The sequence below is a fragment of the Oncorhynchus gorbuscha genome, linkage group LG08 (assembly GCF_021184085.1).
Source record: "Oncorhynchus gorbuscha isolate QuinsamMale2020 ecotype Even-year linkage group LG08, OgorEven_v1.0, whole genome shotgun sequence".
NCBI lineage: Eukaryota > Metazoa > Chordata > Actinopteri > Salmoniformes > Salmonidae > Oncorhynchus > Oncorhynchus gorbuscha.
In genome coordinates, this window is record NC_060180.1 from 62502975 (window position 1) to 62647153 (window position 144179).

Sequence of the window (144179 nt, forward strand, 5' to 3'; positions counted from 1 at the left end):
GGAAAACAAGGGGAGAAATAGGGACTCTAATCAGGGGGAAAGATAGGGAACAGGTGTGGGAAGACTAAATGATTGATTAGGGGAATAGGAACAGCTGGGAGCAGGAACGGAGCGATAGAGAGAAGAGAGAGAGGGAGGAAGAGAGAAAGAGGGGAACGAACCTAAAAAGACCAGCAGGGGGAAAACGAACAGAGGGAAAAGCAAAATGACAAGACAAAATAAGACAAAACATGACAGTACCCCCCCACTCACCGAGCGCCTCCTGGCGCTCTCGAGGAGGAACACTGGCGGCAACGGAGGAAATCATAGATCACAAACGGTCCAGCACGTCCCGAGAAAGAACCCAACTCCTCTCCTCAGGACCGTAACGAAAAACGATAAAAAGGGAAACTAGGGTACTACTCTAAAAAAAAAAAAAAAAAAAAATGAGACACGGGTAGAGAACTGAAAGCTTTAGAGCAAACAGGACCAAACAGGCCAGGAGAGTAACAACTAGGGACAGACTGAGACACAGCAAGGGCAGGAACAAGAACAGGAGAGATGCGATGGCAGGGAACAGACTGAGACCCAGCAAGACCAGGAGCAGAAGCAGAAAAAAATTACCAGACTTCTTCTGCGCGCAGTCTGAACACGCAGCCACGAAACGGCGCGTGTCACGCTCCTGAGTAGGCCACCAAAACCGCTGGCGAATAGAAGCAAGCGTACCCCGAACGCCGGGATGGCCAGCTAACTTGGCAGAGTGAGCCCACTGAAGAACAGCCAGACGAGTAGAAACAGGAACGAAAAGAAGGTTACTAGGACAAGCGCGCGGCGACGCAGTGTGCGTGAGTGCTTGCTTAACCTGTCTCTCAATTCCCCAGACAGTCAACCCGACAACACGCCCAACAGGAAGGATCCCCTCGGGATCGGTAGAAGCCACAGAAGAACTAAAGAGACGGGATAAAGCATGAGGCTTGGTGTTCTTAGTACCCGGGCAATAAGAAATAACGAACTCGAAACGAGCGAAAAACAACGCCCAACGAGCATGACGCGCATTCAGTCGTTTGGCAGAACGGATGTACTCAAGGTTCTTTTGGTCAGTCCAAACGACAAAAGGAACGGTCGCCCCCTCCAACCACTGTCGCCATTTGCCTAGGGCTAAACGGATGGCGAGCAGTTCGCGGTTAGCCACATCATAGTTACGTTCCGACGGTGACAGGCGATGAGAAAATACGCACAAGGGTGGACCCCATCGTCAGTATCGGAGCGCTGGGACAGAATGGCTCCCACGCCCACCCCGACGCGTCAACCTCAACAATAAACTGTTTAGTGACGTCAGGTGCAACAAGGATAGGAGCGGATGCAAAACGCTTTTGAAGAGATCAGAACAACAATCATACGACCGGTGAGGAGGAAGGGAGTTGGTTCTGGACCGACTGAAGACCGTGCGCAGACCATGATATTCCTCCGGCACTCCTGTCAAATCACCAGGTTCCTCCTGAGAAGAGGGGACAGAACAAACAGGAGAAATAGCAGACATTAAACACTTCACATGACAAGAAACGTTCCAGGAAAGGATAGAATTACTAGACCAATCAAAAGAAGGATTATGACACACTAGCCAGGGATGACCCAAAACAACAGGTGTAAAAGGTGAACAAAAAATCAAAAAAGAAATGGTCTCACTATGGTTACCAGATACAGTGAGGGTTAAAGGTAGTGTTTCATATAATATACTGGGGAGAGGACTACCATCCAAGGCAAACATGACCGTGGGCTCCCCTAACTGTCTGAGAGGAATGTCATGTTCCCGAGCCCAGGCTTCGTCCATAAAACAGCCCTCCGCCCCAGAGTCTATTAATGCACTGCAGGAAGCTGCCGATCCGGTCCAGCGTAGATGGACCGACAAGGTAGTACAGGAACTTGACGGAGAGGACAGAGTAGTAGCGCTTATCAGTCGCCCTCCGCTTACTGATGAGCTCTGGCCTTTAACTGGACATGAAATGACAAAATGACCAGCGGAACCGCAATAGAGACAGAGGCGGTTGGTGATTCTCCGTTCCCTCTCCTTAGTCGAGATGCGAATACCCCCCAGCTGCATGGGCTCAACACCTGAGTCAGTAGGGAAAGACGGTAGTGTCGGAGAGAGGGGAGACACAGTTAACGCGAGCTCTCTTCTATGAGCTCGGTGACGAAGATCTACCCGTCGTTCAATGCGAATAGCGAGTTCAATCAAAGAATCCACGCTGGATGGAACCTCCCGAGAGAGAATCTCATCCTTAACCTTAGCGTGGAGTCCCTCCAGAAAACGAGCGAGCAACGCCTGCTCGTTCCAGTTACTGGAGGCAGCAAGAGTGCGAAACTCTATAGAGTAATCCGTTATGGATCGATTACCTTGACATAGGGAAGACAGGGACCAGGAAGCTTCTTTCCCAAAAACTGAGCGATCAAAAACCCTTATCATCTCCTCTTTAAAGTTCAGATAATTGTTAGTACACTCAGCGCTTGCCTCCCAGATAGCTGTGCCCCACTGCCGAGCCCGACCAGTAAGGAGTGATATGACGTAGGCAATCCGAGCTCTCTCTCTTGAGTATGTGTTGGGTTGGAGAGAGAACACTATATCACACTGGGTGAGAAAGGAGCGGCACTCAGTGGGCTGCCCAGAATAACATGGTGGGTTATTAACCCTAGGTTCCGGAGGCTCGGAAGAACCGGAAGTAGCTGGTGACACGAGACGAAGACTCTGATACTGTCCTGAGAGGTCGGAGACCTGAGCGGCCAGGGTCTCAACGGCATGCCGAGCAGCAGACAATTCCTGCTCGTGTCTGCCGAGCATCGCTCCCTGGAACTCGAGAGTAGAGTAGAGAGAATCCATAGTCGCTGGGTCCATTCTTGGTCGGATCCTTCTGTTATGCAGGTGAATGAGGACCCAAAAGCGACTTGGCGAAAACAGAGTCTTTAATCCAGTAAAGTAAATCTACAATCATAAAGCATAATTCCACTCGTAATGACGAGAACCGACTGGAGACTCGATCATAACTGCAGGTTGCCTCGGGAAGGCACTTGAACGTAGCAGACTCAGACACCTGCTCACCACGCAGCATCTGAGGGAAACACGACACGACAGGGCGATACACAGACACAGCACGGTGAACAATAGACAAGGATCCGACAGGGCAGAAACGGAAAACAAGGGGAGAAATAGGGACTCTAATCAGGGGGAAAGATAGGGAACAGGTGTGGGAAGACTAAATGATTGATTAGGGGAATAGGAACAGCTGGGAGCAGGAACGGAGCGATAGAGAGAAGAGAGAGAGGGAGGAAGAGAGAAAGAGGGGAACGAACCTAAAAAGACCAGCAGGGGGAAAACGAACAGAGGGAAAAGCAAAATGACAAGACAAAATAAGACAAAACATGACAATCCCTGGCGTCATGTCAACTCATAGTTTCAAGGTTAAGGTCTCGTTTTGTCTTTATCCCTGGCGTCATGTCAACTCATAGTTTCAAGGTTAAGGTCTCGTTTTGTCTTTATCCCTGGCGTCATGTCAACTCATAGTTTCAAGGTTAAGGTCTCGTTTTGTCTTTATCCCTGGCGTCATGTCAACTCATAGTTTCAAGGTTAAGGTCTCGTTTTGTCTTTATCCCTGGCGTCATGTCAACTCATAGTTTCAAGGTTAAGGTCTCGTTTTGTCTTTATCCCTGGCGTCATGTCAACTCATAGTTTCAAGGTTAAGGTCTCGTTTTGTCTTTATCCCTGGCGTCATGTCAACTCATAGTTTCAAGGTTAAGGTCTCGTTTTGTCTTTATCCCTGGCGTCATGTCAACTCATAGTTTCAAGGTTAAGGTCTCGTTTATTCTTTGCACTTGTTGTTATTCTTTGCACTTGTTGTCTTTCGGGTGAGAGGATTCTTTCAAAATTGTAGTGGTAAACTTTATATGTGAAACTTTGAAAACGTTCCTTATTAAATGCACAAAAAAATGATATTCAAATCAGTAAATCAGATAAATCCATGACAATTTCTGCCCTGGTGTTTAAACAAAATCATATCAAACCCTTTGTTTAGTTTTCAGCTTCTTTCTTTCTTCCTTTTTGTAACTAACTTCTTTCTTTAAATAACTTCAGAGGTACAACAAAAGAGTTGTTAACCAAAAGCCCCTTGTGACCAGTGATGTGGTGACACTGCAACACCACTCTCCTTCCAGCCTGCCCTTTGAGTTTAGACTGTAGTAACCTTAATCCATCCACCGTCACACAGGTCACTCCTGGATAGAAGGTTACTCCTGTATCATGGGTGTGGTAGACAGTGGCTGGCTGTGCGGCTGATAGCTCTTATATCATTTACAGTCAAGATGTACAGCATTTCTTTATTTTAGCTATCCCCTAATGTATCATGAAAACAAAATGGATAATGCAGCTGGGGGAATGCAAGAGCAACGAATGTTGTTCAGAGAACCATGCTGCTGATGTGGGAGTCCTTTTACAGAATCACTGATGTGTCATGTTTGGCTTATGGTTGTGAATCCTGTTAATGTTCCTATGAGGTTTGGGAGTATGTTGTTTACCGTCTGCTGAAAAATAGTTTTTGGCTAAAGCAGGCCCTTTTGACGGGATGTCTAGACCAGATGATCAGTGTGGCTCAGTTGGTATTGCATAGTCACAAAGTGTTGTGTGGTTTCGATTCCTACAGGGGACTAACTACTGTATGTTGCTCTGCTAAGGGTGTCTTCTAGTGATTAGAATGTCAGATGATGACATCAGTAATGGAAATGTGGAAGTGCCACAATTTATGTGGCAATAATGCATTTATATACACTACTCTGTTGCATAACTGTGCAATTTTTACATTGATAATGGTATTGTGTACAGTCAAAATAGTTTTCAATTGTTTGGCTTTAATGATTGGGGCATGTTGAAGATGTCATAAAATATCACAAGATGTATGTCTTTGAGACTTTACAATAACTTCCACAAATAAGCATTAATAAACTATCAATAAGGTGAATGCACCAATTTGTAAGTTGCTCTGGATAAGAGCGTCTGCTAAATGACTTAAATGTAATGTAAATGTAACTATAACCAATGTGATTCATACAAATATACATTCATTTGAAAACATTTAAAGCATACTCCATTTTCAAACTTTAACATACTATCAAACTTTCTATTTCTGCATACCCAAAATACCAAATATTTTTTAAATATCAAATTGGGATAAAAACTTTCATGTCCAGTTTAAACCAGTATCCCATTGACAGAATATCTTATCTGTGAATGGCACTTAAATCTGACTGTGTATGACGTTGCTTATGGTGAAATGAGCGAACTGCTGTGGTGATAAGAGTAGGGAACTGAAGGACAACTTCACTAGTTTGAATTATTAACACTTCATTGGCACTTCGTTAGCTTGACCTTTAAGCTAATTATGCAAACAAGTCTGAAGCAGAAGTCAATTAAACATTTCTTTATAGAAAATGTATTATACCTAAGAAATCTACAAAGAATATCTTGTCTGGTAACTGAGCAAACCAGAAATATGTCTGGAACAGTGAGCATCACAGACATAACAATAAAACATGAATCACAACACTAAATGTTCATTTAAATGTATAATTAATTTAGTGTATACATCAAATCTTTTTTATGTATGATTTGGTAAAGTAGCAGAGCATGTCATGAAAATAATAATCTGCTGGCAGTTTCTTTGAATCAGTTTCAATGATTTATGTGTACAATTCTAAGATATTGTGCTGTATGTTATTAACCTTTTACTATCGTGGGCTAAATCATGATCACACAGAGTGTTTCTTGGTAGTCTTAAACAAATTTACTTTGAAACAAAAGTATACACCTCACATACATGTTATGGGCTTTAAAAAAGAAGACACCTGTACCATGTCAGATACAGAGTTGAAATGTATTACATTTAGAGTTTGCAACCAAATATTACACTTTATATACATCACAGAAGACTGAAATGGAACAGAACCGGTTGATATAGAAACAACGGATTTTCACCGGCTTTTTAAAAATAAAGTTGATTCATTATGAAATTGTGAAAAATATGAATACCACTCTACCCATGAGGTCACTAGGTCATTTGATTGCAGGAAAGGGCTACGTCTCCTTCCTTTCAATTATTTAGATTATAGGGAGAATTCTACCATCTTGACATTGAACATTCTATCAACTGCTTTGCCCCTCTTTTCTTACCCATAATGCTCTACTCTGTCCACCATATCTGTGTAGACCTGTAAGCAATAGCACTGTCATAGTAGCAAGGTAATGTCTCGTCCTTGGCCTCACCTGTTTGACAACACGATAACCCTGAATGGGATATAGATTTTTCTCTTCTGAGGCTGATAAGAACCCAAATGAAACCTATGTTCAAGGCCAAGTACTATTGATATTTCTGGTACCAATAAATGTTACTTGGGAATTAAAATATGGCTAAATCTGAGGTCCATTTCTATTTACAAGGTTGCAGAGATTAGAGGACTGGCCACCCTTCGGAGTCTGGTTCCTCTCTAGGTTTCTTCCTAGGTTCCTGCCTTGTGAGTTTTTGCGTCTGCCTTTTCATTGCTTGCTCTTTGGGGGTTTAGGCTGGGGATCTGTAAAGCACTCTGTGACAACTGCTGACATAAAAAGGACTTTATAAAATACATTTGATTGATAGATTTAGGGGGAACCAGTGTCAATCCAAAATGTTGTACTGTAACTGTCTCAACTGGTAGACATATTACCCAGGTCCCAACATGAGTCTGATCCAACAACGGTTTCCAAGAAGAGTGACTAAGCACACGTTCAACAACCTCCACCCCGATCAATGGAACAAAAACTCTCAAGGCAGAAAATGTATTATGTCTGTTAATCAAGATCCTCAGACAACTAGGTACAATTTCCAAATTGCTAGAAGCTTATTAGCTTTCTGATTACTGATTCGGCAGTTCGATATGATGTGTCCCTTGTCGGGCTGCTGGGAACTTTGGTTCTGGCTGCTGGTTGGATGGAGCGAGATAACCCTCTGCACTCTACGCCCCGATCAACAGTCACAGAGATAAGCAAGCAGCCAAGGGGGCTGTTATGGAACAATACACACCACTATGGGCCTAGTAACTGAGAAGAGCGACTGGAGATTACTCCTTCATTAGCTTTGAGGGGAATATTTCAGTGGTATTATACTGTATTTTGTTTTACTAGAGAAGGATGATTTGAGACAGTATTGATGTGGATACTTCATATTGAAGTTAGAGTTTACAGTAAATCATTACTACCTGTAGCTGGTATGTACAGTACCTAATATTTGTTAGGAAATTATTTGATAACGACATGATAGACTACTTATTTGAACTTCCCGTTAGTAAGTTAATAAGTACTGTAAGTACAGTCATAACTGAAATTATTGATGCCCTTGATAAAGATGAGCAAAAAATAGAATTTCTCAGAGAAAGAGATTTTCTTTAACAAGTAATAATATTTTCTCAAAAAGAGAGCGGTGAAAATGATTGGCACCCTTGTTTTCAGTACACCTGCACCCTCCCCTTGTGTGGATAACGGCACTGAACCTTTTTCTCAAATATTTGACGAGATTGGAGAACACATTGGGACCGCACTCAGTCAGCTGAATAAGGAAATAAGCAAACAGGAAACCACTCACCCAGAGGCGGCGCTCCTAGTGGCCGGAGACTTTAATGCAGGGAAACTTAAATCAGTTCTACCAAATCTCTATCAACATGTTAACTGTGCAACCAGAGGAAAAACAATTCTAGATCACCTGTACTCCACACACAGAGGCGCGTACAAAGCTCTCCCTCGCCCTCTATTTGGTAAATCCAACTCTACCCTCCTAATTCCTGTTTACAAGCAAAAATTAAAGCAGGAAGCACCAGTGACTCGGTTTATAAAAAATGGTCAGACAAAGAAGATGCTAAACTACAGGACTGCTTTGCTTTCACAGACTGGAACATGTTCCAGGATTCTTCTGATAAACATTGAGGAATACACCACATCAGTCACTGGCTTTATGTAACGGCGTTCTTCGTTTGTCAAAAGAGAGTCGGACCGAAATGCAGCGTGGTGGTTACTCATGTCTTTAATGAAGGAAGAGCAATACATGAAAATAACTATACAAATGCAAAACAACAAAACGGAACGTGAAACCTAATTACAGCCTATCTGGTGAAACTACACAGAGACAGGAACAATCACCCATGAAATACACAGTGAAACCCCGGCTACCTAAATACGGTTCCCAATCAGAGACAACGAGAATCACCTGACTCTGATTGAGAACCGCCTCAGGCAGCCAAGCCTATACAACACCCCTACTCAGCCGCAATCCCAAATACTACAAACCCCAATACGAAAATACAATATATAAACCCATGTCACACCCTGGCCTGACCAAATATATAACAATAAACACAAAGTACAATGACCAAGGCGTGACAGAACCCCCCCCTAAGGTGCGGACTCCCGGACGCACCTCAAAACCATAGGGAGGGTCCGGGTTGGCGTCTGTCCATGGTGGCGGTTCCAGCTCGGGACGTGGACCCCACTCCATTAATGTCCTAGTTCCTCCCCTTCGCGTCCTGGGATAATCCACCCTCGCTGCCGACCATGGCCTAATAGTCCTCACCCAAAACCCCACTGAACTGAGGAGCAGCTCGGGACTGAGGGACAGCTCGGGACCGAGGGGCAGCTCGGGACTGAGGGGCAGCTCGAGACTGAGGGGCAGCTCGAGACTGAGGGGCAGCCCGGAACTGAGGGGCAGCCCGGAACTGAGGGGAAGCCCAGTCCTGAGAGGAAGCCCAGTACTGAGATGAAGCTCAGGCAGGTAGTAGGCTCCGGTAGATCCTGGCTGGCTGGCGGATCTGGAAGATTCTGGTTGACTAGCAGATCTGGAAGATTCTGGTTGACTGGCAGATCTGGTAGAATCTGGTTGACTGGCAGATCTAGAAGATCATGGCTGACTGGCAGATCTAGCTGCTCTATGCAGACTGGCAGATCTGGAAGAGACTGGTTGACTGGCAGATCTGGAAGAATCTAGTTGACTGGCAGATCTAGAAGATCATGGCTGACTGGCGGATCTAGCTGCTCTATGCAGGCTGACAGCTCCTTGCAGACTGACAGCTCTGACTGCTCCATGCAGGCTGACAGCACCCTGCAGACTGGCAGCTCCTTGCAGACTGACAGCTCCTTGCAGACTGGCAGCTCTTTGCAGACTGACAGCTCTGGCTGCTTTATGCAGACTGACAGCTCTGGCTGCTTCATGCAGGCTGACAGCACCCTGCAGACTGGCAGCTCCTTGCAGACTGACAGCTCCTTGCAGACTGACAGCTCCTTGCAGACTGGCAGCTCTTTGCAGACTGACAGCTCTGGCTGCTTCATGCACACTGACAGCTCTGACTGCTCCATGCAGGCTGACAGCACCCTGCAGACTGGCAGCTCCTTGCAGACTGACAGCTCCTTGCAGACTGACAGCTCCTTGCAGACTGGCAGCTCTTTGCAGACTGACAGCTCTGGTTGCTTCATGCAGACTGACAGCACCTTGCAGACTGACAGCTCCCTGCAGACTGGCAGCTCAGGCTGCTCCGAACAGGCAGGAGGCTCCGGCAGCGCTGTAGAGGAGGAAGGCTCTAATAGCGCTGAACAGGCGGGAGACTCCGACAGCGCAGGAGGGAAGGAAGGCTCTGGCTGTGCTGAACAGGCGAGGCGCACTGACGGCCTGGTGCGTGGTGCTGGAACTGGTGCTACAGGATCGAGGACACGCACAGGAAGCCTGGTGCGGGGAGCTGCTACCGGAGGACTGGTGTGTGAAGGTGGCACAGGATGGACTGGACCGTGAAGGTTTACTGGAGAGCCTGAGAGCAGGACTGGCACAGGACGTGCAAGGCTAGGTAGGTACACAGGAGGCCTGGTGCGTGAGACTGGCACATTTTTCACCAGCCGACTAACACGCACCTCAGGACGAGTATGGAGCGCTGACCCAGGTGCCATTAAATCCCTGACACGCTCCGTCTGACGAATATCGTACCTATAGCACCATGCTAGCAACTCCCTCATTACTCTCTCCTCCACTTTCCCCATTAACTCCTTCACAGTCTCTGCTTCGCTCACCTCTAACACCGGCTCTGGTTCTGGTCTCCTCCTTGGCTCCTCACGATAAACAAGGAGAGTTGGCTCTGGATAGACCGGACCGTGCAGGCGCACTGGAGTTCTTGAGCACCGAGCCTGCCCAACCTTACCTGGCTCGATGCCCACTCTAGCCCGGCCAATACGAAGGGCTGGTATGTGCCACACCGGGCTATGCACCCGCACTGGAGACACCGTGCGCTCCATAGCATAACACGGTGCCTGCCCGGTCTCTCTAGCCCCCCGGTAAGCACAGGGAGTTTGCGCAGGTCTCCTACCTGGCATAGCCATACTCTCTTTGAGCCCCCCCCCAATAATTTTTTGGGGCTGTTTTTCGGGCTTCCATCTGCCACGCCGTGCTGCCTCCTCATACCAGTGCCTCTCCGCTTTAGCCGCCTCTAGTTCTTCCTTGGGACGGCGATATTCTCCAGGCTGAGCACAGGGTCCTTTTCCGTCTAAAATCATCTCCCAAGACCAGAAGTCCTTATATCGCTGCTCCTCACGATTAACAGGGAGAGTAGGCTCAGGTCTGACTCCTGACTCTGCTACTCTCTCCCTGAGCCCTCCTCCAATAAATATTTGGGGGTGACTTTCGGGTTTAGCTCTGCGCCGCCGTGTCTTTCTTTTAGATTCCATTCGCCTATAGCCCTCTTCGCACTGCTCCAGCGAATCCCAGGCGGGCTCCGGCACTCTCTCTGGGTCGGCCGCCCACCTGTCTATTTCTTCCCACGTCGTATACTCCAAGTCTCTGCTGTCCATAACGTCCTCCCTTCGCTGCTCCAGCTGCCTGTTACCACGCCACTCGGTCCGTGTGTGGTGGGTGATTCTGTAACGGTGTTCTTTGTTTGTCAAAAGAGAGTCGGACCGAAATGCAGCGTGGTGGTTACTCTTGTCTTTAATGAAGGAAGAGCGATACATGAAAATAACTATACAAATGCAAAACAACAAAAAAAAACGTGAAACCTAATTACAGCCTATCTGGTGAAACTACACAGAGACAGGAACAATCACCCACGAAATACACAGTGAAACCCCGGCTACCTAAATACGGTTCCCAATCAGAGACAACGAGAATCACCTGACTCTGATTGAGAACCGCCTCAGGCAGCCAAGCCTATACAACACCCCTACTCAGCCGCATTCCCAAATACTACAAACCCCAATACGAAAATACAATATATAAACCCATGTCACACCCTGGCCTGACCAAATATATAACGAAAACACAAAATACAATGACCAAGGCAACATCCGCACTGAGCTAAAGGGTAGAGCTGCCGCTTCAAGGTGCGGGACTCTAACCCGGAAGCTTAGAAGAAATCCCGCTATACCCTGCGACGAACCATCAAACAGGCAAAGCGTCAATACAGGGCTAAGATCGAATAATGCTACACCGGCTCCGACGCTCGTTGGATGTGGCAGGGTTGGAAACTATTACAGACTACAAAGGGAAGCACAGCCGCGAGCTGCCCAGTGACACGAGCCCACCAGACGAGCTAAATCACTTCTATGCTCGCTTCGAGGCAAGCAACACTGAGGCATGCATGAAAGCATCAGCTGTTTAGGACGACTGTGCCGACGTGAGTAAGACCTTTAAACAGGTCAACATACCCAAGGCTGCAGGGCCAGATGGATTACCAGGATGTGTGCTCCGGGCATGTGCTGACCAACTGGCAGGTGTCTTCACTGACATTTTCAACATGTCTCTGATTGAGTCTGTAATAACAACATGCTTCAAGTAGACCACCATAGTCCCTGTGCCCAATAACACAAAGGCAACCTGCCTAAATGACTACTGACCCGTAGCGCTCACGTCCGTAGCCATGAAGTGCTTTGAAAGGCTGGTAATGGCTCACATCAACACCATTATCCCAAAAACCCTAGACCCACTCCAATTTGCATACTGCCCAAACAGATACACAGATGATGCAATCTCTATTGCACTCCACACTGCCCTTTCCCACCTGGACAAAAGGAACACCTATGTGAGAATGCTGTTTATTGACTACAGCTCAGCGTTCAACACCATAGTACCCTCAAAGCTGATCACCAAGCTAAGGATCCTGGAACTAAACACCTCCCTCTGCAACTGGATCCTGTACTTCCTGACAGGCCGCCCCTAGGTGGTGAGGGTAGGTAGCAACACATCTGCCACGCTGATCTTCAACACAGGAGCTCCCCAGGGGTGCGTGCTCAGTCACCTCCTGTACTCCCTGTTCACCCACGACTGCATGGCCAGGCACGACTCCAACACCATCATTAAGTTTGCTGACGACACAACAGTGGTAGGCCTGATCACCGACAACGATGAGACAGCCTATAGGGAGGAGGTCAGAGACCTGGCCGAGTGGTGCCAGAATAACAACCTATCCCTCAATGTAACCAAGACTAAGGAGATGGTTGTGGACTACAGGAAAAGGAGCACCGAGCACATCCCCATTCTCATTGACAGGGCTGTAGTGGAGCAGGTTGAGAGCTTCAAATTCCTTGGTGTCCACATCACCAACAAACTAGATTGGTCCAAACACACCAAGACAGTCGTGAAGAGGGCACAACAAAGCCTATTCCCCCTCAGGAAACTAAAAAGATTTGGCATGGGTCCTGAGATCCTCAAAAGATTCTACAGCTGCAACATCGAGAGCATCCTGACCGGTTGCATCACTGCCTGGTACGGCAATTGCTCGGCCTCCGACCGCAAGGCACTTCAGAGGGTAGTGCGTACGGCCCAGTACATCACTGAGGCAAAACTGCCTGCCATCCAGGACCTCTACACCAGGCGGTGTCAGGGAGGCCCTAAAAATTGTCAAAGACCCCAGCCACCCCAGTCATAGACTGTTCTCTCTACTAACGCATGGCAAGCGGTACCAGAGTGCCAAGTCTAGGACAAAAAGGCTTCTCAACAGTTTTTTACCCCCAAGCCATAAGACTCCTGAACAGGTGGTTACCTGGACTATTTGCATTGTGTGCCCCTCCCAACCCCTCTTTTACGCTGCTGCTACTCTCTATTTATCTTATATGCTTAGTCACTTTAACTATTCATTCATGTACATACTACCTAAATTGGCCCGACCAACCAGTGCTCCTGCATATTGGCTGACCGGGCTATCTGCATTGTGTCCCACCGCCCGCCAACCCCTCTTTTTACACTTCTGCTACTCTCTGTTCATCATATATGCATAGTCACTTTAACGATACCTACATGTACATACTACCCCAATAAGCCTGACTAACAGGTGTCTGTATATAGCCTTGCTACTCTTTTTTCAAATGTCTTTCTACTGTTGTTTTATTTCTTTACTTACCTACACACACACACACACACACATTTTTTTTTGGCACCATTGGTTAGAGCCTGTAAGTAAGCATTTCACTGTAAGGTTTACACCTGTTGTATTCGGCGCACGTGACAAATAAACTTTGATTTGATTTGATGTTAGACCATTCCTCCATACATTCCTCCATACATTCCTCCATACAGAATCTTTCCAGATCTTTGATATCTTTTGTCTGTGCTTATGGACTGCCCTCTTCAATTCAAACCACAGCTTTCCATTAGAGCTCAAGTCCGGAGACTGAGATGGCCATTGCAAAATGTTGATTTTATGGTCAGGCTACTTTATGGTAATTCTCTGAGATCAATTAACACCATTTGTAACTGTCTTGGGTAATAATCATGCAATTACTGTGTTGTTACCATGTTGATCTTGCTACGTGATAATTTATGATTACATAAGATAAGCATATTTATATTTTCAGGAAGTTTGATTGAAGGGAAGACCTATGAGTTGTTCTCTATTCCATTGAACAACATCTATTTTGACCCGCCGACCCATGCAACCCCCCACCCACCCACCAACGAAGACACACACCCACCCACCCGCCCACACACAAGGACACACATGCACACACATACACAAACACCTGTACCTTGACACATACACCAGATTATAGCTGTTGCCGTGGAGGATAATTGACCTTGACGGTAATGCTGATTGATAGATTTGAAGCTGTTGAGTTCTGTCAACTACACCTTTAGATATAGTCCCTCTGGAATACAGTAGAACTGTTCCGCAGGCAAAGGTCTGGAGAAGAAGAATACTTTTCTTCATTGCCTCTTTCAGATATATTTTTGTGTTTCGCTATGACAAGGGAGTAGAAGTCAAAGTCAATTCCCGGAGGGCTCCAGTGTCTTAGGATTTTCATTCTTTCAGAGCAGGAAACCCAGGTGTGTAGACTTCCTAGCTAATCAATCACCTTGATCAGTTATGTGAAAACAAAGGAACAAATCAAATCAAATGTTGCTCAGAATACAACCTTATAGTGAAAGGCTTTACTTACAGTGCCTTGCGAAAGTATTCGGCCCCCTTGAACTTTGCGACCTTTTGCCACATTTCAGGCTTCAAACATAAAGATAAGAATCAACAACAAGTGGGACACAATCATGAAGTGGAACTACATTTATTGGATATTTCAAACTTTTTTAACAAATCAAAAATTGAAGAATTTGGCGTGCAAAATAATTCAGCCCCTTTACTTTCAGTGCAGCAAGCTCTCTCCAGAAGTTCAGTGAGGATCTCTGAATGATCCAATGTTGACCTAAATGACTAATGATGATAAATACAATCCACCTGTGTGTAATCAAGTCTCCGTATAAATGCACCTGCACTGTGATAGTCTCAGAGGTCCGTTAAAAGCGCAGAGAGCATCATGAAGAACAAGGAACACACCAGGCAGGTCCGAGATACTGTTGTGAAGAAGTTTAAAGCCGGATTTGGATACAAAAAGATTTCCCAAGCTTTAAACATCCCAAGGAGCACTGTGCAAGCAATAATATTGAAATGGAAGGAGTATCAAACCACTGCAAATCTACCAAGACCTGGCCGTCCCTCTAAACTTTCAGCTCATACGAGGAGAAGACTGATCAGAGATGCAGCCAAGAGGCCCATGATCACTCTGGATGAACTGCAGAGATCTACAGCTGAGGTGGGAGACTCTGTCCATAGGACAACAATGAGTCATATATTGCACAAATCTGGCCTTTATGGAAGAGTGGCAAGAAGAAAGCCATTTCTCAAAGATATCCATAAAAAGTGTTGTTTAAAGTTTGCCACAAGCCACCTGGGAGACACACCAAACATGTGGAAGAAGGTGCTCTGGTCAGATGAAACCAAAATTGAACTTTTTGGCAACAATGCAAAACGTTATGTTTGGCGTAAAAGCAACACAGCGCATCACCCTGAACACTTTATCCCCACTGTCAAACATGGTGATGGCAGCATCATGGTTTGGGCCTGCTTTTCTTCAGCAGGGACAGGGAAGATGGTTAAAATTGATGGGAAGATGGATGGAGCCAAATACAGGACCATTCTGGAAGAAAACCTGATGGAGTCTGCAAAAGACCTGAGACTAGGACGGAGATTTGTCTTCCAACAAGACAATGATCCAAAACATAAAGCAAAATCTACAATGGAATGGTTCAAAAATAAACATATCCAGGTGTTAGAATGGCCAAGTCAAAGTCCAGACCTGAATCCAATCGAGAATCTGTGGAAAGAACTGAAAACTGCTGTTCACAAATGCTCTCCATCCAACCTCACTGAGCTCGAGCTGTTTTGCAAGGAGGAATGGGAAAAAATGTCAGTCTCTCGATGTGCAAAACTGATAGAGACATACCCCAAGCGACTTACAGCTGTAATTGCAGCAAAAGGTGTCGCTACAAAGTATTAACTTAAGGGGGCTGAATAATTTTGCACGCCCAATTTTTCAGTTTTTGATTTGTTAAAAAAGTTTGAAATATCCAATAAATGTCGTTCCACTTCATGATTGTGTCCCACTTGTTGTTGATTCTTCACAAAAATATAACGTTTTATATCTTTATGTTTGAAGCCTGAAATGTGGCAAAAGGTCGCAAAGTTCAAGGGGGCCGAATACTTTCGCAAGGCACTGTATACGTGTTATGCAGGTGAGTGAGGACCCAAAAGCGACTTAACAGAAACAGAGTTTATTCAAGTCCAAACAGAAAAATAACAAATCCTGAATCCTTAACAGGAAATGTCCAAACGGGGATAACAGAAATCCTCTAGTTTGTAGAGGGGAATAACAGGATAAGCGGCCACAGACTGCAGGTCCCTTCGGGTAGGCGCAGTCCGTAGCTGACAGAGACACCTGCTCACACGCAGCATCTGATGAAGGCAAAAACACAACAAGTACACAGCGAACAGCAAACAAGGATCCGACAAGGACAGAAGCAGAAACAGAGAGAGAAATAGAGACTTAATCAGAGGGCAAAATAGGGGACAGGTGTGAAAGAGTAAACGAGGTCGTTAGGAGAATGAGGAACAGCTGGGAGCAGGAACGGAACGATAGAGAGAGAGAGGGATAGAGAGAGAGGGAAAGAAACCTAATAAGAACAGCAGGGGGAAACCAATAGAAGAGAAAGCACAGGGACAAGACATGACAATATATGACAAAACATGACAGTACCCCCCCACTCACCGAGTGCCTCCTGGCGCACTCGAGGAGGAACCCTGGCGGCAACGGAGGAAATCATTGATCAACGAACGGTCCAGCACGTCCCGAGAAAGAACCCAACTCCTCTCCTCAGGACCGTTACGGGAAATGATGAAGAGGGAATCTAGTGCAATTACTATTATAAAAATGAGACACGGGTAGAGAACTGTAAGAGTTAGAGCAATCAGGACCAAACAGACCAGGAGAGTAACAACTATGGACAAACTGAGACACAGCAAGGCTAAGACCAGGAACAGGAGAGAGGCGGTGGCTGTGGACAGACTGAGACACAGCAAGTGCAGGAACAGGACCAGGAGAGATGCGGTGGCTGGGGACAGACTGAGACACAGCAAGGGCAGGAGCAGAAGCAGGAAGAGAGTTACCGGACTTAGTCTGCGCGCAGTCCGAACAAGCAGCCACGAAACGGCGCGTGTCACGCTCCTGAGTAGGCCACCAAAAACGCTGGCGAATAGAAGCAAGCGTACCCCGAACGCCGGGGTGGCCAGTTAACTGGGCAGAGTGAGCCCACTGAAGAACGGCCAGACGAGTAGAAACGGGAACGAAAAGAAGGTTCCTAGGACAAGCGTGCGGTGACGGAGTGTGAGTGAGTGCTTGCTTTACCTGTCTCTCAATTCCCCAGACATTCAACCCGACAACACGCCCCTCAGGGAGAATTCCCTCGGGGTCGGTAGAGGCTACAGAAGAACTGAAGAGACGGGATAAAGCATCAGGCTTGGTGTTCTTAGTGCCCGGACGATAAGAAATAACGAACTCGAAATGAGCGAAATACAGCGCCCAACGAGCCTGACGCGCATTAAGTCGTTTGGCAGAACGGATGTACTCAAGGTTCTTATGGTCAGTCCAAACGACAAAAGGAACGGTCGCCCCCTCCAACCACTGTCGCCATTCGCCTAGGGCTAAGCGGATGGCGAGCAGTTCGCGGTTAGCCACATCATAGTTACGTTCCGACGGCGACAGGCGATGAGAAAAATACGCGCAAGGATGGACCTTATCGTCAGTATGGGAGCGCTGGGACAGAATGGCTCCCACGCCCACCTCTGACGCGTCTACCTCGACAATGAACTGTTTAGTGACGTCAGGTGTAACAAGGATAGGAGCGGATGTTAAACGCTTCTTGAGGAGATCAAAAGCACCCTGGGCGGAAACGGACCACTTAAAGCACGTCTTGACAGAAGTAAGGGCTGTGAGAGGAGCTGCCACTCGACCGAAGTTACGAAAGAAACGCCGATAGAAATTCGCGAAACCGAGAAAGCGCTGCAGTTCGACACGTGACTTAGGAACGGGCCAATCGCTGACAGCATGGACCCTAGCGGGATCCATCTGAATGCCTTCAGCGGAAATAACAGAACCGAGAAAAGTGACGGAGGAGACATGAAAAGCGCACTTCTCAGCCTTCACATAAAGACAATTCTCTAAAAGGCGCTGGAGAACACGTCGAACGTGCTGAACATGATTCTGGAGTGACGGTGAAAAAATCAGGATCTCGTCAAGGTAAACAAAAACAAAGATGTTCAGCATGTCACTCAGTACATCATTAACTAATGCCTGAAAGACAGCTGGAGCATTAGCGAGACCGAACGGCGGAACCCGGTATTCAAAATGCCCTAACGGAGTGTTAAACGCCGTTTTCCACTCGTCCCCCTCCCTGATGCGCACGAGATGGTAAGCGTTACGAAGATCCAACTTAGTAAAGAACCTGGCTCCCTGCAGAATCTCGAAAACTGAAGACATAAGGGGAAGCGGATAACGATTCTTAACCGTTATGTCATTCAGCCCTCGATAATCCACGCAGGGACGCAGGGTCCCGTCCTCTTCCTTAACAAAAAAGAACCCCGCTTCGGCGGGAGAGGAGGAGGGAACCACGGTACCGGTGTCGAGAGCTACAGACAAATAATCTTCGAGAGCCTTACGTTCGGTAGCCGACAGAGTCTAGTCTACCCCGTGGAGGAGTAGTACCCGGAAGGAGATCAATACAACAATCATACGACCGGTGAGGAGGAAGGGAGGTGGCTCTGGACCGACTGAAGACCGTGCGCAGATCATGATATTCCTCCGGCACTCCTGTCAAATCACCAGGCTCCTCCTGTGAAGAGGGGGCAGAAGAAACAGGAGGAATAGCAGACATTAAACATTTCACATGACAAGAAACATTCCAGGAAAGGATAGAATTACTAGACCAATCAATAGAAGGATTATGACAATCTAGCCAGGGATGACCCAAAACAACAGGTGTAAAAGGTGAACGAAAAATCAAAAAAGAAATGGTCTCACTATGGTTACCAGAAACTGTGAGGGTTAAAGGTAGTGTTTCACATAATATACTGGGGAGAGGACTACCATCCAAGGCGAACATGGCCGTGGGCTCCCCTAACTGTCTGAGAGGAATGTCATGTTCCCGAGCCCAGGCTTCGTCCATAAAACAGCCCTCCGCCCCAGAGTCTATTAATGCACTGCAGGAAGCTGCCGAACCGGTCCAGCGTAGATGGACCGACAAGGTAGTACAGGAACTTGACGGAGAGGACAGAGTAGTAGCGCTTACCAGTAGCCCTCCGCTTACTGATGAGCTCTGGCCTTTAACTGGACATGAAATGACAAAATGACCAGCGGAACCGCAATAGAGACAGAGGCGGTTGGTGATTCTCCGTTCCCTCTCCTTAGTCGAGATGCGAATACCCCCCAGCTGCATGGGCTCAACACCTGAGCCAGTGGGGAAAGATGGTAGTGTCGGGGAGAGGGGGGACACAGTTAACGCGAGCTCTCTTCCATGAGCTCGGTGACGAAGATCTACCCGTCGTTCTATGCGAATAGCGAGTTCAATCATAGAATCCACGCTGGATGGAACCTCCCGGGAGAGAATCTCATCCTTAACCTTAGCGTGGAGTCCCTCCAGAAAACGAGCGAGCAACGCCGGCTCGTTCCAGTTACTGGAGGCAGCAAGAGTGCGAAACTCTATAGAGTAATCCGTTATGGATCGATTACCTTGACATAGGGAAGACAGGGACCAGGAAGCTTCTTTCCCAAAAACAGAACGATCAAAAACCCGTATCATCTCCTCCTTAAAGTTCTGATACTGGTTAGTACACTCAGCCCTTGCCTCCCAGATAGCCGTGCCCCACTCCCGAGCCCGTCCAGTAAGGAGAGATATGACGTAGGCGATACGAGCAATACCCCTGGAGTACGTGTGGGGCTGGAGAGAGAACACTATATCACACTGGGTAAGGAACGAGCGACATTCAGTGGGCTCCCCAGAGTAGCACGGTGGGTTATTAATTCTGGGCTCCGGAGACCCGGAAGCCCAGGAGGTAACCGGTGGATCGAGGCGGAGATTGTGAATCTCCTCCGAGAGGCCGGAGACTTGGGCGGCCAGGGTCTCAACGGCATGTCGAGCAGCAGACAATTCCTGTTCGTGTCTGCCTAGCATCGCTCCCTGGAACTCGACAGCAGAGTAGAGAGAATCCGTAGTCGCTGGGTCCATTCTTGGTCGGATCCTTCTGTTATGCAGGTGAGTGAGGACCCAAAAGCGACTTAACAGAAACAGAGTTTATTCAAGTCCAAACAGAAAAATAACAAATCCTGAATCCTTAACAGGAAATGTCCAAACGGGGATAACAGAAATCCTCTAGTTTGTAGAGGGGAATAACAGGATTAGCGGCCACAGACTGCAGGTCCCTTCGGGTAGGCGCAGGCCGTAGCTGACAGAGACACCTGCTCACACGCAGCATCTGATGAAGGCAAAAACACAACAGGACGGAACAAGTACACAGCGAACAGCAAACAAGGATCCGACAAGGACAGAAGCAGAAACAGAGAGAGAAATAGAGACTTAATCAGAGGGCAAAATAGGGGACAGGTGTGAAAGAGTAAACGAGGTCGTTAGGAGAATGAGGAACAGCTGGGAGCAGGAACGGAACGATAGAGAGAGAGAGGGATAGAGAGAGAGGGAAAGAAACCTAATAAGACCAGCAGGGGAAAACGAATAGAAGAGAAAGCACAGGGACAAGACATGACAATATATGACAAAACATGACAATAAGCCCTTAACCAACAAGGCAGTTCAAGAAATAGAGCTAAGAAAATATTTACTAAATAAAATATAGTACATTTTTAAAATAAAAAAATAAAATAACACAATAAAATAACTCATAATAATGCCATTTTACAGGGGGTACCGGTACCGAGTCAATGTGCGGGGCACAGGTTAGTCGAGGTAATTTGCACATGTAGGTAGGGGTAAAGTGACTGCATAGGTAATAAGTAGCAGCAGTGTAAAAATAAAAAGGGGGAGGTCAATGTAAATTGTTTGAGGTAGAAGCTGTAAAGGAGCCTTTTGGTCCTAGACTTGGCGCTCCGGTATCGCTTGCCGTTCAGTAACAGAGAGAACCGTCTATGACTTGGGTGACTGGAGTCTTTGACAATTGTTTGGGCCTTACTCTAACACCGCCTAGTATGTAGGTCCTGGATGGCAGGAATCTTGGCCCCAATGATGTACTGGGCTGTACACACTACCCTCTGAAGCGCCTTACGGTCAGATACAGAGCAGTTGCCATACCAGGCGGTGATGCAACCGGTCAGAATGCTCTCAATGGTGCAGCTGTATAACTTTTTGAGGATCTGGGGACCCATGCCAAATCTATTCATTCTCCTGAGGGGGCAAAGGTGTTGTCATGCCCTCTTCATGACTGTCTTGGTGTGTTTGGACCATGATAGTTCGTTGGTGATGTGGACACCAAGGAACCTGAAACTCTTGACCCGCTCCACTACAGACCCGTCGATGTTAATGGGGACTGTTCGGCCCGCTTTTTCCTGTAGTCCACGATCAGCTCCTTTGTCTTGCTCATATTGAGGGAGAGGTTGTTGTCCTGGCACCACACCTCCCTATAGGCTGTCTGATTATTGTCGGTGATCATGCCTACCACTGTTGTGTCGTCAACAAACATAATGATGGTGTTGGAGTCGTGTTTGGCCACGCAGTCGTGGGTGAACAGGGAGTACAGGAGGGGACTAAGCACCCACAACTGAGGGGTCCAGTGTTGAGGATCAACGTGGCAGATGTGTTTTTGCCTACCCTTACCACCTGTGGCGGACTGTCAGGAAGTACAGGATCCAGTTGCAGATGGAGGTGTTGAACGCTGTTGAACTCTGAGGTGTTGAAGGCTGAGCTAAAGTCAATGAACAGCATTCTCACATAGGTGTCCAGTTGCATTTGTCCAGGTGGGAAAGGGCCGTGTGGAGTGCGATTGAGATTGCGTCATATGTGGATATTTTTCGGCGGTATGCGAATTGGAGTAGGTCTAGGGTTTCCGGGATGATGGTGTTGATGTGAGCCATGACCAGCCTTTCAAAGCACTTCATGGCTACCAACGTGAGTGCTACAGGGTGTTAATCATTTAGGCAGGTCACCTTCGCTTCCTTGGGCATAGGGACTATGGTGGTCTGCTTGAAACATGTAGGTATTACAGACTCGGTCAGGGGGAGAGGGTCAAAACAGCAGGTCCGGTACAAGGTAGCACATCTGGTGAACAGGTCAGGATCCATAGCCGCAGGCTGAACAGCAGAAACTGTCAGCAGCACTACCAGGTGGACTGGTGATGTGAACAGCCAGAAGTTGACAGGCCAGGTAATCTTGAGGCATGGTCCTAGGGCTCAGGCCCTCTGGGAGGAGAGAGAGAGATGGGAGAATTAGAGGGAGCATACCTGAGATCACACAGGACACCATATAAGACAGGATAATTACACCAGATAGGACAGACGGACACTAGCCCCCCGGCACATAGACTATTGCAGCATAGGTACTGGAGACTGCGATGGGGGGGTATCGGGGGACACCATAGTTTCTCTATTGTCAGCCAGGTAGCGGAAAAGTCTTGTCTAAATCAGTTTAGAATTGGGTGAAATGCTAGTGCTTTTGGTTATACCATTTAAAGTTTGGAACGAATAGCTCTCCAGCGTCTTTCCCTTTCTGTAAATGTCTTCATTTAATCCGGGAACTCTTACCTTTCCAAATACATTTTTAAAATGCACTGTGGATTTTATTCTAATAGCCGGAAGGGACCAATTCAATTCAATTCTACTGAGGTCTGATAGAATTGACTTGAGCCTTCTGTTGAAGTTTTTGGCAATGGTTTTATCTCAAGAAGGAAATATATCTATTCCTAAATATTTCAAATAGGAAACTATTGAGATTCCATAAGTAGAGATGGGGTCCTCTGTCTGGTTTTTCAGGGGAGTAAGGCAGATTTGGTTTGATTTATTTTATAACTTGAGATGTAGCTGAATTTGTCTATGATCTTCAAAGTGTTTGGGGTAGATTGTGTTATGCAGGTGAATGAGGACCCAAAGGCGACTTGGCGAAAACAGAGTCTTTATTCCAGTAAAGGAAATAGGCAATACTCCTGGACAATCAGAGCAGAAAACAAAACATAAAAAACTTAATTCCACTCGTAGTGACGAGGACAGACTGGAGACTCGACCATTAACTGTAGGTTGCCTCGGGAAGGCACCGACCGTGGCAGACTCAGACACCTGCTCACACGCAGCATCTGAGGGAAACAAGACACGACAGGGCGAGACAAAGACACAGCACGGCGAACAATATACAAGGATCCGACAGGACAGAAACGGAAAACAAGGGGAGAAATAGGGACTCTAATCAGAGGGCAATATACGGAACAGGTGTGAAAAGACTAGATGATTGAGTAGGGGAATAGGAACAGCTGGGAGCAGGAACGGAACGATAGAGAGAAGAGAGAGAGGGAGGGAGAGAGAAAAAAGGGAACGAACCTAATAAGACCAGCAGGGGGAAAACGAACAGAAGGGAAAGCAAAATGACAAGACAATATAAGACAAAACATGACAGTACCCCCCCACTCACCGAGCGCCTCCTGGCACACTCGAGGAGGAATCCTGGCGGCAACGGAGGAAATCATCAATCAGCGAACGGTCCAGCACGTCCCGAGACGGAACCCAACTCCTCTCCTCAGGACCGTAACCCTCCCAATCCACTAAGTATTGGTGACCCCGTCCCCGAGAACGCATGTCCATGATCCTACGTACCTTGTAAATAGGTGCGCTCTCGACAAGGACGGGGGGGAAGACGAACGGGGGTGCGAAGAAAGGGCTTGACACAGGAGACATGGAAGACAGGATGGACGCGACGAAGATGTCGCGGAAGAAGCAGTCGCACAGCGACAGGATTGACGACCTGGGAGACACGGAACGGACCAATGAACCGCGGAGTCAACTTACGAGAAGCTGTCGTAAGGGGAAGGTTACGAGTGGAAAGCCACACTCTCTGGCCGCAACAATACCTAGGACTCTTAATCCTACGTTTATTGGCGGCTCTCACAGTCTGTGCCCTGTAACGGCAAAGTGCAGACCTCACCCTCCTCCAGGTGCGCTCACAACGTTGGACAAACGCTTGAGCGGAGGGAACGCTGGACTCGGCAAGCTGGGATGAGAACAGAGGAGGCTGGTAACCCAGACTACTCTGAAACGGAGATAACCCGGTAGCAGACGAAGGAAGCGAGTTGTGAGCGTATTCTGCCCAGGGGAGCTGTTCTGCCCAAGACGCAGGGTTTCTAAAAGAAAGGCTGCGTAGTATGCGACCAATCGTCTGATTGGCCCTTTCTGCTTGACCGTTAGACTGGGGATGAAACCCGGAAGAGAGACTGACGGACGCACCAATCAAACGACAGAACTCCCTCCAAAACTGTGATGTGAATTGCGGACCTCTGTCTGAAACGGCGTCTAACGGGAGGCCATGAATTCTGAACACATTCTCGATGATGATTTGTGCCGTCTCCTTAGCGGAAGGAAGCTTAGCGAGGGGAATGAAATGTGCCGCCTTAGAGAACCTATCGACAACCGTAAGAATCACAGTCTTCCCCGCAGACAAAGGCAGACCGGTAATGAAGTCTAAGGCGATGTGAGACCATGGTCGAGAAGGAATGGGAAGCGGTCTGAGACGACCGGCAGGAGGAGAGTTACCTGACTTAGTCTGCGCGCAGTCCGAACAAGCAGCCACGAAACGGCGCGTGTCACGCTCCTGAGTAGGCCACCAAAAGCGCTGGCGAATAGAAGCAAGAGTACCTCGAACGCCGGGATGACCAGCTAACTTGGCAGAGTGAGCCCACTGAAGAACAGCCAGACGAGTAGAAACAGAAACGAAAAGAAGGTTACTAGGACAAGCGCGCGGCGACGCAGTGTGCGTGAGTGCTTGCTTAACCTGTCTTTCAATTCCCCAGACTGTCAACCCGACAACACGCCCATAAGGAAGAATCCCCTCGGGATCAGTAGAAGCCACAGAAGAACTAAAGAGACGGGATAAGGCATCAGGCTTGGTGTTCTTACTACCCGGACGGTAAGAAATCACAAACTCGAAACGAGCGAAAAACAACGCCCAACGAGCTTGACGTGCATTAAGTCGTTTGGCAGAACGGATGTACTCAAGGTTCTTATGGTCTGTCCAAACGACAAAAGGAACGGTCGCCCCCTCCAACCACTGTCGCCATTCGCCTAGGGCTAAGCGGATGGCGAGCAGTTCGCGGTTACCCACATCATAGTTGCGTTCCGATGGCGACAGGCGATGAGAAAAATAAGCGCAAGGATGAACCTTATCGTCAGACTGGAAGCGCTGGGATAGAATGGCTCCCACGCCTACCTCTGAAGCGTCAACCTCGACAATGAATTGTTTAGTGACGTCAGGAGTAACGAGGATAGGAGCGGACGTAAAACGTTTCTTGAGAAGATCAAAAGCTCCCTGGGCGGAACCGGACCACTTAAAACACGTCTTGACAGAAGTAAGAGCTGTGAGAGGGGCAGCAACTTGACCGAAATTACGAATGAAACGCCGATAGAAATTAGCGAAACCTAGAAAGCGCTGCAACTCGACACGTGACCTTGGAACGGGCCAATCACTGACAGCTTGGACCTTAGCGGGATCCATCTGAATGCCTTCAGCGGAAATAACAGAACCGAGAAAAGTGACGGAGGAGACATGAAAAGAGCACTTCTCAGCCTTCACGTAGAGACAATTCTCTAAAAGGCGCTGGAGTACACGTCGAACGTGCTGAACATGAATCTCGAGTGACGGTGAAAAAATCAGGATATCGTCAAGGTAGACAAAAACAAAGATGTTCAGCATGTCTCTCAGAACATCATTAACTAATGCCTGAAAAACAGCTGGCGCATTAGCGAGACCAAACGGCAGAACCCGGTACTCGAAATGCCCTAACGGAGTGTTAAACGCCGTTTTCCACTCGTCCCCCTCTCTGATGCGCACGAGATGGTAAGCGTTACGAAGGTCCAACTTAGTAAAGAACCTGGCTCCCTGCAGAATCTCGAAGGCTGATGACATAAGGGGAAGCGGATAACGATTCTTAACCGTTATGTCATTCAGCCCTCGATAATCCACGCAGGGGCGCAGAGTACCGTCCTTCTTCTTAACAAAAAAAAACCCCGCCCCGGCAGGGGAGGAAGAAGGCACTACGGTGCCGGCGTCAAGAGACACAGACAAATAATCCTCGAGAGCCTTACGTTCGGGAGCCGACAGAGAGTATAGTCTACCCCGAGGAGGAGTGGTCCCCGGAAGGAGATCAATACTACAATCATACGACCGGTGAGGAGGAAGGGAGTTGGCTCTGGACCGACTGAAGACCGTGCGCAGATCATGATATTCCTCCGGCACTCCTGTCAAATCGCCAGGTTCCTCCTGAGAAGTGGGGACAGAAGAAACGGGAGGGATAGCAGACATTAAACACTTCACATGACAAGAAACGTTCCAGGATAGGATAGAATTACTAGACCAATTAATAGAAGGATTATGACATACTAGCCAGGGATGACCCAAAACAACAGGTGTAAAAGGTGAACGAAAAATCAAAAAGGAAATAGTCTCACTGTGGTTACCAGATACTGTGAGGGTTAAAGGTAGTGTCTCATATCTGATACTGGGGAGATGACTACCATCTAAGGCGAACATGGGCGTAGGCTTCCCTAACTGTCTGAAAGGAATGTCATGTTTCCGAGCCCATGCTTCGTCCATAAAACAACCCTCAGCCCCAGAGTCTATCAAGGCACTGCATGTAGCACCCGAACCGGTCCAGCGTAGATGGACCGACATAGTAGTACAGGATCTTGATGGAGAGACTTGAGTAGTAGCGCTCACCAGTAGCCCTCCGCTTACTGATGAGCTCTGGCTTTTACTGGACATGAATTGACAAAATGTCCAGCAAGTCCGCAATAGAGGCACAGGCGGTTGGTGATCCTCCGTTCCCTCTCCTTAGTCGAGATGCGAATACCTCCCAGCTGCATGGGCTCAGTCTCTGAGCCAGAGGAGGGAGATGGTTGCGATGCGGAGAGGGGAAACACCGTTAACGCGAGCTCTCTTCCACGAGCTTGGTGACGAAGATCTACCCGTCGTTCTATGCGGATGGCGAGTGCAATCAAAGAGTCCACACTGGAAGGAACCTCCCGGGAGAGAATCTCATCTTTAACCTCTGCGTGGAGTCCCTCCAGAAAACGAGCGAGCAGCGCCGGCTCGTTCCAGTCACTAGAGGCAGCAAGAGTGCGAAACTCTATAGAGTAATCCGTTATGGATCGATCACCTTGACATAGGGAAGCCAGGGCCCTAGAAGCCTCCCTACCAAAAACTGAACGATCAAAAACCCGAATCATCTCCTCTTTAAAGTTCAGGTAATTGTTAGAACAATCAGCCCTTGCCTCCCAGATAGCTGTGCCCCACTCTCGAGCCCGGCCAGTAAGGAGTGATATGACGTAAGCAACCCGAGCTCTCTCTCTAGAGTATGTGTTGGGTTGGAGAGAGAACACAATATCACACTGGGTGAGAAAGGAGCGGCACTCCGTGGGCTGCCCGGAGTAACAAGGTGGGTTATTAACCCTAGGTTCCGGAGGCTCGGCAGACCAGGAAGTAGCAGGTGGCACGAGACGAAGACTCTGGAACTGTCCAGAGAGGTCGGAAACCTGAGCGGCCAGGTTCTCAACGGCATGACGAGCAGCAGACAATTCCTGCTCGTGTCTGCCGAGCATGGCTCCTTGGATCTCGACGGCAGTGTTACGAGAATCTGTAGTCGCTGGGTCCATTCTTGGTCGGATCCTTCTGTTATGCAGGTGAATGAGGACCCAAAGGCGACTTGGCGAAAACAGAGTCTTTATTCCAGTAAAGGAAATAGGCAATACTCCTGGACAATCAGAGCAGAAAACAAAACATAAAAAACTTAATTCCACTCGTAGTGACGAGGACAGACTGGAGACTCGACCATTAACTGTAGGTTGCCTCGGGAAGGCACCGACCGTGGCAGACTCAGACACCTGCTCACACGCAGCATCTGAGGGAAACAAGACACGACAGGGCGAGACAAAGACACAGCACGGCGAACAATATACAAGGATCCGACAGGACAGAAACGGAAAACAAGGGGAGAAATAGGGACTCTAATCAGAGGGCAATATACGGAACAGGTGTGAAAAGACTAGATGATTGAGTAGGGGAATAGGAACAGCTGGGAGCAGGAACGGAACGATAGAGAGAAGAGAGAGAGGGAGGGAGAGAGAAAAAAGGGAAAGAACCTAATAAGACCAGCAGGGGGAAAACGAACAGAAGGGAAAGCAAAATGACAAGACAATATAAGACAAAACATGACAGATTGAGATGCATTGTCTAGATAAAGTAAGCTATCGTCGGCATCTAATGAAATGTATAATGATAATGAGCCGTAGAATTGAGAGGTATTGGTGTAATTTATTTGATTTTTGAGCTGCCAGGGACTCCATAGACAATAACAATAACAACAAGAGATGAGATGGGATCACCTTGCCTGCTACTTCTAATTATTCTGAAACGATGAGAGCAGGTATTGGCTGTTATTACTATTGCTGAGGGATTGGCATATAGTATTTGAATCATATTGATGAGTCCCATATGTTCCAAAACCGACCAAAGATATGATCATTGTAGTCTATCAAGTTTTCTCTGAGTTGAGAGATAGAACTGCCCAAGGAGCTTGGGTTTCTGATTAATCATGTAAGATAGTATATTTAGACGACAGAGGTTATCTGAGGATAATAGTTTTTTAACAAACCCGCTTTGGTCTGAGCATACCAACTTGGGCAATTAAGTTTCAAGATGGGACAGGAGAATTTTGGAAAATATATTTATATCTGTCTTTATCAAAGATAGGGGGCGACAGTGAGATCCCTGTATGGCATCCTTACCTTTTTTAATGTATTTACATCCCTTCCAAATAGAGTACCACAGTATGAGTCATAATACCCATAAATCTTAGTGGTCAAACAGGGAAATGTTTCCAATAGTTTTTCCACCATTCATTTCTCCCATCATTTTTTCCCCCGAAACACTTCAAATAAGGGCTGTGTTCTGTGTAGGCGTACCCTGGCACGAAGTTTTGATAACCGTGTATATCTCTCAAGGACAAGAGGACTTTTCTTAATATATTCGCCTGTATGTACCCCCCCAAAAATGAAATGTTAATTGGCTGCTAATGTGGCTATCATAAAGAACTACAAATGCCATGACGATCTGGACGAGACTGTCAATTCGAGGTAAAGGTAAGAATCACAGAATAAACTATCTAATGTTATCTAAATGTAGTAATGAATAAATTGACAACATTTATTTAGATGGACAATTCTGTGAACTTACCTGCGCAAGTTTTAAATTGACACAATACCTGTTAGCAAAGGTGTCAACTATAGATAACGTGGTCCTTCTGTAGCTCAGTTGGTAGAGCATGGCGCTTGTAACGCCAGGGTAGTGGGTTCGATTCCCGGGACCACCCATACGTAGAATGTATGCACACATGACTGTAAGTCGCTTTGGATAAAAGCGTCTGCTAAATGGCATATATTATTTATTATTATTACTTGCAGGGATTTGTAGTTTTGCATGGTCTATTTTTGAGGCTAATTAGCATTTCAAATCTGAGAGTAAATATGTAGAGGCAAATTTATTGATAAAAGTCACCTTGTCTGAGAGAGATTTACATGGTAATCAAAACGTCACGCCAGGGTGATCCTACATGAAACACAGCCCTTATTTTAAGTGTTTCTAAAGTCCCCGATTGGAACCATTTCCCTGTTTGACCACTAGGTTTTATAGGTATTATGAAACCTTCACTGTGGGGCTCTTTGAACCTTTGTGAAGGGCTGTGTTAATCATTTAGAGTAATAGTTTACCTAATTGGTTCCGGAATGTTAAATAGACCTCAGGAGGAATACTGTCCCTTTTACGTTATTGGAGAAAAACTTGGGCTCCTAGCAAACCGGCTTCCTCAGTTGATAGAAGAGGAGTTCTTAAATCTTTTTAAAAGGACTCAATCTTTCTTGGTGTGGATTTACAATCAGAGGTGTACAATTCTTTATAGAAACAGGAATCTTTGGTTGATAAATTTGGTTTCTGATAGTAATTCACCGGATTCATATTCAAGGGTTTCCATATGCGCTAATTGATCATTACTGCAAAGCTTGTTAGCCAGTAGATGATAGGCAGCTCAATTCTGATCTTTTTTTCACAAATTGGTGTTTTGACCAATCAGATCATCTTTGAAAAATATGTTTTGTGAAAAGATATTGTGTGATTGGCCAAAAGACCAATTAATGTAAAAAAAAAGTTAAGAATTGAGCTGCCTATATTAACGCAGCCCTCAAGGACATACAGTGCATTCAGAAACTATTCAGACCCCTTGACTTTTTCCACATTTTGTTACGTTACAGCCTTATTCTAAAATTGATTAAATTGTTGTTTTTTTTACAATCAATCTACACACAATACCCCATAATGACCAACAAAAAGTATCACATTTACATAAGTATTCATACCCTTTACTTTTCTCCCTTGATTGCTCAGTTTGGCCGGGCAGCTAGCTCTAGGAAGAGTCTTGGTGGTTCCAAACTGATTGCATTTAAGAATGATGGAAGCCACTGTGTTCTTGGGCACCTTCAATGCTGCAGACATGTTTTGGTACCCTTCCCCAGATCTGTGCCTCGACACAATCCTGTCTCGGAGCTCTATGGACAATTCCTTCGACCTCATGGCTTGGTTTTTGTCCTGACATGCACTGTCAACCGTGGGACCTTATATAGACATTTGTGTGCCTTTCCAAATCATGTCCAATCAATTGAATTTACCACAGGTGGACTCCAATCAATGTGTAGAAACAGCACAAGAATTATCAATGGAAACAGGATGCACCTGAGCTCAATTTCGAGTCTCATAGCAAAGGGTCTGAATACTTATGCAAATAAGCTATTTCTGTTTTACATTTTTAATACACTTGTAAAAATGTCTAAACCTGTTTTCACTTTGTCATTATGGGGTAGATTGATGAGGGAAACAATTAATTCAATACATTTTAGAACAAGGCTGTAACAAAATGTGGAAAGAGTCAAGGGTATAGTTTTCGAATGCACTGTATGTAAGCTATGAGATGCCAAATGAAGGTGATAAACCATTGTTCTTCAACCCTTCAACCCCACACCCATAAGGTGTGCAGGCTTTTGTTCTAGACCCATTCTAACAGACCAACCATTAAGCCCTTCATTATTTGAATCAGGTATTTTACTACAATGTAATGCTTTGTTTTGTAATAACAGGCTTTGCACATACAGTTTCCTTATTATGTAATCAAATTAGATTATGGTTGTCCCTAGGACTAGTCTGGAGGAAAATAACAGTAAATATATGCATCCTTTCTTCATGAAACACAATTTTCCGCCACCATGCTAGAGTGGCTAAATGCTAATCCCGGATGTTATGTATCGTATTAAACCAATCATATTGAAACTATCAGACCTGGGGTTCCGTTTCATCAACAATGCATTTGGACAGTAAGATAACACGACTCAATATTGCCAGCTGCCGGCTATTGGGCTAAGAAGCATCAGATGAGTCATTCACTGTAAAGATTTTACAAAAGTGAATAGTGTGCAGTATGAAAAGTGCAATAACCAAAGTTACTAAATATGAGTCTACAAAAAAAAAGATCCCAGTGTTTTATTATATCTCCTAGATATAGGACAGACGCTTCAATTCCTTAAAGTTCATGTTTTGACAGTCTGTTTTTCCATTTATGAATGTGTTATTCAGTGAGTTTCTGCTACAGCAGTTGAGCTATAGCAGTAAAGGCCAACTTCTATATTTGATCAAATCATTTTTCAATATATTTTTTTATACCATTGGGCAAAAAAAAAGAGTTAACTAAAATATCTTATATACGGTATAACCGTCTTAAAACAATTCCATGTGTTAGCTTAGTAAATATCGCAAACCAAGGGCTTAGTTAGAACAGTTACAGTAACACAACGTGACCCTTTTCAAAATAAGCATACTCTCAAAATCTAAAATATGCACTTTTCTGATATTTGGGATTTGGGATTCGTACCAATGGTATTATCAAAAGCCTGGATTAGCACATTCATTCAATGTAATGGACCACCTGTTACAGAGGCAGCAGGATGACATTCCTTGTGGCTGCTGATCTGAAGTCAGTATCTCATTTCCTTCCCTAACGGTTATGGCTAGGATTTGGGGAAGGTTAGCTGACAGTGCTAAAAGCATCTTCAGCCGGGAGAGTGTCATTCAGGGCCTCTGGGTTGGATTGTCATGTTAGACTTGTTTTTATCTTTGTGTGTGTGCTGCCCTCTTCTGGTGAAACAGTCCTGAACTTCACAAAGATACAGCACACAGAGAGCCGATCCATCCAGGTATCCCAGCAAGGACAGAGAAGAGCAGTGAAACCCCCTGAATTACGTTTCATTCTGTGTGCTGAAAGTCAACATCACTGTACTCTAAACATTGTATAGCCGTCCCAATGTTGTTTATTTGTCCATCAGTGTAATGTCATACAGTCATCATGACCTTCAAGTTTAAAGAACATGTCCTTAAAGTCAGAATCAAAGTACTGTTGTCTGTATTTTAAAAATACTTACCAAATAAATAGTAGCTATAATGACTAAATTGCTTGTAGACGATTAATCTCTGATTAATTAATTAGTCTCAAATTAATTAATTTATTGCACTGATCCATTGCTCATAGCTATGATGCCCAAATTGGCAGTTAGTCAACACAATATGTTATCAAACTGCGGATGTCAAATTAATACACCATTTAGGTGTTTTTTGATACAGTCCAATGATATCTTGTTGCTATAAGCTTTGCAGAATATAGAGTTGGACTCTGGACAGAGATCAATGTAGATTTAGGCTTCTATTCTTGCCAACCAGTACACACCTGATTCAACTAATCAACAAATCATAGACTTCAATCAAGACATTATTAGTTGAATCAGGTGTATTATTGCTAGGTTAATAAAAATAAAAACCTGCACCCACATGGGCCCTCTGTGGATAAGAAGCCATGCACGAAGACCACAACACACACAACTTTCAATGAAAGCTGATTCACATTTGCCATACTGTTATTCTTTGCTAATTTGTTCAACTTGTCTTCCTAATGCCCGTCTGTAGACTTTCACATCTCCCTCTATGGTTGCATTACAAATATACAGGTGGTGAACCAAAAAACACAATCACCTGGATGAATGATGGACAACAACAGGACAATTCCCCCACCTAAAAGTGCACGGGTAGTTGCCCAATAGTCATCTTCTTGTCCCTCATTTGTTTGCATTTTTGTCCACCACTTGCAGTACTTCTATCCCTGATATCTTATTCTTCTCTCTCTACATCAACGACTACTTGTCCACTCCAAACATCTTGGAGAGATTACAGAGGATTCTAATTGTTCCTAATTGTTTCTAATCTTGGTAAAGGCACCATGGCTAGAGACGTACTATGCTGTAGTTTTGTGTGTTATATAATCAACATAAATCTGAACAAAAAAAATATTTACACTCATGTTCATTGAATACTAGAGATATCAACACACTATCCCATGTGTCAATGCAAACCGTGCTTAAAAGGTGCATACTGGGTTTAATTGGAACAGTGATTTATGGTGAAAAAGACAGAATAACAAACTTTACTCATAAATTATTTGGAAAGCAATGGTTTAGGGCATGGTTTCCCAAACTCATTTCTCGCGCTTTCCAGCAGTAACCTCTGTGGGGACTAGTCCAGACAATATATGGGCGTGATTGCACTCCTCATAGGCGCACATCATTTTAAAACAAGACAATGATTATTTAGTCTCTCAGTCAAGGTTTAGTTACAACTCTGGACTAATGCAAGACGAAAAGCAATGGATTGACATTGACTATTGATTTATATATTGAATTTAAAATGTTGATTAGCTGGGCATACTGGGCAATATGGATGCACATCTATCAATAAATAATAACCAAGTATTCAGCCAAGCTATAGTATAAATAGTATTTTATATTTCAAAATGTATAAAAGGAGATCTGGGGGAGCCAGTTTGAATGGGTCTGATGCAGCTGGTAAAATGTATAATATTGTTATCTATAATTTACAGGTGCTATGCTTAAGTCAGTAGAGTAGATGCTGGATCATCAGCCAGTACAAGCACAGACTCCGCTGATCCACATCCAACCTCAGCCAGTACTAACGCAGACCCAGTACAGGCAGCCTCATCCAGTACTAACACAGACCCAGTAATGGCAGCTTCAGCAAGTACTAACACAGACCCAGTACAGGCAGCCTCAGCCAGTACTAACACAGACCCAGGTGAAGTACAGGCAGCCTCAGCCAGTACTAACAAAGACCCAGTACAGGCATCATCAAATCAAATCAAATTTATTTATATAGCCCTTCGTACATCAGCTGATATCTCAAAGTGCTGTACAGAAACCCAGCCTAAAACCCCAAACAGCAAGCAATGCAGGTGTAGAAGCACGGTGGCTAGGAAAAACTCCCTAGAAAGGCCAAAACCTAGGAAGAAACCGAGAGAGGAACCAGGCTATGTGGGGTGGCCAGTCCTCTTCTGGCTGTGCCGGGTGGAGATTATAACAGAACATGGCCAAGATGTTAAAATGTTCATAAATGACCAGCATGGTCGAATAATAATAAGGCAGAACAGTTGAAACTGGAGCAGCAGCACAGTCAGGTGGACTGGGGACAGCAAGGAGTCATCATGTCAGGTAGTCCTGGGGCACAGTCCTAGGGCTCAGGTCCTCCGAGAGAGAGAAAGAAAGAGAGAATTAGAGAGTGTAACGGCGTTCTTCGTTTGTAGAAAGAGAGTCGGACCGAAATGCTGCGTGGTGGTTACTAATGACTTTAATGAAAAAAGTGACACATGAAATAACTATACAAATACAAAAACAACAAACGGAACGTGAAACCTATTACAGCCTATCTGGTGAAACTACACAGAGACAGGAACAATCACCCACGAAATACACAGTGAAACCCAGGCTACCTAAATACGGTTCCCCATCAGAGACAACAAGAATCACCTGACTCTGATTGAGAACCGCCTCAGGCAGCCAAGCCTATACTAGACACACCCCTAATCAACCACAATCTCAATGCCTACAAAAACCCCAATAAGACAATACAATAACCCCATGTCACACCCTGGCCTGAACAAATAATTAAAGAAAACACAAAATACTAAGACCAAGGCGTGACAGAGAGAGCATATGTGGGGTGGCCAGTCCTCTTCTGGCTGTGCCGGGTGGAGATTATAACAGAACATGGCCAAGATGTTCAAATGTTCATAAATGACCAGCATGGTCGAATAATAGTAAGGCAGAACAGTTGAATCATCAGCCAGTACTAACAAAGACCCAGTACAGGCAGCCTCAGCCAGTACTAACACAGATCCAGTACAGCCATCTTCAGCCAGTACTAACACAGACCCAGTACAGGCAGCCTCAGCCAGTACTAACACAGACCCAGTACAGCTGCCTTCAGCCAGTACTAACACAGACCCAGTACAGCCGTCTTCAGCCAGTACTAACACAGACCCAGTACAGCCGTCTTCAGCCAGTACTAACACAGACCCAGTACAGGCAGCCTCAGCCAGTACTAACACAGTCCAAGGTGAAGTACAGGCAGTTTCAAACAGTACTAGCACAAATAGAGGTGTCCAGCCAGCATCAGATACAAGCAGCTCAGACCCTAATGGAAAAGTTGCTGCTCCAACAAATGACCCGGATTGGCCCCTAGTCTTAACAGACTGTATGTGGACTGAGTTAGTGCGCAGAGGTCCATTCAAACCAAGACTGGATTTTTCTTACCCTAAAGACAATTCTAGAAAAGGTTTCCATTCAGGCTAATTACAGAGACAGCTGTCAAACGGGGAAAAGATTACCAGGACCTGGCTTTCATATTCAATCAAAAACAATGGTGTGTATTGTTTTCGCTGTAAGCTCTTTTCTACAAAAAGACTACAAAACAATAAAGGAAGGTGTGAATAACTGGTCAAATATCAACAGCATTCTGAAACACCACGAGGATAGTCCTGAACACACAAACAATATGATTAAGTGGAGAGAACTTGATCTGCTCCTAAGTTGGGGACATACTCTTGACCAGATACAAATTACAATTTTGGAGGCTGAAAGAAAGAGATGGTGGGATGTTCTTACACGTTTAATAAGTATCACCCAGTCTCTGGCTGACAGAAACATAACATTAAGGGATTCATCAGATAAACTCTTCCAACCAGGTAATGGAAACCTCCTAAAAGAGGTTAAATTAGTGGCAAAATTTGACCCTGTTACGGAAAATCATCTCAGCAAAATTAAAGATGGAGAGATACATGCTCATTGCCTTGGGAAACGTACACAGAATGAGCTGATACAGATTGTGAGTGACAAGATTCTGGAAGCAATGGTGACTCAAGTAAGAGAGTCAAAGTATTTCTCCATTATCTTGGACTGGACACCTGACATGAGTCACCAGGAGCAAATGTCCATTATTCTGAGAAGCGTGGCTTTAAAGGGAAAGTCAGAGATCCTCTGCTTTGTGAATGTTGAGGTTACAACAGGCTTGAATCTGTCATCTTAGATAAGCTGAACGAGCTGAAGATTCCATTTGAAGATTGCAGAGGGCAAGTTTATGATAATGGGGCCAACATGAAGGGCACGCACCAAGGAGTAAAGCCAGACTGCTCAAAAAAAATCCCAGTCATGTTCGTCCCATGTGGAGCAGATATTCTAAATCTTGTCATTGCAGATGCTGCCAAATCTTCAAAAGATGCAGTTGGGTTTTTTGGGCATGTGCAAAAGCTCTTCACCTTCTTTTCAGCTGGCACACAAAAATTGAGTGTTTTGACGAAACACGTGAACATAACTATGAAGTCATGGAGTGACACTGGGAGAGTAGGCTCCAAAGTCTTCATGCAATCAGGTATCAGGCTTCTGAGGTTTGGGAGGCATTACTGAAAGCCAGACAGACGATCAACGATCCTGTGGCCAAAGTGGAGGCACAAGCACTTGCAGAGGAAGTTGGGTCCTACCGCTTCTTGATTTGCTGTGTCGTATAGTGTGAGATACTGAAAATGACAAACAAGGTGAACAAGCTCCTCCAACCCGCCTCAATGCAGTTTGATATTGTAGTGAATTTAATCTCAAATGCAAAGGCCTCCCTCACTACATACCGGGAAACTGGATGCTCTGAGGCCCAAACAACAGCCAAAGCATTTGTGAATCAATTACTGTGGAGGCTGTTCTGAAAGAGAAGAGATTGAGAAACAGCAAGAAGCATTTCAGCTATGAGGCTCCTGATGAGCCAGTGACTGATGCACTGAAAAACCTTGAAGTCAACTACTTCAACATTGTGGTTGACTCTGCTGTGACATTCATGGATGAGAGATTTGAAACACTCAACCAGGTGAAAATCAAATATGGAGCACTGCCTCTCAAATGTCCAGTGAATCTTTAAAGGCTCACTGTATGGAAGTTGAAAACTCTCTAACCTTCAGAGACGACTGTGACATTAGTGGAATGGATCTGCCACATGAGATTCAGAATTTACCTGATTTGCCATCAGACAAGATGACTGACTGCCGTTGAGCTGCTTCCCTTTCTCTGTGAGAACAACCTGGAGGAACTCTATCCTAACCTTTGGACGACCCTAAGAACTGCAGTCCCCCTACCAGTAACAGTAGTATCGGCAGAGAGGAGCTTTTCAAAATGAAAGCTCATCAAAAGCTACCTGAGGTCTTCCATGTCACAGGAACGTTTGAGTGGTCTGGCCATCATGAGCATAAATCATGAGCGTTTGAGTGGTCTGGCCATCATGAGCATAAATCATGAGCGTTTGAGTGGTCTGGCCATCATGAGCATAAATCATGAGCGTTTGAGTGGTCTGGCCATCATGAGCATAAATCATGAGCATTTGAGTGGTCTGGCCATCATGAGCATAAATCATGAGCATTTGAGTGGTCTGGCCATCATGAGCATAAATCATGACGTGGGGAAACACATGTCCTATGATGACATCATTGATGATTTTGCCTCAAGAAAGTGCAGAAGAGGAATAATTTGATGGTAAGATTTTAATTTAAACATTCAAATGTTTACACATTTAGTAACATTTACAATTGTAAGGCAGAAGTACATTTGTGTAAATGACTGCTTAACGAACTATGTGACATACTTTCTCAATTTCTTCCAGACAGTCCAGATAGACTGGTGCCCATGCCGATGCTGAAAATGCCCAGGCTGTAGAGGGAACCAAAGTTAATCACACAGCTGTATAGGCTTTATTTGACTATTTTGAGACATATAGCTGCAGCCATAGACTATGGGTTTATGTTTACATTGTATAGACAAAGCTAATTGTATAATATTGTGAGGACTGGACTAATTACCAGGCAGAGCCAAAGTTCAGTGTTACATTTGATTATTTTCTATATTTGATATTTTCTACAATTTCTTATTTATGTTAATGTTAATATTCACTTATCTTAAGATCCTATAGAAAATATTCTATTCAATAAATATTGTTTGTTTAAACCTCATTCTGTTCTGTATAGGTCTACAAATTCTTAGACCGACAGATGGAGCAAACTATTTTAAAGGAGGGAGGATTGTAGTGGGAGCACTGGGGTGTGACTGTGTGGCAATGGTAAATGGTTTACATGGCTCACGGGTCAGGTAGGAGGGCCCCTTAGCAGAATTTTGCTTAGGGCCCCAGGGAGGTCAGCACTGGCTCTGGGGGAAGGTTCTCCTTCCAACAGGACATCGACCCTAAGTACACAGCCAAGACAATGCAGGAGTGGCTTCGGGACAAGTTTCTGAATGTCCTTGAGTGGGTCAGCCAGAGCCTGGACTTGAACCCGATCTAACATCTCTGGAGAGACCTTAAAATTGCTGTGCAGCGACGCTCCCCATCCAGCCTGATAAAGCCTGAGAGGAGATGAATCTCTGCAGGGAAGAATGGGAGAAACTCCCAAGGTACAGGTGTGCCAAGCTTGTAGAGTCATACCCAAGAAGACTTGAGGCTGTAATCGCTGCCAAAGGTGCTTCAACAAAGTACTTATTTTTATATTTGTATTTTTTTATGAGTAAAGGTTCTGAATACATATGTAAATGTGATATTTCTGTTTTTTTATTACTGGTCAAAAGTTTTAGAACACCTTCTCATTCAAGGGTTTTTCTACATTTTTACTATTTTCTACATTCTACATCAAAACTGGGAAATAACCAAGGGTGTTGTAACGACGTTCGTCTGTTGTAAGAAGAGAGTCAGACCGAAATGCAGTGTGTAGGTTACTCATGACTTTAATGAATGAAAACGGTACATGAAATAACTGAAATACGAAAACAACAAACGAAACGTAAAACTAATTACAGCCTATCTGGTGACTACTACACAGAGATAGGTACAAACACCCACAAAATACAAAGCGAACTCAGGCTACCTAAATACGGTTCCCAATCAGAGACAACGATAAGCACCTGACTCTAATTGAGAATCGCCTCAGGCAGCCAAGCCTATACCACACCCCTAATCAGCCGCGATCCCAAATAATACAAACCCCAATACGAAACACAACATATAAACCCATGTCACACCCTGGCCTACCCAAACATATAACAAAAACACAAAATACAATGACCAAGGCATGACAGAACCCCCCCCCCCTAAGGTGCGGACTCCCGGACGCACCTCAAGAGCATAGGGAGGGTCCGGGTGGGCGTCTGTCCATGGTGGCGGTTCTGGCTCGGGACGTGGGGACTCCATTAATGTCCTATGTCCTCGGGACTCCATTAATGTCCTATTTCCTCCCCTTCGCGTCCTGGGATAATCCACCTTCTTCGCCGACCATGGCCTAATAGTCCTCACCCAGATCCCCACATAACTGAGGAGCAGCTCGGGACAGAGGGGCATCTCAGGACAGAGGGGCATCTCAGGACAGAGGGGCATCTCAGGACAGAGGGGCATCTCGGGACAGAGGGGCATCTCGGGACAGAGGGGCATCTCGGGACAGAGGGGCATCTCGGGACAGAGGGGCATCTCGGGACAGAGGGGCAGCCCGGGACAGAGGGGCAGCTCGGGACAGAGGGGCAGCTCGGGACCGAAGCAGCCCGGGACTGAGGGGAAGCCCAGTACTGAGAGGAAGCCCAGTACTGAGAGGAAGCCCAGTACTGAGAGGAAGCCCAGTACTGAGAGGAAGCTCAGGCAGGTAGTAGGCTCCGGTAAATCCTGGCTGGCTGGTGGAACTGGATGATTCAGGTTGTCTGGCCGATCTAGAAGATCATGGCTGACTGGCACTTCTGGCGGATCTTGGCAGACTGGCACTTCTGGCGGATCCTGGCAGACTGGCGACGCTGGGCAGACTGGCGGCGCTGGGCAGGCTGGCGGTGCTGGGCAGGCTGGCGCCGCTGGGCAGGCTGGCGGCACTGGGCAGGCTGGGAGCACTGGCGGTGCTGGGCAGACTGGCGGCACTGGCGGCGCTGGACAGACAGGCGGCGCTGGGCCGACTGGCAGCGCTGGGCAGACTGGCGGCGCTGGGCAGACTGGCGGCACTGGGCAGACTGGCGGCACTGGGCAGACTGGCGGCACTGGCGGCGCTGGGCAGACTGGGAGCACTGGCGGCGCTGGGCAGACTGGTGGCGCTGGGCAGACTGGCGGCGCTGGGCAGACTGGCGGCACTGGCGGCGCTGGGCAGACGGGAGACTCCGGCAGCGCAGGAGAGGAGAAAAGCGCTGGCTGCACTAAACAGGCGAGGCGCACTGGAGGCCTGGTGCGTGGTGCTGGAACTGGTGGTACTGGATCGAGGACATGCACAGGAAGCCTGGTGCGGGGAGCTGCTACCGGAGGACTGGTGTGTGGAGGTGGCACAGGATGGGCTAGACCGTGAAGGTGTACTGGAGATCTTGAGAGCAGTGTAGGCACAGGACGTGCAAGGCTAGGGATGTGCACAGGAGGCCTGGTGCGTGAGGCTGGCACCAACTTCACCAGCCAACTAACACGCACCTCAGGTTGAGTATAGAGCGCTAACTCAGGTGCTATCAAATCCCCGACACGATCCGTCGGACGAATATTATATCTATAGCACCAAGCTAGCAACTCCCTCATTACTCTCCACTCCACTTTCCCCATTAACTCCTTCACAGTCTCTGCTTCGCTCACCTCTAACACTGGCTCTGGTCTCCTCCTTGGCTCCTCAAGATGAACAAGGAGAGTTGGCTCAGGTCTATCTCCTGACTCAGCCATACTCTCCCTGAGCCCCCCCCCAATACATTTTTTGGGGTGACTTTCGGTTTTCGCTCTGCGTCGGGTTGTTTTCCTTTTCGACTCCATTCGTCTATAGCCCTCTTCGCATTGCTGCAGGGAATCCCAGGCGGGCTCCTGCACTCGCTCTGGGTCGGCCGCCCACCTGTCGATTTCTTCCCACGTCGTATACTCCATGCCTCTACCGTCCATAACGTACTCCTTTAGCTCCTGCCAGTTCACACGCTGCTCGGTCCATGAGCGGTGGGTGTTTCTGTAACTACCTTAGTCTGTTGTAAGAAGAGAGTCAGACCGAAATGCAGCGTGTAGGTTACTCATGACTTTAATGAATGAAAACGTACATGAAATAACTGAAATACGAAAACAACAAACGAAACGTGAAACTAATTACAGCCTATCTGGTGACTACTACACAGAGACAGGTACAAACACCCACAAAATACAAAGCGAACTCAGGCTACCTAAATACGGTTCCCAATCAGAGACAACGATAAGCACCTGACTCTAATTGAGAATCGCCTCAGGCAGCCAAGCCTATACCACACCCCTAATCAGCCACGATCCCAAATAATACAAACCCCAATACGAAACACAACATATAAACCCATGTCACACCCTGGCCTACCCAAACATATAACAAAAACACAAAATACAATGACCAAGGCGTGACAGGTGTACAAAGCGGTCATCAAGGCAAAGGGTGGCTATTTGAAGAATCTCAAATCTAAAATATAGTTTGATTTGTTTAACACTTTTTTGTTATTACATGATTCCATATGTGCTATTTTATAGTTGTGATGTCTTCACTATTATTCTGCAATGTAGAAAATAGTAAAAATAAAGAAAAACCCTTGAATGAGTAGGTGTTCTAAAACTTTTGACCGGTAGTGTACATTTGCAAAAATGTCTAGAAAACATAATGGGGTATTGAGAAAAAATACTATTTAATCCATTTTAGAATAAGGCTGTAACGTTTCAAAATGTGGAAAAAGTCAGGGGTGTCTGACTACTTTCTGAATACATTGTATAACAATGCAAAGTTCATTTAACAGTAAAAATAAGACAAAATGTATTTAAAAAATATATGCATTGAATGCCTGAAATGTATTATATTGTTGTAGTTCACCAGGTTATGTTACACCTGTGTGACTATGACATGTAGGCACAACTGTCAGCATGAAAAAAACATATTTTCATTGACAAGAAATAGTCATTAATGCCCATGAAATATGCCATCGTGCATATATCAGTTCATGAATATCTTAATTTTACATAAAGTATGATCACTTATCTGAGAAGCAACAAAAGATTTCTGGAATATGTGTTTATCTGAGTGTCGCCTGAACACAAAGTTTTTTTGCAGCTTTGAAATTGGGCGCTAGTGGGAATTTACACATCATTTTTCAATAGCTTAATCTGATTGGCTTAGAATATAAACTGTTATGAATATAACAACCAGATGAATTGGTTGAGATATTAAACAACAGAAAATGTTTCTTTTTTTCTTTGAATCCAAAGATGGAAGTGGGCTTAGCTACGCTTACCCAATTTATTTATCTTGTTATTCCTCTTTTTGTCTCTCAGCATTGTTGGGAAGGGCCCATAAGGAAGCATTTCACTGTTAGTCTACACCTGTTGTTCACAAGCTTGTGTCAAATACATTTGATTTGATTTGGACTGTGGACTGGAAGGAAAACGTTTTAGGTCAATTATAGCTTGCATGACTGCCTCTCCAGGATTCAGCGACCGTGGACACACAACCGCATCAAATCCCAGTCTGTTTACATACTGTAAAATATGAATAATACATGCATGAGTTAAAAATGTGTTAAAAATCTAATGGATCTGACTTTTTGAGGTTCATTTGAATTATACATTTCAGTTTGAATGTGAGGTATTGTTGAAAACAATCATGTAAACAATCAATTTTCACAAACAAACTCTGCATCGTTGGTGGTCCTGATCAAACATACCATGTTTGTATCCCAACCCAGATACACCAATTCCACTAGGGAATTACCAATCAAGCCATATCCTATCACCCACTGACATCCAAACAAGGCTGTGGTCAGTGGTCACATTCTCCTAACAGCCACTAAATAACAGCCTGACCTTATCTTTCAGTGGGTTTACAGATGGCATCTCCGACAGTGGCAATTGATTGTGTATCATCTAGTCATTTCAGAATGATCAGGCTATTTCCTAACAAACTGCATCTAACGACCTGTAATTCTGATGCACCTTCCTGTAGGATTCCAGAACATCATGGAAATTCTTTGGAATCCTTGGAAATTTGCGGGAATCCTGTTTCTGAGAAAGTATTTAGTCTCGGTAGTCTAGTCTGAAACCACATTGTATTGTTTCTTTATTGAACCTGATTCTGATATAGTCTGATAAAAACAGCTGGACATGAGCTTACATTCACCCACCAGTTATTAGATTTAAAGCCATTTATGATTTTACATAAAACATAATCATATCCCACTGGGCACACACTGGTTGAATCAACATTGTTTCCACATCGTTTAAATTAAATGACATTGAACCAACGTGGTATAGATGTTTAATTGACGTCTGCGCCCAGTGGGATACCAGCAGGGATAATGGAATTGCAACATCTGCATCCATCCTAAGTCTAGAAACAAACAACTTTCATATTATATAATAATTATTCAAATGTATATCTAATCTATATACTGTATTTAATCATATATATATATATATATATATTTTTTTAAATCGCATGGATTATCTCAACCATATAATGAGACCATCTAATATCATGGTAGCCTTAGCCATGCAGTTGTTATTGAGTGCTTCTCTCTCCATGTATTCCTTGCTGGGTAAAAGTGTGTCACGGTAACCATGGTTTTGTGAAATGCCCAAACGCAGCAACATCACATTCATCTTGTGTTTTTCCCTCTGGCGACAGAAACACTTACAATGGGAAACGACATGATACATGGGGCTGCCATCTCCACAGCTTCACCCTGCAACAGCATTGGAGCCAAATGGCTTTTGATGAATTCGATAGTTAATTCCCCTCCCAGCCATGTTTACAGTAACAGTTCGATACTTCACTCCATCAGGAAAGTTTCACACCATATTGGATCTGATAAACTGATTTAAATACCCACTGAGTGACATGGCATTGGTAGTGCTGAAGCCCACAAACCTGTCTGTCTGCCTGCCAGTCTGTCTGTCTGTACGCCCATTATTATTCCTTCCGTCTGTTTGCCTGTCTGTCTGCATTGTTTTTGATGTGTCTTCATGACTTCTCCTCAGACTATTTTTCGTAACACAGACATGACGTGGTGTTGAGTGAAATATCTGCTTAGGCTTTTGCATAGTAATGGAAGATCTATAGCACTCATCTTTTGAAGTAATTTTGCATTTTTGAGGTTAACCTTTGCTTCAGAATGGAGTTGTTGACGAGCAGCCGTTCACGAAATGAGCAGAAGTACAATATGTAATGCCTTTTTACTGAAAGTGAATGATACCATCAGTTGATAAGATGACCAGATATGATTATCATACAAATCGGAACAAAAGCCTTCATTTTACAATGCAGAGGCAACGGCCTACATGTAAATTATTTTGCAAAATGGCTATGACTACTAAACAGCAAACACACATCTAAAAGGAGATGATACTTATGCAGACACACTGACAAAATACACAACCAGGACATACAAGAAGAAACCGTTGAATGATCATAAAGATAACACTCAGATAAGGTATTGACCTCATACCAGATAGTAGCCCTAACTTCCTGCAGAATAAGGTCCTCCCCACTCTTCATAGCATTCCTGTGTTATCAGACTGGTGGTGCTTGGGCCTCTGTGGATCTGCCTGTCCCTGGACAAGCCCTGATCCTGGTGATACTGGCCAGGGAACAAGCTCGACTGTGAAGGGGAGAAGATTATAAAAGACTATAAGTTTGGGGAAGATTACATTAACAACTCATAGGAATCCAAGGCAGGCTGACTACACCCACACTGGCCACCCCAAGCCAGTAGTGCATGACTCTGGGAAGAGTTGATCTAGATTAAGATAATGTTGTTTGACAGTACTCTTCTTTTTGGAATATATTTCTTTATGAAATACTCTCTGGTACTATTGTCTGACTTCTGGGAAAATTCAATAAATGACCTGGCTTTCCAGAAATTCTGCTTGGAGGATTCTGTATTTCCTTCTTATTCTCTCCTGATTCCAGGAATCATTCAAATGGGATTTCAGGAAAACAAAGGAATTTATAGAAAACCCTTGTCTGACAATATTTTGTTATGTAAAGTAAAGTTATCTGGCAGTACTCCTCATTCTGGATGTTACGAATCCCTTTTGGCCCGACAGTCTAGGGGGATGGTAATGAGACCCGTAACATAACTCATGCAAATTATTATTGTGACAAAGTAAAAGTGTGCACGAAATAACCACGACAACAGAAATCTACCGTCAAACTCTAGGTTTATTTATAAACACACGGTAATGGGGAGAACAGGAAAAGGGGCTGAGCTGGACCCAAGGAAAGAAACAATAAGTATTCAAAAACACCCCTAAGCTAGACTAGCCTACTTTAACAAAAGCTAACTAACTAACTAACCAAAAATACAGTGGGTGGTCCGCCCAGTTCTAACTAGTGTATTTAACAAAGTTCACCTACGGGTAGTGTATGCCCATGGGCGACTTATCTTGGTTTCCCCTTTTCCTACCAGCAAACAAACAAACACCATAACCCAAAAACAATACTCACAGGTGATGACAAAGTGCTATGGAGGTGCTTTAAACAAAAGAGAGGTTAAGACACAAAGCGAGAGTGAACCACAGAGACCTACAGACATGGCATTTACAGAGAGATTGAGCTGAGCTTTAGAACAAACAAATGATGGGGTTTTTAAACCATGGGGAAGGAACTGTGATAGGTCAGGAAATAGGAGGTGTGTCTTCTGATTGAAGATTGATTGTTGACTGATTGGGGAGTGATGGTTTTCACCTGTGAGGGGAGAAGGAGAGAAAAGAAACACACACACAGGATACACACACACACAGGATAACTGTATCCGTAACACTGGAATTGTCTGACTAAACCATTACCTCTTGAATGGTGTTTTTTCTGTTAATCTCCCCAGCAGACAAGCTATCGACCTACAACTCCTACAACAGTTTTGTCATCCTTTCTCTTCAACTGGCACTGATTGTCTGTACTGTACCATGCTCTTCTCCTTGGTGGAAAGTGCTGTGGAAGTCTTGGGTAAGGCAGAAATCTTGCCTTGCTCAGAGTCAGGGTCTCACCACTCATCATCCCTAATGATCTCCATATGGGCTGACTGCAGCTCAATGCCAGTGTACTCACTTCCTGTTCTGACTAACTATAGGGAGTCACACCAGTGGAAAATCCTGAACTCCTGGTATAGAAGAAACTAATACAGGGAGTTATTTCTGACCCTGTGACTTGACAAAGAGGAACTCCATGCCTTGGATTCAGTTTGAAGAACAGGTCCCAGTATACTGTAAGGCCAGGGTAAAGAATGATAATCCATGGACACTGTGACTTCAGATAAGACTCATGGTATAATTAGAGCAACACAACTTCAGCAACAAATAAAATACAATGAGAAATCATATGAGCAGAGAGCTGGCATCTGGCTTGGCACCAAGCTCTAAACTGAACAACTATCCCAGAAACCTCTGCTCTTTATACCCAGAGCAACAGCATCCAGTATGAAAATAAAGATCATCCAATTACCGCCCCACATCACCCTGTGTCTCTCATAGAAGCATATTTCTACTTACCTTTTACCACAGTGCAAACATAAAAAACATACATTATGGAAGGGCAAGATAAATATCATGCGCTGAATAAAGGAGTGAAAAGGCCTGGAGTGTCACTGAAGCAAACCTTCACTGAGGTGGCTCATGCAATTTTCAGCCACAATACTGTTTTGATGTCAATCTTTCACAATTCCATACACTCTGTCTAGTCTCTCTTTGCCCAGAACGTCGTCTGGATGTCCTCTCTGACCCCTCTTTATAAACCCATCATCTCTGCTGAGCTGAGGGAGAAGGCACAGTTCCTTAGCTCGCTTGTAGTATTAAATAACTGCAGAGGGAAGCAGTGTGTCTATTGATGTTGGCCACGCAGTTTAGCACACCCCAACCATCCTTTTCCTTTGTTACTGTGATTCTAACCTTTAATCCAATATATGACCTTTCTCCTTGTTGTTTAAGTGATTTTAGACAGACTGAAAGACATACTTATCTTGTTAAAAGAACAAAAACCCTGTAAGAGGTTAATATAATGGTATTCAGACCTAAACAAACAGATTTTGACTATAATTTTTTCATTCCAAATGAAATTAACATGGTAGAATTTAGATTACATAGATAAGTCTTGTATATCGCTGTAATATGCATGCGGTCTCTCTCTCTCTCTCTCTCTCTCTCTCTCTCTCTCTCTCTCTCTCTCTCTCTCTCTCTCTCTCTCTCTCTCTCTCTCTCTCTCTCTCTCTCTCTCTCTCTCTCTCTCTCTCTCTCTCTCTCTCTCTCTCTCCCTCTCTGTGCTGGTTCAGCAGACGCTTCTTTCCTGAATGAGCACTTCCTCGTCTGGGCTCTGTGATCAGTGGGGCAGCTGTTAAGAGGAATGTGGAATGGAGGAGAGCATCAGCACAATGATCCCCCTCTCCCTCTCTTTACCTTTCACTCTTTCTCGTTCGTGCTCCCTTTCACTCTCCCTTCTCTCGCTCCTTCCCGTCTCCTTTTCACCTCTATCGCTCTATATAATATCCTTGGCCCTCCTTTTCCTTCTTGTTCCCTCTCCTCTCTTGCATGGTCAGGACACTGGGAATATGAACATGGATTTGAACTACTTTAACTACCTGGTATTCCTGTATGCTGCACTTACCATACGATACCACTATTCACCAATATCATACATGTATCTCTGTGTTGTGTATTTGTACTCTCTTACAATGAAGTAAGTGTTGGCAGCTTCCTCTAAAAACAACATCCAAGCAGGAATATGAGGAAACACCTCAGATATTTTCCTCCAGTTTCAAGCATTAACCAAGGTTATGAAAAAGTGCTCCAGACTTACAAATCATTAGTTACCTTAGAGAACATCTCTACTATATGAATACCAGACAGAGCTCAGCCCCGGCCCTGATTGGCAGATCTGGGAGTTTCTGTGAGTGGGGTCCATTCGGGTCATGGCTACAGCTTTTGTCAAATGAACATTGAAAGTAAAAAAAATATAAAAAAATCCTAACCTTAACCTAATTCTCCTAACCTGCTACGTTAATTCTCATAACCTGCTGTGTAAGTTCTCCTAACCTGCTACGAAAAGTCAAATCTGACTGACGTTAATTTGACAAAAGCTGGATCCCTTCTAGCCATGACCGTCTGTACCGTTGTCTTGCCAGTTCTCTGGGAGCAGAGAGTGTGGGAACATGACCTACATTATACTGGAGATTGGTTGCAGATGCAGCCTCGGTGCTGTTGAAGCAGGGAGCTGCTATTGAATCAGCAAAAACCCAGGCTTCCTCTGAGGTTTGCCCCCAAGCATGAGATTTCTCTCTCGGAGGAGGTCTGGAAGTCTCCTTACATGTCCTCTATCTTACTATGAGGAGAGAGACACACACAGAGAGAGAAGGAGAGAGGGAGACAGAGAGATGAAAAGGAGAGACACGGAGAGAGAGGGAGACAGAGAGATGAAAAGGAGAGACACAGCGAGAGGGAGGAAGACGGAGAGATGAAAAAGAGAGAGACACACAAAGAGAGAGAGAGAGAGAGAGAGAGAGAGAGAGAGAGAGAGAGAGAGAGAGAGAGAGAGAGAGAGAGAGAGAGAGAGAGAGAGAGAGAGAGAGAGAGAGAGAGAGAGAGAGAGATGAAAAGGAGACAGAGAGAGAGAGAGAGAGAGAGAGAGAGAGAGAGAGAGAGAGAGAGAGAGAGAGAGAGAGAGAGAGAGAGAGAGAGAGAGAGAGAGAGACGCAAAGCAAAGAGAGAGAGAGAGAGAGAGAGAGAGAGAGAGAGAGAGAGAGAGAGAGAGAGAGAGAGACACACACAAAGAGAGAGAGAGAGAGAGAGAGAGAGAGAGAGAGAGAGAGAGAGAGAGAGAGAGAGAGAGAGAGAGAGAGAGAGAGAGAGAGAGAGAGAGGAGAGAGAGAGAGAGAGAGACACACACAAAGAGAGAGAGAGAGAGAGAGAGAGAGAGAGAGAGAGAGAGAGAGAGAGAGAGAGAGAGAGAGAGATGAAAAAGAGACAGAGAGAGAGAGAGAAAGAGAGAGAGAGAGAGAGAGAGAGAGAGAGAGAGAGAGAGAGAGAGAGAGAGAGAGAGAGAGAGAGAGAGAGAGATACAAAAGAGAGAGAGAGAGAGAGAGAGAGAGAGAGAGAGAGAGAGAGAGAGAGAGAGAGAGAGAGAGAGAGAGAGAGAGAGAGAGATAGTGAGCTTCCGTCATAAGATACATTTCACTGCGGTGCATAAAGTAGAAAGTGCTTTCTTGCATGAAATGCCATCACACTGATATCTGTGTAAGACACAAGACACAGCCATTCTCAGGTTATGGGAATTTGTGGACATCTCTCATCAGTTAGCTTATTTTGATCAGTTGGTTTTTGTTAAGGCTAACACTTCTTCCAACCAACATAACATGTGGTCATAACACTTGTGTAAAAGTCTGCACAGTTTTTACAACAACATGAACAGTTTATTGTAGAGGTGACCGTGGTGATGGTGACATAATTTGTCATGTGCTGCTTTCCAAGTTTTCTCGAGTATAACTACCCTCTGTTTGCAAAATTCATGACTCATATAACCAGTATCACCTTCTTTCCCAAGCACTCCCTTTTCCACAAGGTTTGCCGTTGAGTTCAATTCTCCGCTGGCAAAATGAACCACGGGCCGTTTTCCATGGAAAAGGATTTACCAGATTGGGAATGGGGCCCAGAATGTACCCCACACTGTCGTTACTGTACTGTATCACGGCTATTGACAGCTAATGATGATGCTGCTGTGACGGCTGTCTAATAGCTCCTTTAACCACACTCGTTTCAGGGATTTTAAACACATTCAGACTGCATTGATTAACTGCTTTGCCAGGGAAAACATGCCACAATGATGCTCCCCAACGAGCAAGGATTCCTATGCTGCTCTACGACTTGTATAGCCAACCACAGCCCCTAAGGTCCTCTGCCAATGGCCATATCTGAAATTGGTCAATGACCCTGATAATAGCCTGTGTGATTAATCTATACATAATGTCACTGCCAAGTGAATTACATGATTATATGGTTATTAACATGGTTTATAGAATAACATGGTTGAGTGAGGTTTACCTGAACACTAAAGGACTACATTTCTTCCCAACATCTCACGTAAGGAGGAGACCATTCAAAACATACAGTAAACCCCACACACCTGGATGAAGTGATGTCACCTACTAACATTTACAGATGTTTGTCAAATTGGATAGACTTTCCTAACTAACTAAGATTAATGGGCCTTTAAAGGGTTTCTGGTGTTTTTTAAAATTTGATATATATATCACTGCATTCCAGAACAATTTGGTCTCCATATCAGTGTTCAATGAACCAACAACGTGCTTTGGGCCAATCGACATGGGAAAACACACTCAACCATGTTAAACCCATTGTAAACCCAATCTCTCCAGAACTTTCATTACACACACTTGGCCACTATTCCCAGTGATTAGTAATTGTATAAGTGTTTGGTTTACCATTGTCCTGTCAATTATTGTTCCCATGTCCGTTGGTGGTGTGAGTACCTATGCGTTGGTGCAGCTGTTATGCTGCGTGTCTTATATATTGGGTATTATTGGGTATCGTCCCGTGTCGTTCAACAAGGTTTACCCTCGCTCTTTTGTTTGGGTACAGCCCAGTGTTTTTGTATATGTGTTTGCTTTGAGTGTATTAAAAACCCATATTGTGTATTCCTGCACCTGTCTCCAAATCCTTTATACCAGCGTGACACCCACTCAACCATGTTAAACGCATTCAGCTGTGTTAGTCTACTTTCAACCCCTGATCTGTTTCACCTGTCTTTGTGATTGTCTCCACCCACCTCCAGGTGTCTCCTGTTTTCCCCATTAGTCCCTGGTGTATTTATCCCTGTGTTTCCTGTCTCTCTGTGCCAGTTCGTCTTGTTTTGCCAAGTCAAAACAAGACGCCATATTTGCCTGCCTGACCGCTGCCTGTCCTGACCTCGAGCCTGCCTATCGCCTGGTACTGTTTGGACTCTGACCTGGTTTATGAACTCTAGCCTGTCCTGACCTCGAGCCTGCCTATCGCCTGGTACTGTTTGGACTCTGACCTGGTCTATGAACTCTAGCCTGTCCTGACCTCGAGCCTGCCTATCGCCTGGTACTGTTTGGACTCTGACCTGGTTTATGAACTCTAGCCTGTCCTGACCTCGAGCCTGCCTATCGCCTGGTACTGTTTGGACTCTGACCTGGTTTATGAACTCTAGCCTGTCCTGACCTCGAGCCTGCCTATCGCCTGGTACTGTTTGGACTCTGACCTGGTTTATGAACTCTAGCCTGTCCTGACCTCGAGCCTGCCTATCGCCTGGTACTGTTTGGACTCTGACCTGGTCTATGAACTCTAGCCTGTCCTGACCTCGAGCCTACCTATCGCCTGGTACTGTTTGGACTCTGACCTGGTTTATGAACTCTAGCCTGTCCTGACCTCGAGCCTGCCTATCGCCTGGTACTGTTTGGACTCTGACCTGGTCTATGAACTCTAGCCTGTCCTGACCTCGAGCCTGCCTATCGCCTGGTACTGTTTGGACTCTGACCTGGTCTATGAACTCTAGCCTGTCCTGACCTCGAGCCTGCCTATCGCCTGGTACTGTTTGGACTCTGACCTGGTTTATGAACTCTAGCCTGACCTCGAGCCTGCCTATCGCCTGGTACTGTTTGGACTCTGACCTGGTCTATGAACTCTAGCCTGTCCTGACCTCGAGCCTGCCTATCGCCTGGTACTGTTTGGACTCTGACCTGGTCTATGAACTCTAGCCTGTCCTGACCTCGAGCCTGCCTATCGCCTGGTACTGTTTGGACTCTGACCTGGTTTATGATGTTATGCAGGTGAGTGAGGACCCAAAAGCGACTTAACAGAAACTGAGTTTATTCAAGTCCAAACAGAAAAAAACAAATCCTGAATCCTTAACAGGAAATGTCCAAACGGGGATAACAGAAATCCTCTAGATTGTAGAGGGGAATAACAGGATAAGCGGCCACAGACTGCCGGTCCCTTCGGGTAGGCGCAGGCCGTAGCTGACAGAGACACCTGCTCACACGCAGCATCTGATGAAGGCAAAACACGACAGGACGGAACAAGAACACAGTACAGAAAACAAGGATCCGACAAGGACAGAAGCAGAAACAGAGAGAGAAATAGAGACTTAATCAGAGGGCAAAATAGGGGACAGGTGTGAAAGAGTAAACGAGGTCGTTAGGAAAATGAGGAACAGCTGGGAGCAGGAACGGAACGATAGAGAGAGAGAGAGAGAGAGGGATAGAGAGAGGGAAAGAAACCTAATAAGACCAACAGGGGGAAACGAGTAGAAGAGAAAGCACAGGGACAAGACATGACAATATATGACAATACATGACATATGAACTCTAGCCTGTCCTGACCTCGAGCCTGCCTATCGCCTGGTACTATTTGGACTCTGACCTGGTCTATGAACTCTCGCCAGTCTCCGACCTGCCTTTTGCCTACCCCTTTTGGTATAATAAATATAAATCAACCATCTGCTTCCTGTGTCTGCATTTGGGTCTCGCCTTGTGCCCTTTTACACCCCTTGGCTCTGACGTTTAGAATAGATTCATTATGATATCAATAGGGTCATTGACCAACTTCAATTATTTCAAATAATTATTTGTTGTATAATCCTCATTGGAGTATCATTGGAAGCGGATCATCTTCATTTGAACAGGTCAATTATCCTTAAGTGTAATTTGTCTCCCCATAACATCATGTTACAGCTTTCTAAATCATGTGACAAATGTTTTTGTTTTCTTGATCGACAAATAGTTTGGCCATTTTTGTGTGTACGTCTGTCATTACAAGAAGTCAGGTGTTCCGGCCTGGTTTTGTCATGGCTAAGTAACAGCATATAGGGTTTGCCCGAAACGGAGCCCTCAGAAGCAGGCGAGCTCAGTGGGAAACAGCCCTCCCTTTCAGCCCAGCGCGTGTACTTAATGAATTTCGACACGTTCCCCATTCCTTTCTATCTCCCCTACCAAAATGAATAGAAGCAGGGCTCTACACTGAAAGGCTACGAGGCGAAATCTAAATGAAAGGAGATATTGTGTTGACACTATGGGACTTCCTAAAAAAAAAACGTTAAAAAAAACTATGGGACTTCCTGTCTGTATATTGTCTGCTTTCACAATATCCAATAACAGTGGGTCATGTTACAAGATAAGGGATCTAGAGAGCTGCTACAATATGTCTGTTGTTTGAATAACATGAATTTTATCAACTGTGATCTCTCTTTAGGCTCCGGGAGGAACATGATTTCTAAGCCCATGTGAGAGCCATACTATGTGATCATGACACCAAAACCACAAGCACGACGAGATCACACGATCAGAGTCCAAGACCACAACACCAATTCCTGGCACAACTAGTTTATAGCTTCAATTAGGCATTTCACTACATCTAATTCCTCTCAGTTTATGCAACATTTTCACAGAAGACCCTCTGTGATTTGTCTAAAAGAGATGAAAGCACTGGCCTTTTTCGAAATAACCTGCTGTCTAATTATGGCTGTAGACAGACAATAAGATGCCTCACTTGGCCAATTAGAGATAACAAACATTAAATCAAATATGTTGGGCTGTAACAGCAGTCATCTCTCTCTCTCCATCCCTTTCTCTCTCTCTCTCTCTTCCATATATCCCTTTTTCCAACTCTCCCTGTTAATCTTTCATCCTTCCCTTTCTCTCCATCTCACTGTCCATCCCTCCCTTTCACTATCTATCTCTTTCTCATCTCTCTCTCTCTAATCACTGCACAGTCGTGGGCCAGGCATGGCAGCGTGCCATCAGGATTGATTTGAAGACCCTCCTCCTGAAAAGAGGACAATGAGGCCGAGGAGGTGGGTGCGCAGGGGCTCGCTTCTGATTAAATTCCACACAATTTGTTCCTCAGAGGGTTCCAACCCCTCAACACATACCCCTCCGCCCCCTCTGTATCCCACACAGCAGCTGGTCACAATGATTATAATAACACCCTGCACCTAGGTCAGAACGTAATGCCAGCAGCCACATGTGAGGGAGGTGATATAGTAGTGTTAGCATAGCAGGGGGTGATCTGATCTCACTGTCTGGTCTCTGAGGTGTTGTTTTATCTAATGGATGTGATGATATCAGACACACTGTCGATGCTTGACTGAAGGCCCTTTGACAGACGATTTATGATCTCTTCATTATTTATTTATGATTTATTTGAGTAGGGACCCTTGACATTACTGTGCTGTATGTCTGCGAGAAGCAGTTATTGTCCATTTTTTATTTAACCTTTATTTTGTCAAGTCAGTTAAGAACAAATTCTTATTTTACAATGACGGCCTCGCCCGGCCAAACCCTCGCATAATAACCAGGATGACGCTGGACCAATTGTGTGCAACCCTATCGGACTCCCAATCACAGCCGGTTGTGATACAGCCTGGGATCGAACCAGGGTCTATAGTGACACCTCTAGCACTGAGATGCAGTGCCTTAGACCGCTGCGCCACTCGGGTCAATGCCCTGCTCTCTTGCTGTGTTCCATGGGAGAGTTTTGTGCTGCCACCTTAAAGTTCCTGACTTCTGTTCCATGCGCCACTAAATCATCAGATGTGGTTGTCCTACTTCCTGTTGTTCTATTGTTCCCATTTCTCCAGATAGACATCAAATCTCCAATAACACCCTGTTGCCCATAGTGCTTTGCAGAGCTCTAATGTGGCTCTGGTCAAAAGTAGTGCATTATAAGATACAGGATAGGTTGGGAAATGAGATGCATAATGAGCGAATGGTATCTGAAACCCTTCCCCATTATATTAGATATTCAATACCAAATGCCTCAATGTCTGTCCGGAGATGTCTTTTGTCTGAGAAGCATCTAAGGATATCCTCGAGAAAGGAAGGACTCAGTGAGTCTGAATATCTAGTAAGATGCTTCATGGATTGCAGTACAAGCATTGTTTTATTGATTTCATTCTTCTTCATTCTGACAATCTCCCAACAGTACCCCCGTCTCTCATGCAGTCATGGAAACCCCTGGAGTGTCTGTGCCAATGGTGCCAATATCCATCCCCGTCAGCTCAGAGGGAGCTGATGGCATTGTAGGACAAGCCTGGCACTGGTAGGGTTCCAGCAGGCCTGGCATGGGACACACAAGGAAGGGCATCCTAAATGGTTATTTGTGTGACAGTGGAACAGAGCTTAGTACCATGTGTTTCTGAAGGTCCCTTTGGTGAGAGGGGGAATGAAGGAGCTGTAATCCTGTGGTGAGAGGGGGAATGAAGGAGCTGTAATCCTGTGGTGAGAGGGGGAATAATAATATTTCTGACTGTTATCCTAGGATAGGATAAGTAATCCCTCTCACCCCCCCCCCCTTAAGATTTAGATGCACTATTGTAAAGTGACTGTTCCACTGGATGTCATAAGGTGAATGCACCAATTTGTAAATCGCTCTGGATAAGAGCGTCTGCTAAATGACTTAAATGTAAATGTAAATGGAATGAAGGAGCTGTAATCCTGTGGTGAGAGGGGGAATGAAGGAGCTGTAATCCTGTGGTGAGAGGGGGAATGAAGGAGCTGTAACCCTGTGGTGAGAGGGGGAATGAAGGAGCTGTAATCCTGTGTTGAGAGGGGGAATGAAGGAGCTGTAATCCTGTGGTGAGAGGGGGAATGAAGGAGCTGTAATCCTGTGGTGAGAGGGGGAATGAAGGAGCTGTAATCCTGTGGTGAGAGGGGGAATGAAGGAGCTGTAATCCTGTGGTGAGAGGGGGAATGAAGGAGCTGTAATCCTTTGGTGAGAGGGGGAATGAAGGAGCTGTAACCCTGTGGTGAGAGGGGGAATGAAGGAGCTGTAATTCTGTGGTGAGAGGGGGAATGAAGGAGCTGTAATCCTGTGGTGAGAGGGGGAATGAAGGAGCTGTAATCCTGTGGTGAGAGGGGTAATGAAGGAGCTGTAATCCTGTGGTGAGAGGGGGAATGAAGGAGCTGTAATCCTGTGGTGAGAGGGGGAATGAAGGAGCTGTAATCCTGTGGTGAGAGGGGGAATGAAGGAACCATAATCCTGTTGCATCTCCATAAATCCTGCAGCAATTAACATTAATGAGGCTGGTGAAAAGGCAGATGGGAGGTTTACTGAGGGCCCTGAGACAAAAGAGGGTCATTTGTACTAATCTATGACTGTTCTGTCTAAACTACGAGGACACCAGAATCTTAAGAGTTCTCAAGTGTCTGCTTGTATTCACAGTGACATAATTTGAGGATTTTACTTTTCAAGGATAGTGTTGGTTTATTTCTGACTGTGTAAGCAAGCATGGGTTGATGGTGAGTATGGATGTGGTAGAGACTGGGAACAGCACAGCTGTGTGTGTGTGTGTGTGTGTGTGTGTGTGTGTGTGTGTGTGTGTGTGTGTGTGTGTGTGTGTGTGTGTGTGTGTGTGTGTGTGTGTGTGTGTGTGTGTGTGTGTGTGTGTGTGTGTGTGTGTGTGTTCAAGTGTCTGTGTGTTTGTGTGGGTGTGCATTCAAGTGTGTGAGCGTGTCTGTGTGTGTGTGTGTGTGTGTGTGTGTGTGTTCAAGTGTCTGTGTGTTTGTGTGGGTGTGCATTCAAGTGTGTGAGCGTGTCTATGTGTGTGTGTGTGTGTGTGTGTGTGTGTGTGTGTGTGTGTGTGTGTGTGTGTGTGTGTGTGTGTGTGTGTGTGTGTGTGTGTGTGTGTGTGTGTGTGTGTGTGTGTGAGAGAGAGAGAGAGAGTGTGTCTGTGTGTGTTTTGGAGGTATTCCCTGTCTGTGTAGCCTACTTATAAGTGACCACTTTCATTCTTGCATAAAGAACAAAAAGAACTTCGAGGCACATGATCATATGTGCTTTTGTTAAAAAGTCACAAGGCGCATCTTTCATTTCAAGGCACAGATTGGATCATGCTCCCTAATTATTCAATGAGGCTGATTAAAGTGATATGAGATGGACAAAATGAATATTAATATATAAACGAATGTCTGTCTATGCCAATGCCTGAAGATCACCGGGTTATGGTTAGGGAAATGGTTATCATTAAATTATGTCACAGAAATATATCAAAACTGGAACATTTGCTCCGTTATTGCTTTGATGAAAGTGTATACCAGCCAGCATGATCCGTCTTCATAAAAAGGACGCATCTCCTTTAAGAGAAAATGGGGCGCAACATCTACAATGGTAGGGGTGCACAATCGACTGAGAATGAAAAATAACATCATATCTCTAGCACCAATTATTTATCGTTAACAATTCATCAACAGTTATGTTATAATAATCAAGCAATGTGAATTTAAATCATTATACGAAGATTCGTATGCAAGAACATTTGGAATATGTCCCTTGTCACCCCTTTCCCTGGCGCCGTCATTGTATGGATACGGACTGTACAGTGCGCTGCAGATTGCGTTGAATTAGCTGTTTGGTGTTGCCCTACAGTTTGGAGGCCATCCCCACACGTTCTGTATAACGGAACGATATTGCAGTATCCTTTGTTTTCCTTCGCTGGGTATCAAGGTAAGGAATTGACCTATGGTTTACCATATGCTTGTCTAGTAGCCGATATATTCTGCACAGACTGGCGTTGCCATGCATTCTTGACTTTTTTCGTCCGTTTCCCTCAATTCTCCATCACCGTAGGCTGAATGGATTGTTTGAATGATGTTAACTAGCTAGCTAGTTATTAAACACAAAATATGGAATAAAGTCAAGTCTGAGTAAAGTCAATTTCAGAATAAATTCGTGAACATGTGCGACGTCGTGTTTCAACCGGCATGCAAGCACCGGGCAACGTTCGTGCGTACTCCACTGTTGTTTTTTTGGGCTCACAATGCTCCATACAGGTTGTTGGTGGCTGTAATTTAGTAGCTACACTAGTTCTACAACGTTGCGTCATTACACCAGCCTGAAGCAGCAGGTCACAACGAAACGATGCAACTAAACCTCAATGTTGCTCTCTTTTTTTCGGTTTTAACATTCTGTCATTATGATGTTTTGGGTGGCTCGAGCGCTGGGGGATTGCGTAGTCAGCATGGTTATTGTATGATTGTATGGGGTTATGAGATGTGACATAATTCGAGTAATTGCCCGCTAACGAGCAGGGAAACTTGGACTCGCCAGTCCACTGAGAACATGGCATACAGGACAATGTTATGGTTCTTCTGATATATTGAGGTGTTTTTCTGTTTTGACTGACATTTTTAGGCTGAGACACTGTCTTTATTACATTAGTGGAAATTAAGTGCAAGTGTATTGCATTGATTATATATTAGCATTAGGTCTGTTAGCATCGAGTGCCAATAGTTTAAAGCGGCAATCAGAAGTTGAAACATTAACTAAGTGGATTCCCCGCCCCTGTTTCTGGTAAAAAGCTGAAGGATGGTGCTGAAGAATTGCAACAACTCTCAAATTCATAGACAGAGCTATGGCTGCAAGTACTGACCGTCCATGATATCAACATTCTAGTTTTAACCATGTTTTGAGGCTCCTATATAGTGTTTGTTAACATTTACTTTGTTTACAAACATTGGATTGAAACAAGCTTATATTTTGGGTCTGATGGGGTACAACAGTTGAACTAAGTTGAACTAACTCTGGCTGAATCATTTGATCTACAGTGCCTGGTACACAGCTGCACACAACAGGTTTAGTGTCAAAAGCTAAATATTGGGATTAGAGTGTGTGTGTTCGTTGGTAGGCTGGCGTGGAAAATGCATTTGGGTATTTTATATCAGTGTGAACAGATTCTCAGGAGAATACGAGGGAAAAGCATTAGGCTTGGATGAATTTAGCAGAAACACTTTATTTGAATATTCCGTCATACTGCCTGCATAAGTCATAAACATAACATAATATGTTTCCTACTGACAGTATGTTAAGCATGATATGCTTAGATCAGGTTTATGACAAGAGACCAACAGTGGGGGTCATAAAGTAATGTCATGTTTAAGTCCCTTTTATTACACATCAAATGTGTGCATTAAAAGTTAAGCTACCATTTTAAAAAAAATCTGCATTTGGCCCTGGCCTAAATCATTTTAAAGGGATACTGCGAGATTCTGTCAATTATCTCTACAGGTATGCTAGCGTAATGCTACTGTACTTGTAGACTTCCAGTCACTGCGCTACTGCTAGTTAGCTTTGGCTCGCAAAACTAACTTCCGTCGCACTGCCCGCAGAGACATTAAAATGGTATCCACGAGTTCTTCTGACTGTAGAAAAACGGCTTACTTGCCAGAATTTCACAGTATCCCATTAAAGCTTGACACTGCTGTGATGCATATAGCATAACAGCAGTAGCCAAACATTTTAGGCAAGAAACCTGACGGTGTGCGTCATAGGTTGCCGACATGAAACAACACATAATGACACCGTTGACACATTCTGTCCCTGCTGTGTAATTGGACAATTTGAATTCCCCTCTTGATCACATGAATATTGAACACTAAACCTGCCCAGTTGCTCACCAATAAACTCATCCCTTATCTGGCCTGGCCTTGCACACCTGGGCTGGCACAGCCAAGACAACAGCAGCTGTTGATTCTAGTGTTCATCACTAAAACGTTTTATTTGTGAGGAATGCTGAACCTTGACGAATTGGAGAGACTGACATGTCTGACACATGGGTCTCACAGTCAATGTCAGGTCAGTGTGATACATTTTATTCATTTCACTATTCCCAGTAATCTGGAGTAGTAGGCTGTGCTATTATACACTACATGTTTGTTGCCCCTTGCAAAGGGATATCATTATCTGCTAGCCTACACTCTGCTATGGCAAGCAGCAAGGGATAATGTCAAGAGGAACACAGAAAGGCAGTAAATGCTAACTCTAAATTGTATTACCTTTACTAGGGAGTCATTAGCTTCACTCCTGAAAGTGTTATGACTGCTGCTTGTACTGAATGTCCATAGTGCTGCTGCCTCTCTATGCCATAAACATGAACCAAAAGTACCTCCTTAACATCTGTTGTGTTTAGATTAAAACGAAACATGAAGATGATAAGCTAGCCTACACATTTTCTTGCACAGGGAAAACCAGTAAGTCACTTGAAAATATCACTTGTATGAAAATGTAGGCATGTTCCTAAAAACATTGAGGACCTACAGTGCCTTCAGAAAGTATTCATACCCCTTGACTTATTCTACATTTTGTTGTTACCGCCTGAATTCAGAATGGATTAAATAGTTTTTTTTCTCTCGCATGTCTACACACAATACCCCTAATGACAGTGAAAACATGTTTTTAGAAATGTTAGCACATTTATTGAAAACGAAATATAGATATTGAATTTACATAAGTATTCACACCCATGAGTCAGTACTTGTAGAAGCACCTTTGGCAGCGATTACAGAGTCTTTCTGGGTAAGTTTCTAAGAGCTTTCCACACCTGGGTTGTGCAACATTTGCCTATTATTATTTTCAAAGTTTTTCAAGCTCTGTCAAATTGGTTGTTGATCATTGCTGGACAACCATTTTCAGGTCAGGCCATAGATTTTCAAGTAAATTTAATTCAAAACTGTAACTCAGCCAGTCAGGAACATTCACTGTCTTCTTGGTAAGCAACTAGTGTAGATTTGGCCTTGTGTTTGAGTTTATTTTAAGGTGAATTATTCTCCCAGTGTCTGATGGAAAGCAGACTGAACCAGGTCTTCCTCTAGGATTTTGCCTGTGCTTAGCTTCATTCCAATTTCGTGATATCCAATTGCGATCTTGTCTCATCGCTGCAACTCCCCAACTGGCTCGGAAGAGGCAAAGGACGAGTCATGCGTCTTCCGAAACATGACCCGCCAAGCTGCGCTTCTTAACACCCGCCTGCTTAAGCTGGAAGCCAGCCGCACCAATGTGTTGGAGGAAACCATAAAGGAAAACATAAAGCCCCCCCCCCGGGTTTGGACCAATTGTGCGCCACCCTATGGGGCGATTAAACCCCAGGCTGTTGCGATGCAGTGCCTTAGACCTGCTTTTTCTATCCTAAAAAAACTCCCCAGTCCTTAGTGATTACAAGCATATCCATAACATGATGCAGCCACCACTATGCTTTCAAATATGGAGTGGTACTCAGTAATGTGTTGTATTGAATTTGCCTCAAATATAACACTTTGTATTTAGGACAAAAAGTGAATTGCTTTGCCACGTTTTCCAGTATTACTTTAGTGCCTTGTTGCAAACAGGATGCATGTTTTGGAATATTTTATTCTGTACAGGCTTCCTGTAGTGACTGGGTGTATTGATAAACCATCCAAAGTGTAATTAATGACTTCACCACGCTCAAAGGGATATTCAATATCTGCTGTTATTTTTACCCATTTACCAATAAGTGCCTTTTGCAAGGCATTGGAAAACAGCGTTGGTCTTTTTGGTTGGATATGTGTTTTGAAATTCACTGCTTGACTAAGGAACATTACAGATAATTAATTGTGTGTGGGGTACAGAGATGAGGTAGTCATTCAAATATCATGGTAAACACTTATTACACAGTTATTACACACAGTGACTCCATGCAACTTATTGTGACTTTTCTTGCAATTTTTTAACTCCTGAACTTATTTAGGCTTACCATAATAAAGGGGTTAAATACTTATCTTTAGAAGTGAAGCGCTAAGCTGCTGCAAATGCCTGACCTGGAACAATCTGCGAACACATGAGCATCCATACATCATACACTGAGAATCATCAGACTACTAAAGCAGAGAGTATTAGCCGACGTAAAAGACCATCTTACACCTGTGTTTTTCAACCTTTTCTGTGCCAGGGACTAGCAAGCTGTGGTTCTCCGCCTTATAGCGGAGTTTAAAGCTATTAGTTGAGAACTGATGAAATAGTGAGTTGACACTATCTGACAGAGCAGACAAGTTAGCAACATCACATGGACCGGAGCTGGTCAACGGAACAGAGGGTTGAGAAACCTTATCCTACTCCTCCTCTGGTCCTCTGCTGATGTAGAGGTTAACCCAGGCCCTGCAGCCCCAAACATCACTCCCATTCCCCAGGCGCTCTCATTTGACTTTTGTAACCGTAAAAGCCTTGGTTTCATGTATGTTAACATCAGAAGCCTCCTCCCTAAGTTTTTTTTTTTCACGGCTTTAGCACACTCCACCAACCCGGATGTCATAACCGTGTCTGAATCCTGGCTTAGGAAGGGCACCAAAAATGCTGAAATTTTCATTCCTAACTATAACATTTTCCGCCAAGATAGAACTGCCAAAGTGGGCGGAGTTAGCCTGCATTGTTCTGTCATACTATCCAGGTCTGTGCCCAAACAATTTGAGCTTCCACCTTTCCAGAAACAATTCTCTCACCATTGCCGCTTGTTATAGACCCCCTTCAGCCCCCAGCTGTGCCTTGGACACCATATGTGAATTGATTGCCCCTTATCTATCTTCAGAGTTCATACTGCCAGGTGACCTAAACTGGGACATGCTTAACACCCCGGCCGTCCTGCAATCTAAGCTAGATGCCCTCATTCTCACACAAATTATCAAGGAACCTACCAGGTACAACCCTAAATCCGTAACCATGGGCACCCTCTTAGATGCAGTGGGGGAAAAAAGTACTTAGTCAGCCACCAATTGTGCAAGTTCTCCCACTTAAAAAGATGAGAGGCCTGTAATTTTCATCATAGGTACACTTCAACTATGACAGACAAAATTAGGGGGGAAAATCCAGAAAATCACATTGTAGGATTTTTTAATGAATTTATTTGCAAATTATTGTGGAAAATAAGTATTTGGTCAATAACAAAAGTTTATCTCAATACTTTGTCATATACCCTTTGTTGGCAATGACAGAGGTCAGACGTTTTCTGTAAGTCTTCACAAGGTTTTCACACACTTTTGCTGGTATTTTGGCCCATTCCTCCATGCAGATCTCCTCTAGAGCAGTGATGTTTTGGGGCTGTTGCTGGGCAACACGGACTTTCAACTCCCTCCAAAGATTTTCTATGGGGTTGAGATCTGGAGACTGGCTAGGCCACTCCAGGACCTTGAAATGCTTCTTACAAAGCCACTCCTTCGTTGCCAGGGCGGTGTGTTTGGGATCATTGTCATGCTGAAAGACCCAGCCACGTTCCATCTTCCCTTGCTGATGGAAGGAGGTTTTCACTCAAAATCTCACGATACATGGCCCTATTCATTCTTTCCCTTACATGGATCAGTTGTCCTGGTCCCTTTACAGAAAATCTACGATATTATCTTCTGGGGATGAGTAGCAGACAGTTGAATTTGGGCATGCTTTTCATCCAAAATTCCAAATGCTGCCCCCTTTCCTAGAGAAGTTAAATAAAGGTGAAATAAATAAATAACCATTAGCCAAGGCACGACCAGTTACTTTCCCACTTTCATGGTTAGTGTTCCTCCTTGGAAGAGAGAGGCAGGTATTTTGGGATGCTGATGTTTTACGTCCAACATTCTGTTTTATTGCTTGGCGTCTTCTTGAACAGAAAGATCTTCTACAGCTGTGAGAGTGAGTTTCTGCTGTTTTCCAAAAGGCACGACCAGACAGTCAGGTCTTCTATCCCCCTCGTTCTTCTTGTTGGGCGCAGCATGGGGTGCATCGTAATAGTCTAGAAAGGGCTTCCTTTCCCTCTCACTCTCCTCTTCATCTGCACTGATCTGAAAAGAAAGGGTAGATGAATCATGAAAGGAAGTCCCTGGATACCTGCTGGGAATGCATAGTAGCCATCTGATTAATAGACTTGCAATGTGGTGGTTTTAGTCATTATAAAACATTTTATTGCAACACAATCACTTGCCAATCAATAAGGGATATGCTTTGGCTTTATGAAATAGCAGAGGTAAATCTGCCATGTACATGGTGGTCAATTTAATTTACTTCTGATCTCAGAGGACACAAAGCAACTTATTGTGACTCTTACAAAGGTTAGTTAGGTAATTTAATTACACATCAAACAGCTAGTGATGTGCTATGTTCAGCAGGACCTGTACCACATGTCCTCTCTTCTATAATCTAGGACGTTCATTTCTCAGCCCCAGGGCATGATGTGGTGGTCAGCGAGACGTCACACATTTTGATTAGGACATTTTAAGGCTGGCTATGTTTGTCTCAAACATTTTGAGTCAAAGAATTGTTGGCACTGGAAGTGACATTAAATATCCATGGTTCCTGAGATAACTATGACTGCATAGCTACTCTACCTGGGGTCCAGCAAACACTGCTAACCAACAACCTCAGTTTCTGTACTCAAACAATAGTGCACTCTTGTACATGAGTACGCTACAGTGTCTGAGGCATGGTAGCATGCCGTCTGAGGAGCAATAGAGAGAGACTGGGTCAGTCGGACAGCGTTCACTAGGACAGCTCCACTGATATGATCCTGGAGGGAGCAGAAAAATGGGGAGAGAGGGAGAAAGAGGGCAGAGGAAAGAGGGAGGAAGGGAAAAGAGGAGTGTGAGGGGGGGGGGGTTTAAAGTGGAGCAGTGGAGTTTTACTGAGACTGGTTATAAAGCTGGCACTCAGGAGGGAGGAGGAGAGGTAGAGGAGGGGTAGGAGGGAGAGTGAGTAGAGTACAAAGGCATTTACTGTAGACCGTGGGAGTCTTGAAGGTTGACCATAGACATCTCTAACTGTAGTGTAGAAAATCATTGTACCATCTAAACCGCTGTGAAATATATTTCCCATTACCAAAAATATTGTATTTTCAGCTATTTGAAGCTGGGGTATAAAACCGAAAATAAGACGCAAAAACAAAACTTTAAAACGGGAAGCATAGAAATAGCGTACATAACCGATCTACTGCTTCTTAGACTTGCTTTCAATGAGAATGACAATCTATAACTCACATTTCTATTTTGAATTTTGTCTGGTCACCCAAAAAAGTTACATATTGCAGCTGTAATGTGCGAAAACTAAGCTAGCTGTAATAAAGCCTTGCAGTTGCTGCTGATGCTCGTGAATTTTCTCTGATGGTTGTACTATACTTGAGTTAATTTACTGTTTACATTGTATGATAGTGTCATTTACTGGCTAGGTTGTATTGTGTCACTGTTATAGGCGTTGTTAAAGTGTGGCTGTAGTCTCAGCCAGGCTAGCTATTTTTATGTCTGGGCTGTTTGAGTTGGCTGGGCTAATTCAGAGATTGCTGTGGTGATAACATTGTGGCTCATTAGAATTCTCTGGAAGGTTAGGCTATGTGAAAATGTGGCTGTGCAGTGTCAATTTAGGATTGTGATAATGCGACTTGGTTGTGGTAATGTAGTTTGTCTGCATTTTGCTACAGATACTGTCTCTGTTGTGTCATATCGGAGATTAAAGTGTGGCCATTTTATTTATGGTTATGTGGCTGTCTCATGTTTCAGTTATGTTAGTGTGTACTACTGAGTCACTTTTGTGATTGTCTGGCCATCTAGGCTAGGTTGTGTTACTGTGTTGGTTTCATCTTTTGGTTGTGATAGTGTGGCCATCTAGGCTAGGTTGTGTTATTGTGTTGATGGTTGTGATAGTGTGGCCCTGGTCTCATATTTCTCAGCTCATGTGAATCCTCTGGAGGCAATTTAGACCCATCTGTCTGATTCCTGACACATCAATGGAGACGCAGCTGTAAAAAAAAACAGGGCCCCTTCAGGCCTTTTCCTGACAGAGTGAACGCATCTCTGTGTGTGTGTTTTGCCTCCAGTCAACGGTTGCCCTACCTGCTGCTTGTTTTTTTAATGTCGATTGCACCTGCCTCTGGAGAGACAAGAGAATTAGCTGATCTGATCATGTGGCCTAACACTCACCAGTGTGAGGCCTCCCAGATGGTCTTTTGACTCCCAAAACCCTGATACCTCAACCATTCAACACATAACAGGCCAATCAAACACTCCTGAGCCCTGGAAAATAGGCCTACCAATAATTTGCATACTGTACACATTTAGTGTAGAGCCCTGTGCAAGAACTCCTTGGCAGACACTGTGTACTTGCGCTTGATTGCGAGGAGAGCTACTTTCAGCGGCATTCAGGATAGAGGAACCCTCTTTTTTTTCTGGGATGTGGGCCTAGGCCCAATGTCTTGTCATTTAAGTTAGTGTACATCTAAGCTACTTGACTTCCTGCCGTGCTGTTATGTGAGGAGGGTGCACATCACGCCCCTTTGTGCACACTGACTGATTCTCAAAGGGCCGAAGCCTTCACAGTGAATCATCTCGTTTTAGGATTAGATCCAGAGTGACATTTCTGTCCTGCTGGGGTTGTGCTTATGCCTCACCTTTGGTCTGCTTCTGCTTGGCGTTAAGCCTTCCTGGGTCTCAGGCTGTTATGTTGTGGCTTCTAAAGGCCTCTCAGGCAGACCTGTTCATATGAATGTTCAAATGCAAATCTATTGTTTTCACCCTCCAAGAAACAACAGACACTGATAGGCATAGGGCTGGGTGATTTTGTTTGACATTCATGGCTATGATTTTCAATGCATTCCTTGTCGATCACCAAACATTTCTGTAGAAAATCCAGCGATAAAGGCTTGCGCTCCATTTTGTTCCATTTTTATTCGTGTTGTGAATTTGGCGGTAGGTGCACTTGATTCATAAGCCCTGCGCAGCAGGTACTCAGTGTTCACATTTTTAACTATTTCATTTGTTACAGAAGATAAACTCTGCCTACCTGGCGGACCGGTGACTAAATCGAGTGCTGCGACTACTGCGCTGGCCAATCGCTGGCCAATCGGATAGCTCAAATCACCACGCCCACAGAACTCTCACGACCCACAGCAAAGTTTGATAGGCTACTAGCCTATGTAAGAGTTAATAACTTTTAAAACCATGACCACATAGAGACCGTCAGCAAAGAGCTGCTGTTTTTATGAGTGAGTTCATGTTACATTTTTTATTCAGGACTGTCAACACTGTTTTTATTCGACACTATTACAAAACATAAAACGCACTTCTCCTTACTTCCACTAGCGCTGCAATGAATGAGTAGCCAAGTGTAGGCCTATCAACGGCCCCGCGTTTTAGTATTAGTAGCTTATCGTGTCTATTGTAATATCGTGGAATATTTAACTTTCTCATATGAACAACATGAATTTGTGCATGAGGCAGATGCAATCCGACTCGAGTTTAGTCATCAGGTGGGAGACTGTTCGTCCTCTCTCTCGTCATCAGGTGGGAGACTGTTCGTCCTCTCTCTCGTCATCAGGTGGGAGACTGTTCGTCCTCTCTCTCGTCATCAGGTGGGAGACTGTTCGTCCTCTCTCTAGTCATCAGGTGGGAGACTGTTCGTCCTCTCTCTCGTCATCAGGTGGGAGACTGTTCGTCCTCTCTCTAGTCATCAGGTGGGAGACTGTTCGTCCTCTCGTCATCAGGTGGGAGACTGTTCGTCCTCTCTCTAGTCATCAGGTGGGAGACTGTTCGTCCTCTCTCTAGTCATCAGGTGGGAGACTGTTCGTCCTCTCTCTAGTCATCAGGTGGGAGACTGTTCGTCCTCTCTCTAGTCATCAGGTGGGAGACTGTTCGTCCTCTCTCTCGTCATCAGGTGGGAGACTGTTCGTCCTCTCTCTCGTCATCAGGTGGGAGACTGTTCGTCCTCTCTCTAGTCATCAGGTGGGAGACTGTTCGTCCTCTCTCTAGTCATCAGGTGGGAGACTGTTCGTCCTCTCGTCATCAGGTGGGAGACTGTTCGTCCTCTCTCTAGTCATCAGGTGGGAGACTGTTCGTCCTCTCTCTCGTCATCAGGTGGGAGACTGTTCGTCCTCTCTCTCGTCATCAGGTGGGAGACTGTTCGTCCTATCTCTCGTCATCAGGTGGGAGACTGTTCGTCCTCTCTCTCGTCATCAGGTGGGAGACTGTTCGTCCTCTCTCTCGTCATCAGGTGGGAGACTGTTCGTCCTCTCTCTAGTCATCAGGTGGGAGACTGTTCGTCCTCTCTCTAGTCATCAGGTGGGAGACTGTTCGTCCTCTCTCTAGTCATCAGGTGGGAGTCTGTTCGTCCTCTCTCTAGTCATCAGGTGGGAGACTGTTCGTCCTCTCTCTAGTCATCAGGTGGGAGACTGTTCGTCCTCTCTCTGGTCAGTCTCACCGGAGGAAAGAAAGGAGAGCTCAGGGACCGTGAGAGGCGGGACTCTCTTCTGTTCTCTCCCTCTCTCCACTGATACTAAATCCATGTTCAAAACAACTGGGAACTCAAATCTCAGACAACTGGGAACTACTGGGGAAAACTAGCTCTGACTGGGAAACATAGTTTTGAGCGGTCATCCAACTCGGGATTCCAAGTCAGAAACTCTGGCATCTTTCTAGACCTCCGACTTTCCAACCTTAAGATCACTGACATCATGATTTTACCTTGGGCCCCAGTTGTCTTGAAAGCACCTTGACCAAACGCACATTTCAATTTATGCTCAACTGTGTCTCACAAGTGCAACACCAACTGATCTATTTTGTTATCAAAGCTCGAGTTGTGAAATATAATATGGTCTGATTAACAATTTTGGGAGGCCAGTCATATAGCCAATATGCTGTGATAATGTATTAGTCCTACTGCACAAACCTCATTCCTACACAACTGTTTTTATTAGGTTCATCAAATCACATTTTATTTGTCACCTGCGCTGAATACAGGTGTAGACCTTAGTGAAATGCTTACTTACAAGCCCTTAACCAACAATGCAGTTAAGAAAAATACCTCATAAAAATAAAAGAAAAAGAGTAACAAATAATTACAGAGCAGCTGTAAAATAACAATAGCAATGTTAAGGTAAAAAAAAATAGTGGTAGATCTCTGCTTGTTTTTAGACTGCGAACGTGATCTTACTGCACCAGTAACCGAAAGGTTGTTTGTTCGAATCCCCTAACCAACTAGGTGAAAAATCTGTCTTTGTGCCTTAACCCTAATTGTTTTGGATAAGAGCCGATTTTTGCTTGACACAATTTCATGTGTCCTGAAGGTAGAACTCCGCCTACCCGGCAGTCCCAGAGAGCAAATCAATTACACCTATAGGCCTGCCGCTGGCTAATTGGACAGCTCTGATCCCCGGGTCTGCACAATTTTCTCGTGCCATAGACTGTAAAACAAAGCCTTGAACGCACAGCAAAGTTGATAATGTAAGATTTCAAAACTTTTAAGACAATGACTATAGAGAGACTCAACGAATATAGCAAAGAGCTGCTGTTTTTATGAGTAAGTTCATGTTTAAGTTATTGAGCACTGTCAACACCTTGTTCAACACTTTTTTTTATGAGACATAAAATGTGAGCTCTCTCTACTTTCACTCACGCTACAACCAGCACTGCACCTGCAATGAATGAGTCTAGTAAAGTGTTTCCATAAGCTTGCGTTGCTTTTATTATTGTCTTGCCTTTTTTTAATATCCTGGAATATTTTACTTTCTCTGGTCATAGGAGTAACAACATGAATTGGTGCATGAGGCAGAAATAATGCAATGCGACTTAAGTTTCACCATCAGCTGGAAGACTGTGTCCCATTTTCTCAGTGGAGGAAGGGAGAGAGGAGGGACGGTGAGTCTGGTGAGAGGCAGCCTCATCGCTGCTCCCTCCCTCACCTCAGACTGACCATCAGCTGGAAGACTGTCTCCTTTTCTCAGTGGAGGAAGGGAGAGAGGAGGGACGGTGAGTCTGGTGAGAGGCAGCCTCATCGCTGCTCCCTCCCTCACCTCAGACTGACCATCAGCTGGAAGACTGTCTCCTTTTCTCAGTGGAGGAAGGGAGAGAGGAGGGACGGTGAGTCTGGTGAGAGGCAGCCTCATCGCTGCTCCCTCCCTCACCTCAGACTGACCATCAGATGCAGGTCATCAGTCCAGTAAAAAAAGGAAATGATCATGCTCACTCAGCTGTGCATCACAAGTAATGCAACAAATGACCTATTACCAGTGTGATCATATACCTACAATTTTGAAATATCATTTGAAAATGGTCTGAAAAGAACCACATTGGTAGGGAATTTCAAGCATAGCCAATATGCAGTGATAATGTATTGGGCATATAGCCTTCTGCAAAAACATAACTGTTTTTAATTGGTCAATGTTGCATAGGTTTACGTTTTTTATGTCACGTTTAAATCAAATCTGAGCGGTAGATCTCGGCCTGCATTTTGAATTAGAACGTGATCTTGACTCAGGAAATCTTGGTGACCACTGGTGTAGAGACTTATTTACAGATGGCTGGGCATGCTACCAGAGTCGTGAGATTATTCCAACATCAGGTCGAATGAAGGGGGATTATACGGCAGCACTACTGTGAGTGTGAACGACCCACCAGAAGGTACTGATGAGACAGACCATATAGTACCCTGCCTGAGCAGATGGTCTCAACCAAAGGTCTCCACAGGAACAGTTGAAGGGTGCCAGGTAACGAGCAGTTCCATATTTCCCAAACACAAACAAGCGGTGCAGAGAGCCAGAGAAGAGCTGTGTCTGCAATAGCACTGTGGACGATTGGGACATTGACAGTATTCGGATAAAGTCACTAACTCCTTTCTGCTTGTAAAGGCCAATTGATTTGGGTTTCAAATTACAGTACCAGTCAAAAGTTTGGACACACCTACTCATTCCAGTTTTTTTGTCAAATATTTTCTACATTGCAGAATAATAGTGAAGACATCAACACTATGAAATGACACATATGGAATGATGTAGTAACCAAAAAAGTGTTAAACAAATCAAAATATATTTGAGATTCTTCAAAGTAGCCACCCTTTGCCTTGACAGCTTTGCACACTCTTGGCATTCTCTCAACCAGCTTCATGAGGTAGTCACCTGGAATGCATTTCAATTGATAGGTGTGCCTTGTTAAAAGTTATTTAGTGGAGTTTGAGCCAATCGGTTGTGTTGTGACAAGGTAGGGGTGGTATCAGTGGTGTAAAGTACTTAACTTCTCTAGGGCATGCTGAAATTACACGGCCTGCTACTCGGGCCCAGAAGATATGATATACGTATAACTAGATTTGGATAGGAAACACTAAAGTTTTCAAAACTGTTAAAATAGTGTATGTGAGTATAACAGAACTGATTTGGCAGGCGAAAACCTGAGAAATCCATTCAGGAAGTAGTTTCTTTTTTGGTTTTGTAGTTTTCTATTCAATGCCATTACAGTATCCATCGACAGGACTCAAATTGCAGTTCCTATGCCTTCCACTAGATGTCAACAGTCCCATTGAAATATAGAACATTTAGGCTAAAAACAACCTGAGGATTGAATATAAACATCGTTTGACATGTTTCTATGAACTTTACGGATAAAATTTGGATTTTTTTGTCTGCCTGTTTTGACTGCGTTTGAGCCTGTGGATTACAGAAGAAAACGTGCAAACAAAACAGAGGTTTTTGGATATAAAGAGACTTTATCGAACAAAAGGAACATTTATTGAGTAAATTAATGTCTTCCGAGTGCAACCATATGAAGATCATCAAAGGTAAGGGATTCATTTTCTCTAATTCTGACTTGTGTAACTCTTCTACTTGGCTGGCTACTGTTTGTAATGATTTGTCTGCTGGGCTATTTTCTCAAATAATCGTAAGGTATGCTTTCGCCGTAAAGCATTTTAAAAATCTGACACCGTGGTTGGATTCACAAGAAGTTAATCTTTAAACCTATGTAAAATATGTTTTTGTTTTCTGAATTGTTATGACTATTTCTGTATTTGATTTTGGCGCTCTGCAATCTCACTGGATGTTGGCAAGATAGGACGCTAGTATCCCACATACCCTAGAGAGGTTAAAACATCTTAAGGCTCCTTTTATCTCAATTTCCGCCTGAATGACGTGCCCAAAGTAAACTGCCTGTTACCTGAAGCCAGGGTATGCAGATAATTGGTACCATTGTATAGAAAACACAGAAGTTTGAAGAAATTTAAAAATATTGTAGGACAATCAAACACAATAGATATGGTAGGAGAAAATCCAAAGAAAAACCAACTGTAATTTTGTTTCTTTTGAGAGACCATCCTCTTAGAATGGCCAGTATAAGGGCATACTGAGAATTAGCTACCTGGATATGATTCCTATGGCTTCCACAGGGTGTCAGCAGTGTATGTTAAAGGTTTCAGGCGTGTAAGTTCAAAAACAAATGTCAGTTTTAGTACAGGGACACAGTCTTGGAAATTCGTGTTCGCGCGCGCTATGAAGACAGGACACACCTGCTAAAATCAGTTTCCTATTGAACATACTACTTTCCGTAAGAAATAATAGTTTTACATTTTAGGGTATCTGAGGAGTAAATAGAAACGTATTTTGACTTGTTGAAACAAAGTTTAGGGGTAGATTCCTTTCTCTCCATGTTGAACGAGTGGATTACGCAAATCGATGGCACCAACTAAACAGACTTTTTGGGATATAAAGAAGGATTTTGTCTAACAAAACGACACTACATTTTATAGCTGGAACCCTTTGGATGACAAATCAGAGGAAGATTTTCAAAAAGTGAATATTTAATCGCCATTTGTGAATTTATGAAACCTGAAATATTTTAATGCGGGGCGCCGTCCTCAAACAATGACATGGCATGTTTTCACTGTAATAGCTACTGTAAATCGGACAGTGCAGTTAGATTAACAGGAATTTAAGCTTTCAACCAATATAAGACACATGTACCTAAATCCATAATATTTATGATTATTTATTTGAATTGCGAGTCCTCCAGTTTCACCGGAAGTTGTCCCGCTAGCTGCCTAGGCTTAAGAATTGACTGACTTGCCTAGTTAAATAAAAACATCTGTGAGATTGACTAACAAAATCAATGGGGGGGCCCATTGATAATGTACTTTTTTACATTTTCCCTGACACCCAAAAGTACTTGTTACATTTTGACAGGAAATGGTCCAATTCACACACTTATAAAGAGAACATCCCTTGTCATCCCTACTGCTTCTGATCTGAAGAACTCACAAAACACAAATGCTTAATTTGTAAATTGTCTGAGTGTGCCCCTCGCTATCCGTCAATAAAAAAATCGAAATTTTGCCGTCTGGTTTGCTTAATATAAGGAATTTTAAATGGTTTATATTTTTACCTTTACTTTAGGCACACTGCTTCAGTGTGTGCAAACCTGGTCAAGAACTACAGGAAACGTATGATCTCTGTACTTGCAAACAAATGTTTCTTTATCAAATATTAGGTTCTGCTTTTCTGATGTATCAAATACTTATGTCATGCAATAAAATGCAAATTAATTACTTAAAAATCATACAATGTGATTTTCTGGATTTTTGTTTTAGATTCCGTCTCTCACAGTTGAAGTGTACCTATGATAACAATTACAGACCTCTACATGCGTTGTAAGTAGGAAAACCTGCAAAATCGGCAGTGTATCAAATAGTTGTTCTCCCCACTGTAAGTACATTTTAGAAATTAAATGTACTTTTGATACTTAAGTATATTTAAAACCAAATACTTTTAGACTTTTGCTCAAGCAGTATTTTACTGGGTGACTTTTACTTGAGTCATTTTCTATTAAGGTATCTTTACTTGTACTCATATGTCAATTTAGTACTTTTTCCCACACAAGGTGGTATACAGAAGATAGCCCTATTTGGTAAAAGACCAAGTCTATATTATGGCAAGAACAGCTCAAATAAGCAAAGAGAAATGACAGTCCATCATTACTTTAAGACAAAGTCAGTCAATCTGGAACATTTCTGTCGGGTCTCAACTTACTGTTATGGAATAATACGCAAGGTGCCATTTCGAAATTTGGTTGTGCATCAGCAGTTTTTCTCTTATGTCAAGTCACTCATTTATCCCAAGCCTGCTAACTTTAGATTGGTAAGTTATTCTAGCCAGCTATTTGATTTTTATTTAACCTTTTATTTATATTACAGGTCGAAGAAACATTTTAAACTGAGTATAGAATCAATCATTGGGATGTTTTTATCATAAATCTCCAATAAAGTTCCAACCGGAGAATTCCTTTGTCTAGAGGAGCAATGGAACGCAGGTAGATATCATGTGGAATGCGCATGACCAGGAAATGGCTCTCTGCCAGTAACCTGACTCATTCAGCTTGTATTCAGTCCCACAACACAGTAGAAGCCTCATTCAAGTTTCTAAAGACCGTTGACATCTAGTGGAAGCCCTAGGAAGTGCAACTTCATTCATATCCCACTGTGAATTCAATAGGGCCTGGGTTGAAAATCGACCAACCTCAGATTTCTCACTTCCTGTTTGGATTTCTTCTCAGGTTTTTGCCTGCCATATGAGTTCTGTTATACTCACAGACATCATTCAAACAGTTTTAGAAACTTCAGAGTTTTTCCTATCCAATACTACTACTAATATGCGCATATTAGCAACTGAGACTGAGGTGCAGGCCGTTTACTCTGGGCACATTTCATCCAAGCTACTCAATACTAGAGGTCAACCAATTAATCGGAATGGCCGATTTTAATTAGGGCCGATTTTAAAGTTTTCATAACAATCGGAAATCTGTATTTTTGGACACAGATTTGGCCGATGTAAAAACAAATATGTAATTTTAAATATTTGTATTTTTTTACACCTATTTGATTTAATATTTATTTAACTAGGCAAGTCAGTTAAGAACACATTCTTATTTTCAATGACTGCCTAGGAACGGTGGGTTAACTGCCTCGTTCAGGGACAGAAAGACAGATTTTCACCTTGTCAGCTCGGGGGATCCAATCTTGCAACCTTACAGTTAACTAGTCCAACGCTATAACCACCTGCCTCTCGTCGCACTCCACGAGGAGACTGCCTGTTTCGCGAATGCAGTAAGCCAAGGTAAGTTGCTAGCTAGCATGAAACATATCTTTATAAAAAAACAATCATAATCACTAGTTAACTACACATGGTTGATGATATTACTAGTTTATCTAGCATGTCCTGCGTTGCATATAATCTGACTGAGCATACAAGTATCTGACTGAGCGGTGGTAGGCAGCAGCAGGCTCGTAAGCATTCATTCAAACAGCACTTTTGTGTGTTTTGCCAGCAACTCTTCATTGTGCGTCAAGCATTGCGCTGTTTATAACTTCAAGCCTATCAACTCCCGAGATGAGGCTGGTGTAACCGAAATGAAATGGCTGGCTAGTTAGCGGGGTGCGCGCTAATAGCGTTTCAAAGGTCACTCGCTCTGAGACTTGGAGTAGTTGTTCCCCTTGCTCTGCATGGGTAACGCTGCTTCGAGGGTGGCTGTTGATGTTGTGTTCCTGGTTCGAGCCCAGGGAGGAGCGAGGAGAGGGACGGAAGCTATACTGTTACATTGGCAATACTAAAGTGCCTATAAAAACATCCAATAGTCAAAGGTTAATGAAATACAAATGGTATGGAGGGAAATAGTCCTATAATGACTACAACCTAAAATTTCTTACCTGGGAATATTGAAGACTCGTTTAAAGGAACCACCAGCTTTCATATGTTCTCATGTTGTGAGCAAGGAACTTAAACTTTAGCTTTCTTACATGGCACATATTGTACTTTTACTTTCTTCACAAAACACTTTGTTTTTGCATTATTTAAACCAATTTGAACATGTTTCATTATTTATTTGAGGCTAAATAGATTTATTGATGTATTATATTAAGTTAAAATAAGTGTTCATTCAGTATTGTTGTAATTGTTATTATTTAAAAAATTGGCCGATTTTTAAATTGGTATAGTCTTTTTTTTTGGTCCTCCAATAATCGGTATCTGCGTTGAAAAATCATAATCTGTCGACCTCTACTCAATACTGCTCCTGCAGCCATAAGAAGTCAACTGCCTTGTTCAGGGGCAGAACGACAGATTTTTACCTTGTCAGCTCAGGGATTTGATCCAGCAACCTTTCGGTTACTGGCCCAACACTCTAACCACTAGGCTAACTCCCTCCCCCAGATTTCACATGAAAAACTGCAAACATTTCTCCCCACCCTATGAAAATAATGTGTAGAGTTGCAGGAAATTTGCTTTAAAACGGCTAATTCTTCTTTCCGCCCCAAGGCAAAATGTGTGGAATTGCAGGAAATTAACTTAAAGCTAAAATGTTTAGCTTGCAAGATGGGGGGAAACACAATTTCATTTGGTACCCCCAAAAGACTAGGGCCCATTCTGACTATGTGTGGATGTGGGTACGCCGACCGTCGAGCCTCTGCAGCCCCTCAAGATGAGTTCAGACCCCCCCCCCTAGAAAACCTTTCTAGTGTTATGTCAATGATTTGTGATCTCTGCAACAAGGGACATATGACAGTAATAGGACCAAAAACAGACACATTTCCACCTACAGTTGTGCCTAGTAGTGAAAATATTTGACAGAACTTCCCTTAATGCAGACAGGTCTTCCTGGGACAAGGATTGGAGTCACTACCATTCTAACTCTGTTCAAAAGATTTGCATAGAAGGAAATGAGCTGTTTCTATTCAGTATCTGAACTGGCTTGACCCCAACCCGGCCGGAGGGTTATTTTGAGGTCACTTCATGACCTAGTACACTACACAGTATCCCTGGTTCACCCATAATGTTTATCTGTGCGGTATAACATCGTAAGCTCTTAAGACCTTTTGGGGCCATGATCCTCTTGGCTCTCTAAGACTTTTAGACTGAGACCACGGCTGTTTCAGAAGGCTCATCATTCTTTATGAGTGTGCGTGAGTTTATTAGCCCTCTCTGATTTGAGCCAGGGTTGTTTTGTTAGCCTATTATTTGTGGATGGGGCAATTTTGTCTGATCTTCCTCAGCGAACTCCGTAACCCGCTGTATTTGGACAATAGGCAGTGATTACTGTGCTGTACAGTCGATCTTTGTGAATTAACCTCAGGGCCAGTGAGATCAGTCTAACAGTCTGACAAGGGGATTAAAGGATGACCCAAATCCTCTGCATGGGGGGTGGGGTACTACTGTACCAGGCACTAGAACACGTTTTTTGGCTTTCCACACCTGACTTTTTTTGTTTCTCTCATTCAATCACTCCTACATGGGTCATAACGAGGGCAGTTGTCTCTAAAGTCTACTTTTGTTAGGTGGCATCTACTGGCCCTCAAGTATTTGGTATTCCTGGCGGTCAAGTATCTCAATATAACATAAAAAGCCTGTCTTCAGTTAATATATACACACACACACACACACACACACACACACACACACACGCACCGTGCATTCTGAAAGTATTCAGACCCATTCACTCTTTCCACATTTTATGTCACAGCCTTATTCTAAAACGGGTTAAATCGTTTTTTCCCCTCGTCAATCTACACACAATACCTCATAAGAATGGGAGAAACACTCCAGATTCTGGTGTGCCAAGCTTGTAGCGTCATACCCAAGAGGACTCGAGGCAGTAATCACTGCCAAAGGTGCTTCAATAAAGTACTGAGTAAAGGGTCTGAATACTTATGTAATCTTATGTACATTTTATAAATATGCTAAAAACTTTAAAAATGTATTTTTTGCTTTGTCATTATGTTCATTTAAGAATAAGGCTGTAACATAACAAAATGTGGGAAAAGAGGTCTGAATACTTTCCAAATGCACTGTATATATGCACCATTTAGCAGATCCTTTAACCAAAGCAACTTAGTCATGCGTGCATACATTTTAAGAACAGGTGGTCCCAGGAATCAAACCCACTATCCTGGTGTTGCAAGCACCATGCTCTACCATCTGAGCTACAGAGGACCAGGAGGGTTTTTGCATGGACCTCCCCTTGGATGACAGTCAGTCTGTATCCAGACTAAGTAGTTTTCCGGCGACTCAAAAGAAGAGGATTAGTACTAGGCCTACTCAGGTTGGTGGATTCAGCTCCCCTCAGCCAAATAGGTTTCTCTGCCATAAAAAACTGAACCTGGCCAAGTTAATATTCACCTAAATAACCAGAACATGTCCAAGTTAATACTCACCTCAATAACCGGGTCCTGTCCACGTTAATACTCACCTCAATAACCAGGCCCTGTCCACGTTAATACTCACCTCAATAACCAGGCCCTGTCCACGTTAATACTCACCTCAATAACCAGGTCCTGTCCACGTTAATACTCACCTCAATAACCAGGCCCTGTCCACGTTAATACTCACCTCAATAACCAGGCCCTGTCCAAGTTAATCCTGTTGAAGTTAATATTTACTTATCATTTTTGTTAAACAACTCTGTAATGACAAGCTAGGGCCTAATAGTTTTTGAACTTTGGTCGATCTGGTTGTCTCTCATAGTCAGTGTAGTAAGGCTTTAACCAATGTCTGTTAGAAGTAGGGTGCAGTTTCTCCTACAGACACTGAGTGTTAATCATTTACCCCCAAAATGGTTCGGGATAGGATTTAGGGAAGGCCAGCTGCTGCTAGATCTGTGCCTAGGTACAGCTTTTACCCTGAGCGATGTGTGAAATGGCTCTGAAGGATAGGTCTATTAAATCAAATCAAATTTTATTTGTCACATACACATGGTTAGCAGATGTTAATGCGAGTGTAGCGAAATGCTTGTGCTTCTAGTTCCGACAATGCAGTGATAACCAACAAGTAATCTAACATCTAACTAACAATTCCAAAACTACTGTCTTATACACAGTGTAAGGGGATAAAGAATATGTACATAAGGATAAATTAATGAGTGATGGTACAGGGCAGCATACAGTAGATGGTATCGAGTACAGTATATACATATGAGATGAGTATGTAGACAAAGTAAACAAAGTGGCATAGTTAAAGTGGCTAGTGATACATGTATTACATAAGGATGCAGTCGATGATATAGAGTACAGTATATACGTATGCATATGAGATGAATAATGTAGGGTAAGTAACATTATATAAGGTAGCATTGTTTAAAGTGGCTAGTGATATATTTACATCATTTCCCATCAATTCCCATTATTAAAGTGGCTGGAGTTGGGTCAGTGTCAATGACAGTGTGTTGGCAGCAGCCACTCGATGTTAGTGGTGGCTGTTTAACAGTCTGATGGCCTTGAGATAGAAGCTGTTTTTCAGTCTCTCGGTCCCAGCTTTGATGCACCTGTACTGACCTCGCCTTCTGGATGATAGCGGGGTGAACAGGCAGTGGCTCGGGTGGTTGATGTACTTGATGATCTTTATGGCCTTCCTGTAACATCGGGTGGTGTAGGTGTCCTGGAGGGCAGGTAGTTTGCCCCCGGTGATGCGTTGTGCAGACCTCACTACCCTCTGGAGAGCCTTACGGTTGAGGGCGGAGCAGTTGCCGTACCAGGCGGTGATACAGCCCGCCAGGATGGTCTCGATTGTGCATCTGTAGAAGTTTGTGAGTGCTTTTGGTGACAAGCTGAATTTCTTCAGCCTCCTGAGGTTGAAGAGGCGCTGCTGCGCCTTCTTCACGACGCTGTCAGTGTGAGTGGACCAATTCAGTTTGTCTGTGATGTGTATGCCGAGGAACTTAAAACTTGCTACCCTCTCCACTACTGTTCCATCGATGTGGATAGGGGGGTGTTCCCTCTGCTGTTTCCTGAAGTCCACAATCATCTCCTTAGTTTTGTTGACGTTGAGTGTGAGGTTATTTTCCTGACACCACACTCCGAGGGCCCTCACCTCCTCCCTGTAGGCCGTCTCGTCGTTGTTGGTAATCAAGCCTACCACTGTTGCGTCGTCCGCAAACTTGATGATTGAGTTGGAGGCGTGCATGGCCACGCAGTCGTGGGTGAACAGGGAGTACAGGAGAGGGCTCAGAACGCACCCTTGTGGGGCCCCCGTGTTCAGGGTCAGCGGGGAGGAGATGTTGTTGCCTACCCTCACCACCTGGGGGCGGCCCGTCAGGAAGTCCAGAACCCAGTTGCACAGGGCTGGGTCGAGACCCAGGGTCTCGAGCTCGATGACGAGCTTGGAGGGTACTATGGTGTTGAATGCGAGCTGTAGTCGATGAACAGCATTCTCACGTAGGTATTCCTCTTGTCCAGGTGGGTTAGGGCAGTGTGCAGTGTGGTTGAGATTGCGTCGTCTGTGGACCTATTTGGGCGGTAAGCAAATTGGAGTGGGTCTAGGGTGTCAGGTAGGGTGGAGGTGATATGGTCCTTGACTAGTCTCTCAAAGCACTTCATGATGACGGAAGTGAGTGCTACGGGGCGGTAGTCGTTTAGCTATAATATAATAATAATAATAATAATAATATTAGCTCAGTTACCTTAGCTTTCTTGGGAACAGGAACAATGGTGGCCCTCTTGAAGCATGTGGGAACAGCAGACTGGTATAGGGATTGATTGAATATGTCCGTAAACACACCGGCCAGCTGGTCTGCGCATGCTCTGAGGGCGCGGCTGGGGATGCCGTCTGGGCCTGCAGGCTTGCGAGGGTTAACACGTTTAAATGTCTTATTCACCTCGGCTGCAGTGAAGGAGAGACCGCATGTTTTCGTTGCAGGCCGTGTCAGTGGCACTGTATTATCCTCAAAGCGGGCAAAAAAGTTATTTAGTCTGCCTGGGAGCAAGACATCCTGGTCCGTGACTGGGCTGGGTTTCTTCTTGTAGTCCGTGATTGACTGTAGACCCTGCCACATGCCTCTTGTGTCTGAGCCGTTGAATTGAGATCCTACTTTGTCTCTGTACTGACGCTTAGCTTGTTTAATAGCCTTGCGGAGGGAATAGCTGTTGTTTATATTCGGTCATGTTACCAGACACCTTGCCCTGATTAAAAGCAGTGGTTCGCGCTTTCAGTTTCACGCGAATGCTGCCATCAATCCACGGTTTCTGGTTAGGGAATGTTTTTATCGTTGCTATGGGAACGACATCTTCAACGCACGTTCTATTGAACTCGCACACCGAATCAGCGTATTCGTCAATATTTTTATCTGACGCAATACGAAACATGTCCCAGTCCACGTGATGGAAGCAGTCGTGGAGTGTGGAGTCAGCTTGGTCGGACCAGCGTTGGACAGACCTCAGCGTGGGAGCCTCTTGTTTAAGTTTCTGTCTGTAGGCAGGGATAAACAAAATGTAGTCGTGGTCAGCTTTTCCGAAAGGGGGGCGGGGCAGGGCCTTATATGCGTCGCGGAAGTTCGAGTAACAATGATCCAAGGTTTTACCACCCCTGGTTGCGCAATCGATATGCTGATAAAATTTAGCGAGTCTTGTTTTCAGATTAGCTTTGTTAAAATCCCCAGCTATAATGAATGCAGCCTCCGGATAAATGGTTTCCAGTTTGCAAAGAGTTAAATAAAGTTTGTTCAGAGCCATCGATGTGTCTGCTTGGGGGGGGATATATACGGCTGTGATTATAATTGAAGAGAATTCTCTTGGAAGATAATGCGGTCTACATTTGATTGTGAGGAATTCTAAATCAGGTGAACAGGAGGATTTTGAGTTCCTGTATGTTTCTTTCATCACACCATGTCTCGTTAGTCATAAGGCATACGCCCCCGCCACTCTTCTTACCAGAAAGATGTTTGTTTCTGTCGGCGCGATGCGTGGAGAAACCCGTTGGCTGCACCGCCCCGGATAGCGTCTTCCCAGTGAGCCATGTTTCCGTGAAGCAGAGGACGTTACAGTCTCTGATGTCCCTCTGGAATGCTACCCTTGCTCGGATTTCATCAACCTTGTTGTCAAGAGACTGGACATTGGCAAGAAGAATGCTAGGGAGTGGTGTGCGATGTGTCCTGAGTCTGACCAGAAGACCGCTACGTTTCCCTCTTTTACAAAGTCGTTTTTTTGGGGGGTCGCTGCATGGAATCAATTCCGTTGACCTGTTTGTAAGGCAGAACACAGGATCCGCGTCGCGGAAAACATTCTTGGTCGTACTGATGGTGAGTTGACGCTGATCTTATATTCAGTAGTTCTTCTCGACTGTATGTAATGAAACCTAAGATGACCTGGGGTACTAATGTAAGAAATAACACGTAAAAAAACAAAAAACTGCATAGTTTCCTAGGAACGCGAAGCGAGGCGGCCATCTCTGTCGGCGCCGGAACTAGCAGCTTCTACCCCGAGTGGTGTGTGAAATGGCTCTGAAGGATAGGTCTATTAGCAGCTTCTACCCCGAGTGGTGTGTGAAATGGCTCTGAAGGATAGGTCTATTAGCTGCTTTTACCCCGAGTGATGGTGTGAAATGGCTCTGAAGGATAGGTCTATTAGCTGCTTTTACCCCGAGTGATGGTGTGAAATGGCTCTGAAGGATGGGTCTATTAGCAGCTTTTACCCTGAGTGATGGGGTGAAATGGCTCTGAAGGGTAGGCCTATTAGCAGGGTCATGTTGTGCAAAAAGTGGATTGCTAAATTTGAAGAAGCAATTAGGCTAGTGAAATCAGGTACAGGGTGGCCTGACAGCTTTTTAAAGTTTCTCATCGACGACAGTCTTTATTATTTCTGAAATATATTATCTGGTCTGAGTGTTCTCTAGTCTAGGTGTTAGCGAATTAGGTTGTGTTCCTCAGACTTTACCTGTGGACAGGGTCAAGCTTTGGCCTTTAATGTTGTTAACCCTTCATCATGCCACTTTGGAGAGATCATTACCCTGAGAGCCATTGGCCTAATCTGTGTTGAGGAAAGCACTGAGATTATTTCTCTCCTGTGCACATTTGCAGAATGTCCAAGTGATCTTATACTTTCCATACTGAAAATACAGAGTAAGTTACTTTTGCTTTTCTGTGTTGACTTGGTTAATGATGGAATCCGCAGTAGGTGGAAACATCGCCACTGTCACCCATTGTTTTTGCTTTGTTGACAAAGCATAGAAAAAGACTGGGAGCTCTGGGGAGCGTCAAGTTTTTTAAAAATGCAGTACATATTCTCCTGTTTTATCATGCGTGCAATGATGATCTTGAAGAACGATCTGGCCTTAATGGCCATGTATTCTTATCTCCACTGGGCAAAGCCAGAAGAGGACAGGCCTCCCCTCAGAACTTGTTCCTCTAGGTTTCTTCCTAGGTTCCTGCCTTTCTAGGGAGCTTTTCCTAGCCACTGTGCTTCTGCATGGTTTTAGGCTGAGTTTCTGTATAAGCACTTTGTGACATCTGCTGATGTAAAAAGGGCTTTATACATTTTAAAGAAACTGTTTGTTTGCAGTAACTTCTTTGTTGTAATATCGCAAACGGTCAGTTTCACCATTAGGGAATCCAGCTTCAAGGTGTGGTTACAAGAGTCTTAGTCTTGCCGTAAGGGTCTTGCCACATGGTTTGGCTAGCAGTACTAGCATTTTCATTAGGCAGGATGTAGAGCTGTGATTAAGGCCCCAGGTAGATCACACTGTATTAGGCTAATGGGGTCTGAAAGCAGGTTAGCTCATGTCCTACTCAGTTATTTTCCTACGTGTGGTTATACTGTTAGGGTTGTAAAATGCTCCCATTCTGTACTGTGATTCTCTTTTTCCTGATACCGCAGCTCTGGAAAGTACTTCAACTTTTGAGCTGCTCGGAAGATCTGCTTAAGCAGTAAGTTTGTATGCTAATTTGCTTGTTTCTTGTATCAGGCAAAGTGTTAGGAAAACAACCTGTTAGGGATGTTTAGTTTTTCCTAGTAAGATGTGGCACATAGTTTGACAGTGTTGAACGTTTTCATTTTGATAAAGGCTAGTAGAGATTATTTTGCAATTGGTCTCGGCCCTACACAGGTCTATCTTTCCCCTTTGACTAGTCTACCGTCCAATAGTATCTATGGCTACGCCTCAAGTCCTTTTCCAAGTATGTCAGTGTCTCATGGCCCTGTTCAACTTACACAGAAAATCCCTGGTTTAAGGTAAAATAGCAATTCCTCCAACATTGCAAGAAAGTGCATGAAATTGACAATCATACAGTCAACTTATTTATTTTACTCCATAGCCTGTTGTTGAATTATGTATCCAAATGTAGTTTGCTGAAGTGAAGTGTTATTTTCTCATACCCTGTCAACTTCTAGATACCAGTTTGTTTGAAGACAAGACACAGGAGACATCCCTCTATCCTTTAGTGTCCTTAGAAATAAAAGCAGACAGGGGTAATACTAGCTAGTGGAATACAAACAGGGCATCATTGTCCTATTTTATTGCGTAGTGTCTGCGCTGGTTTAGATGATGGATTAATCATCATGCATTTGATTGATCAGACTAAACACATGTTTTATATGAGAAGATAATTGGCCTGCAAGGGCCCCCAGTTGAGGGCAGTAATTTAGGCCTACCTCACAAAGAGGTGGCTGTATTGGATCTTAATACACATGGTTCTTTTCCTGTGGTCCTGTAGGTCCTTTGTTGCAAAGAAGGTTACCCAGTACTTTATGCTAATAATGAACCAGCTATGGTTACGATTAGGGAGAGTCTAAGACAGATGTTGTGGGCATACTTGAACCAGTGCAATGACTCAGACCTTTTCATTTCGGTCACTGCAAAATTAAAATCTTAAAAGGAGAACAAATATTTTACGTAGACAAATAGCCTACATTCCGTATCTTTCACGATCTCATTTCCATACACACACACTTAGGAGTGCTGTTACACTAGCATTCACTGCTTCATGAGGTCATGGCAGGCAGACACCGTATCCGTCGCCATTATGTCTGGGCTGGCTAGTCTAAACACACAGGCTCCCTGTCCACGGGGCTGGATCGACTTCATTGTGTCTGTCCTCTCGACAGCGTTATTAAGAATGGCTGCTTCACATCGTCTCCTGAGGATTCCATCTATAAATGTATAGTACTGGTGCTGCACCCCCCCTCACCCCACCAGACTATCGAACGGTCCACTGAAGACCTGGAACTAAATGAGGAGAAGAGGAGAAAGCCAGGGGTGAGAGGGGGGCTGTGCTGCAGCCTGTAGTCTTTTAGATCTCAGCGTCATGGGTCTGCCTGGTGTTGCAGGTGTCAGTGGCCAGCCAATGTCACAGTCTGACAGGTGGACCCCCCCCCCCCCCCCCAGTGCTCTAATCCTGACACTGCGGGTCCTCGCTGCTGTTGCACGCGGTCCATCTTGATGCCTGCAGGGAAACCGTGGGCAGGAAAGGGGAGGAAGAGGGAGGTGAAGGGGGTGACTTTGTTTTAAAGGTCAGCATAAAGTATTCAGCAGCAAGCAGCGGTGGTAAGTGTGAGTGTGTGGTGGTCGGTAACTAGATACTGGGCCACAACCCTGAGTTAGGCAGATAGCCTAGTGGTTACGTGTGTTGGGCCACTAACCACAAGGTTGCTGGTTCAAATCCCTGAGCTGACTGGCTGTTGATGCCCTTGAGCACGGAACTTAACCCTAATTGTTCTTGTACATTACTCAAATGTAAATGGTATGGCTGTTTAAATTCAAGTGTGTGCTATCATGTCTGAGTGGGAGCCTGTTTCCAGGCCGTGTGTCAAGTGGCTGTTTGTGTGTATATTTCAGCACTGGAAGCTTGTAGATTCAAACCCTAAGAGCTTTTCAGAGGGTGGTGCTATGTTTTAAATACTGTGGTGTGTTTGTGTGTGTGGGATGGGGAGTATTGCTTAATACTGCTGCAGCACTTCAAAAGTGGCTGAGGCTGTGTAATGGAAATTCATTGAGGCTTTATCTTGGTTGTTTATTTTCGTATTATAAATGATGTAATGACTTGGCAACATTTCAGTAATTGTTTCTGGATTGAACCATTTGTTTTTACCTGCCACCATTTCATTGTTGACTGAACTAAACCTAATATTTTGTTTAGCATGTTGTTCCTCTTTAAATGTCCTTAGACATGTGACTGCGGTCTCATGTTAGAGGATACGCCACATCATGTATCAAGGTTTGGTTCAATAAGACCACTGTTTCCATGCCAGAGCTGTCTTATTTTGATGGCTTGTGTGTATTTATTCAGCTTAGCTAGCCCCTTCTCCAAGACTCTGTGTGTGTGTGTGTGTGTGTGTGTGTGTGTGTGTGTGTGTGTGTGTGTGTGTGTGTGTGTGTGTGTGTGTGTCTCATGTTTGGGCCGGTTTTTGCACTGAAACGGGCAGCAAACAGAGCTACTCCTCTCTGCTCCAGATTTGTGAAAACAAATGAGAATATTTTGTGATTATAGAGAAAGAATGATTATATGTTTGTCACAAGATTCTGATCAAGGCTGCATGAATTTCATGTTCATGCATGACGGTGTGATGTTTACTATTGAATACTGTAGTACAGCAGACCAAGCCTACCTTGATTTTTTTCACTTACTAAGTAAAAAGAGTCTCAAAGTCAGATGGACGTTTCCAGCTGAATGATGATGGGAGTTTAGTTCCTCCAACGGGAGTAGGCCTTACTCAGCACTACACACACAGCACTTTCCCCTTTCTCTGCAGTCTAAACACTCCCCTGTCTGTTGTGTGGAGGACTCTATTCTGATGCTGCCAGTCTGTCTGACAGAGAGATCAGACACTGCTGCAGCGAGTAGCCAAGCTAATAGGAATATAAGCAACTTCACTTAGAAAAGCTTAGCTTTGAAGCGTCCAAGCCTAGGATAGGAAAGGAACTAATGGCTTTCGAGCTTATTCAGTGCAGTAGAATTACAAAACAATCTATTATAGATGACATGCAAAGAAAGCATTCCTTGACAGCAGGTTCAGTAGCCTTGATTATATTCTGCAGCCTGGTATTGTTGTATTCAAAACAATGTTAATGACTGGAGATTTGGTGCATATTCAAACTAAAATGTTCACCTCTGAAACATGACATTCTCCCCTTTTGATCAAAACCATTAAAAGGAACAAATCTCCCAAATCCAACCACTAACTTACTCCACCTGTCTCCATAACTAAAAATACAGGATCCAGGGATAAAGTTGTCCATCAGCTCTTAAACCATATCTCTTCGTCTAAACACCTTCAAAGTAGTTGTGATTTACATTTCTTCAGAGATCCTGAACAGACCTCATTCCTTTCTCCCAGTACACACCCTATCCTGCCAATCCCTGAAGTACTGTAACTATCTAGGCCTAGCACTGCTGAACAGAGGAGCATCATCCCAAATGTTTTCATTACTTCAGTGCAACAGTGTTTTTCCACTCTAGCACCAAGGCCAACGAGCAGCTAAGCTAACAGGCAACAAGGTAGCAGCAGTCTTCTGCAGAAAAAGAAAGACAGACCCAAATGTTATTCCAATGTGTTCAAGATAATGTCAGGACAGAGGAAAACACAAGTGGACTAAGTTCATCACTCACTGGTGGTGATGATTTTCCACTGTTAGACACCGAGGCCGATTGGAACTTATGTTCTCCTTTTAGCCAGCCGAATTATCTTGCATTTGAGATGCATCTGCTTTCAGCTGAGACAGTTTTCTATCTATGGCTGGGACAGCTTCCCGGTCTATATGTACTGTAAGCTAGTATCAGTACTGTAAGCTGGTATAGCTGATAGAGCAATATACTGATCCCCCACTGTGCCAAGAAGCAGGGACTCTCAAACACTCCCACCTCGCTCCTGCTTCTGCTGGTGTTAGTAAACAAACGATAGTCAGTTGTGATACATCCATCCTGTTCTTAGCAGAGATAGATAATGTATCACAACTATGAGAAGGCAAGCTGTTAAGAACAGGGTAGGATGCTACGGATCTAAGTCAGTTCTGTGTTAGTAGGCCCACCTTCTCAAATCCTAACCTATCTTCTACCTGCAGCGTTTAGAACAGGGAACAGAGGAAGCCAATGATTCTGGCCATATGTTGCATGTCTGCTAAATGACTTAAATGTAAATGTAAATGTAGTGCAACATCCTTTGTTCCAGCCCAGAACCCTAAACACCTGACTCAACTAATTGTGGTTTTGAACCAGTACTGTCAAGATTAGGTGCTGGGTGGACCAGAAGCTTTACTCCGTACTAAACAGTCATAGTAACAGTAACCTTTAGTGGAGTCAGTGTGCTGAACAGTCATTTTGGCCTAGATTAAGTGATCACAGTGGGCAGAGAGGCTGGTTGGTGTAACTACCTGAATGGCAGCCCATGTTATGTGTAGCTAAAGAGCAGAGGGTCAAAGTCGTTAAGAATTCAGCTCTAGCATAACAGACTGCGTGCACTGAGGCTGAGTCCTGGTGCCAGTTTCATTATGCCCTCTAATGGTCATGGTCTTTTGTTAGTTTTGGTCTTGCCTCATCGCTCCAACTCCCGTACGGACTCGGGAGAGGCTAAGGTCGAGCTTCATGTGTCCTTCGAAACACAATCTAACCAAGCCGCACTGATTCTTGACACAATGCTCACTTAACCCAGAAGCCAGCCGCACCAATATGTCGGAGAAAACACCGTACACCTGGTGACCTTGTCAGCATGCATTGCGCCCTGTCTGCCACAGGAGACGCTAATGCGCAACGGGATGAGGACATCCCTGCCGGCCAAACCCTCCTCTAACCCGGACGACGCTGGGCCAGTTGTGCCCTGCCCCATGGGTCTCCCGGCTGCGACAGAGCCTGGACTCGAACCCAGAATCTCTAGTGGCACAGCTAACACTGCGATGCAGTGTCTTAGACCACTGCTCGACTTGGGAGGCCATTGGTCATGGTCTTTATGCAATGTTTGGGAAACAGATCCTGAAACTGCTTTCCTACATCAAAGGATGTTATTCAGCCTCTTTATTTCTCCTATGACTCCAACTGTCCTACTTTTAAAGGACGGAGGCTGAGGAGCTGTTTTTGTGGAGGTGGTGCCAGGAAGAAGATGGGAGGACTACTCTCCTGTTTTCCCCCTGTTCTCTGTGGCGTGACCATAATTAACACCACTGAAACGCACAGGAGGGGGAGAGAGGCGAAGTCAGGCGGGTTAGCGACTCAAGCAGGCGCACGTGTGTGCGTGGTCTGCCAGGAACCCTGTTTATAAATATCCCTGCCTACACTGCTGCATCGTGGGATGCTGAGGCTCATCGTGTGGAGGCTGTGCTCTCCGCAGTGTATGAGATAATCTGCTGTTTTTTATGAGGGAAGAAGAACCGATATTATGAGGCTATGCCCCCGTACTCTTACAAATTGAGAGAACAGATTTTAAAAAACTTTAGCCTACTTCATTTGCAGCCAATTTGAAAAAGTTTTTCTTATTAGGCTTATTTGTGAACAAAATAGCCGATGCCACGTCTGTTAATTTAATTGTATTCTCTCAAAAGACTTCCATGTGAAACTAAAGTAAATAAGTTATGAATAAGTAGCATATCCAGTATTATTTTTTTATTATTGTAATAACTAACCGGCTTCATTGCAGTAATTTAGTTCAGAGCCATATTTCTGGATATAAGGAACTGAATCTGCCTCATTGTTACAGGTTAGTCATGGTTGATTTGGGAGATTGCTATAGTGGAGCGCTTGTTCCACATTTTGTTACATTACATCTTTATTCTAAAATGTATTAAATAAATAAAAATTCTCAATCTACACACAATACCCCATAATGACAAAGCATTGTAGACATTTTTGCAAAAATAAAACAGAAATACCTTATTTACATAAGTATTCAGACCCTTTGTTATGAGACTTGAAATTGAGCTCAGGTGCATCCTGTTTCCATTGATCATCCTTGATGTTTCTACAACTTGATTGGAGTCGACCTGTGGTAAATTAAATTGATTGGACGGGATTTGGAAAGGCACACAAGGTCCCACAGTTGACAGAACATGTCAGAGCAAAAACCAGGCCATGCGGTCAAAGTAATTTTCCGTAGAGCTCCGAGACAGGATTGTGTCAAGCACAGATCTGGGCAAAAGTACAAAAAACATTCTGCAGCATTGAAGGTCCCCAAGAACATAGTGGCCTCCATGATCCTTAGATGGAAGAAGTTTGGAACTCCCAAGACTCTTGCTAGAGCTGTCTGCTCGACCAAACTGAGCAATCGTGGGAGAAGGGCCTTGGTCAGGGAGGTGACCAAGAACCCGGTGGTCACTCTGACAGAGCTCCAGAGTTCCTCTGTGGAGATGGGAGAACCTTCCAGAAGGACAACCAGGAATGGCTTCCGGACAAGTCTCTAAATGTCCTTGAGTGGCCCAGGCAGAGCCCAATCGAACATCTCTGGAGAGACCTGAAAATAGCTGTGCAGCGACGCTCCCCATCCAACCTGACAGTGCTTGAGAGGATATGCAGAGAATAATGGGAGAAACTCCCAAAATACAGGTACGCCAAGCTTGTAGCATCATACCCAAGAGGACTCAAGACTGTAATTGCTGCCAAAGGTGCTTCAACAAGGTAATGAGTGAAGGGTCTGAATACTTATGTAAATGTGATATTTCAACAACTTAAGAAAAAAACATTTGCTAAAGTTTCTAAAACTTGTTTTTGCTTTGCCATTATGGGTATTGTGTGTAGATTGATGGGGGGGAGACAATTTAACAGATTTTAGATTAAGGCTGTAACGTAACAAAGTGGAAAAAGTCAAGGGGTCTGAATACTTTCCAAATGCCCTGTACCCCCCCAGTTCTTCTAGTAAATAAACATAACTGCTTGTGTGAATAGAGCTGGATAAGGTGATGTGCTGGCAGGCACCAGCATTGTAAAGAAGTGTCTGTGTTGAACAAACTGTCCCAAAACAGCCTCCCTCTCCAATCCCATTAGCAATATTTGTCGGCAGCCGTTAGGCCTGCTGATGGTGGGATCACATTTACGGAGTGTGTGTGTCCACCCACTGTGAATGTGTAAGTGTGTGGAGGGGATGGGAGGTTTGTGTGTGTGAGTGAGTGAGAAAAGATTGTCACTATTCTCTCCTAAAGAATAGTGACAATCTCTCTCACACAGTAGCATCTATGGTTGTAGCTCACCACTAACACATCTAGGCAAGGACTTGATCATCAGTTGGATCAGGTTGTTAAACATCTGTGGAGTTGAAATGAAGACTATGCATGCTATATAAAGCCTTTGTTTGTGGGACCAAGCCTGAGCACCACATGAGACTAAGTTTAAAATGGGTCTGAGTGTGTGTGTGTGTTTTTCTTGTACTAATAGAGACTATGGTGTGTGTGTGTGTTTCTATCTCTATAGGAAACCCTGCCTGTCTGTCCTGATGCCCTTTGCATCCGTTTGCCTGGGATCACAGATTAACACAGACTTCACTGACTAATTCCTGAATTACATTTACATTTACATTTAAGTCATTTAGCAGACGCTCTTATCCAGAGCGACTTACAAATTGGTGCATTCACCTTATGACATCCAGTGGAACAGTCACTTTACAATAGTGCATCTAAATCTTAAGGGGGGGGGTGAGAGGGATTACTTATCCTATCCTAGGTATTCCTTAAAGAGGTGGGGTTTCAGGTTTCTCCGGAAGGTGGTGATTGACTCCGCTGTCCTGGCGTCGTGAGGGAGTTTGTTCCACCATTGGGGGGCCAGGGCAGCGAACAGTTTTGACTGGGCTGAGCGGGAGCTGTACTTCCTCAGTGGTAGGGAGGCGAGCAGGCCAGAGGTGGATGAACGCAGTGCCCTTGTTTGGGTGTAGGGCCTGATCAGAGCCTGGAGGTACTGAGGTGCCGTTCCCCTCACAGCTCCGTAGGCAAGCACCATGGTCTTGTAGCGGATGCGAGCTTCAACTGGAAGCCAGTGGAGAGAACGGAGGAGCGGGGTGACGTGAGAGAACTTGGGAAGGTTGAACACCAGACGGGCTGCGGCGTTCTGGATGAGTTGAAGGGTTTAATGGCACAGGCAGGGAGCCCAGCCAACAGCGAGTTGCAGTAATCCAGACGGGAGATGACAAGTGCCTGGATTAGGACCTGCGCCGCTTCCTGTGTGAGGCAGGGTCGTACTCTCCGGATGTTGTAGAGCATGAACCTACAGGAACGGGCCACCGCCTTGATGTTGGTTGAGAACGACAGGGTGTTGTCCAGGATCACGCCAAGGTTCTTGGCGCTCTGGGAGGAGGACACAATGGAGTTGTCAACCGTGATGGCGAGATCATGGAACGGGCAGTCCTTCCCTGGGAGGAAGAGCAGCTCCGTCTTGCCGAGGTTCAGCTTGAGGTGGTGATCCGTCATCCACACTGATATGTCTGCCAGACATGCAGAGATGCGATTCGCCACCTGGTCATCAGAAGGGGGAAAGGAGAAGATTAATTGTGTGTCATCTGCATAGCAATGATAAGAGAGACCATGTGAGGTTATGACAGAGCCAAGTGACTTGGTGTATAGCGAGAATAGGAGAGGGCCAAGAACAGAGCCCTGGGGGACACCAGTGGTGAGAGCGCGTGGTGAGGAGACAGATTCTCGCCACGCCACCTGGTAGGAGCGACCTGTCAGGTAGGACGCAATCCAAGCGTGGGCCGCGCCGGAGATGCCCAACTCGGAGAGGGTGGAGAGGAGGATCTGATGGTTCACAGTATCGAAGGCAGCCGATAGATCTAGAAGGATGAGAGCAGAGGAGAGAGAGTTAGCTTTAGCAGTGCGGAGCGCCTCCGTGATACAGAGGAGAGCAGTCTCAGTTGAATGACTAGTCTTGAAACCTGACTGATTTGGATCAAGAAGGTCATTCAGAGAGAGATAGCGGGAGAGCTGGCCAAGGACGGCACGTTCAAGAGTTTTGGAGAGAAAAGAAAGAAGGGATACTGGTCTGTAATTGTTGACATCGGAGGGATCGAGTGTAGGTTTTTTCAGAAGGGGTGCAACTCGCTCTCTTGAAGACGGAAGGGACGTAGCCAGCGGTCAGGGATGAGTTGATGAGCGAGGTGAGGTAAGGGAGAAGGTCTCCGGAAATGGTCTGGAGAAGAGAGGAGGGGATAGGGTCAAGCGGGCAGGTTGTTGGGCGGCCGGCCGTCACAAGACGCGAGATTTCATCTGGAGAGAGAGGGGAGAAAGAGGTCAGAGCACAGGGTAGGGCAGTGTGAGCAGAACCAGCGGTGTCGTTTGACTTAGCAAACGAGGATCGGATGTCGTTGACCTTCTTTTCAAAATGGTTGACGAAGTCATCTGCAGAGAGGGAGGAGGGGGGGGGGAGGGGGAGGAGGATTCAGGAGGGAGGAGAAGGTGGCAAAGAGCTTCCTAGGGTTAGAGGCAGATGCTTGGAATTTAGCATGGTAGAAAGTGGCTTTAGCAGCAGAGACAGAGGAGGAAAATGTAGAGAGGAGGGAGTGAAAGGATGCCAGGTCCGCAGGGAGGCGAGTTTTCCTCCATTTCCGCTCGGCTGCCCGGAGCCCTGTTCTGTGAGCTCGCAATGAGTCATCGAGCCACGGAGCGGGAGGGGGAGGACCGAGCCGGCCTGGAGGCTAGGGGACATAGAGAGTCAAGGGATGCAGAGAGGGACGAGAGGAGGGTTGAGGAGGCAGAATCAGCAGATAGGTGGGAGAAGGTTTGAGCGGAGGGAAGAGATGATAGGATGGAAGAGGAGAGAGAGCGAAGGTTGGGACGGCGCGATACCATCCGAGTAGGGGCAGTGTGGGAGGTGTTGGATGAGAGCGAGAGGGAAAAGGATACAAGGTAGTGGTCGGAGACTTGGAGGGGAGTTGCAATGAGGTTAGTGGAAGAACAGCATCTAGTAAAGATGAGGTTGAGCGTATTGCCTGCCTTGTGAGTAGGGGGGAAGGTGAGAGGGTGAGGTCAAAAGAGGAGAGGAGTGGAAAGAAGGAGGCAGAGAGGAAAGAGTCAAAGGTAGACGTGGGGAGGTTAAAGTCGCCCAGAACTGTGAGAGGTGAGCCGTCCTCAGGAAAGGAGCTTATCAAGGCATCAAGCTCATTGATGAACTCTCCGAGGGAACCTGGAGGGCGATAAATGATAAGGATGTTAAGCTTGAAAGGGCTAGTAACTGTGACGGCATGGAATTCAAAGGAGGCGATAGACAGATGGGTAAGGGGAGAAAGAGAGAATGACCACTTGGGAGAGATGAGGATCCCGGTGCCACCACCCCGCTGACCAGAAGCTCTCGGGGTGTGCGAGAACACGTGGGCGGACGAAGAGAGAGCAGTAGGAGTAGCAGTGTTGTCTGTGGTGATCCATGTTTCCGTCAGTGCCAAGAAGTCGAGGGACTGGAGGGAGGCATAGGCTGAGATGAACTCTGCCTTGTTGACCGCAGATTGGCAGTTCCAGAGGCTACCGGAGACCTGGAACTCCACGTGGGTCGTGCTCGCTGGGACCACCAGAGTAGGGTGGCCGCGGCCACGCGGTGTGGAGCGTTTGTATGGTCTGTGCAGAGAGGAGAGAACAGGGATAAACAGACACATAGTTGACAGGCTACAGAAGAGGCTACGCTAATGCAAAGGAAATTGGAATGACAAGTGGACTACACGTCTCGAATGTTCAGAAAGTTAAGCTACGTAGCAAGAATCTTATTGACTAAAATGATTAAAATGATACAGTACTGCTGAAGTAGGCCAGCTGGCAGTGGGTGCGTTGTTGACACTACACTAATCAAGTCGTTCCGTTGAGTGTAATAGTTTCTGCAGTGTTGCTATTCGGGGGCTAGCTGGCTAGCTAGCAGTGTTGTTTACGTTACGTTGCGTTAAAAGAACGACAATAGCTGGCTAGCGAACCTAGAAAATCGCTCTAGACTACACAATTATCTTTGATACAAAGACGGCTATGTAGTTAGCTATGTAGCTAGCTACGATCAAACAAATCAAACCGTTGTACTGTAATGAAATGAAGTGAAAATGTGATACTACCTGTGAATGCGACCGGGTTGTTGAGTTCTATTCAGAAGACGTTGGCTAGCGTTGGCTAGCTAGCAGAGTCTCCTACGTTAAGGACGACAAATAGCTGGCTAGCTAACCTCGGTAAATTAAGATAATCACTCTAACACTACACACTCTAAACCTAAAACAACACAATTATCTTGGTACCATCTTTGTACCATAAATATTGATTCTCACCATCCAAAATAAGTAACACAGGCCTGCTTGTACAGTCGTATCGGCGCAAATATGCTCTAATGGAAAAACTGGCAGTTTCGGACCAACACACGCTTTTACAGTTTCTCTCTGTTCTTCCAAATAGTATAAAATTCAATAGACTTTACACTCAGCCCAAAATACTTTTCCTGTTGCGTGAAATTAATATTTTATTCTAATCAGTTTTCAGACTGAAAAATGTTAGGTTTATTTACACGGTGGGATGGTCAAGATGTAACGGGACAGCTGAAGTGTACAGGTACAGCAGACCTATTCTGTAACAGATCTATTGTAGTGTCTTTGGTCTGAAGACACAGCGCTGGCTGCCGTCAATATCTCCAGATCTCCTCAGAGTAACAGATCTTCCAAGCCTTGTATTGACATTGGAAAGTATTGGCAGTTGATAACTGTCGCTGCAATTCTTGAGTTTTTCACATAAAGACAGTGTTGGGAGTTTGTGGGCGACCCCTAGAGTCTGAACATGTTTTACTGTCACTTTGAGCTCAAGCTTTTTCCCATCTTGCTTTTGGAGAGAGTGCAGACCAACGTTGAAGCAGAAAGAAACTTAGAAAGTTGTAAAGTATATGTTTACTACTAAAGGAGAATCGAGTGCTTAGATGATCAGTGTGATGAACCAGAAGGGAATTGGAATGTCTTTTCCTTTGACATTTGTGAATGGAGAATTGATTTTGTGCTCCCCTGTGCACTGCATTCTGATTCTATGGCAACAGCGCCATCTACAGCCATTTTCTACAAACTACTTTTCCATCTAATAGTCTCATCTACAGCTTCTAGAATCATCATTGTCGCCTCATTTTAATAGAGGGACATTTGACTGGTACATCGTGGGAGGAACTGATCTGATATGAGTGCACTCACATTTTATTATTACTGTATTGGACAAAACTATTGTTGTGAATGAATGTGGATTGAAAACAAACTATTTCAACAGTAGATTAATTGAAACATTTGTCACTGAGTCCTTGCCATATTCTTCCTTCAGTAGATATTACATGTTTTCCCTTGCCTTTATGAGATAACATTGCTTTAGATCGCAGTCCCCTTTTGTACCGCAATAGACTGCATGCACATTGTACATAGTAACTCTAAAGTAGTTCCTACAGTGTGTTGCACAATGTTTTTAGGGAAATAAAGGTATTATTTTATATTCTCTGCTACCCCAAAATCTACCAAAGACTTTCTGGCCTAAAATCTTACCCACTCTGCTACACTCCTTCATGTAAAAGAGGTGAGCCCATCCCTCTATCCAAAAGCACCTCTCTGGGCCTGCAGCCATCCCCAAACTATCATCCCCAAAGAGCAGCCCCCTTCAATCCCCCTGAGAGGAGAAACCTGGGAGTGTTGTGTTGTGGTAACAACATGCAGATAGAGATGGTTTTAACCATGTTCAGAGAACCACATACAGAGATGAGGGAATGGGCTCCATCCCCCCAGGGAGATGTGGTGCAAGCACATATTCAGTTCCAACCAATATCTGGAAGGAAGGATGGAGTAAATCTGTAAACACATGGAACCATTTGGGGGAAATTAGGAGACATGCTATGGGTATCTTTTCATTATAGTGAATTTACCATGAGTTTACAATGACAACCTGACATATTGTGGCTCTGAATCTTCTCCTGTCTGTTGCAGATTTGTGTACAAGACCTTGGCAGATGGTAGATTTGCAAACCCTATTAAAGTCAACCGCCAGTTGAATGACTCAACACTCAGACTGTCGTTATTTGGGGGTTTGCAAACATCTGAGTCTTGAGAATTAGCGATGGCTCCAAGCTGATCTAACCCCCGTTGTGCGGCTCAAAGCTGATCTAACCCCCGTTGTGCGGCTCATAGCTGATCCAACCCCCGTTGTGCGGCTCATAGCTGATCCAACCCCCGTTGTGCGGCTCAAAGCTGATCCAACCCCCGTTGTGCGGCTCAAAGCTGATCTAACCCCCGTTGTGCAGCTCCAAGCTGATCCAACCCCCGTTGTGCGGCTCCAAGCTGATCCAACCCCCGTTGTGCGGCTCCAAGCTGATCTAACCCCCGTTGTGCGGCTCCAAGCTGATCCAACCCCCGTTGTGCGGCTCCAAGCTGATCCAACCCCCGTTGTGTGGCTCCAAGCTGATCTAACCCCCGTTGTGCGGCTCCAAGCTGATCTAACCCCCGTTGTGCGGCTCAAAGCTGATCCAACCCCCGTTGTGCGGCTCAAAGCTGACTGTCATTTTTTTATTGTCAAAACATTTGTGGTCTTCATCCACTCTCAATCAGTTTAGATCCAACAAAGTGATTGAGGAAGATGCTTTACATCACCACAGTTTAAGTAGTAGTAGTAACATTGTGGACTTCATTGTAGTTTGTAATGAGTTTTGATTTTGCATGTGCAGTACTTCTCTCTCTACATGCTGCATTGGTCATTCAGCTATACTGTATGTAGTTCTTATTCTGTCTCAATTTGTCGCAACAATACCATTATTTAACTGAACATGGGCCCCTAGCCATGTCAGTGCAGTCATCACCAAATGTCTGGGTGCCTACTTACTGCCTAGTATGTAACACACTGACCATCATGTGTTTGGGGCCTGGGGGTGGGAAAACAAAAGGATTGTCTGCCTCTCCCAGACCCAGCAATGAATTTGAGCTCTTAGCTGATGTGGGGTTTTCTGTCGGCCTTTAATTTATTTTTAAGGAAGAGAATGGAATGTTAGGCTAATGCGGTTATGAGAATGAAGGATTCTGTTGGGTCGAACATTCCAAACATACGCCGCTGTTATGGATGTGCTCATTCTGGTCAAAGGACACTATGCATCTCCTGTGTTGATCAACCCCGGCCAACGGCTCTGCACCCCCCCCCTCTTCCCCTTCATCCAAATCCAGACAGCTGATGTTCTGAAAAGAGCTGCAAAGAGCGCCACTCTAGACCCAAACTGTTACAGACCTATATCCATCCTGCCCTGCCTTTTTAAGTCTTTTTAAGTCTTCGAAAGCCAAGTGAGCAAACAGATTTTGAAACCCACCGTACTTTCTCCGCTATGCAATCTGGTTTCCGAGCTGGTCACGGATGCACCTCAGCCACACTCAAGGTAACATAACCGCCATCGATAAAAGACAATACTGTGCAGCCGTCTTCATCGACCTGGCCAAGGCTCTCGACTCTGTCAATCACCGTATTCTTATCAGCAGACTCGACAGCTTTGGTTTCTCTAATGACTGCCTCGCCTGGTTCACCAACTACTTCTCAGACAGAGTTCAGTGTGTCAAATCGGAGGGCCTGTTGTCCGGACCTCTGGCAGTCTCTATGAGGGTGCTCAGGGTTCAATTCTCGAGCAAACCCCTTTCTCTGTACATATCAACGATGTCGCTCTTGCAGCTGGCGATTCTCTGATCTCTCCTCTACGCAAACGACACCATTCTGTATACATCTGGCCCTTCTTTGGACACTGTGTTAACTTCTTGGATATAGGGGGCGCTCTTTTAATTTATGGATAAAAAAACGTTCCTGTTTTAAACAAGATATTTTGTCATGAAAAGATGCTCGACTATGCATATAATTGACAGCTTTGAAAAGAAAACACTCGGACGTTTCCAAAACTGCAAAGATATTGTCTGTGAGTGCCACAGAACTAATGCTACAGGCGAAACCAAGATGAAATTTCCTACAGGAAGTGCCCCAGATTTTGAATGCGCTGTGTTCCAATATCTCCTTATATGGCTGTGTATGGGTCACGAATGAGCTTAGTTTCTGTCGTTTCCCCAAGGTGTCGACAGCATTGTGACGTATTTGTAGGCAAATCATTGGAAGATTGACCTTAAGAGACTACATCTACCAGGTGGCCGCTTGGTGTCCTCCGTTGCAATTATTGCGTAATCTCCAGCTGCGTGTATTTTTCGTTTGCTTCGAGGAGAAACACAGCTGCCATGAATGATTTATCATCGAATATATATGTGAAAAACACCTTGAGGCTTGATTCTAAACAACGTTTGCCATGTTTCTGTCGATATTATGGAGTTAATTTGGTAAAACGTTTGGCGTTGTAGAGACTGCATTTTCAGATTTTTTTCTTAGCCAAACGTGATGAACAAAACGGAGCGATTTCTCCTTCAAAAATAATATTTTTGGAAAAAATGAACATTTGCTATCTGAGTCTCCTCATTGAAAACATCCGAAGTTCTTCAAAGGTAAATTATTTATTTAAATGCTTTTCTTGTTTTTGTGAAAATGTTGCCTGCTGAATGCTAGGCTTAATGCTATATGCTAGCTATCAATACTCTTGCACAAATGCTTGTGTAGTTATGGTTGAAAAGCATATTTTGAAAATCTGAGATGAAAGTGTTGTTAACAAAAGGCTAAGCTTGTGAGTGAATATATTTCTTTCATTTCATTTCCGATTTTCATGAATAGTTAACGTTGCGTTATGGTAATGAGCTTGAGGCTATAATTACGCTCCCGGATACGGGATTGCTCAACGCTAGAGGTTAACAAACCTCCAAACGAGCTTCAGCTTCATACAACTCTCCTTCCGTGGATTCCAACTGCTCTTAAATGCTAGTCAAATTAAATGCATGCTCTTCAACTAATTGCTGCCCGCTCCCACCCACCCCACCAGCATCACTACTCTGGACAGTTCTGACTTAGAATATGTGGACAACTAAAAATACCTAGGTGTCTGGCTAGACATTAAGCATCTTCAATCCAAAGCATTGTTGTGATGTTTTAAATATTAATTTTTTTGTTATTTCACCTTTATTTAACCAGGTAAGCTAGTTGAGAACAAGTTCTCATTTACAACTGCGACCTGGCCAAGATAAAGCAAACCAATGCGACACAAACAACAACAGAGTTACACATGGAATAAACAAGCGTACAGTCAATAACACAATAGAAAATAAAGAAAGTATGCTGCCAAACATACCCTCTTAAAACTGACTATCCTACCGATCCTTGACTTCGGTGATGTCATTTACAAAATAGCCTCCATCCCTCTACTTAGCAAATTGGATTCTGTCTATCACAGTGCCATCCGTTTTGTCACCAAAGTCCCATATACTACCCACCACTGCGACTTGTATGCTCTCGTTGGCTGGCCCTCGCTTCATTTTCGTCACCAAACCCACTGGCTCCAGGTCATCTAGAAGTCTTTGCTAGGTAAAGCTCTGCCTTATCTTAGCTCACTGGTCACCATAGCAACACCCACCTATAGCACGTGCTCCAGACGGTATATTTCACTGGTCCTCTCCAAAGCCAACACCTCCTTTGACCGCCTTTCCTTCCAGTTCTCTGCTTCCAATGACTAGAACGATTTGCAAAAATCACTGAAGTTGGAGACTTATCTCCCTCACTAACTTTAAGCATCAGCTTAAAGCAGCTCACCGATCGTTCCAGCTGTACACAGCCCATCTGTAAGTAGCCCATCCAATGATCTACCTCATCCCCATATTGTTTTTATTAACTTTTTTGCTCTTTTGCACACCAGTATTTCTACTTGCACAGCATCATCTGCACATTGATCACTCCAGTGTTAATTTGCTAAATCGTAATTACTTCACTACTATTGTCTATTTATTGCCTTCATTTGCGCACACTGTATACACATTTGTCTATTGTTTGTTTATTCCATGTGTAACTCTTGTTTGTGTCGCACTGCTTTGCTTTATCTTGGCCAGGCAGGCCGCAGTTGTAACTGAGAACTGGTTCTGAACTGGCCTACCTGGTTAAATAAAGGTGAAATAAAAAATCTTGATAAGATCCATGGAGACATTATATCATCCATTCTCTGGTTGAATGTCAGGTGAAAAACTGCTGAACTCTGTGGTGACATCATATACATACACTACAAACTCACTCTACAACCCCCCACCAAACAACCCTGCACCAAACAACGAGTGTTGCAGGGCAGACGGGACAAAAGGCCCCCACAGCTGGTTGGTTGGCATAGCCCTGTTGAGAGGGGTGGGTAAGGGTATTGTGAGGGGGGGTTAAGACTGTAGCTTAGTAGTCCAGGGGGTGATTATAGTAATTTGTATTGGCTTGAGGAGAGTCTGGTATTTACTGGTATTACTGTGTATAGTACTGGCTCTGACCCCTCCTGCTCCTTAATTACTGTGTGTGTGTGTGTGTGTGACTGCAGACAGTGAGGTGGCATACTGCGGCCTCATGTGTATGGGCCCTGCCACTGACCCACCCACTTCTAATGAGAGTTTCCTTTTGTCATGCTGTTTTACACAGTCCTCTGTCTCCCATAACATTCATAGTCATATAATCCTCTCATGTTTACATTATAATATAGGCGATCTACAGGGTCCTTTAGCTCTAAGGTCTAGCCGTGACCAGATCTATGGAGGAAATGGGGCCTGGGAGAGTTTCTGTTCATTCAGACGTCCTTCTGTGGATGACCCTGCAGTGTTTCCCCTATGTATTTTCATGTAGGCGTGTTGCAGAGGCCCCTGAATCTGCATCCGGGGCTAACCAAACAAATGTATTCCATTGAAGAAAAATGTAAATGGGGTCAATGGGCAAGGTAGCCCTCCTAATTTATAATAGGGGGAAACACTGTCCCTCCGTATTAACCACTAGGGACTACAATGGTTTGGTTTATTCTCCTGGAGTGTCTTTAGATGATGAAATGGGTCCCCACGATTACCCCGCGGCCACTGCTGTGTTTCGGCTGGAGCTGGGAGTCTGTCATTGCTCGATTGAATTATGTAAATATTCCTTTGCAGATTGCTGTGGGAGTCCCCAGACCCCTAATGTGATTATATTACTAAATAGAGGGAAGCAGGCTCGCCTCGGGTCTTTTTGTGTGTGACGGGTCAGGATATACACTAGTAGTGTGTTTCTATGCTGTACGACAGGGGGGATTGGGAGTGAGGCTTTGGATCTCAATCTAGTCTGGATTATAGTCCCCTCCCCTCCCACCCCATCTCGTTTGTATAATTAGTGATTCGGGGGGATAAAGTTGGAGATATTGGATTCAGGCATGTGTATATAAAACAATTATTTCTGATATGATGAGGAGTGTGGGTGTGGAGAAAGTCACATGTTTGCAGATTGTGATTACATTTTTTTGCAGTAACAACCCTCCTAATTTCAGTGATTTGAGGGGATTCACAAATTAAAAACAGTAGCATCCAAAGCTGCCTCTGATAATTACATTTCCATAGTAGCAAATTGAGGTACCACAACCCCGTTCAATCCAGAAACAAAGGAAAACCCACAACAAAATGGTTAGATTTGCCCTGATCCATGACCCCATCACACACTCTGTCCAGGCAGTGCCACCACTTGAAAATGACAAAGTAAACTACAAATTGTCCCTTTTAAAAGGAACTCATTAGTCTACTCTTATCTGTAGTAAGCCAGACATCAGGATGTGTTTTTGGTTTGACTGAGGCAGTACAGGTGTCTGCTCCGCATCGCTCCCCCAGACTCCCCCAGTGCTGCCTCAAGATCAAAGCAGACACACATACACAATACGGTGGGGCTATAAAACTGGTTTGTCACTGCAATTTCCCTGTCTATCAGCGGGCACACAAACAGCCCTCTCCCTGATGCCACTGTAATGATTTTTTATTTATGACAGCCCAAAATTCCACTTCATTATTTTTTCTGTGAAGTTCCCTGAGGTTCTGGTCAAGGCTGAGTGCTTCAGTCTATACTTCACTGCACTCTCTATTTCACTCTACACTCTCGCTCTCCTCTGTCATTCTCTTTCTGGCCCTCTGTCTCTCTATGTGAGTGTGTGTGTGTGTGAGTGTGTGTGGTGAAAAAAAGCACACCACTGGTGGCAGTGTCAGCACTTTCTCGCGTGTGTGTGTGTGTGTGTGTCTGAGGGAGAGGAGGAGAGAGAGTGAGTTGGAATAGTCTGATTCCTCTCACTGACAGACATCTTATCCTTCATAACTCTTCTGATGTTAGAGCAAAATGTACTGTGCGCTTTTCTACTCAGTCTTTCTTCCTTTGACTAACACCATATTTGTGTGTGTGTGTGTGTGTGTGTGTGTGTGTGTGTGTGTGTGTGTGTGTGTGTGTGTGTGTGTGTGTGTGTGTGTGTGTGTGTGTGTGTGTGTGTGTGTGTGTGTGTGTGTGTTTGCATCTGCATGTATTCCTTTGTGTGTGTGTTTTATATAGTGTTCCCCTCAACAGACAAGTACATGCATGTCTCCCAGCTCTTCATGTTGTTGTTATGACCTGATGTCACCTGATCTCCTAACGCAATTGGTCCGTCTGTGTTTCAGATCTGCTGCCTCCAGTCGGGCGAACAAAGGAGGGGAGAAGAGGCTGATCCTTCCCACAATCCTTCAGTCACTGGGCCTACTGATCCGGACCACTGCTCTGCCTTCTCACTCCCCTCTCCCCCCCACCCTAAGGCAGGCAAGCTGTGGGGCAGTAGGATCAGGGCAGCAGTAAGGGCTGATTGATGCTCTGTGGGGATGAGACCTGGCTGCTGAAGGCCAGTGGAGACGGCTCCCATTCTCCGCTCGCCTGGCTTTATGTGCGTGTCTGCAGGCTGCCCTACGCGCAGCAGCAGCAGAGCCACCCCCCACGTCAGCCACGGTGGCCACCCCGAGCCATCCAGACATGCCCACCGAGACCCTGCCGTCGCTGGCAGATAGCAAACCCACCGGGCCTGGGGCAGCCTTTGTCTCCACTGTCCCCCTGCGCATACTCAACAAGGGACCCGAGTACTTCCGGCGCCAGGTGGAAACCAACCCTAAGCGGCTGAGCGCCGTGGAGCGGTTGGAGGCGGACAAGTCCAAGTACGTGAAGAGCCAGGAGGTCATCAACACCAAGCAGGAGCCTGTCAAGCCCCAGCTGCTGGCCAAGCCACCTGTCTGCCCCGCCGTGGCCAAGAGAGGGGCGAATGGTGGCGGTTGTGGTGGGGTGGCCCTCAAGACATTCAATAACAACTCCAAGTCGGACACGTGCGCCACCACCAGCAAACGGGAGAACCTTAACCTGGAGATCCTCAAGAACCTCCTGAACAGCTCCGGCTCGGTCTCTGAGGGCCACGCTAAGAGCGCTACTCTAAAACCTGGGGCCAGGAGCTTGGCCCCCCACCGCTCCACCCCCACACCCACCACAGACTGCACTGAGCCCACCAGCCTCCGTTCCGTCGCCAAGTCCCTCAAGGTGCCTCCGCCTGCACCTGGCCGACAGAGCCCCCAGGGGGGGAACCTGAACCTCAGCCGCCGGCTGCTGGAGGAGCGGGGCGAGGGCAATCACTCACCCCTCCATGCCTCCCACAGCTCCTCCGACATCCGCAGGCTGTGCAACGGTAAGCCTCTAAGGGCGGCCCGAAGCAGCAGCAGCAGCTCCGCACCTCCCTTACCCCCCAAGCCCAGTACCAAAGTCCTGGCCCCCCTCTGCGACAATGCCCCTCAGTCGCCTGAGAGGGAGCCTCCGCCGCCCTCCTCTGCCACCCCAGATGAGCAGTTGGAGCTAGAGTTGGGGAGCTCGTTGGCCCGCCGGCCCTCTCTGCACCGCTCCAAGTCGGACCTGAGCGACCGGTATGCGCGGGCAGGCGCCGACGTGGAACGCTTCTTTAACTACTGTGGGCTGGACCCTGAGGAGCTGGAGAGCGTGGGTGTGGAGAGCTTTGCCCGCGCCAACTCCGACATAATCTCCCTCAACTTCCGCAGCGCTAGCATGATCAGCTCGGACTGTGACCAATCACGGCATAGCAACGAGGACATGACGGACGAGGAGGAAGACGTGAGCGAACGCGTGCCGTACGGAATCTCGGCCGTGGAACGAAACGCCCGCGTCATCAAATGGCTGTACAGCATCAAACAGGCGCGCGAGTCGCAGAAAGTGTCTCATGTCTAAAAGAGAAGGAAGAAACAAACTATTAGATGGTCCTTGCAACAAAACAAAACAAAAAAAGACTTCCGATGGAATGAAGGTCTTTGGACACTCTGAATCTCTGAATGTCAAAGTATTGACTGGCAAGACGCCCTTGGATGGATATTGCGGTCGCTATTGCGTTCAGTGTTTGTTGTCCTCTGAATCTGCATGGCTCCTCCCACCCACCCGTCACTGCGGCCTCCAGCAACAGGTTTAGGAACATATTGCCTTTTTCAAGATGGCAGCAGTTCAGTTCCGTCTCTTCGAGCAGTACAGCTCTCTCTCATTGTTATGCTTTCTGTCTGTTTAGACCAGCACAATGACGCCAGCTCTTTTTAGATGTCTTCTTAATGTCCTTTCTTTCTGAACAACACTGAGCCTGGAAGCCATACGGGTGTGAATGCAGCGCTTCAGTGTGTAACCAGTCTTTAGTCTGATAATTCTGAGCTTTGAGTGTCTATAGAAAAAAATTTCCTTGAAAAAAGGGCTGTGAAAGCATGGTACAGTCCAAACCTGCTTCACCCCTTTGGTACCAGGAGAGTTTGTTTAGTACATTCCAGACCCTGCCCCCTTCCCGGGGAAACCCCATATTTATCCCCTTTTTCAGTGTTACTGTGGTGATAGCATTCAGGCAGCATCATGAAATCATTCAGAATTACGTGGTTTTTGCTTCTGTTTAGTTTGTTGTCCATAACATTCTCATTGGCAGTTTGATTTTGTGGTACTTGCTTTTTTTAAAGATATGTATAAATGCTGTAAGAAAATGTATATAATTTCATAACTGTTAGATGTTTGTCAGAGGGCGCCTGTTAAGCTAACTTACTACATTGTTCAGTCTTCTCTCTTGGCTTGACTGTGAGACTGCGTCAAACCCAGTTCATGATCAAATTTTTACGACGTTATGATGACACACTACCGTTCAAAAGTTTCGGGTCACCTAGAAATGTCCTGGTTTTTGAAAGAAAAGCTTATCTTTTTGCACATTAAAATAACATACAATTGATCAGAAATACAGTGTAGACATGGTTAATGTTGTAAATTACTATTGTAGCTGGAAACGGCAGCTTTTTTATGGAATATCTACATAGGCGTACAGAGGCCCATTATCAGCAACCATCACTCCTGTGTTCCAATGGCACGTTGTGTTAGCTAATCCAAGTTTATCATTTTAAAAGGCTAATTGATCATTAGAAAATTGCAATTGTTAGCACAGCTGAAAACTGTTGTGTTGATGAAAGAAGCAATACAACTGGCTATTAGACTAGTTGAGTATCTGGAGCATCAGCATTTGTGGGTTCGATTACAGGCTCAAAATGGCCAGAAACAAATCACTTTCTTCTGAAACTCATCAGTCTATTCTTGTTCTGAGAAATGAAGGCTATTTCATGCGAGAAATTGCCAAGCAACTGAAGATCTCTTACTACTCCCTTCACAGAACAGCACAAACTGGTTCTAACCAGAATACAAAGGAGTGGGAGGCCCCGGTGCACAACTAAGCAAGAGGACAAGTACATTAGTGTCTAGTTTGAGAAACAGAAGCCTCACCTAGCCTCTTCATTAAATAGTACCCAGAAAACACCAGTCAACAGTGAAGAGGCGACTCCGGGATGCTGGCCTCGCAAAGACAAAGCCATATCTCAGACTGGCCAATAAAAAGAAAAGATTAAGATGGGCAAAAGAACACAGACATTGGACAGAGGAATTCTGCCTAGATGACCAGCATCCCGGAATCGCCTCTTCGCTGTTGACGTTGAGACTGGTGTTTTGCAGGTACTATTTGATGAAGCTGCCAGTTGAGGACTTTTGAGGCGTCTGTTTCTCAAACTAGACACTAATGTACTTGTCCTCTTGCTCAGTTGTGCACCGGGGCCTCCCACTCTTTTTATTCTGGTTAGAGCCCGTTTGTGCTGTTCTGTGAAGGGAGTAGTACACAGCATTGTACACGATCTTCAGTTTCTTGGCAATTTCTCGCATGAAATAGCCTTCATTTCTCAGAACAAGAATAGACTGATGAGTTTCAGAAGAAAGTTCTTTGTTTCTAGCCATTTTGAGCCTGTAATCAAACCCACAAAGGCAGTTTTAATGCTTCTTTAAATTAACACAACAGTTTTCAAAGGAGTTTTCTCGTGATCAATTAGCCTTTTTTTAAATGACACAACGTGCCATTGGAACACGGGAGTGATGTTTGCTGATAATGGGCCTCTGTACGCCTATGTAGATATTCCATTAAAAATGTGCCCTTTCCAGCTACAATAGTAATTTACAACATTAACAATGTCTACACTGTATTCCTGATAAATTTGATGTTATTTTAATGGACAAGTGACCCCAAACTTTTGAACTGTAGTGTACATGTTCAGTATATTGGAGTTGGAACTGTTTTGGTACTCAGTACTTCAAAATGAAGGCAATGAATTGTGTTCACTTTCATTTATTTTGCATTATTTCAATAAATGGCTTGTTTTGCCGTCTACTTCGGAAAGTTTGAGTATTATTTCATAAAAATGTGTATGTGGACACCCATTCAAATGAGTGGATTCGGCATTTTCAGCCACACCCGTTGCTGACAGGTGTATAAAATCAAGCACACAGACATGTGATCTCCATACACAAACATTGGCAGTAGAATGGCCTTACTGAAGAGCTCAGTGACTTTCAACATGACACTGTCATAGAATTCCACCTTTCCAAGTCAGTTTGTCAACTGTCTAGAGCTGCCACAGTCAACTGTAAGTGCTGTTATTGTGAAGTGAAAACACCTAGGCACAACAACTGCTCAGCCGTGAAGTGGTAGGCCACACAAGCTCACAGAACGGAACTGCCGAGTGCTGAAGCGCATAGAGTGTAAAATCATCTGTCCTCTGTTTCAACACTCACTACCGAGTTCCAAACTGTCTCTGGAAGCAACATCGGCACAAGAACTGTTCGTTGTGACCTTCAGTGGAAATGCGTTCTCTGGAGTGATGAATCACGTTTTACCATCTGGCAGTCCGACAGACAAATCTGGGTTTGGCGGATGCCAGGAGAACGCTACCTGCCGCAATGCATAGTGCCAACTAAAGTTTGGAGGAATAATGGTCTGGGGCTGTTTTTCATGGTTCAGGCTAGACTTCTTAGTACCAATGAAGGGAAATCTTAACACTACAGCATACCATGACATTATGTGCTTCCAACTTTGTGGCAGCAGTTTGGGAAAGGCCCTTTCCTATTTCAGCATGACAGTGCTCCCGTGCACAAAGTGAGGTCCATACAAAGTGAGGCACAGACAGAGCCCTGACCTCAACCCCATCTAACGCCGACTGCGAGCCAGGCCTAATCGCCCAACGTCAGTGCCTGACCTCACTAATGCTTTTGTGGCTGAATGAAAGCATGTTCCTACATGTAGTGGAAAGCCTTCCCAGAAGAGTGGAGGCTGTTATAGCAGCAAATCGGGGCCAACTCCATATTAAGGCCCATGACTTTTGGTCTTGTAGTTTATTTGATGATAAAACGGTGCGCTTTGTTCATTTTCTGTACTACATTATGTATGGTTACTGCAGGGCATTGCATTTAAGGGTTACTATTACGTCATCCATCTAACTGCTCTACAGTGCATCAATTTGACTTGCTTATGCACCTAATATTTTGCTGTGCGCCTTGTAATTTTTATTTAGGAACACAGTGCACCTAGAAAAATGAAGGATTCTAGCTTTATTACCTTAATTATTTTGCATTATGCTCCTACATGTATTTTTGTGCACCTACACTTTTCAACGTAGATGCACACGTGCTCATTGCAAAAAAGGGTCCGTGTACAGCACTGACCATGTGAGTGGAGTCTGTTCAGAGGATACCAATATCACCTTCCTTGGGCGGTCCTGGAAAGCGAAAACCTTTCGTCATTTTCCATGCTTCTGTGTATCGCTTCACTGGCTGTACAAGAAACCTGAGCTAGTGTGTAAAACTGTACGGCACTTGCAACGCCAGGATTGTAGGTTTGATTCCTAGGGCTATCCATATATAAAAATGTATGCAGTGCACGCATGACTGTATGTCGCTTTGGAATAAAGCGTCTGCTCAATGGCAAATTATCATCTCCACTCTCAATGTTCCAGGTTTACCAGGCTGTGGGAAATGTTACAAGAGTGATATGTCTGGGTAATGCAGCAGTTTCTTTACATAATTGTCTGTCTCCGGCTCAGAGAAGAAGTGACCTAATCAGTGGCGATCCATCATTCAGCGCCACAAACAAATCCCGTTATATCTAATGTAGCTTTGACTGGACTGATCATCTAAACATCATAGTTTCGAAATCTTAGCATGCAGTCATTATCATGAATCAAGTCGGCAATCTACTGGCAAATCCCTTTTAATCCTTGTCATATGAAGAGAAATTATAGATAATATATCGGTGCTCATCAGCCATTGGACATAAACATTACACAGCAAGTTTGAAATAGAAAATATAACTGACTGGGAAGATACGTTCTGAACGGTCATCCAACTCAGAATTGGGTGTCTTTCTAGAGCCACGACCTGAAGATCACCGATGTCATCATGATTCCACATTGTTTTTTTTCAGTTGTCTTGAAAGCACCATATATCCAGACAATGCCATTCTTTTTTGACAAAGTTTGATGACAAAATTTTCCCACAAATGACTGCTGCGCCACCTTCCTGTTCAAGTGAGCACAGCACAACAAGGTGAGTCCAAAAATCTCTTGTATGCTGCTGCATAAATTATGAAATATGCCAGGGAGATATGTATACTGTAGCTAAGAAAGTAATACTAAGTGTATGTTTTGTAGTAAGGTGTTAGTAGCCCATGTGCCTCACCCAAATAATTTAGTCTATTTTCCCCTCTTAATTTTGCCTACTGTTCTGACTTGGTGGTGCACATGTAGCCTATAACCTGTTTTAGAGAAATGTAATCATCGAATATTATAAGAACTTTCATTGTCTGCTTATATGCTCCATTTATTTATCACACGGTTCTGACTTGGTGTACAGGGAGATCACTAAGAACGGCCCATGTTCTGAATTCTGTCGCTATACATTTAAAAAGTGCTGAGCAAATAGTTGTATTGACTACGTCCGTCCTAGCTCGTTCGTTAACATTTTAATTGAAATTACGGATTGCCTCTTATCCGCTTGTCATCCCCTTATGCCATAGTTTGTACATCTCAATTGTCAGTAAAACCACATTTGTTTAAGCAAGTCAGCCATATCAGCTATGTTTTTTATAAAAGCCAGTGAAGGAGACTGAATGAATTGTTTTGCTGCCAGACAAGGCTCCGCTGATAGCCAGGTGTAGCAGTGATGGAACAGCTTTAGGCCCTAACAGTTTGTTGGTGCTGTTTGTCACCGTTATAGTGCAATGAATGTATTGTTTAGTTTTGTGTTGTGCAGTGGCTTTGCTGCATCCCACATTATTTTGTTTTTGTTTGCCCCACCAAGATTTACATGCTAAAATCGCCACTGGACCTAATCCAAAACCAATGTGATAAGGCTAAGATTCACTCATCTATCAAGCACAGTTTACTCAACCCATGAAGCACAAGGTCCCATGTTAGGCTACACTGTGAAACATTACTGATGGAAGCACCTCACTCATTGAATGAAAGATAACATGCTCACCCTCAGATTATTTCTCAAATGTAATTGGTCCAGTCACCACACCCTAAGGTGTTTCACCAAGGGCACATCAATTGACCTCACATACCCATACTATACTGTAAAACTACAACTGCTAGAGGGACAATGACCATGTTTACATGCACACCAATATCCGGTTATTATTCGGAATACTCAAGTATTCTGCTTTTGATTTGATGCATATAAACATCATTTCCTGTTTAAAATGACCTGAATAAGTTTGTATCCCGGTTTTGAGAAGTCTGAATAAGATGCCTGGGATATGCTGATATTAGATGAGATACTGTGGCATGTAAACATGTTATCCCATTTACTGTTGTTTTTGCAGTTGCGAAGGCTGTTTCAAATAGTATCACTTTTGAAGGTCAGATGGAAACGGTTCTAGTTGGAATACTGACTGTAGTCTGGACATTGATTGTAGGCCTCACGTAACCTATTATAATATTAATTCCTGCAGAATTAAGTGTTGTAAAATTATAGACCAAATGTTAATTTTGTCTCGGGAACAGGCGTGGAGAAATTAGATTAATTTCTTTCATCTTTAAAAAATGTGAACATGCGATTAGGGACCGTGTTGTGTATCCTAAACGTGCAATTTTTTTCAGCAACATTAAAAAAAAGCTGAAAGTATTTCACATTTAACCACAAAATATGCATTCAAGATTAAAAGTGAAATACTATCAGAAACATGTTGGATCGTTTTCACTGATTTTAATTTCCTTAAAACCGGTCAACAAACTGATATCGTTTGGAAATGTTGCACTGAAGATCTCCCTGGTCCCTAACTGTCTTTTGCTCCAGGAGAGAAGCAGAAATGAAAGGGAGAACTTTACCGATGTTAACTAGGTTGTTGATAATGCATTCATTTATCGATTTATGACATCATTCTAGTGAGCAAGGCTTTATTTAGTATTCTAGAGCATTGTTCCCCAATTGGTGGGCCACGGAACAAATTTGGTCCGCTGGTGATTTTTATTTGGTTTTCTGAGAAAAAAATGTATATTATTGGACATAAGACAAGTCAGCTCCCACAGATTCTTTATTTGGAAATCTGTTCCAAAGTATTCCCACACATAATAGAGAGATATGTGATCGTATAAAGCAAGGTTTGAAATGATTATGTTTTAGTCAAATATTATATATGTTTAGGCTTCCTTCAGTCAATTTGCAGTCTACAAATTCTTTGTAATTATGTTCTGGCCCCATGACCATCCGCTCAAGAAAAAATTGTCCCGTGACTGAATCTAGTTGATGATCCCTGTTGTAGAGCATCAAGTAATGACAGCAGATAAACTGCATGTACTGTATCTAATTATAGACAAGTTGACTAACAAATAGCCTACATAATTTCAGAAATTATAAGCAGAAAAATAGAGGCTTAACTTTTTTCCCCCGCACCCCATGTCAAAAAAATTGTACTGCTGTCCCTGGGCTAATTAGGAATATGTTTATTCATGGGTACAGGGATACTTGTGAGCGGGATATCAAAGGTGCATTTAAACAGTTTATCCTGAATTAGACCTTAAAGCTGCAATATGTAACTTTTTGGGAGACCTGACCAAATTCACATAAATGTGAGTTATAGATCTGTCATTCTCATTGACTGCACTGGAGAAACTATTACACTCAACTGAACGACTTGATTAGTGTAGTGTTAGCTAGCTACATAGCTGTCTTTGCTGTATTCGTATCTTCGTATCCAAGATAATTGTGTAGTTTAGGTTTAGAGTGTGTAGTCTTAGAGTGATTATCTTAATTTACCGAGGTTAGCTAGCCAGCTATTTGTCGTCCTTAACGTAGGAGACTCTGCTAGCTAGCCAACAGCTAGCCAACGTCTACCGAATTGACTCACAACCCGGTCGCATTCACAGGTAGTATCACATTTTCATTTCATTTCATTACAGTACAACGGTTTGATTTGTTTGATCGTAGCTAGCTACATAGCTAGCTACATAGCCGTCTTTGTATCAAAGATAATTGTGTAGTCTAGAGCGATTTTCTAGGTTAGCTAGCCAGCTATTGTCGTTCTTTTAACGCAACGTAACGTAAACAACACTACTAGCTAGCCAGCTAGCCCCCGAATAGCAGCACTGCAGAAACTATTACACTCAACAGAACGACTTGATTAGTGTAGTGTCAACAACGCACCCACTGCCAGCTAGCCTACTTCAGCAGTACTGTATCATTTTAATCATTTTAGTCAATAAGATTCTTGCTACGTAAGCTTAACTTTCTGAACATTCGAGACGTGTAGTCCACTTGTCATTCCAATCTCCTTTGCATTAGCGTAGCCTCTTCTGTAGCCTGTCAACTATGTGTCTGTCTATCCCTGTTCTCTCCTCTCTGCACAGACCATACAAACGCTCCACACCGCGTGGCCGCGGCCACCCTAATCTGGTGGTCCCAGCGCGCACAACCCACGTGGAGTTCCAGGTCTCCGGTAGCCTCTGGAACTGCCGATCTGCGATCAACAAGGCAGAGTTCATCTCAGCCTATGCCTCCCTCCAGTCCCTCGACTTCTTGGCACTGACGGAAACATGGATCACCACAGACAACACTGCTACTCCTACTGCTCTCTCTTCGTCCGCCCACGTGTTCTCGCACACCCCGAGAGCTTCTGGTCAGCGGGGTGGTGGCACCGGGATCCTCATCTCTCCCAAGTGGTCATTCTCTCTTTCTCCCCTTACCCATCTGTCTATCGCCTCCTTTGAATTCCATGCTGTCACAGTTACCAGCCCTTTCAAGCTTAACATCCTTATCATTTATCGCCCTCCAGGTTCCCTCGGAGAGTTCATCAATGTGCTTGATGCCTTGATAAGCTCCTTTCCTGAGGACGGCTCACCTCTCACAGTTCTGGGCGACTTTAACCTCCCCACGTCTACCTTTGACTCATTCCTCTCTGCCTCCTTCTTTCCACTCCTCTCCTCTTTTGACCTCACCCTCTCACCTTCCCCCCTACTCACAAGGCAGGCAATACGCTCGACCTCATCTTTACTAGATGCTGTTCTTCCACTAACCTCATTGCAACTCCCCTCCAAGTCTCCGACCACTACCTTGTATCCTTTTCCCTCTCGCTCTCATCCAACACCTCCCACACTGCCCCTACTCGGATGGTATCGCGCCGTCTCAACCTTCGCTCTCTCTCCCCCGCTACTCTCTCCTCTTCCATCCTATCATCTCTTCCCTCTGCTCAAACCTTCTCCAACCTATCTCCTGATTCTGCCTCCTCAACCCTCCTCTCCTCCCTCTCTGCATCCTTTGACTCTCTATGTCCCCTATCCTCCAGGCCGGCTTGGTCCTCCCCTCCCGCTCCGTGGCTCGATGACTCATTGCGAGCTCACAGAACAGGGCTCCGGGCAGCCGAGCGGAAATGGAGGAAAACTCGCCTCCCTGCGGACCTGGCATCCTTTCACTCCCTCCTCTCTACATTTTCCTCCTCTGTCTCTGCTGCTAAAGCCACTTTCTACCACGGTAAATTCCAAGCATCTGCCTCTAACCCTAGGAAGCTCTTTGCCACCTTCTCCTCCCTCCTGAATCCTCCCCCCTCCTCCCTCTCTGCAGATGACTTCGTCAACCATTTTGAAAAGAAGGTCGACGACATCCGATCCTCGTTTGCTAAGTCAAACGACACCGCTGGTTCTGCTCACACTGCCCTACCCTGTGCTCTGACCTCTTTCTCCCCTCTCTCTCCAGATGAAATCTCGCGTCTTGTGACGGCCGGCTGCCCAACAACCTGCCCGCTTGACCCTATCCCCTCCTCTCTTCTCCAGACCATTTCCGGAGACCTTCTCCCTTACCTCACCTCGCTCATCAACTCATCCCTGACCGCTGGCTACGTCCCTTCCGTCTTCAAGAGAGCGAGAGTTGCACCCCTTCTGAAAAAACCTACACTCGATCCCTCCGATGTCAACAATTACAGACCAGTATCCCTTCTTTCTTTTCTCTCCAAAACTCTTGAACGTGCCCTCCTTGGCCAGCTCTCCCGCTATCTCTCTCTGAATGACCTTCTTGATCCAAATCAGTCAGGTTTCAAGACTAGTCATTCAACTGAGACTGCTCTCCTCTGTATCACGGAGGCGCTCCGCACTGCTAAAGCTAACTCTCTCTCCTCTGCTCTCATCCTTCTAGATCTATCGGCTGCCTTCGATACTGTGAACCATCAGATCCTCCTCTCCACCCTCTCCGAGTTGGGCATCTCCGGCGCGGCCCACGCTTGGATTGCGTCCTACCTGACAGGTCGCTCCAACCAGGTGGCGTGGCGAGAATCTGTCTCCTCACCACGCCTCTCACCACTGGTGTCCCCCAGGGCTCTGTTCTAGGCCCTCTCCTATTCTCGCTATACACCAAGTCACTTGGCTCTGTCATAACCTCACATGTTCTCTCCTATCATTGCTATGCAGACGACACACAATTAATCTTCTCCTTTCCCCCTTCTGATGACCAGGTGGCGAATCGCATCTCTGCATGTCTGGCAGACATATCAGTGTGGATGACGGATCACCACCTCAAGCTGAACCTCGGCAAGACGGAGCTGCTCTTCCTCCCGGGGAAGGACTGCCCGTTCCATGATCTCGCCATCACGGTTGACAACTCCATTGTGTCCTCCTCCCAGAGCGCTAAGAACCTTGGCGTGATCCTTGACAACACCCTGTCGTTCTCAATTAACATCAAGGCGGTGGCCCATTCCTGTAGGTTCATGCTCTACCACATCCGCAGAGTACGACCCTGCCTCACACAGGAAGCGACGCAGGTCCTAATCCAGGCACTTGTCATCTCCCGTCTGGATTACTGCAACTCGCTGTTGGCTGGGCTCCCTGCCTGTGCCATTAAACCCCTACAACTCATCCAGAACGCCGCAGCCCGTCTGGTGTTCAACCTTCCCAAGTTCTCTCACGTCACCCCGCTCCTCCGCTCTCTCCACTGGCTTCCAGTTGAAGCTCGCATCCGCTACAAGACCATGGTGCTTGCCTACGGAGCTGTGAGGGGAACGGCACCTCAGTACCTCCAGGCTCTGATCAGGCCCTACACCCAAACAAGGGCACTGCGTTCATCCACCTCTGGCCTGCTCGCCTCCCTACCACTGAGGAAGTACAGCTCCCGCTCAGCCCAGTCAAAACTGTTCGCTGCTCTGGCCCCCCAATGGTGGAACAAACTCCCTCACGACGCCAGGACAGCGGAGTCAATCACCACCTTCCGGAGACACCTGAAACCCCACCTCTTTAAGGAATACCTAGGATAGGATAAGTAATCCCTCTCACCCCCCCCTTTAAGATTTAGATGCACTATTGTAAAGTGACTGTTCCACTGGATGTCACAAGGTGAATGCACCAATTTGTAAGTCGCTCTGGATAAGAGCGTCTGCTAAATGACTTAAATGTAAATGTAAATGTAAAGTCTAAAAAGCAGAAGATTTGTTCTATGTGCGCAATTTCTATGATTCCCATTTTTAAGTTTCGCTTTTGTAAACCAGTTTATAACAGCTGAAAATACAATATTTTTGATAAAGATATTCCACAGCGGTTTAGATGGTACAATGATTCTCTACACTGCTGGCTTGTTTTGCCACATAAACTGAAATTAGGCAAACTATTTGCATTTTAGCAACCAGGAAATGGCAGAGATTTTTGCATATTACACCTTTAACAGGAATAAGAGCTATTATCCGGAATACTCTGCGGATGTAAACGGATGTAAACGTAGTCAATGTGGTTATAGCTTCTACAGTATTCTCGGGAGAGACATTCCCGGTCTTCATCTACTCACAACTGGTTGATTTAAGATCAGCATGACCTCACCATGACCTCAGCCTCACCCTGGAGTCTCAAATGGTAGCTTCTGTTTCCTGGTGTGCTGCCAGGAGTGTTTGACAGCCCTCTTAGCTTGGCTGCCCTGAAAATTAACTATAGCCTACATTCATCTAAAGTACGGCCTTTTTCAATGTCATAGGATCAAACAACAACATCACAGACTCAAAACAAACAGCTTCTGTTTGGTTAGTTGGACATTAAAATGAAGTGAAACGACACCTGACGAGGCTGTAGCTCTAATAATCACAGAAAGTTGAATATAATATACTGAACAAAACTATAAATGCAACATGTAAAGTGTTGGTCGCATGTTTCATGAGCTGAAATAAAAGATCCCAGAAATGTTCCATAAGCACAAAAAGCTTATTTCTCAAAAATATGCACCAATTTGTTTACATCCCTGTTAGTGAGCATTTATCCTTCACCAAGGTAATCCATTCATCTGACAGGTGTGGTATATCCAGAAGCTCATTCAACAGCATGATCAATACTCATGGCTCCCGAGTGGCACAGAGGTCGAAGGCACTGCATCTCAGTGCAAGAGGCGTCACTACAGTCCCTGGGTCGAATCCAGGCTGTATCACATCCGGACATGATTGGGAGTCCCATAGGGTGGCGCACAATTGGCCCAGCTTCGTCCGGGTTTAGCCGGAGTAGGCTGTCATTGTATAAAAATTTGTTCTTCACTGACTTGCATAGTTAAAATCCATTTTTATTTTATATTACACAGGTGCACCTTGTGCTGGGGACAATAAAAGGCCACTCTAAAATGGGCAGTTTTGTTATACAACACAATTTCACAGATATCTCAAGTTTTAAAGGAGTGTGCAACTGGCATTCTGATTGCAGGAATGTCCACCAGAGCTGTTGCCAGAGAATTGAAAGTACATTTCTCTACCATAAGCCGTCTCCGTCATTTTTGAGAATTTGCCTGTATGTCCAACCGGCATCACAACCGCAGACCATGTGTAACCACGCCAGCCCAGGACCTCCACATCCGGCTTCTTCACTGCTGGATCGTCGGACCAGCCCACAGGACATCTGATGAAACTGTGGGTTTTCACAACCTGAAGATTTTCTGGACAAACTGTCAGAAACCGTCTTAGGGAAGCTCATCTGCATGCTTATCGTCCTCACCAGGGTCTTGACCTGACTTCAGTTTGACATCGTAACCGACTTCATTGAGCAAATGCTCACCTTCGATGGCCAAGTGTGCTCGATGGAGAAGTGTGCTCTTCACAGATGAATCTCGGTTTCAACTGTATTGGGCAGATGGCAACTGTATCATTGTGTGGGTGAGCGGTTTGCTAATATCAACGTTGTGAACAGAGTGCCCCATGGTGGCGGTGGGGTTATGGTATGGGCAGGCATAAGCTACAAACAACGAACACAATTGCATTTTATCGATGGCAATTTGAATGTGTAACCGATGCGAAATGGCTAGCTAGTTAGCGGTGGTGCGTGCTAATAGCGTTTCAATCGATGACGTCACTTGCTCTGAGACCTTGAAGTAGTGGTTCCCCTTGCTCTTCAAGGGCCGCGGCTTTTGTGGAGTGATAGGTAACGATGCTATGTAGGTGTCAGTTATTGATGTGTGCAGAAGGTCCCTGGTTCTAGCCCGGGTATGGGCGAGGGGACGGACTAAAGTTATACTGTTGCAAATGCATAGAGATACCGTGACGAGATCCTGAGGCCCATTGTCGTACCATTCATCTGCTGCCATCACCTCATGTTTCAGCGTGATATTGTTGCAAGGATCTATTCACAGTTCCTGGAAGCTGAAAATGGCCCAGTTCTTCCATGGCCTGCATACTCACCAGACATGTGACCCATTGAGCATGTTTGGGATGCTCTGTATCGATGTGTACGACAGCATGTTCCAGTTCCTGCCTATATCCAGCAACTTCGCACAGCCATTCAGGAGGAGTGGGACAAATAATAATAATAATAATAATATATGCCATTTAGCAGACGCTTTTATCCAAAGCGACTTACAGTCATGTGTGCATACATTCTACGATAACAACATTAGACCATTAGACCATAACAACATTAGACCATAACAACATTAGACCATTAGACCATAACAACATTAGACCATAACAACATTAGACCATTAGACCATAACAGCATTAGACCATTAGATCATAACAACATTAGATCATAACAACATTAGACCATTAGATCATAACAACATTAGACCATAACAACATTAGACCATTAGACCATAACAACATTAGACAATTAGATCATAACAACATTAGATCGTAACAACATTAGATCATAACAGCATTAGACCATTAGATCATAACAGCATTAGACCATAACAACATTAGACCATAACAACATTAGACCATTAGACCATAACAACATTAGACCATAACAACATTAGACCATTAGACCATAACAACATTAGACCATAACAACATTAGATCATAACAACATTAGACCATTAGACCATAACAACATTAGATCATAACAACATTAGACCATAACAACATTAGACCATAACAACATTAGACCATAACAACATTAGACCATAACAACATTAGACCATAACAACATTAGACCATAACAACATTAGACCATAACAACATTAGACCATTAGATCATAACAACATTAGACCATAACAACATTAGACCATTAGACCATAACAACATTAGACAATTAGATCATAACAACATTAGATCGTAACAACATTAGATCATAACAACATTAGACCATTAGATCATAACAGCATTAGACCATTAGACCATAACAACATTAGACCATAACAACATTAGACCATAACAACATTAGACCATTAGACCATAACAACATTAGACCATAACAACATTAGATCATAACAACATTAGACCATTAGACCATAACAACATTAGATCATAACAACATTAGACCATAACAACATTAGACCATAACAACATTAGACAATTAGATCATAACAACATTAGATCGTAACAACATTAGATCATAACAGCATTAGACCATTAGATCATAACAGTATTAGACCATAACAACATTAGACCATAACAACATTAGACCATTAGACCATAACAACATTAGACCATAACAACATTAGACCATTAGACCATAACAACATTAGACCATAACAACATTAGATCATAACAACATTAGACCATTAGACCATAACAACATTAGATCATAACAACATTAGACCATAACAACATTAGACCATAACAACATTAGACCATAACAACATTAGACCATAACAACATTAGACCATAACAACATTAGACCATAACAACATTAGACCATTAGATCATAACAACATTAGACCATAACAACATTAGACCATTAGACCATAACAACATTAGACAATTAGATCATAACAACATTAGATCGTAACAACATTAGATCATAACAACATTAGACCATTAGATCATAACAGCATTAGACCATTAGACCATAACAACATTAGACCATAACAACATTAGACCATTAGACCATAACAACATTAGACCATAACAACATTAGATCATAACAACATTAGACCATTAGACCATAACAACATTAGATCATAACAACATTAGACCATAACAACATTAGACCATAACAACATTAGACCATAACAACATTAGACCATAACACCATTAGACCATTAGACCATAACAACATTAGACCATTAGACCATAACAACATTAGACCATTAGATCATAACAACATTAGACCATAACAACATTAGACCATTAGACCATAACAACATTAGACCATTAGACCATAACAACATTAGACCATAACAACATTAGACCATTAGATCATAACAACATTAGACCATTAGACCATAACAACATTAGAACATAACAACATTCCACAGACCACAATAAACAGCCTAATCAACTCTATGCAAAGGAGATGTGTCGCGCTGCATGATGCAAATGGTGGTCCCACCAGATACTGACTGGTTTTCTGATCCACGCCCCTAATCTTGTTTTTTTAAAGGTATCTGTGACCAAGAGATGCATATCTGTATTCCCAGTCGTGAAATCCATAGACTAGGGTCTAATTAATGTATTTAAATTGACGGATTTCCTTATATGTAACTGTAACTCAGTCAAATCCTTGAAATTGTTGCATGTTGTTTTTTTATTTTCAATTTGGTTTAAAATCCCACTCTCTGTGCTGAGGTCCCGCTCTAGTATCTCTGTCAGGCTATTGGATTCGTCAGCTTCTTTCCTCCCACACCTGCACACACAGTAGAAAGACAGACGCTGCTTTTTAAGCCTTCTGAGACATTCTACTCAACTGCAGCAGCTTAGCCTAAGTCCATCCGCTGTGCGAAATAGAGAGGAGACGTTTAGCTCTGAGTAAACAGCTGACAGGCTCCTTATCTCCTTAACTCAGAAACGTGCTGTCACCACCACCATCATGGAGTCTCCTCCACTGAGCTCCATGGAGTTGTGTTTTAAGTGGTGGGAATAATCAATCTTTCAGTGAGGAGCCGCTTAACTGGAGGGGGAAAGAGCCTAGAAGGCCACTCTACTGTACTCCCTGTGCAAAAGTAACTGTCCGGTGAAAATCTCACTTTTAAAAGTTTACATTCTGTTAACTCATACCCAAATAATTTTGTTGATTCATCCTATGCTCGTATTTGTGGCCAAAGCATAAATCAGAGAAAAACACATTCAAAATACCTCAAATTTCAAAAATGCTTGCATTTTCCTCAGAGGATGATGTCATCTTCCTGAGGAGAATGAGCTGGCCAATCAGCAGTCTAGTCACATGAATATTTTTTTACATTATTATTATATATTTTTTTTAATTTTACCCCTTTTTCTCCCCAATTTCGTGGTATCCAATTGTTTAGTAGCTACTGTCTTGTCTCATCGCTACAACTCCCCTACGGACTCGGGAGAGACGAAGGTTGAAAGTCATGCGTCCTCCGATACACAACACAACCAAGCCGCACTGCTTCTTAACACAGCACCATCCAACCCAGAAGCCAGCCGCACCAATGTGTCGGAGGAAACACAGCGCACCTGGCAACCTTGGTTAGCGTGCACTGCGCCCGGCCCGCCACAGGAGTCGCTGGTGCGCGATGAGACAAGGATTTCCCTTCCGGCCAAACCCTCACTAACCCGGACGAGGCTAGGACCTCCCGGTCATGGCCGGCTACAACCAAGCCTGGGCGCAAACCCAGAGTCTCTGGTGGCACAGCTGGCGCTGCAGTACAGCGCCCTTAACCACTGCGCCACCCGGGAGGCCCATCGCATTAATCTTTTTAATAACTGGTATAGGCCCACGCCATTCTGTCGTGAGAGTATACCATTCCAACACAGAAAAGCTGCTTTTTAACATACTTAATCTGCCTGGTTATATAAGGGTATAAAATGTACAGTTGAAGTAGGAAGTTTACAAACACCTTAGCCAAATACATTTAAACTCAGTTTTTCACAATGCCTGACATTTAATCCTAGTAAAAATTCCCTGTCTTAGGTCAGTTAGGATCACCACTTTATTTTAAGAAAGTGAAATGTCAGAATAATAGTAGAGAGTGATTTATTTCAGCTTTTATTTCTTTCATCACATTCCCAGTGGGTCAGAAGTTTACTTACACTCAATTAGTATTTGGTAGCATTGCCTTTAAATTGTTTAAGTTGGGTCAAATGTTCTGGGTAGCCTTCCACAAGCTTCCCACAATAAGTTGGTGAATTTCGGCCCATTCCTCCTGACAGAGCTGGTGTAACTGAGTCAGGTTTGTAGGCCTCCTTGCTTGCACAGGCTTTTTCAGTTCTGCCCACAAATGCTCTATAGGATTGAGGTCAGGGCTTTGTGATGGGCACTCCAATACCTTGACTTTGTTGTCCTTAAGCCATTTTGCCACAACTTTGGAAGTATGCTTGGGGCCATTGTTCATTTGGAAGACCCATTTGCAACCAAGCTTTAACTTCATGACTGATGCCTTGAGATGTTGCTTCAATATATCCACATAATTTTCCCACCTCATGAAGCCATCTATTTTGTGAAGCGCAACAGTCCCTTCTGCAACAAAGCATCCCCACAATATAATGCTGCCAACCCCGTGCTTCATGGTTGGGATGGTGTTCTTCGGCTTGCAAGCATCCCACTTTTTCCTCCAAATATAATAATGGTCATTATGGACAAACAGTTATATTTTTGTTTAATCAGACGAGGACATTTCTCCAAAAAGTATGATCTTTGTCCCCATGTGCAGTTGCAAACCGTAGTCTGGCTTTTTTATGCCGGTTTTGGAGCAGTGGCTTCTTCCTTGCTGAGCGGCCTTTCAGGTTATGTCAATTTAGGACTTGTTTTACTGTGGATATAGATACTTTTGTACCTGTTTCCTCCATCATCTTCACAAGGTCCTTTGCTGTTGATCTAGGATTGATTTTCACTTTTCACACCAAAGTACATTCATCTCTAGGACGCAGAACACATCTCCTTCCTGGGCGGTATGACGGCTCTGTGGTCCCATGGTGTTCATACTTGCGTACTATTGTTTGTACAGATGAACGTGGTACCTTCAGGTGTATGGAAATTGCTCCCAAGGATGAACCAGACTTGTGGAGGTCTACAATTTTTTTTCTGAGGTCTTGGCTGATTTATTTTGATTTTCCTATGATGTCAAGCAAAGAGGCACCAAGGTTGAAGGTAGGCCTTGAAATACATCCACAGGTACACCTCCAATTGACTCAAAGGATGTCAATAGCCTATCAGAAGCTTCTAAAGCAATGACATAATTTTCTGGAATTTTCCAGAAAGGCACAGTCAACTTACTGTATGTAAACTTCTGACCCACTGGAATTGTGATACAGTGAATTATAAGTGAAATAATCTGTCTGTAAACAATTGTTGGAAAAATTACTTGTCATGCACAAAGTAGATGTTGTCACAGGCCGGCTCATAGCCTGTGGCAAAAATAAGGGGACACGAACAACAGGCCAATCAAAAAGGTTCTTTATTATAAACCAAAAACTATTAACTTTAAACAAAGAAAAAGGAATGAGGTGTGAAAGTATCATAATGTAGGGTGTATGTAAAGTGCAGGGATGCGTGAATCTGTGTGTGTGAATATTACTGAGTGAAAACTACAAAGGAACAAACAAAACAGGATCATACCTGGAGGAGCAGAGAGAAGATACAAACTATGTTAAAGGAGCACGGGACCGAGCATCAGAAATGATATTATCCTTACCACTAATGTGTCTAATATCAAGGTTGAATGGTTGCAAGAACAAAGCCCAACACATCAGGCGCTGGTTGGGATTTTGCAGGGATTGTTGTTTGTGTCCACTCATTTAGCAGGGATTGTTGTTTGTGTCCACTCATTTAGCAGGGATTGTTGTTTGTGTCCACTCATTTAGCAGGGATTGTTGTTTGTGTCCCCTCATTTAGCAGGGATTGTTGTTTGTGTCCCCTCATTTAGCAGGGATTGTTGTTTGTGTCCACTCATTTAGCAGGGATTGTTGTTTGTGTCCTCTCATTTAGCAGGGATTGTTGTTTGTGTCCCCTCATTTTGCAGGGATTGTTGTTTGTGTCCCCTCATTTAGCAGGGATTGTTGTTTGTGTCCACTCATTTTGCAGGGATTGTTGTTTGTGTCCACTCATTTTGCAGGGATTGTTGTTTGTGTCCACTCATTTTGCAAGGATTGTTGTTTGTGTCCACTCATTTAGCAGGGATTGTTGTTTGTGTCCACTCATTTTGCAGGGATTGTTGTTTGTGTCCACTCATTTTGCAGGGATTGTTGTTTGTGTCCACTCATTTTGCAAGGATTGTTGTTTGTGTCCACTCATTTAGCAGGGATTGTTGTTTGTGTCCACTCATTTTGCAGGGATTGTTGTTTGTGTCCACTCATTTTGCAGGGATTGTTGTTTGTGTCCACTCATTTTGCAAGGATTGTTGTTTGTGTCCACTCATTTAGCAGGGATTGTTGTTTGTGTCCACTCATTTTGCAAGGATTGTTGTTTGTGTCCACTCATTTAGCAGGGATTGTTGTTTGTGTCCACTCATTTAGCAGGGATTGTTGTTTGTGTCCACTCATTTTGCAGGGATTGTTGTTTGTGTCCACTCATTTAGCAGGGATTGTTGTTTGTGTCCCCTCATTTTGCAGGGATTGTTGTTTGTGTCCACTCATTTAGCAGGGATTGTTGTTTGTGTCCCCTCATTTTGCAAGGATTGTTGTTTGTGTCCACTCATTTTGCAGGGATTGTTGTTTGTGTCCACTCATTTTGCAGGGATTGTTGTTTGTGTCCCCTCATTTAGCAGGGATTGTTGTTTGTGTCCACTCATTTAGCAGGGATTGTTGTTTGTGTCCACTCATTTAGCAGGGATTGTTGTTTGTGTCCACTCATTTAGCAGGGATTGTTGTTTGTGTCCCCTCATTTTGCAGGGATTGTTGTTTGTGTCCCCTCATTTAGCAGGGATTGTTGTTTGTGTCCCCTCATTTAGCAGGGATTGTTGTTTGTGTCCCCTCATTTTGCAGGGATTGTTGTTTGTGTCCACTCATTTTGCAGGGATTGTTGTTTGTGTCCCCTCATTTTGCAGGGATTGTTGTTTGTGTCCCCTCATTTTGCAGGGATTGTTGTTTGTGTCCCCTCATTTAGCAGGGATTGTTGTTTGTGTCCCCTCATTTAGCAGGGATTGTTGTTTGTGTCCCCTCATTTTGCAGGGATTGTTGTTTGTGTCCACTCATTTTGCAGGGATTGTTGTTTGTGTCCCCTCATTTAGCAGGGATTGTTGTTTGTGTCCCCTCATTTTGCAAGGATTGTTGTTTGTGTCCACTCATTTTGCAGGGATTGTTGTTTGTGTCCCCTCATTTTGCAAGGATTGTTGTTTGTGTCCACTCATTTTGCAGGGATTGTTGTTTGTGTCCACTCATTTTGCAGGGATTGTTGTTTGTGTCCACTCATTTTGCAGGGATTGTTGTTTGTGTCCACTCATTTAGCAGGGATTGTTGTTTGTGTCCCCTCATTTTGCAGGGATTGTTGTTTGTGTCCCCTCATTTAGCAGGGATTGTTGTTTGTGTCCCCTCATTTAGCAGGGATTGTTGTTTGTGTCCCCTCATTTTGCAGGGATTGTTGTTTGTGTCCACTCATTTAGCAGGGATTGTTGTTTGTGTCCTCTCATTTAGCAGGGATTGTTGTTTGTGTCCCCTCATTTAGCAGGGATTGTTGTTTGTGTCCACTCATTTAGCAGGGATTGTTGTTTGTGTCCCCTCATTTAGCAGGGATTGTTGTTTGTGTCCCCTCATTTAGCAGGGATTGTTGTTTGTGTCCACTCATTTAGCAGGGATTGTTGTTTGTGTCCCCTCATTTAGCAGGGATTGTTGTTTGTGTCCCCTCATTTAGCAGGGATTGTTGTTTGTGTCCCCTCATTTAGCAGGGATTGTTGTTTGTGTCCACTCATTTAGCAGGGATTGTTGTTTGTGTCCACTCATTTAGCAGGGATTGTTGTTTGTGTCCCCTCATTTTGCAGGGATTGTTGTTTGTGTCCCCTCATTTTGCAGGGATTGTTGTTTGTGTCCACTCATTTTGCAAGGATTGTTGTTTGTGTCCACTCATTTAGCAGGGATTGTTGTTTGTGTCCACTCATTTAGCAGGGATTGTTGTTTGTGTCCACTCATTTAGCAGGGATTGTTGTTTGTGTCCACTCATTTAGCAGGGATTGTTGTTTGTGTCCACTCATTTAGCAGGGATTGTTGTTTGTGTCCCCTCATTTTGCAAGGATTGTTGTTTGTGTCCCCTCATTTAGCAGGGATTGTTGTTTGTGTCCCCTCATTTAGCAGGGATTGTTGTTTGTGTCCACTCATTTAGCAGGGATTGTTGTTTGTGTCCACTCATTTTGCAGGGATTGTTGTTTGTGTCCCCTCATTTAGCAGGGATTGTTGTTTGTGTCCACTCATTTTGCAGGGATTGTTGTTTGTGTCCCCTCATTTAGCAGGGATTGTTGTTTGTGTCCACTCATTTTGCAGGGATTGTTGTTTGTGTCCCCTCATTTTGCAGGGATTGTTGTTTGTGTCCCCTCATTTTTGCCACAGGCCCCAAGTGGGGGCTCATCCATAAGTTAAAGTAAATTGTACTTTAGTCTTACTTTAGTATTTCTATTTCTTTTTATTTAGTTATATTTCTAGTTTTTTATACTTCTGCCTGACCAAATTAACTTACCAGGAATAACTCTAGGTCCTAGTTATGGGGTATTTTGCCATCAGGTGAGCAGGTCAAGTGGACCATGGGAGGGTAGTCAATACCAGTGTTCGGGTGATACTTTATGATTCCTGTTACACCCAAATGTGTGTTCTTTTGATGTAAAACATGAATAAATTGAAGGTCTCAGGTTCAGAAGTTGAATCTGAGGATTTATCTTAAATAACATTCCTGTGTGTAATGGATAGAAAAGCAGTTCCCAACATTTTCTGTTCCGGGGTCACCAAATCACTGTCAAAAGCTCTTGAGAACCACTATTGTGGATTCGCAGAAATTGTTAACATTGAATATCTTGGCGGACAAATTTAGACTACATTTTATCAGGGAATGTAACAGTTTAAAGACCTATTAGCGTTATTATAAACCATTTGTATTGTGAAATGTAATGTAAAATTCCTTCTAATACCATTAATTCTCCCAACTTTCTTGCTGCTGGTGAGTCTCTGATCCACCTCTACGCAGACGACACCATTCTGTATACTTCTGCCCCTTCTTTGGACACTGTGTTAACAACCCTCCAGGAAAGCTTCAATGCCATACAACTCTCCTTCCGTGGCCTCCAATTGCTCTTAAATACAAGTAAAACTAAATGCATGCTCTTCAACCGATCGCTACCTGTACCTACCCGCCTGTCCAACATCACTACTCTGGACGGCTCTGACTTAGAATACGTGGACAACTACAAATACTTAGGTGTCTGGTTAGACTGTAAACTCTCCTTCCAGACCCATATCAAACAGCTCCAATCCAAAGTTAAATCTAAAATTGGCTTCCTATTTCGCAACAAAGCATCCTTCACTCATGCTGCCAAACATACCCTTGTAAAACTGACCATCCTACCAATCCTCGACTTTGGCGATGTCATTTACAAAATAGCCTCCAATACCCTACTCAACAAATTGGATGCAGTCTATCACAGTGCAATCCGTTTTGTCACCAAAGCCCCATATACTACCCACCATTGCGACCTGTACGCTCTCGTTGGCTGGCCCTCGCTTCATACTCGTCGCCAAACCCACTGGCTCCATGTCATCTAAAAGACCCTGCTAGGTAAAGTCCCCCCTTATCTCAGCTCGCTGGTCACCATAGCATCTCCCACCTGTAGCACACGCTCCAGCAGGTATATCTCTCTAGTCACCCCCAAAACCAATTATTTCTTTGGCCTCCTCTCCTTCCAGTTCTCTGCTGCCAATGACTGGAACGAACTACAAAAATCTCTGAAACTGGAAACACTTATCTCCCTCACTAGCTTTAAGCACCAACTGTCAGAGCAGCTCACAGATTACTGCACCTGAACATAGCCCACCTATAATTTAGCCCAAACAACTACCTCTTTCCCAACTGTATTTAATTAATTAATTTATTTTGCTTCTTTGCACCACATTATTTTTATTTCTACTTTGCACATTCTTCCATTGCAAAACTACCATTCCAGTGTTTTACTTGCTATATTGTATTTACTTTGCCACCATGGCCTTTTTTGCCTTTACCTCCCTTCTCACCTCATTTGCTCACATTGTATATAGACTTGTTTATACTGTATTATTGACTGTATGTTTGTTTTACTCCATGTGTAACTCTTTGTCGTTGTATCTGTTGAACTGCTTTGCTTTATCTTGGCCAGGTCACAATTGTAAATGAGAACTTGTTCTCAACTTGCCTACCTGGTTAAATAAAGGTGAAATAAAAAAAAATTAAAAAATGAATTGGAAGAAGAAAAATAAATAAATCACACACAAAAATACTAATTCTACAAAATAATCTTGAAAGAAATGTGTAGACCACAGGTTGAAAACCACTGGGATAGAGGAATGTCTCGTTGTCCTTGGTAGTTGATTTAGTGTAAAAATGTAGCTATTGTAGAGATGACATGATGCTGTAAGGTTGAGTGCAACATGATTTTGACATTTGTGTGTCAACGACGTGAGTAGAGCCTCCTTTTCAGCAAGAGCATTTCACATAGCAATGATTGAGGCAGGAATGAGGTGAAATATGCATCCCTGTACCCATAGAAGTGTGTATGGGTTTTTGACTTATAGCTCTTTTACATCACCTGAAAGGATTGTAAGTCAAAACCCCATACACATTTCTATGGGTACAGGGATGCATATTTCACCTCATTCCTGCCTCAATCATTCCTATGTGAAGTCATTGCTATGTGAAATGATCTTACTGAAAAGGGGGCTCTACTCAATTCGTTGACACACGGATGTCAAAATCATTGTTGTACTCATCATTGCTATGAAATCCTGATGACTACACTTCTTCAATGACGACTGTTCTTTGATCACAACAGCAAACATGTGGTCCCCCCTCTCTCTATCACACACACACACATCAAATCCCCTCTCCACACAGCACCCTCCTGGGGAGGACATGTCTGGGGCTGGCAGACAGGAGGCCAGGAAGAGGCTGAGACAGACAAATTGTTACCACAGACACAGTACAACATGCCCCTATCCCCATGGGGTAACCTATTTCACATCATTATAGAGATGCCCACATAGGCTGGCATGTGTGCTTGGCATACCGATTAAATACTGTGGAAGAAAATGTAAAGTTGAAAAAATATATTTTTTGTTTACAATTAATTGAGCTACACCGGCTCAGACCAGATAGGGAATTGTCTTAGGCCATGATCAATTTTGTTTTCCTTCCTTCCTAATCACTATGTGCTAAGAAACAAATTAACCCATTCTGGGAAGGAGTCACATTCCCAGCCTTGTTGAAATTTGATGTATCCTAACAGACATGAGGGGTATATATTTAACCTTTTTTGTACAGGGATGATTTATTGAAGGTATTGCTGAATCAATCAAGCCTGCATATGGATCATGGTAACTCGATATAGTTTTGCTCTCCGATATATATATATATATATTTTTTTTTTTACAAATCATGTAAAATAAGTAGACGCTAGTGATAGACCTTGTAGTATTTGCTGGCATCTAGTGGTTGGAAGCACGGTTAAATAAAATTCAATCATTTTGTATAGCTAGATAATTACGAATTCACTGCATAAATATGTCACGTGTGTTAATGTGTTATGTACGTTAAAATACGGAGTGATTGTTAAAAAAGGCTTTGCACTAACACTAGTCTTACTAGTACTAGCAGGAACGTTTTTACTAGCAATGATTGTGTTGTTGTCTTACCTACCTTAGTTGAATGCACTGACCTTCTGGATAAGACTGTTCGCTAAATGACCAAAATGTAAACTTTTATTTGCTGAAAACAAATACATTTCGAAAGGCTATGGGATATGCATGACCCGAAAAATAAACAATTTACCTTTGAACTCTGGCCCTGCCGACAGTGCGTGATTCATATACCGTTGCCGTGTTTATGTGCTAGTCGGAACTAGAAAGTTGAAAATGTCCGAATTCGGCTCAAAATTCTTGAGTTGTTCACCACTAGTGACATCAGAGGCTAAGTCACTCATTTGAGCAATCACTCAGGAGGGGAGCTCACTATAAGATGGCTGCACTGAGTCCCGATGGTTCAGGAGGCATAGACAGGCCGTAGAGCAAAGCTCTGCTATTCGGGTGTCCAGTCCAGGCCCAAAGCTAATTATTTCATAACCTCTAATCAGGGACTGATTTAGACCTGGGATACTTACACAGGCAGTCTAAAAAAAATCTCACTAATTGGTCTTGACTAATGACAAGAGATCTTTTTCAGAGCTGATCTGATTGCGCAAAAGAAGATTTGAATACCCTTGCTCTACACAACACATATGTTCCTGTCCACAGCCTGAGCCTTAGTTGGTGACGGGTCTAATTTGAAGCCTCGCACCAGCTACAACATGAACTCCCCCAAGGTCATTGTGTCCAAGTCCCACGCTGGGAATGTGAAGGATTTCATCGAGGAGGCCTTCGGGACCACAACAGTCATCCTCCCAGCAGAGGGCGCAGGTACTGCACTTTTGTTTGTGTGAAGTTTGTTCACCCAAATGTATAATTTCTTAATCATTATCTGGCCATAGAAGTAGTCTTGGGTGAGCTGTGAATGCGTCATACGATTAGGCTTTCATTTGCCATTTTTATAAGTATACATATTTCTGTGGGCTTCAGTTTTTTAATAGGTGTTATGATTGGAATAACACCCTGTCAGGTATTTACACCATTTATTTCACTGTTTTATGGATGTTGATCTGGTATTTTCTAATCTCCATAGGCTACAACGTGCTTGCTCTGCTGGACCCCAGTGATGAGGACATTGAGAAGGCAGACATGTACATCCTCGTGACCTTCATCAAGAAGTGAGACATCTGTGCCGGCAATGGCCTGCTCACAGCCCTGGGAGGTCACATGACCACACTGAAGGGCGAGGATATAGACTATTCTGGAGTGACTGGCAACAATGGTGGTCTGCTAGCCAGTGTCAAGGTGGACCACCAAGCCCTGATGGCGAAACTGCCTGCATGGGACTCTGCTGACAAACACTGAAAAACACACATGGATATTTACACTCACTCCAATATGTTCATACACAGATTATCAAGGACAAACAGACAAGATGACCACAAGCATTGAAGACCAAACAAACACAGATGAGAGGACCGCACAATCTGGGACAAGACAAAATTACAAAGCCCACCAGTTTCTCCTTCAAACTCCTTTCACCATTAAAAAAAATATATATATTTGTAAAAAGATAAGTCAGTCCTTGCATTTTCTATCATAGAAAGTGCTAATAAGTTGGATAAGGAAAATCCATGTGCCCAGCTTCAGTTTGTTGCTAAGAGATGGGTGCCTTTGATTGGCATGGAAACTTAGTCAATGCCTGGTGTGGAAAGGAAAAAATGTGTTGGAACACTCTGTAGTTGTCGTTCTTCTTGACACCTGTGGGATATGATTGCTGGTGAAGGAACAGGGATGAATCAAGAGCGTTTTCTTCATAGAAGTCATTTTCATTGTAGCACAATAACCTTGATCCTGTGAGGTTTCTTCTTTTAGTTGCTCATTCCTACAGAACATTTACATTATGCTAGACAGGGTAACTATGAGGGGATCATTTGTTTAACTATAGCTTAACACATGATGCAGTGGTGGGATTTGGGCTGCTACAATGTGAATTGAATTTGATGGTTGTTTTTAAAAGCATGATACTTCCTAAATATGCACATTAGTTGTAGTGTACTACTGTGTGTGTATGTATGTGAAAGTGCAATTTCCACTTGTTTTTTATGAATAGCATGTGTGAATTCACTAGGTACTGCAGCTTTCCTGACTCCACCTCTGGGGCAAGGCTATACAGTGTGTTACATCTATATGTAGCTAGTGTAGTTGCTACATTTGCAAATAAGAAACCATTCTGTTGCAAATACTCTTATTAGTTAAACATGATAATTTGTCAGCAACAGTTTTTTTTTTATGTTTGTTGATGATTTTTCCCATATACAGTAGGGATGTTCAGATTCACACATGGATATCCCTGCTCTAGCACTGTGAATACTAAGGCTGGATATCAAACCGAGCACTCGGATCGCACTTGATCACTCCGGAGTCAAACGCTGATTGTCGAGTCATCAAGGGCTCCACTGCTCCCTTCGGAAGCCTCACTGTCAAGTAGTAAACCTGTTGCCGACTAGGTGGAATTGGCATGGGATTCTTCCCATGACTCTGTCACCTAGGAACCACTGGCATTACTACTTTGACCTCAAGAATAGTCTGAATAAGTCAACATAAATTGGAAAAATTATCTGTAATTTTGAAATATTGCTAAGTGGCAGTTGGGATGTTGAGTGCGAATCGTCTCAATGCTCATTTTGGCCAAAACACATTTTTATTGTCCAACTGTGCTTTCTCAAAATGACTTTTTGTACAGCATGAGCGTATGTTGTATGTCTGAACTGGCTGTGTATGCTAAGCCTGTACATATAGCTGTTATAATGTGACTGTGTTTCTCCAACTTCCCTCTGTGTTTTAAATGAAATGGTGCTGTGCATGAGATCACTGACTGGATTATGACTACTTCCTACGTGATCTAGATCGTTTGATGTGTGGTGTTACTACTGCTGCATGCCCTCATGGTTATGTTGTACTGTTGATGAGAAATACATGTTCAAAGCTATCCCTGTCTGTTAATTTAACCCATTGCTATAAGTGCTGGTAATGTTTTGAAAGGAGAATGTATTTTTGTGAAGGGATAACAGCAAAATATTTTTTGTTTTTTACCAACATGTCTTACATTGAGTGGAACTACTGTGAATAAAACCCAGTGTAAAACCACTGAAAAGGCCAAAATACAGTAGAACGGGTACTGTGAGTAAAACCTTTAAACAGGTCAACATTCACAAGGCCGCAGGGCCAGACGGATTACCAGGACGTGTACTCCGAGCTTGCGATGACCAACTGGCAAGTGTCTTCACTGACATTTTCAACCTCTCTGTCTGAGTCTGTAATACCAACACGTTTTAGCAGACCACCATAGTCCCTGTGCCCAAGAACACTACTACCAACCCGTAGCAGTCACGTCCGTAGCCATGAAGTGCTTTGAAAGGCTGGTAATGGCTCACATCAACACCATTATCCCAGAAACCCTAGACCCACTCCAATTTGCATACCGCCCTAACAGATCCACAGATTCTTCATTGTAATCAGAGCGCTAATATTAATACTATGCATGACAGTCTCTTGGCTAAGTGTTGAAGACAGACGGACTGCATCACTTCTTTTTATAAGAAACAATGTGTTGAAAATCCCAAATTGTTTGAATAGTCAACTTACACACAGCTCTTACACACACACTTATCCCACCAGACATGCCACCAGGGGTCTTTTCATAGTCCCCAAATCCAAAACAAATTCAAGAAAACATACATTATTATATAGAGCCCTTATTGCATGGAACTTCCTTCCATCTCATATTGCTCAAATAAACAGCAAACCTTGTTTCAGATAAAGCAACACCTCCCGGCACAATGCCACTCCCCTATTTGACCTAGATAGTTTGTGTGTATGTATTGACATGTAGGCTGTGTGTGCCTTTTAAAAAATGTATGTAGTTTTGTCCTTGAAATGTTCTTGTCTAATGACATTCTGTATTATGTTTCATGTTTGTGTGAACCCCAGGAAGAGGAGCTGCTGCTTTTGCAACAGCTAATGGGGATCCTAATAAAATACCAAAAATCCCCACTGCCCTTTCCCACCTGGACAAAAGGAACACCTATGTGAGAATGCTATTCATTGACTACAGCTCAGCATTCAACACCATAGTGCCCTCAAAGCTCATCACTAAGCTAAGGACCCTGGGACTAAACACCTGCCTCTGCAACTGGATCCTGGACTTCCTGACGGCCAGCCCCCAGTTGGTAAGGGTAGGTAACAACACATCTACTACGCTGATCCTCAACACGGGGACCCCTCGGGTGCGTGTTCAGTCCACTCCTGTACTCCCTGTTCACTCTAGACTGCACGGCCAGGCATGACTCCAACACCATCATTAAGTTTGCAGATGATACAACAGTGGTAGGCCTGATCACCGACAACGACGAGACAGCCTATAGGGAGGAGGTCAGGAGACCTGGGCGTCTGATCTCCTACCTAGGCTGTCTCGTTGTTGTCGGTGATTAGGCCTACCACTGTTGTGTCATTGGCAAACATTCCTTGGTGTTCACATCACCAACAAAAAACATGGTCCAAGCACACCAAGACAGAGGACACGACAAAACCTATTCCCCCTCAGGAGACTGAAAAGATTTGGCATGGGCCCTTAGATCCTCAAAAGGTTCTACAGCTGCACCATCGAGAGCACTGGTTGCATCATGGCCTGGTATGTCAACTGCTCGGCCTCCGACCGCAAGGCACTACAGAGGGTAGTGCGTACGGCCCAGTACATCACTGGGGCCAAGCTTCCTGCCATCCAGGACCTCTATACCAGGCGGTGTCAGAGGAAGACCCTAAAAATGGTCAAAAACTCCAGCCACCCTAGTCATAGACTGTTCTCTCTGCTATCGCCTGGCAAGCGGTACGCCAAGTCTAGGCCCAAGAGGCTTATAAACAGCTTCTACCTCCAAGCCATAAGACTCCTGAACATTTTATAAAATGGCTACCCAGACTATTTGCCACCTTGATGCCCCTCTACCTACATGTACAATGGCAAGAAAAAGTATGTGAACCCTTTGGAATTACCTGGATTTCTGCATAAATTGGTCATCAAATTTGATCTGATCTTCATCTAAGTCACAACAATAGACAAACATAGTGTACTTAAACTAATAACACACAAATTATTGTATTTGTCTTGTCTATATTGAATACATAATTGAAACATTCACGGTGTAGGTTGGAAAAAGTATGTGAACCCTTAGGCTAATGAATTCTCCAAAAGCTAATTGGAGTCAGGAGTCAGCTAACCTGGAGTCCAATCAATGAGATGAGATTGGAGATGTTGGTTAGAGCTGCACTGCCCTATAAAAAACACTCACAAAATTTGAGTTTCCTATTCACAAGATGCATTGCCTGATGTGAATCATGTCTAGAACAAAAGAGATCTCGGAAGACCTAAGATTAAGAATAGTTGACGTGCATAAAGGCGGAAAGGGTTACAAAAGTATCTCTAAAAGCCTTGATGTTCATCAGTCCATGGCAAGACAAATTGTCTATAAATGGAGAAAGTTCAGTCAGCACAGTTGCTACTCTCTCTAGGAGTGGCCATCCTGCAAAGTGTGTTATTGACTTGTTAATTGTTTACTCCATGTGTAACTCTGTGTTGTCTGTTCACACTGCTATGCTTTATCTTGGCCAGGTCGCAGTTGCAAATTAGAACTTGTTCTCAACTAGCCTACCTGGTTAAATAAAGGGGAAATAAAATAAATAAATAAAAAATAAAAAAAGATGACTGCAAGAGCACAGTGCAGAATTCTCAATGAGGTTAAGAATAATCCTAGAGTGTCAACTAAAGATTTACAGAAATCTCTGAAACATGCTAACATCTCTGTTGACTGGTCTATGATATGTAAAACACTAAACAAGAATGGTGTTCATGGGAGGACACCACGGAAGAAGTCACTGCTGTCCAAAAAAACCATTGCTGCACGTCTGAAGTTTGCAAAAGTGTTACTGGCAAAATATTCTCTGAACAGATGAAACTAAAGTTGAGTTGTTTGGAAGGAACACACAACACTATGTGTGGAAGAGAAAAAAGGCGCAGCACACCAACATCAAAACCTCATCCCAACTGTAAATGATGGTGCAGGGAGGATCATGGTTTGGGGCTGCTTTGCTGCCTCAGGGCCTGGACAGCTTGCTATCATCGATGGAAAAATGAATTCCCAAGTTTATCAAGACATTTTGCAGGAGAATATAAGGCTATCTGTCCGGCAATTGAAGCTCAACAGAAGTTGGGTGATGCAACAGTACAATGACCCAAAACACAGAAGTAAATCAACAACAGAATGGCTTCAACACAAGAAAATAAACCTTCTGGAGTCGCCCAGTCCTGACCTCCACCCGATTGAGATGCTGTGGCATAACCTCAAGAGAGTGGCTCACACCAGACATCCCAAGAATATTGCTGAACTGAAACAGTTTTGTAAAGAGGAATGGTCCAAAATCCTCTTGACTGTTGTGCAGATCTGATTCATAACTACAGAAAACGTTTGTTTGAGGTTATTGCTGCCAAAGGAGGGTCAACCAGTTATTAAATCCAAGGGTTCACATACTTTTCCCACCCTTTACTGTGAATGTTTACACGGTGTATGACTCATTTTTTTCAGAAATCCAGGGATTTGGATTCACATACTTTTTCTTACCACTGTACATATTACCTCGACTAACCGGTACCCCCGTACATTAACTCTGTACCGGTACCCCCGTACATTAACTCTGTACCGGTACCCCCGTACATTAACTCTGTACCGGTACCCCCGTACATTAACTCTGTACCGGTACCCCCGCACATTAACTCTGTACCGGTACCCCCGTACATTAACTCTGTACCGGTACCCCCGCACATTAACTCTGTACCGGTACCCCCGTACATTAACTCTGTACCGGTACCCCGTACATTAACTCTGTACCGGTACCCCGACATTAACTCTGTACCGGTACCCCGTACATTAACTCTGTACCGGTACCCCGCACATTAACTCTGTACCGGTACCCCGCACATTAACTCTGTACCGCTACCCCCGCACATTAACTCTGTACCGGTACCCCCGCACATTAACTCTGTACCGGTACCCCCGCACATTAACTCTGTACCGGTACCCCCGCACATTAACTCTGTACCGGTACCCCCGCACATTAACTCTGTACCGGTACCCCCGCACATTAACTCTGTACCGGTACCCCGCACATTAACTCTGTACCGGTACCCCGCACATTAACTCTGTACCGGTACCCCGACATTAACTCTGTACCGGTACCCCGCACATTAACTCTGTACCGGTACCCCCGACATTAACTCTGTACCGGTACCCCGCACATTAACTCTGTACCGGTACCCCGCACATTAACTCTGTACCGGTACCCCGCACATTAACTCTGTACCGGTACCCCCGCACATTAACTCTGTACCGCTACCCCCGCACATTAACTCTGTACCGGTACCCCCGCACATTAACTCTGTACCGGTACCCCCGCACATTAACTCTGTACCGATACCCCTGCACATTAACTCTGTACCGGTACCCCTGCACATTAACTCTGTACCGGTACCCCCGCACATTAACTCTGTACCGGTACCCCCGCACATTAACTCTGTACCGGTACCCCCGCACATTAACTCTGTACCGGTACCCCCGCACATTAACTCTGTACCGGTACCCCCTGTATATAGTCTGCACATTGACTCTGTACCGGCACCCCCTGTATATAGTCTGCACATTGACTCTGTACCGGCACCCCCTGTATATAGTCTGCACATTAACTCTGTACCGGTACCCCCGCACATTAACTCTGTACCGGTACCCCCGCACATTAACTCTGTACCGGTACCCCCGCACATTAACTCTGTACCGGCAACCCCTGTATATAGTCTGCACATTAACTCTGTACCGGTACCCCCTGTATATAGTCTGCACATTAACTCTGTACCGGTACCCCCGCACATTAACTCTGTACCGGTACCCCCGCACATTAACTCTGTACCGGTACCCCCGCACATTAACTCTGTACCGGTACCCCCGCACATTAACTCTGTACCGGTACCCCCGCACATTAACTCTGTACCAGTACCCCCGCACATTAACTCTGTACCTGTACCCCCGCACATTAACTCTGTACCGGTACCCCCGCACATTAACTCTGTACCGGTACTCCCGCACATTAACTCTGTACCGGTACCCCCGCACATTAACTCTGTACCGGTACCCCCTGTATATAGTCTGCACATTGACTCTGTACCGGCACCCCCTGTATATAGTCTGCACATTGACTCTGTACCGGCACCCCCTGTATATAGTCTGCACATTGACTCTGTACCGGCACCCCTGTATATAGTCTGCACATTGACTCTGTACCGGCACCCCCTGTATATAGTCTGCACATTGACTCTGTACCGGTACCCCCTGTATATAGTCTGCACATTGACTCTGTACCGGCACCCCCTGTATATAGTCTGCACATTGACTCTGTACCGGCACCCCTGTATATAGTCTGCACATTGACTCTGTACCGGCACCCCCTGTATATAGTCTGCACATTGACTCTGTACCGGCACCCCTGTATATAGTCTGCACATTGACTCTGTACCGGCACCCCCTGTATATAGTCTGCACATTGACTCTGTACCGGCACCCCCTGTATATAGTCTGCACATTGACTCTGTACCGGCACCCCCTGTATATAGTCTGCACATTGACTCTGTACCGGCACCCCCTGTATATAGTCTGCACATTGACTCTGTACCGGCACCCCTGTATATAGTCTGCACATTGACTCTGTACCGGCACCCCTGTATATAGTCTGCACATTGACTCTGTACCGGCACCCCCTGTATATAGTCTGCACATTGACTCTGTACCGGTACCCCCTGTATATAGTCTGCACATTGACTCTGTACCGGCACCCCCTGTATATAGTCTGCACATTGACTCTGTACCGGCACCCCCTGTATATAGTCTGCACATTGACTCTGTACCGGCACCCCCTGTATATAGTCTGCACATTGACTCTGTACCGGCACCCCCTGTATATAGTCTGCACATTGACTCTGTACCGGCACCCCTGTATATAGTCTGCACATTGACTCTGTACCGGCACCCCCTGTATATAGTCTGCACATTGACTCTGTACCGGCACCCCCTGTATATAGTCTGCACATTGACTCTGTACCGGCACCCCTGTATATAGTCTGCACATTGACTCTGTACCGGCACCCCTGTATATAGTCTGCACATTGACTCTGTACCGGCACCCCCTGTATATAGTCTGCACATTGACTCTGTACCGGCACCCCTGTATATAGTCTGCACATTGACTCTGTACCGGCACCCCTGTATATAGTCTGCACATTGACTCTGTACCGGCACCCCCTGTATATAGTCTGCACATTGACTCTGTACCGGCACCCCTGTATATAGTCTGCACATTGACTCTGTACCGGCACCCCCTGTATATAGTCTGCACATTGACTCTGTACCGGCACCCCCTGTATATAGTCTGCACATTGACTCTGTACCGGCACCCCCTGTATATAGCCTTGCTATTGTTATTTTACTGCCGCTCTTTCATTATTTGTTACTTTTATTTCTTATTCATATTTTATTTTTAGGCGTTTTTAAATGTTTATATTGCATTGTTGGTTGAAGCTTGTAAGTAATCTTTTCACTGTAAGTTCTACTACACCTGTTGTATTCGGCGGATGTGACATACAATTTTACCAGAAGATGGAGACATTTGCATGGCCATTCCGTTTATCAAACAACATTGTTTTAGCTGAGTTCTCCGACTGGAGTCCATCTATATTACGACCCTATTGTGTTTCAAGGTTGAACTCTGTATTTAAATAGCAGATTTACCATAACCCTGTATAGGCACACAATCACATGATGTGCCATGGTAAAACTAAACTCATGAATGACCCAAACAACAGCTATTCACTTACAAAGTCCTACCTTCCAGCACCCATCTCTGGCTTATGAGGCACAGACAACCATTTTTCAATAATGTATTCTCTCATTTCAATTTTACACACCAACTCCAACCCACGCATGCCCTCTGAATCCTGGCTCGCTTTTAATTGCTTTCATTCTCTTCTCCCAAAATAGCCCTTGAATGGAACAAGTGAATTAGAAACTGCTGTGATGACAGGTTGTCTTCTTAAAATGTGCCCAAAAGTATGAATAGAGTGGATTTGCATGCAATGGATTGACTGTGAATGTCAGAAACACTCTGTTTTCTTCCTGCCATGTCTGAAATTGAGCAAGATTAATGTCCTTTTATATAAATTATTTCCTTGAATTAAATTGCCTGGTTTTTCACAACTTTTTTGGACTGAAAGAGTGGTTTACCTACTGTGATTTTGTTCACACAGTGATGGTAAGTTTTTGGGGGGGATAAAAGGTGCAATTTTCATTCAAATGTAATCAAAATAAATTCCTTTCTATTTGATTCCTGTAAAGGTAAAAGGCTTCTTTCTAGCTTGGTCGGTCTCTCTCTCTCTCTGTCCAGCTCTATCTCTGGTCTCTGTGATTATGTCTCTGTCTGTGTCTCTCTCTCGTTCTCGCTCCCTCATTACAGCTATATGTTGTACCCTGTGCTCTTTAATTCAGAGGTTCAGTGTTTCAACACTGAATACATTTTTATAACACTAATAGTGAGAAACCAGCGAACAATGGTCAGGTCTGGCGGGACAATCGAGCGGTCTACATATGTCAGAGTGTATGTCTGTTGCCTGGCAACAAAACCCAGGTCACCGTCAGTGGTGTAAAGTACTTAAAAATACTTTAAAGTACTACTTAGGCAGTTTTGGGGGGGGTATCTGTACTTTACCAGTTACATTTTTACTTTAACTTCAGTACAATCCTAAAGAAAATTATGTACTTTTTCCTCCATACATTTTCCCTGACATCCAAAAGTACTCGTTATGTTTTGACAGGAAAATGGTCCAATTCACACCCTTATCAAGAGAACATCCCTGGTCATCCTTAATGCCTCTGATATGGCGGACTCACTAAAGACAAATGCTTGATTTGTAAATTATGTCTGAGTGTTGGAGTGTGCCCCTGGCTATCCGTCAATAAAAAAATAGTAAAATAAATGTGCCTTCTGGTTTGCTTAATACAAGGAATTTTAAATGGTTTAAACTTTTACTTTTAATACTTAAGTACATTTTAGCAATTACATTTACTTTTGATACTTATGTATATTTAAAATCAAATACTTTTAGACTTTTACTCAAGTAGTATTTTACTGGGTGACTTTCACTTTTACTTGAGTCATTTTAAAATCATTACTTTTACTCAAGTTGGACAATTGAGTACTTTTTCCACCCTTGGTCACTGTGTCACGTAATGCTTAAATCTATCCAATTTAGAGTGTTCGTAAATTCAATCTGGAGTGCCAGAGTGTGCTCAGAGTGCGTGCAGGCCATTTGTAAATTCAATCTGGAGTGCCAGTGTAAGGGTTTTCTTCTGGTGAAAGAGAGGCGGACCAAAATGCAGCGTGCTGGTTATTCATGTTTAATTTATAAAGACACTATACATGAATAAACTAACAAAAACAATAAACGTGCGAAAACCTAAACAGCCCTATCTGGTGCAAACACAGAGACAGGAACAATCACCCACAAAACCCAACACAAAACAGGCTACCTAAATATGGTTCCCAATCAGAGACAATGACTAACACCTGCCTCTGATTGAGAACCATATCAGGCCAAACATAGAAATAGACAAACCAGACACACAACATAGAATGCCCACCCAGCTCACGTCCTGACCAACACTAAAACAAGGAAAACACATATGAACGATGGTCAGAACGCGATGGTCAGAACGTGACCCCCCCCCAAGGTGCGGACTCCGAACGCACAACCTAAACCTATAGGGGAGGGTCTGGGTGGGCATCTGTCCGCGGTGGCGGCTCTGGCGCTGGACGTGGACCCCACTCCATAATTGTCTTAGTCCACCTCCTTAACGTCCCTTGAGTGGCGACCCTCGCCGCTAACCTTGGCCTAGGAAACCTAACAACGGGCAGCTCGGGACTGAGGGCAAGCTCGGGACTGAGGGCAAGCTCGGGACTGAGGGCAAGCTCGGGACTGAGGGCAAGCTCAGGCAGGTTGATGGATCTAGCAGAACCTGGCTGGCTGGTGGTTCCGGCCTTTCCTGGCTGACTGGCAGATCCTGGCTGACTGGCGGATCCTGGCTGACTGGCTGACTGGCTGACTGGCTGACTGATCCTGGCAGACTGGCGGCTCTGGCGGCTCCTGGCTGACTGGCGGCACTGGCGGCTCCTGGCAGACTGGCGGCACTGGCGGCTCCTGGCAGACTGGTAGCTCCGGCAACACTGGAGAAGAAGGCTCTGGCAGCGCTGGACTGAGGGGCTCTGGCGCCTCTGGCATGAGGGGCGGGAGCTCTGACAGCGCCGGACAGGCGGGAGACTCTGGCTGCGCTGGAGAGAAGGAAGGCTCCGGCAGCGCTGGACAGGCGGGACGCACTGTAGGCCTGATGCGTGGTGCTGGCACTGGTGGTACTGGGCCGAGGACATGCACAGGAAGTCTGGTGCGGGGAGCTGCCACCGGAGGGCTGGTGTGTGGAGGTGCACTGGATGGACCGGACCGTGAAAGCGTACTGAGATCTTGAGAGCAGGGCTGGCACTAACCACCCTGGCTGGATCTTCACCCTAGCCCGGCAGATGTGGGAAGCTGGGATGTAGCGCACCGGGCTAAGCACGCGTACTGGGGACACCGTGCGAACCACCACATAACACGGTGCCTGACCAGCAACACGCTCGCCACGGTTAGCACTGCTAAGAGCACTGTAGTGCTGAGATGGCACAGGACGTGGAAGGCTAGGGAGGTGCACAGGAGGCCTGGTGCGTGAGGCTGGCACAGTCTTCACCAGACAACTAGCACGCACCTCAGGACGAGTATGGAGAGCTGACCCAGGTGTCATCAAATCCTCAACACGCTCCGTCGGGTGAATTCCGTGTCTCATGCACCAACTCCCTCATATCTCTCTCCTCCAACAGGGGGAGTTGGCTCAGGTCTGACTCCTGACTCTGCCACACTCTCCCTGTGCCCCCCCCCCCCCAAGACATTTTTGGGGCTGACGCTCGGGCTTCCATCCGCTCTGCCATGCTAGCTCCTCATAATGCCGCCTCTCTGCTTTTGCTGCCTCCAGCTCGGCTTTGGGGCGGCAATATTCCCCTGGAATCTCCTCCCAAGTCCATTTCTCCAAGTAGTGCAGCCTCTCCCACTGCTGCTGCTGCTGTTCCTGCTGCTGCTGCTTCTGTTGCCTCTCCTGCTACTGCTTTTTGCTGCTGCCCATCACCACGCCGTTTGGTACTGTTGTGGTGGGTGATTCTGTAAGGGTTTTCCTGTGGTGAAGGAGAAGCAGACCAAAATGCAGCGTGGTGGTTATTCATGTTCTTTAATAAAGGAACTAGACATGAAATAACTAACAAAACAATAAATGTGAGAAAACCTAAACAGTCCTATCTGGTGCAAACACAGAGACCGGGACAATCACCCAACAAAACCCAACACAAAACAGGCTACCTAAATATGGTTCCCAATCAGAGACAATGACTAACACCTGCCTCTGATTGAGAACCATATCAGGCCAAACATAGAAATAGACAAACCAGACATGCCCACCCAGCTCACGTCCTGACCAACACTAAAACAAGGAAAGCACATACGAACGATGGTCAGAACGTGACAGCCAGAGTGTGCTCAGAGCATTGTCAGATTGTCCTTCGTAAATTCAGGAGGAGTAGGGTTGATCCGAGTGTTCTGACCTCACAACGGCAGTCAAGCACCCAAGCTAACTGGCTAACATTGGCTAGCTACTTCCACACACAAATAAGAGAGCACCTCACTCTGACCATTTTACTCTCCCTAGCGTTGGTGACTGTAACTGTGCTGTGGGCAAAAATATTATTATGCTTTTTTGCAGATGTTTACTGACACCGGCCATATTCAACTGGTGTTGAGGATTTGTAAATTCATCAGTTATTCTGCACTCTGGTACACTCAGACAAGAGTGCTCAGAAATCGGAGTAGATAGCTAGAGTGAATTTACGAAAGCACCCTTTGTCTAGAGAAGGCTTCATATAGATGTTTCAGTCAGTGAACATGCCCTGTCTATCATTGACTTGTTGTTGTTGTCATTGATTTCAGCACACAGGTTTTATACTTTCATTAATGGCTGCTGAAATTATCCATCAACAAAAATTGTTTGATTCTGTGAGGAGTTTTTGTTGTGATTGCTGTCCATTTTATTATTATTGCCCTTAATGTCACAGATTGCACACAGTGCAATGAAATGGCTACATGCTGCACAAATATGTATCTACTTAATCTGAGATGATTGACAGGCTCTTAATCTAAGATTATCTGCCCTGCTAGAGCTTTCCCGGTCAACTGTATGTGCTGTTATTGTGAAGTGGAAACATCTAGGAGCAACAATGGCTCAGCCCCGAAGTGGTAGGCCACACAAACTCACAGAACGGGACCGCCGAGTGCTGAAG

The 144179-nt window shown here is 44.5% G+C and overlaps 1 protein-coding gene across 2 annotated transcripts; it reads left to right on the top strand.

Moving 5' to 3' along the window:
- The first annotated feature begins 57753 nt into the window (after window positions 1-57753).
- On the top strand, window positions 57754-104897 carry LOC124040962 (protein FAM110B-like). Of its 2 annotated transcripts, none has more exons than XM_046358098.1 (2): window positions 57754-58055; window positions 103305-104897. In XM_046358098.1, exon 2 carries the CDS (start codon window positions 103648-103650, stop codon window positions 104893-104895), a length of 1248 nt encoding a protein of 415 aa, XP_046214054.1. In that variant the 5' UTR covers window positions 57754-58055; window positions 103305-103647; the 3' UTR covers window positions 104896-104897. The 2 variants fall into 2 exon arrangements, with proteins under 2 accessions (XP_046214054.1, XP_046214055.1); XM_046358099.1 differs by lacking the exon at window positions 57754-58055 and adding an exon at window positions 83660-83782.
- The last annotated feature ends 39282 nt before the right edge of the window (window positions 104898-144179 follow it).

What these genes read in the sequence shown, in the direction of transcription:
- LOC124040962 (XM_046358098.1), top strand. Translation starts at nt 103,648, where the DNA reads ATGCCCACCGAGACCCTGCCGTCGCTGGCAGATAGCAAACCCACCGGG.